Source organism: Artibeus jamaicensis, unplaced genomic scaffold (genome assembly GCF_021234435.1).
Source record: "Artibeus jamaicensis isolate MK-2021 breed Jamaican fruit bat unplaced genomic scaffold, CSHL_Jam_final contig_3214, whole genome shotgun sequence".
In the NCBI taxonomy this organism is placed as follows: Eukaryota; Metazoa; Chordata; class Mammalia; order Chiroptera; family Phyllostomidae; genus Artibeus; species Artibeus jamaicensis.
The window spans coordinates 4,164,986-4,309,164 of record NW_026521760.1 but is presented as its reverse complement, the minus strand read 5'-3'; the positions used below and the strand labels follow the sequence as shown (position 1 = coordinate 4,309,164).

Genomic DNA, 144,179 nt, shown 5'->3' with positions numbered 1-144,179 from the left:
TAGCCGACTCTACATGTGAGTATCAAAATATGCAGCTTTTTGTTGCTGCTGTTATTTAAAATGAGGTAACAAAAGAACCAATGCCCCTGGCCGAGCGACAAGCATACCGATGGATCCAGAATGTGAGTCAGCTTGTTGAAATGCCAGAAAGAACTTCAAAAGATGTTTCCGCACCACGGAACCACCAGGTTAGTTTATCACCCCAGGGAAGTAGAAATGGTATCTTTAATGTGGACCTACTAAATTCGATTTTATTTAAAGGAATAGCTTATGATCTAGTGCTGCCTTTTCATGTGGTTTCTCAGTTCTGTATAATTGCATTTGATGCTTTTGAAAATCCCTGTTCTGGAGATAGGAGAGGTGTTAATAACTTAAATGAACAGACCAGGAAAGTGAGGCTCTGCCGCATAAGCCCCCACCCTGGGCAACCTTTGCCTTGGTATCAGTGGAGCTCTATGTTTCTAATAAGCCTGTCAAATTTTCCAAACTTGCTCATTGTGTGTGAAAGGGGAGTTTTTAAAAAAATAAGTTGAGCTATAGGTACAATTTTCATAGCATTTTCAAAAGGAAATACTGACTTTCCTTTCAAATTATTTTACATATTCTTTCTTTTCCATTATCACTGTGAGCCCTGAAGTTCAAATCCTCATTACTTAACTTAGTAGAGCAATAGTGTGCAATCTTGGTGGCACAATAAAATCTCTCTGGGAGCTTTAAAAGTACTGACAACTCAGTTGGAATCTCAGAGATCCTGATATGACGGGTCTGGGATGTGCCCTGGGCATTGGGATCCTGGCAGTACCTCTGACGGTTCTCAAGCACAGCCTGGGAGTAGAACCAGTGACCGTGGACGACAAGCTCTCCTACACCCAGGCCACCCCGCAAACCACTTTCTCAGATTTCAGTTGATAACCATTATGATAACTAGATAAAAGTATATCTCACTTCCATTCCCCCTTTATTTTCTATTACTAGTATAGATATTTCATCTTATATATTTTGGAATAGATGATAAATATAATAAACTTCCAGCACTGAATAAATATTTCCCTAGCAAGTGCTTTAATCATTTTACTCATTCAGAAATTCTAAAATCTCCACACTGCTAAGTTCTGAAACTCTTTGACCTAGCATATCATGTTTTCCAACATTTTTGAATCTCTCTTTACCCCTCCAGTTTCACCTACCATTATTGTTCTTTCTGTACCCTGTCCCTCACCAAACTGCACTACCTGCTGTCACCCCAACATGCACACCCGACCCCACGTCTGTACCCCAACCCTTACCTCCCCTTCTCCTGAGAAGGCCTTGGGCCAGTTCCTACACTTCTAGTACAAACCCTCCCCAATGTGCCAATCAATATGCCACTTTCTTTAGTAAGACTTTCCAGTTCTGATGAAAATGGATATCATTCCTTATTTTTCAACTCCATGATATTGTTACTTCTAAATCTTCTGGCTTGCTCTATTACATTTGCACATTTTACTCTACTCCCTTTCTTCCTTCCATGATACTGAAATCTCCTCACAGGCCGGAATGAAACATGACTGGAGCTGCTTTAGAGTCAGATGGCCTGCCTTCAAATCTTGGGTATACCTCCTACTAGATTTGTGACTTCTAGCAAATTGTTTTCCTCCCTGGGGTTTGTTTTTTTATCTTTTAAATTGGAGAAATAATACCACCTTATTTTAGGGTCGTGGACAATTAACTGAATTAATACTCAGAATGTACTTAGAACGGTGTCCTGCACAAACCGAGCACCTACGAAATGTCAGTGATTGTCAGTTGCGCGCTTTATCTTGACAGGGAGTAGGGCGGTCCTTTGTACATTTTAGGCACTTAAAATATGTCAAATGTACTAAATTCTTTGGAGTTTGAAAAGGTCCCAAATACTCATACTATAAATATTTGATAGCTAGTAATCTTTGAGTCATTTTTATAGCATTTGAAATGAGCATATAGGTCAAAGTGACGTGATATTTTGTTTGAAAAAAAAAACTATTTCTGACAGGCTTGTGTTGAAACTCTGTGGTCCCATAGTTAGTATTAGAGACCCACCTCTGTGACATGCCAAAACTGCCCATCATGGTGATGTATTGCATAGTCCATTCCACAGATACTAAAAATAAAAAAAAATTTAAATAAATAAATTAAAAAAAAACAGTTGAATATCCAGAAGCCCTTGAAATTTTTTAGCTTAAAGCAGGCATGTGCAAAAAAACTACATGGGCAAATTATATATTCTGAGGGCAAAACTTTTCAATATAGATTCCATTTAATAATATATACTTCATAGGTCATTAGAGATAAGACTATAAATATGACTGTCAGATTTAACCAATAAATATTTTACCACCAGCACTTCTTAAACTCATATGCATTTATATCTCAGATGTCATAAAACTGAATTGACCTATTGTTTTTCAAGACAGAAAAAAAGAATAAATAAAATGATCAAGTCAATGTCAAGTGTGACTATACAGTCAGTTACTGGGGTTTTCCCTCTTCTCCATTGACTTTTGAAGTGTTTGAAGTGACTTTTTTGAAATTAATAATTAATCTTTTCAAGGTGCTCTCTTTGCAGGTGGTGAGGGCAGTCAATGTTAAAGGAAAACAGATAAGAATGGAGGACAAGTCCTGCCTGATGCAGGCAAGGTGTTTACAAGGTAATAAGACACCATGGGGGCCAGACTGTGTGGTACTTGTGGCCTGCATGTTATAATGTGGTCTTTGTCTTCAGCCATTTTCCAGGAAACTCAGTCAAGGAATTAACTCTGGAGATAATGTTTACGCAAACGAAGTAGAATAGTAAACGTTTGAAGTGATGGTTTATGTTTGAAGTAGTAGTTTATAGCTACATAGAGGGGGAGAGAGAAAGTGAGGGTGGGGAGGGAGAGAGGTGTTAGAATCCAGAAAGGCTTCTGAGAGCAATTCTGGAGACCTTTTATCTTCCAGAAGTCACATACTGAGAATGGCACATGAAAATTTATTTTGTGTTGGATTTTTTATAACTAGCATATTTCTCCTGTTGCCGACTAGTCAAGTTTTCTTTGTTCAAAGAACTGATGTGTGGCGTTACACGCAAATCGATAGAAAATCCAGCATCTACACTATTGGACGGGCTTATATTTCTTATCAGATCCTATGAGTTCATTATGTGCCAAGCACTGTGCTCTAAGTTTCACGTGTAATCACTAATTTAATCCTTAGACTAGTCAAATAAAGTAGACAGTAATTATTATCCCCATTATACGAATGAGGTTATTGAGACCCAGAATGGTTAAATACCCTGCCCCGGAACAACGTCATGGAACGAGGCCAGGAACTGAAGTCTGGCTGTCGGACTCTGGAGTACAGGCTCTATCCACTGCTTCAGACAGAGGTATCATAACAGCGGTCAGAGCATGTTGCCTCTGCCGTTTTAGTATCTTGCTGTTGTTATGTAATTCTAACCAGTACCCCCTTTTGAGGATAATAGGGGATGGGCTGCTAACCTGACAAAGGTGAGGAATTAATCCAAATATGTGGATTAATTGTCTTAACTGGCTGTAAAGACAATGCAAAAGCCTCAGAGTGCTCTGGCCCTGGGCCTGCACCCATCTGTTGGCTAAGAGAGGAGCCGGTGGCTCGGGACAGGTGGACAGTGAATGCTGAGGGGGGGGTTTTATGAGCATGTGGCAAAGGTACACCAAGTAGAAGAGAGTACTACAGGATAGAAGTGCAAAATTCAGGAAGGACATTGTGTTACATTAGAGAATGGGTTAACAAATCCTAAGTACCATTGCCTCCTCTCTAGCCTTTTCTGAAACAGAAAAAAATATAACAAGGATATTCTGCAGACACCAGCTGTCTGGATGCCTTGATTTAAATCCTCATTCCACATCTAACTGGTTTTGTGGCTTTGGTCCAGGTGCTACACTTTTTCTCCATCACGGTTTCCCTATGGAGAAGCAGGGTTAATAATAAGACCTACCTTAGTGTTACTATGAGAATTACATGAGATAAGCTCTATGAAGTACTTAATGCAGATTCTAGCATAGGGAGTACTCAATACTACATTTTTTCTTTTTTCTCTCCTTCATTACACTGTTGGGCCACAATTTTGTATTACACAACTATTTATCCAGCTTCTATTGGCTGGGGGCTAAACAAAATAAAGTCCTTGCCTTTGGGAGCTTAAAACATGTTCATGAACCAGACACAATAGCAATAAATGCAAATACTTTGTAATAGACAGGATATGGCAGAAGTAACACCTGCTGGAGTGTGGTTGGTAGGGTAATAATATGGGTATAATAATTTATAGTTTTAATTTGAACATTTCACCTAAAATGTTATATGCTGTGCTTGAGTGTGATATTGCTATGTTACAGAATTACATGCTAATGATTTTGTAATAAAAGATTTTGTAATAAAAAGGGGCTTTGTTGGTGCTGGACCTTGCATATTCTATATGTTTGTAGCAGTGAATAAGTGAATCACCTATATGGAAATACTTTCTAATTAATTTCCCAGAGCAAAAAAAGCTGTAAAGATACATAGCAACAGTTAGATAAAGTGCACTAACTGTTCTCTGTGTCTCTGTGACATTTCTGGCAGCCTGGTGGTTGCTGCTGGGTGCGGGATGATGCTGTGCCCACCACCTGCGTGTCTCACAGGATAGGCACAGGCGGAGCGTGCGCGAGAGACCAGCAAAGCTCTTTCTCTTTCATTATGCCCTAGGGTATCAAACATCCACATCAAAGTGGAGTCATGATGGAAAGATAGGTTTTATACACTTTCCTTAATTATAGTAACGAGATGGTATCTAAGGTTTCTGAGGCCTAAATCATAATACCTGGGTAGCATGTCACAGAGGTTCTTTGAGTTGTATGTTTTATAAAACAGCTTCAGTTTCTGTATGCCAATATGCTATATGCATCATTAGAAGATATGACAAATTAATTTTGTATGTTTACCATTAATACTAAATGTAAATTGTAGCATACACTTTTGTGGCCTCATACACCACTCTTCGGCCGATCTCTGATTCAGCCATAGCTGCAGGGCACAGTTCTATGCAATCCAGCTTCATGCTGACAACATCCTGCATCAAAGCCAACCAGTGCATCTTTCCATTTTCTAGCTGAGACTCTGTCCAAAGTTGCAGCTCCTGCTCAGTCAGCCCATGGACAAAACCAATGTAGAAACATACTGGGTATCAATGCGCTGGAGTGAGCTTGTGGGGGTCCTTGGCCTCCCATCCTTCTGTTGGAACAATTGCGGGACACATTCATTGCTTCTCAGAAGTCTGGCTGAATTGTACCTCACACATTTATATACATGTACATATATTCCCTGCCTTGCTCCTTCACTCCTGTTTTTGAGGTCAGCCCCTAAGTAAATAGCCCACATCTAGTCCTTGTCTTAAACTTTGCATAGAGAGGATCCACATTAGGACATACAGTCTCGATGCCCAGGTGAATTAGTAGTCTCAAATCAGTTAAGTAAACTGAGTAAAGGGAAATAAGCAGATTAGGAAACCTGGGTGTTTCAGACAGTAAGCAAGACTGTGGGATTGAGAACATTGATGGGATATCCATTCAGACCAACAAACATCATGGAGATGTGCAGCACAGTGAATCTCTCATCAGAAAGCTTACTGCAGGGCATTAGAACTTCTAGAAAAAAACCCTTTAAGAAAACTCATCTTTCTGTGAGATGTTCAGCTATATATTTCTATAATCAGAGCAGAAACATTATTTTAAATATACACCAGAATGAAAACTCCTATCTTTCTTCTCAATAAACAGTTTTAAGTCACAACTGAAGTTGTGCTAAAAGGAATTGAAGACATATGGGTGACTTTCACTTAGTTTAAATCAATAAGACCAACATAATGGCCTCATTCTTCTTTAACTGGTTCATGACAGCTGGTGGTGTTAGAATGTCAATGAAAGCCCGCGACAGCAACATAAAAGCTATCATATTGATTGTGACATAAGCTTTGAGCTGATTAGAAGAAAAGTACACAGTGCAAAGTATTATTCTTATTTTAAAATCATTATAAAAAGGCCACAGTGATTATCACTAGCAGAGGTGTTTTCATCATGGTACAAGAAACTGACAAGTACATAACCCAAACCGAAGCAACTGACAGGAGTAAAAAGAGAGCAAATACACCTGCTCTGAAGTAAGAGAACAATAAAAATGACAGGGTCTAAAAAGAAAAGGCCTATATACTTCTTGCATCCCCAAACTTGAGTTCTTTATGAACATGATTATATTTCATTTTAAGTTTCAGTTGGGTCACTAAAGAACTCCATTTTAGATCCATTCACTGGCTCTCCCTCTTTAAGCTGCAGTGATGTGTCATTCCTGATATGCGTAATGCATTTCAAATCACCTGAGACTCCGAGTAAGCCTCATACCAACTTCTAGAAAGATAATCACCCTAGAAATGATAGTCAGTTCTTTTGATATTCTAGGTTTATGCGAACATTAACAGAGCAAGATTAAAGGGAGTCTAAATAATTTGACGTCATGGAATTTCTCCTGGAATAGAATCAGAAACTGGATTTGGCCAAAAGCTGCTGAAGCCTCCAGGAGTGAATTAGCAGAAGAGGACATATACAGTTCTCTGTATATTATGGGGCAATCTGGTCCATGTCAAGAAGCTGTCATTACTCTTAAAATGCTAGAGAACGATGTTCATTCTCCGTATTTGGTAGCTATTTGAGAATTTATCTGAGTGATGTTTATAGATCAGGGATGTTTGAGGTAGCGAAGCTGACAGAAAGTTGCTATGTGACAAATGACCTGAGAACTGTTAAATGTTGCAGCTCAGTTCGCTTCAGATGTCTCTGCTGCAAACAAATGGCATTCTGTGAAGCATGTCCTTTAAATGGGCAGGTCGATTTGTCTCATAGGATATAACAGATATTACTTACTAACATTGCCGGTCCCTGAATCCCTCTGGGAGCATGGGCGGACTGCATGTCTCTGCCCCATTAAAGTCTGACACGCACGCTCTGACCAAGAAAGCGAGAGTGAAGTGACTAGTATCACCTCTGACCTAAAGCACAGAAGAGCATGTGAATGATTCCCTTTGCTGTCTCCACCCTGCCTAGGCCTAAAAGCTTTTGTGGGATAGCAGCTCATAGAAAGGTGGAACATTTGTCCACCTGGGTCTCTGAGGGACTACCATAGGCCAAGTTCTCCTGTTGACCAATGTGGATCATGTATGGTGTGTAAGAGATGGAGCTTTGCTCTGTTAAGTCATAGACAGTTGGGTGGTCTTTGTTATTGCACAGAAACCTGCCACCTGGACCCACACATATGGTTTGTTTTAAAAGGTGCTATTTATGTGGCAGTCAGCTAGACCTGGAAATAGCTCTGATACATAGAATATACGTGTGTAATGTTTAATGAACTATAGCTCTACACTTATTGAGACTATCTTGTATGCACCCTCCACCTTTATGACAAGATAGTACCCCAGGAAAGAATAAAACCCAAGTCAGTGGTTATTTCAGTGGCAGGAACATAGTAGGTACTCGGACAATATTCTTTGAATTGAATAGGTTATATGAAAAAGCCAGTGTGTGAAGAGGAGGTTCTGGCCACGTAATGCCTCATTACACAGAGAAAAGAATATGGTGAGAAAACCAAAATCAGTCCAAGATAAAGAAAGGCACACAGGCTGCAAGACTTATATATACGTAGCCATAATGGGAGTGGGTCCAGACCAGAATAATGGAAATACGCTGGTTGAGCCAGCCTGAAGTTCAAGGAGAAAAAGCTGGTTATAAAAGTTTCAAAGAGGTTTTAAGAACTGAAGCAGTGTCTAAATGATATTAAAAGTTTGATCGAGTTCTCTATTAGTTTTACATACCTGATTGATTTTTTTCTATTAAATTGATTGATTGGTGCTATGTAGACAGAGCGATTTTGTTTTTCTCTCTGAGACTGTTGTCTGTCCATAGGCCTTATCTCACAAAGGTTCGTAGTAATGATATTTATGTTCAGGAAAACTTTCTTTCTAATATCAACTTTTATGAAACTTTTATGAAAAGTTTCTTCCTTTCTAATAATCAAGTTTTATGAAATCCAGAATAGTGTAAAAAACTTTCTAAACTTTTGTGCTTCCCCTTTCCCTCTTGTGATTTTTAAGGTTGCATTCCTTGAAGGACTGATGCCCCATGAGGGCAGGAATAATATTAGTCTGTTCACCACGGACTCCCGAGGACCTGGCACAGCACCAAGTACATGTGAGTACTTATAGCAAGCTTCTGAACTCCCTTTGACAAGCTCCTTTTGACATTCTGATTAGACTCCCCTCTCTCTGCCACTTGGCCAAACAGACCTGCCTGTCAGCTCCATCTCAGGCTCGTTCTTTGACTTACTCTTTCTTTCCTGAACGTGTTCCCATCTCTCTGCTTAATAATCATAGATAACTTTAATGGCTAAGCACTCTACATATATTTTGTCATGCTATAAACCAAAATAAACAAATGTATGAAGCAGGTGCTATTATTATTACTAACACCAGCACAGAGACGAGGAAAATAAGGCTTAGCCAGGTAAGCTATTGTGTTTCTCTGAGCCCCACAGCTCCCCACAGCCTTTGCTCTTCACTCTGTAAGCCTCCTTCAAACACTGCTTCCTCCATAAAGCATTCTTTTATTATGTTGATCTTCACCGATCTCACTTTTTTTTTGTACCAAACACCTGTTACTGTTAAACTTAGTACCATGCTGTTCACCCTTACTCATTCTATATATATATTTCATGGGTATTCATTTTATCTCTCCCCTGAGACCTTAAAGTCTCAAATAGGAATTAGGTGCTTCTTTTGTATATTCCAGTATTTGGATAGTAGAGATGGTAAAGAAAAATATCCCAGTTAATTAACTGATTAAAAATAATATTACATTTGTAATAACTTGGAGGTCCAGGATGGCTGTGGTGTAGGATGATGCTAAGCTCTATTTCTTCCTCATGAGCAATATCAGACATATATGTAAATAGGTAGCAATTACTTCAGTGAGACAGCTGAACACTGAGTTGATAACTTCTGACAGACAAACAAGAGAAAGAGACCTGGGAAGGGGATGGAGTTTTGGGGGGAGTTGCAGGACTGGACAGGAGCTAGAGGAGCCTCCAGCACCATTGTTTTCATTCCCTGGGGTAGATGGGAGCTCTATTCAGGTGCTCTGGCCTGCTTGCTAGATCACCACAGCTGTTCACAGCTGCACTCACTAGAGCCTTTTGCCTCTGAACAAAAGAAGCAAGCAGAAACCATATGGCATCACCATACCTACCTGGTCTCCCTGCAGAGAGCTGCTGTGGTGGGCAGGCTTATGTCCTAGGTGCTATGACTGCTTGGCTCCAAGTGGCTTCCCAAAACTACCCAGCACATAAAGCCTGCACGAAGGTTTCATTCTACATGGGACCACCTTCAGTACAACAAACCTGAGTGAGACTGTGTCTAGAAGACTAGCCAGCCAAAGAGCTCTCTAGGGACGATGGGTGTTTTCCAGGGTTGGAGGGGCTAGTGAGTGCCATTCTTTACTTAGCCCTGCACCTCCATAGGGAGACGCTCTACCCAGCTGTCTGGTCTGCCTGCAAGGTTTCCACCTAGTGTTCCTGGACATAATGCCTGAGCCAATTTCGGCCTGAACAAAGGGAGCAGGCAGGATCAAGGAGGCATAATTACATGCACCTGGGCTCTCCCCATCTGGAGCTTCTCCAGCTTGTTAGGCCACCGCTACTGAGTCCTTGAAAATGGAAAAACAGAACAAAAGAGAAACACTATGGGGTGCAGCAAAAGCAGTTCTAAGAGGGAGGTTCATGGCTATATACAGGCCTATCTTAGGACATAAGAAAAACCTAAAACAAACACTAACTATAAGCCTAAAGAAATTGGGAAAGGAAGAAAAATAAAACCCAAAGTAAACAGACAAAAGGAAATAGTTAAGATTAGAGCAGAAATAAGTTAAATAGAAATTTAAAAAAAATAGAAACAATCAGTGAAACAACTGGTTCTTTGAAAAAAACAAATAAAATAGATAAACTTTTAGCCAAGCTCATTAAGGGCAAAAAAGGGAGAGAGCCCAAATAAAATGATAAATGAAAGAAGTTACAACAAACACCACAGAAATACAAAGACTCATTGAAGAGTATTATGAACAATTCACATGCTAACAAATGCAACAATCCAAAAGAAATGGATAAATTTCTAGAAGTATATAACCTTCCAAGGTTGAACCAGGAAGAAATTCAAAATGTTAACAGCCATGTTAACCACATGACTAGCCCTGGCTGGTGTAGCTCAGTGGATTGAGCGCAGGCTTGTGAACCAAAGGACCACAGTTTGATTTCCAGTCAGGGCACATGCCTGGGTTGCGGGCCGGTTCCCAGCAGTGAAAGCATGAGCAGCAACCATACACTGATATTTCTCTCCTTCACTTCCCCTCTAAAAATAAATAAAATAAAAGTCTTTAAAAAAAAGCCCATATGATCAGCCCTGGCTGGTGTGTCTTAGTGGATTGAGTGCCGGCCTGTGAACCAAAGGGTCACTGGTTCAATTCCCAATCAGAGCACATGCCTGGGTTGTGGGTCAGGTGCCCAGTGGGCAACAACACACTGAGGCTTATCTCTCTATTTTCTCTCCTCCTTTCCTCTCTGTCTAAAGATAAATAAATAAAATGTTTAAAAAATATGATTATCTCAATAGAAGCAGAAAAAGCATCTTACAAAATTCAATATCCTTTTATGATAAAAGACTCTCAACAAAGTGGTATAAAAAACATATCTCAACATAATAAATACCTCATATAACAAACCCACAACTAATATCATACTCCACGTTGAAAGTCTGAATATCTTTCCTCTAAGATCTGGAACAAGACAAAGATGCCCACTCTCACCACTTCTATTCAACATAGTATTAGAAGTACTAGCCGTAGCCATCAGACAATAAATACACAAAGAGCATCCAAATAGGAAAAAAAGAAGTAGAACTCTCATTATCAGAAGGTGACACAATACAAAGAAAAACCATAAATACAGTACCAAAAAATATTAGAACTACTAAATGACTGACCAAGTTGCAGGATACAGAATCAATATACAGAAATCTGTTGTATTCCTATATACCAACAATGAGCAATCTGAAGAAGAAATGAAGAAAACAATCCCCTTTATAATTGAATCAAAGAGTGAGTATAAAATACCTAGGAATACATTTAATTGAAAGACCTGCACTTGGAAAACTGTAAGACATTGAAGAAAGAAATTGAACAAGGATACAAATAAATGGAAGGATATGCCTTGCTCACAGATTGGAAGGATTAATAGTTAAAATATTCTTAATACCTAAAATAATATACAGATTCAATGCAATACCTATCAAAATATCAAAGGCATTCTCCTCAGAATTAGAGCAACTAATCCTAAAATTTACATGGAACCACTAAAGACCCTGAATAGTCAATGAAATTGTGAGAAAGAATAAAGTGGGAGGTATCACATACCCTGATATAAAAGTATGCTACAAAGCTACAATAATCAAACCAGTATAGTACTAGTATAAAAACAGATATATAGATCAACAGAATAAAATAGAGAGCTAAGAAATAAATACCAATGTAAATAGTGAATTAATCTATGACAAAGGAGGCAAGAGTATATGCGATGGGGTAAAGACAGTGTCTCTCATAAGCGGTGTTGGCAAGCCTGGACAGATACATAAAATAAATAAAATTGAACTACTTGTTTCCACATATAAAAATAAACTCAAAATGAATTAAAGACTTAAATGTTAGACTTGAAACCATAAAACTCCTAGAGTAAAACACAGGCAGTAAACTCTTGGACATTTCTCTTACCAATATCTTTTCTGAGTTATCTCCTCAAGTAAGGGAAACAAACAACAAAAAATGGGACTATGTGTTGCCACCCTTCAAGGTCAGGCAGGTTCAGTGTATTTGTGCAGATAGAAAAATATTCACGGAGCCATTGGGTTGTCTGGCATGCTTTTATTCATGGGTGGGCAAACCACACACGCTGCAAGCTGTGTGTCTATCTGCAAGCCTCATGTTGTGGGCCCTGCTCCCCGGCGTGGCACCCACGGTGGTACCTGTCCCATTGTATGTCTCTCATCATCATCACACCCAGCAGGGAGTCCCTACTTGTTTAAGTACTAGAGGGGAACAAAGCCACTAAGATGCCATAACATAACATAACATAACATACATAACATAATTCTATGCATGTGAGCCCACTTCATGTTATGGGAATAGTTTATCGGACCCAGTCTCAAGGCTATGAGAACACTAGTTATCAGGGCCCTCCAAGGCTATGGCAACACTGCTCCCCTTCGCTACCCAGACACCTGGGCGAGGAAGCCAGACTGCCTCCACTTACCCTATAGACTACATTAAACTAAGAAGTTTGCACAGCAAAGGAAACTGTCAACAAAACAAAAACACAATATATGGAATTGAAGAGATTTGTGATGATACATCTGGCAAAGGTTTAATAACTAAAATATGTAAAGAGCTCATACAACATAACAACAGTCTCCCCAAAAACCCTATTAAAAATGTCAGAGGACCTGAAGAGAAATTTCTTCCAAGAGGACATGCAGATAGCCAATGGACATATGAGAAGCTGTTCAACATCACTAATCATGAGGGAAATGCAAATTAAAACCACAGTGAGATACCATCTTACACCTGCCAGAATAGCCATCTCCAATAAATGAATAAATAAGTGTTGGTGAGGATATGGAGAAAAGTGAACCCTCTTAAACCATCAGCAGGATTATAAATTAATGCAGCCACTATAGAAAATAGTATGGGGGGGTTTCCAAAAATTAAAAATATAAACTAGCAAATCAACTAGCATTTACACTTCTGGGTATTTATCCAAAGGGGGAAAAAACCCACTAATTTGAAAAGATGTGCTCACACTTCTAATGTTTATCAATAGATGAATGAATAAAGAAGTCGTGGTATATGTATATATAATGGAATATTATTCAGCAATAAAACAGAATGAAACTTTGCCATTTGCAACAACATGGATGGACCTAGAAGAACTATGCTAAGTTAAATATATCATACAGAGAAAAAAATACCATATGATCTTAGTTGTCTGTGAAATCTAAAAAAAACCCTAAGTAAATAAAACAAAACAAAAACATACTCATAAATATAGAGAACAAGCTTATGTATGCTAAAGTTGAGGTGAGGGGCAAGTGGGAATAAAAAATGTACACATTCAATTAAAAAAAGTAAATAGAAAAAATTGCAACATTTACCTAAGAATTCTCATTCAGAAAATCTCTTCAAGGACTAAGTCTGGCAAAGGAAGATCTAGCTCTTGCCTTTGACATTTTTTAGTTCAAACAAACAAACAAACAAACCCCAAAGTAACTTCCTGCCACTTGGAACTCAGAAACTTAAAACCATATCTTCAGATTTAGAATTGTTAGAAATAGTTTGGATAAAATAAACTGCCTTTTCAAGATGAGGCAAAAACTGTTATTTCCAGCTGTTAAAAATGTTTAGGAACAAAGGATTCATCTGACAACTTGTGGCTGGTGCAACCAGAGAAACTGGAGGCCGGAATGTTTATTTTTACACGTTGAGAAGGAAGAAGCAAGGATCGCCCCTGGAGTTTGACACTTTAGATGAGCTCAGTGGTTTTGCATCATATCAGTGAATATAATGCCTCTCTTGATGCCCCTACAGAATTAGCCAGAGCTATGAACATAAATAGAGCTAAGCCTTAATAACTGAATCTGACCATATAAACAACTGAGAACAAGTGAAGATGTGCCAAACCTGTCCTGTGAATTTCCTTCTAAGTTAAAAATAAACTGGAACGATTATGTATTCAGATTAGGTAAAGGTAATGAAATTGAAGGTGATTTAAGTAAATGATTCTCAAATACCTAAAATACAAAATTAAGTTTAGCTTGTGCAAAAGGGAAAACAAAATAAATGGAGCCCTTGGTTGAGTCTGATATTATTTAAATGTATTACAAAATATTCTACAATGTCAACTTAAATCATGGATTCAAATTTAGACTAAGTCTGGAGCAAACAACAATTATTACCTGAAGGCTCTTTTTTGGTCTATGTAAAACAAACTCATGATTTAAATTCATTCTCAATGCAAAACTGTCCATTATAACTGCTAATGCTTCAGGCTAAGGCCTTAAATAATTCACCAACTAGGTGATAGTGTAATCTTATCCATATGCATGTTTTTAATGGGAAACAAAGATATTTTTATCATAAATTGACTCCAGAATAGATGTCACTAAAGATCACAAAGTTTATATTAAGGACATAAATGGGAATTGACTCACCAGATGGGCTGCATGGTCTACTTTGGACAGCACTATCTTGCCTGCAACACTGTAAATCATGGCAGGGAAGAATTGCACAGGCTTTCCTATTTGCAATATGTAGCCATTTGTTAACTTGCCAAATTTTGGGGGGGATCATTATATTTTATTATTATTATTTGCTAAGTTTATAATTTATATAAGTACAATACTTGTTATTTCTACAACTTTTTTTTAATTCACAAAATTTTGCATGGGGTTGGTTACTTGCTTTTGAAGGACTTCTCTGTAAGACCTGCTCTAGGCTTACCCTTATTTCCACCTTTCTGTCCCTTCCTTCATTCTGTTTCTCTGACCCACTGTGGTAGATCCAGATAATTTTGCAGCCAAGGCTACTTGTGTTTAGAAATTTTATCAACACCTCACATGAATTTATAGCTCTCAATCTCATCGACCCTCAAAAGACCTACCTGGTCTTCACATCTTCACAGCTATACTAGTTTATTAGTCTCTATGACTCTGTCTCCTTTTACTTGTCCTTCTTGGATCTACAAAATTATTGAAATGGACTGCTATGGTGTAATTCAGCTTCTCTGTCAAGCAGAAGTCCATAGATAGTTAGATGTGCAAGAGACCTATGACAAACAAAAGGAGAGAGGGAGCAGAACTAGGTAAGGAAAGCTTCAGACCATGATGCAGGTCTGACGCCTGTGAGGGCAGAAAGGGAGAAAGAAGCAGGATATGACAGGAAAAAACTGCCATTGCAGTGCAGTTGGGAAGAAGACTCACTCAGGTCAATGTATGGTCTTGGAGCAAAAGCAGAACAGTACAGAAGTTCCCATGGGGTAGGAATGGTCCAACTCTGGCATCCCACAGATGCTGGGCTGGCAGGTGTCCAGGAAAAGCATGGGCTAAGTGTGAATGCTGTGGTGGATCCCAAATGGGTAGCAGCTGAGGCTGTTCCTAAATATACCCCTCAGAGGAGGCTCTCTGGAAGGCAGATCTGAGCAGCTCACTCTCGTGGCTTTCCTAATCCACCCCTTATGTTGCCCAGATCCACTGATCAGGGTCAGGTTACCCGCGCTATGTGTGGGGTCCCATGTTTGTGGTTTGGATTCCGTCAGTACCTGGATAGTGGTGCTAGCTGAGGATCTTTGGGCAGGAAATGCAAACTCATCCATGGAATAGGTATTTTTCCCTGAGGGAAAACTCTCAGTCCTTCCAAGATAAAAGATTCAAAGTAGTGTTATTTTGGGAACTCAGCACTGATGGTGTGCTGGGCACTCAGAGATGACAGGAGGAGAGTAGACTGCAGAAGTGTGAGTCCGTGTCAGCAGCATGCTCCAGTGGCTGCCACGGCTGTACTCGAATTGCAGGTGTGGGTGCACCATCATTTTATGTGAGGAAAACAATAATTACTTGGTTTTCACCCTTACATACTAAAATTACCCAATTACCCCTAATGTTTGGTTCACTTTGAAGAACATGGCAACCTAATATAAATAATTTTCACCCATCTTTAGTCTTTTTTCTTGATCTTCACTATTAGCACAGAACTCTTTGTACTTATAATTTGCTTTGTACTTATAATTTAAATTATTTATTGTTTAATGCATTATCTTGCTTTTTCCTATATTAAATCTTATCCAACCACATTTCTACCTCCTTCTCTGACTTAACTCATCTTTTTCACAATACCCCTACTACTAGAATCTGTGTAAGGTGGGTCACATTTATAGCTTCCCACTTATAATGAATAGCTGCAAGTTTTGACAAATATTTCTCTGATTTCATGCCTGAGTATCTCTATGGACTTATCTACTGATTTGTGTTGTATTATTTTGAGATCTCTGGGCAGCATCTTCTGATAACACAGTAGAGGAGTTATGGTCTGGGTCAGCCTTGCACCTCTGTGCTGAAGATATTAAACCGAGACCCACAAACCTATAAAGTCTGCAAAGTGCGTGCCACCACTTAGGGGTGGAATTCCCTGCATACACACACGATCACAGCTTAGGGAGGAAAATTTGAAGGTGAAAGTGGCTTGCTACCTCAGCACAGCTGACTGCACCACAGAAAAACAGAAAGACACCATTGCATGGTTGTCCTTGGTGTAGGCCGACTGCCTTTGGTGACGCTCTGTTGACATTCAGGTGAACGTGAAGAAAGTCGATCATTTAAGTCCAGGCTGTTATTACAAAGTTAAACAACTACTCTCTTTGTCTGCAACCATTTATGTGCAGCATGACTGCCGGTCTCACAAGGCAACTTCTCAGCCTGCTCCAGGTTGGGCCGGTGCTGGTCATGTCATCAGTACCCACAGGGAACCTGTGCAAGTCTCTTTAATGCTAAGGAATTTGGCTCACTGGACTAGTTTAACTTGGCTGTACAGTTTCTTTTTGTACCTAAGCCACAATGTAGGACTGCCCTGTTTTGTCTCTGGACTATGTTTAGGTATTTTTGGAACGTCCTCTTCTCTAATCCCTCTTCCCCAGTTAGGGAGGCAACTTGCTCTGGTGCCTGCTTTTTGATCCTTAAGGACACATTAGTCTCTGGTTTTCTAATTCATTTAAACATTTAAATGCCTACCAGTCCCCAAATTCCCTCCAGAGAGGAATTATCCCTGGAAGCAGCTGCATAGGTGGAGACTATATTTCCCAGCTCCCCCAGCTGGTAGGTGAGGCCTTTTGCCTGGTTCTTGCCAATGGGATAGAGCAGAGAAGTATGTGTCGTCACCTTTCTGCTGGCTGGGTACCAAACATGATAAAGCCCTCAGAGATGACACATTCCCAGCATGGATGGAACACAGGTCTCTGACTCACATGTAAGGAAAAGCTGCTTGCTCATCAGGAATAATTGGACTGAATTCAGGGAGAAATTGATTTCTATTCCATCAGACCACTGATATTTCAGGGTTTATTTTTCATTGTTACTGGCATTACTGTAACAAGTGCAAGACATTTCAGGCAAGGAAATATCATGAACATCACTTTGGAAAATATTGCTGTGTTTACCTTGAACTTAGGAACATGTCTGAATATGAGAAGGCAGAATTTGTAATATTTCATGGGAAAAGTATAACATGTATGAAGGACACCTGGACAAAAGCCAAAGTTCAAGGGTGGGAGGCGGGGATGAGTAGGGTGTGGCTGGGCGAAAATGGACAAAACTGTCCTTGAACAACAAAATAAATAAATAAATAAATAAAAATATATATATATATATATATATATAAAATAGAATTAGAATCTCTTTGGATAGATATATCGCTTCTTATAATGAAAATCAATCAGAATATATTACAGACCACCAGACCAAAGTAGTGTAAATAAAGTTCAAAAAAGAAAGACAAAAGGATTTGGGTAACCTGCAGAATTAGGTCCAGTTGTAAATCCAGAGACTTCATTTAACAAGGCAAAGAGTAGTGAAATGTTTTACTAACCAGAAGATGAGAAAAGGGTTTTGGATCAGATGAAGAAATTGTGTCAAGAAAAAGTGTTTAAGAGGTCATCATTTAGCTGAACCAAATCCAGAAGGGGGCAGTCGGGAAACCATTAAGAAATTACAATAGTAAACTAGTAAATCAGCATTTTAAATACAGAAAGTAAATGCCACAGATATCTTCATTTCTATCTTCTGTATATCAGTGGAGTCTAGCTAAAAGTAAAATCCAGAACCCCCTTGGAGAGAGTAATAACACTTTTATTTTGGCACTTTAAATTTTATAAAATATTTTCACACACATTATCTCACATGTTTCCTACAATGTCCCTGACAATTAGAAATGCTGAATATGTACTGGGTTGGCCAAAAAGCCCATTTAGTTCTTTCCATAAAATAGAAAGACAAATTTTTCATTCTCACCAGTAACTTTATTGATTTGGATATTTTGAGTATATCCTTATCTTTTACTATTGGCTTCTAGTAGATAGAGGCCATGGGATGCTGCTAAACATCTTCCAATGCATAAGACAGCCCTACAGCAATGAATTATTTGGCCAAAATGTCAATAGTACCAAGAAACTTTGCAAACCACTTTTGACATATTCAATCAGTCCTGGCACCTTCTCCATACACTGCGCAAATCTTTCTTTTTCATTTCAGTTGAGTTTTTACCTCTTTTGAAATAGTAAAGCGTAATATGCTGAAACTGTTTTTATTTTCTTCCATCTTCAATATTAACATGGCTGCACAAAAAAATCACCAGTTTAGATCATTTTTTAATGCATGTGAATACGACAGTTGTCACAACACAATCTAACAACATTGTTTTAAATGAAGTTAAAGACAACTAAGTGCTACTAGAGCCACTGTCCAGGAGAAACTAAATGGACTTTTTGGCCAACCCAATCATGAAATAGATAAAGATGAAGGATGAATTCTGAGAAAATATGAGCAATTCTCTACACCAAAGGGCTTCCTGCCAACAGCAGCAATAATGGTATTTGAATCCAAGTTTCATGGCTCTTAAATAAAATGTTTTAAAATTTTTTGTAGCTGCCTGTTGTAGGGAAAGGTGTGAGGCTCACTCAGGTCTCATCCAAATGTGAAGAGCCACCTGGGGAAACTTGCGGAGTGATTCAGCACAGTCTACTCTTGCCTCGATGAAGCTGAGCTTTCTGTGGGCTGAACCTTTGTGTGTATGGAACTCAGGACTGTATTAGCATGAGCCATGGGGAAGTACGGGCATCAAAGAGAAGTGCTGAGAGTTTTTCCTAATAGGATGGGTCACATGTGTCAAAAGTCTTGGGAGGAAATGTGCTTGGTAACTGGCTTCCCAGCTCGATGAATGAAAGAAATTTGGAATAATGTCACTTGAGGAATAGAATAATAAAGTTTACTTTTAAAAACATAATGCTTAAGCCCTGGCTGGTGTAGCTCAGTGGATTGAGCACAAGCCTGCGAACCAAATAATCGCGGTTCGATTCCCAGTCAGGGCACATGCCTGGGTTGCAGGCCGGTTCCCAGCAGGGGATGCACAAAGGCAACCATACATTGATGTTTCTCTCTCTCTCTCTCCTTCCCTTCCCCTCTAAAAAGATAAACAAATAAAATCTTGAAAAAAAAACCCATAATGCTTAACAGTTATAAAAACATGAATTTCATTTTTTTTCTATTTACCCTTTAAACACAGCATCTGTTTTGGGGTATGGGAAGGTATGAAAGATAAGAATGTGGAAGTCAGTATCTTTCATTAAGGAGCTTTGGATCCACTGGAGGATCCAACGAGTGGACAGATATGACAGTACCATGGAAGCAGGGACCTTCTTGCAGAAAATACGACAGAACCTTCTTGCAGGGAAGTGCATATGTAGATCCCAAAACCATATTAAAAATAGTTGAGCAAAAAGGAAAAAGGATTCATGGGCATGGACAACAGTGTGGTAATTGCAGGGGGGAAGGGGGTATAAGGGGGCTAAATGGCAATGAAAACAATACAATAAAAATTTTAAAAAACCAAATTCATGGGATGTTAACCACAATTTCATAAATAAGTCATTCTGAAGTACTTAGTTTTGGTGACTGGATGATGGATAAAAGCAGTTGGAATTCTGAATTTTTTCTCCAATTTTCTGACAGCCACCTGTTTTGCTTTTAATAGTCCTCTCCTTCATTCTTCTCCCCATATAATCCTCTATCTCTCATTCTCTCCCTCTCCATTTTTAAGCTGAACTCATATATTAGTTTAAATCTAGTCTCACTTGCATGTAGCTCAGTGGTGGTTTTAATATTACAGTGTTTGCACTCAGACTGGGTTCACATCCAGCCTGCTCCTTCCCACTGTGTCCCAGTTTACTGATAATCTCCATGTCTTAATCTCCTTGCTTTAAAAAAAAGGCATTATGAGGGTATAATGTCATTAAAAACCCTTATAAGGGTTTTTCTGTGAAGGTTTGATGAATTTATATGCATAAAGTGCTTAGTGCCTGGTAAGTGATCTATGGCGGAGTATTAGTTCCCTATTGTGGCTGCAACAAATCAGCACACACTTCAGTGACTTAAACCGACACCCATTTATTAGTTCTGTAGATCAGAGTCTGGATTAGCTCTACTGGCTTCTCCACTGAGGGTCTGACAAGGCTGAAATAAGGGTGTTGGCCAGTCTAGTTTCTAATTTGAGGCTCTAAAGAAGAATCTGCTTCCAGCTTTACTCTGGTGAGTGGCAACATTCAGTTCCTTATGGTTGTAGGACTGAGTCTCTGTTCCTTCACATTTGGGCCCTATCATTTCTAAGCCAGCAATGGCATTTTAAATCTGTCCCCAGCTTTGACGCTCTCTGACTTCTTTTGCCACATATCTTTGACTGACTATTTGCCTTTGTCTTCTGCTTTTAAGGGCTCCTGTGATTACTTTGGGCCTACCCAGATAATCTAGGATAATCTCCCTATTTTAAGGTCAGATGATTAGTAACTTTAATTATATCTGCAAAGTCTCTTTTGCCATGAAATGTAACATTTTCACAGGCATAACATGAGGTGGCAAAGGTTACAGGAACTAAAACTCTACCACAGGCTATTTGCTAATATTATTGTTATTATTTAAATGAGTGAAGGACTACATGGGTAGGGAATAGTATGTTCTGGACAATAAAGTTTTCCAGTAAATTGAAAGTTATTTTATTTAAAGGGTTGAACTTTGGAGATAAAGAGACAAACTCTCTGATGAACAAACTCAAATCTTGGACCCTTGTCTGTGTGCACATATATGATACCAACCTCTATATTTTTAAGTGTAACACTGTTATCTCTAAATCTTAACACAAACCTGTTAACACTTCCAAAAATATTTATAGAATTATAAAGTTAAGGTTATCTATAATTTAAAAAACTGAATAAAATCAGTGAGAAGAAGTCTCTTTTATTTTTTTACAAAACTCAACTTGGGGAAAGTTTTAGAAATATGAGAATTATGGACCTTTCAAATATACATTTTGTTCTAAAATATGACTAGGACTGATTCCTGATAATAAAACAAGGAATGAAATATTTATTAAACTATTAGGCTTTGATACAAAATAAAAACATGTACATTTTAATTACTTTTAGATCTTTCATATGAGAATAAACCCAAACTAGATCATGCTGGAAATTGAAAACTGCTTCATAAAATCATGAGGAAGGAAATAAAAAAGAAAAGAAAATACAGGGTTTAATTTCTTCTGCAACCCTACAGTATGAAGCTGGATACCTGTAATTTAAATGGGTAAATTACTTCTAAAGATTGTTTTTCTTTTGGCTTGTGGACTTAAGATAGGCAGCTTGGGAGTACGTGAATAGATATTCTAATCAGGGCACGGTAACTCCTCCCTATGATCTGCTCATCGCTAAAAATCTCACTGTGGGGCCAGCGAGATATTTGGGGGTTGTGAGTGTGCTAGGACAGAGGCCAGTGTGTATTTTGCTCTGGATGGTGGATCTGTATACATGTATATGTGTATATACGCATGTGTACAGGTACACACACAATCACACGTGTACCACTCATACCACTCCAACACATGTACACACACACACACGCACTATTGATTTACATAATCCATTAACAAGGATGTTGCTTCCCAAGCATTTTTTCCCTTAGTGTGTAGCCTGTGTACTGGAGCCAGCATATAAGCTCTCTTTAAACAGGGACATGTCACTGGGAAGAAAGAGGTAGAGACAGGCAATGAGTATGTCTAGACCCTCTCTGTTGTACCACAACTTGCAATGTTCTTTCAATTTTGCTCTTATTTCCTGTTCTTATTCCCCCCCATATTCAGATATAACTGGCTAAAGTCTCATTCTGTGTACATTTACTCAGGCTTTTCCTTCACTTCCCTCACATTCACCAGGTTTTGGCCCAATACCATCTTTGCTTGACACCTTGGAATAGGATGATTTAGATCAAAATTCAATCTCTTGTTTCATAAGGACAAGATAACATTCAGTCTCCAAGAGTTTATTTAAGCAAATATCAAATATTAAGAGTGACTATGAGTCACTATGAAATCTTCTAAACCTCTTTTCAGCTATAATTAATAATTTATAGGTTGAAAGATACATGCTGGATTATGATCAAATCCTTCAGAAGAGAGGATGCTGGGTCAAGAGCCTCTCACTATTTAGCATCTACTTATATGATTTCACTAAGACTTTTGGCATAGTTTTTATACCCAAAATGTTTTTAACGTCTGTGTGAGTGTCCTTTTTTTAAGGCTGAAGATACAGTATTCATTAATCTCTCAACCCCCCCATTGGCCTTTAGAAGCAGCTGAATGCTTTGAGGAGTGTGCAAAATATAATCTCAAGATAAATCACAAGAAGTGTAAGGTAATGACTTTTAGTTCTAGGAAATGCAAGAGTTCCTGGTATGCTAGGGAGTTAAGTTTAATGTGGTGAAATATTTTATGTGGTCTGCATTATCTTTCACATAAATCTGTCATAGAGATGCAAAAAAGCAAAAAGAAGTTGGAAATTTCAGCAATAATAGCTTGATGAAATTTAGGAGAAAATGAATTGATACTCATTTTTATGATATTTCAACCTAAAGTGGGTTTCCACATTTCCTGTTGTTTAGAAATATATAATCCATGATGGTAAACATATTAAAATTGCTTTTGGAAACTGAGGATGACATTCATTTGACACAGAGGTTGCTTTATCTCTGTAGGGAAATCCAATTGGGGAAGAAATGTTTCTTCACTTGAGTCACAGTCATTATCATTTCTGCACTTTTGATAAGATTCTTAAATAAACAGGCCAACCAGGCTGCGGGCACTCAGAAGTTTCTGCTCATGGCATGGAATACACAGTTACTCACAGGGTTTTCAAGAGAAATGGATTATTCAGAGCTTAACCCAACCAGAATGTTAATATGGAAATGGCATCACGATGGTTTAGTAAAGAAGGATTTCATTTTGGGTGAAACACAATGCAAATTTTACAATTCCACAAAAAATGCTTTTTTTTTTTCTTTGAGGCTGTGATGAATGACAAGTGATATTATTTTACTCTTTTTCCCTTTTAGCTATTCTTCACTCAGGGTATATTGAGTGCATATGTGTTTGGTGTCCATTATTAAAGGGAAATGTAAGCAAATTCTGATTAGCTACTTCTATGGCTAAATTGAGTTATCATGAACTATAGGAACTTGACCAAATTAAAAAAAATTAATACAAATTGAACATGATAATTTAATGTATTTATACATAGTAAAATGATTACTAGAGTCAAGCTATTTAACATATTATCTCCTCACATAGTTACAATTTTTGTGTGTGTGTGATGAAAGCCCCTGAAGTCTACTCTCTTAGCAAATTTCTAGTATTAACTACAGTGTTATATTGTCATCATTCTGGACAGTAGGTCTCCAGACTTACTCATCTTACATGACTGCAACTTTGTTCCCTTGGACCAACACCTTCCCATTCCCCCGTCTCTTTCTGCCTGGGTGACCACTGTCCAGTGATCTGCTTCTCTGTATTTGACTTCTTCTGAGTTCACATTTAAGTGAGATCATGCAGTGTTTGTCTTTCTGTATCTGGTTGTTTTGCTCATGATAACACCCTTCAGGTTTACGTATATTGTTGCAAATGGCGGAATCTTCTTTGTAAGAGGATTCCATTTGACCAAATTCTTTTAGTTGGATTCTAATTCTATTATGTCAACTGTTAATGAAGATAAACATCAACTAGAAACTTAAAATATCATTATTTTTAAAACAGATTTTCATTATAAGGAAATTTATTTTAATATCATTTGATCTGAAAAAACATACTTAATTTTCATTGATATTAAAATACTTCTTCATTTTATAATGAAGAGATACTTCATTGGTGTCCTCTGGTAAGAGGAATCAGAGAAATTGCAATGAAATTAAAAAATTAAGAAAAATCTAAAGGCAATGTCCTAGGAGAGTTTACCACCAGGATCTGAATATCCAGGTTCTGGCTGGTGTGGCTCAGTGGATTGAGCTCGGGCCTGCAAACCACACAATTGCGGTTTGATTCTCAGTCAGGGCACATGCCTGGGTTGCAGGCTGGTTCCCAGCGGGTGACTCATGAGGGGCAGCCATACATTGATATTTCTCTCCTTCTCTCCTTCCCCTTCCCTCTAAAGATAAATTTAAAAAATCTAAAAAAAAAGAATATTTGGTTTTCACTGTGGAAAACAGTGTGAAATTTTCTCAGAAAACTAAAAATGGACCTGCCTTTTGACCCAGCAATTCCACTGCTAGGATTATATCCTAAGAACCCTAAAACACCAATCCAAAAGAACCTATGCACCCCAATGTTCATAGCAGCACAATTTACAATAGCCAAGAACTGGAAGCAACCTAGGTGCCTGACAGTAAATGAATGGATCAAAAAGTTGTGGTACATATACACAATGGAATTCTATGCAGCAGAGAGAAAGAAGGAACTGCTACCCTTTGCAGCAACATGGATGGAACTGGAAAGCATTATGCTGAGTGAAATAAGCCAGGTGGTGAAAGAAAAGTACCATATGATCTCACCTTTAACAGGAAGCTAAACAACAAAACCAACAAGCAAGCAGAATAAAAACAAAGACACTGAAATAGAGAACCAGGGGACAGTGACCAGAGGGAAAAGGGAAGGGAATTTAAGGGGGAAAAAGGGGAGGGATTTACAGGAACTAGTATAAAGGATATCTGGACAACAACTAAGGGGGGTGGAAATGGGAGGGAGGTGGGGAGTACTAGGGGGGGGTGGGCTGGGATGGGAGTAAAAAACAGAAAACTCTATTTGAACAATAATTAAATTAAAAAAATAAAAAAAGAATATTTGGTTTTAAGCTTTTTTTAAAAGGAATGGATATTTTAAAAAATATTTTATTTATTTATCTTTAGAGGGCAAGGGATGGAGAGAGGGAGAGAAATATCAATGTATGGTTGTCTCTCATATGTGCCCTGCTGGGAACTGATCAGCAACCCAGGCACGTGCCCTGACTGGGAATCAAACAATCATCCTTTGATTCACAGGCCCACACTCAATCCACTGAGCTACACCAGCCAGGGCTGGTTTTAAGCATTTAATTATTGATCAGAATGGGGTAATTCAAGTCAAAGCCCTTTATATTCATATGTAATTCAACATTTAGCTTATTGTTATTGAAAATACCTATTTATAAAATGTGCTGGTCATTGAATATCATGCTTGTCTTAACACGTTGAAAAACTAGATCACGCCAAATATTTATTCTAAAGCAGAATTTTTATAGCTTTGCAGAAAAGGGCATTTGCAATTAAAGTGGAGAAATTAAGGAATTGTGTAATAGTTCAGAGCAATGGTCAAAAAGTGCTATTTTTAAGAGTGTAGAATAATTCAGAACATATAAATAACTATATAATTATATGAAAAATCCATCTTATTGTAAGATGTATATTCTGGCGTAACCAGTCATACATGGGTGCTATTAATCTCATGGCTGCCTTGGATGCAGCTTGTCAATGAATGTTTATTTGAAATAATTAGAGAAAGAATAAGATACAATGATGGAACTGAGTTGAAATCAAGTTGAAAATTTAAATAGTGTTTTGATTTTTTTCCCCTAAAAAGACATTTTTACTGCCATTGGTCCACAGTGGGTGTTTTGCAATATTCCTCCATCCCTGGAATCCTGGGTGGGGCTGGTCCCAGGGAGTGCCTCCTGGTGGTGGTCCCTGTGCAATACTTGGCAGGGAGAAAGGAAAGTATGGAAGTTGGGGTGGGGGCGTCTGGCTTTGCCTCAACCACTCAGAACTCCATTATCCTGTCTGGGCCTCAGTTTCCTCCATGGGCCCCTGGGAGGGTCCTGGGGAAATCTAGTCCCTCAGGTGCCTAAAGTATCTGGGGACTGTGGCCTGGCCCTCTCCCAGGGCACTTCCGAGGACTGCCCCCCTCCACTATCCCCACCTCATTCACCTGAAAAAAAAATTACTTTTGTTTTGCTAAAATTGCCTGAAACTTTTGTGAGTACAGAAACCACAATCTGATCAGTAGGGGAAAAGGAAGAAGAACAGAAACAGCTGGGGCAGTTTTTCTGCCTGCACAGGTTTCTTCCTCCCGCCATGGCATGGCCGAAAGTCTGCTGGGAGATTTGCTAGCTGGATGGGCCCTGGCAGGAACCCCTCATCCTACATGCATCTGGATCTGGCCTTCATAGACCCTCAGATGGAAGCACTTGAATGTATAGAAAAACTAGACGAAAACAGAAAAACCTGAAATCCAAGATGGAGTGATGATGTGAGGAAACACCTTGCAAGTAGGGCCACAGGAGCCTACTTCCTTATGGTGGTAGTAGGAGGGTCTTCCAGAGCTTTCCCTGGACTTGGGTAGTTACCAACTGACCCTGAAACCCCATAGGCCAGTGGGGCCTTGTCGGCAGTACTTGGGGGCATATATCTGCTAGCCCAGGCCCAAACCTGGACTAGCCCCAGGTTAGTGGACGCTCTGGATGCTCTGGTTGGTGTCCTGCATGCAGCCCATCTACAGAAAGTTGTCACATTTGTCAGTTCTTCACTTCATGTCATACGTGTGTTGCTGGGTCTGGGGAGCTGTCATGCCCACATGGCTGGCACACTTGGTGCCCATTTTCAGGCTGATGGTTGAGTGGTCCATGGGTAGCAGGATATGGTCCTTGGGGTGGTACAAGTGCCTTCTTATGCCATATGCCATCATACCTGACTGGCTGACACACTTGTTGGTGCCCTTATGGAGCCCAATGAGATGCTGGCCCATCTTCATGGTGGCATCATCAACGTTCCATTCCTGCTTCTCTGAGTATTTGATGCTGATGACCATGCCACCAAGCAGCACTTTTGTCTTGACCCTCCCTGCTAGAGCCAGAAGAGACACCTGCACCTGTGTCAAGTTTCCACTCTGGAACAAATCATTCAGACAGGTCCGTGGAGTTCATGCCATAGCTGTCCATGGCCTTGATGAAGTTGGAGAGGTTTTCTCACTGGTGCCAGTTTTACATAGAGCAGTCTATCTTGGGGACCGAGCCCAGCTGCAGCTTATTCATGAGTGTGCACAGGGTAATTCCATCCCTCACACTCTTCTAGGAGTTGGAACCAATAGACAGGCCTGTGAGTCCCTTGATCCAGCTGCACAGTTCACCTTCTCCTGAGGGTTGTATCAGGACAGAAGCTGTTTCTTGACCTCCTCTAAAGCTGGTGGGAGTGCTCCTAATTGAACTGCCTGAAGGTCATGACATGGTGGGGACAATGAACCCACGGCCTGGTGGGTGCAATCACAGGGAACACTTCATGTCTTTGATTTTTAAAGAGATGATTCCTACTGGAATAACATAGATCCAGATAACAGAGAACTCAGGAAGCAAAGTTCTGGTTGCAGTTCCCCGTCATATGGTAAAGCCACTTTGGAAATGTGCCTTAATTCTTATGTTTCTGAATATGCTGGGGTGTGATCATTCCTGGCTGAATAATGCTCTCTCTTCATCTCTACCAAGCAGGCTCACCCTTCCCCTCTCTCCGATCTCTCACTACAGTTGTGTGTTAATTTTGAATAGATCAATATTCATTGTTGATGTTATGACCATGTAAACACTTCTCACAGCTGATCTGTTTAGTAAACTCTATTACTTTTCATTTCTGGAACAAGTTTTAATTTTTCTATGAAGCAAAAAATTATCTAGTTTTTCTAGGCTTCATATGCACATATAATATTGTCACTCACAAACTTTCTTGTGCATCAAGCATTCTGTTGACTTAGCATTCCAGAAGCATTCCCTTGAGACGTCTGACCTGCTCCAGTCTGGACTGGACACCCTCTATGCCTGGCTACTCAGCTGCCAGGGAGTTTCAGTCACTTCCATCCTGGGGACCTGCCTTTTTCCTCCTTGTTTCCTCTGCATTTATTTTTTGTTTGTTTCCTTTGCAACTTTAGTTTGGTGGAGCATAGGTACCTAGGAGCTCTTTGAGAAAGGATGTAGGAAGGTACAACTTTTGAGGTTTTGTCATGTGTGAAATTGTCTTGCCTTTTATTCTATCTTATTGATAGTTTGTCTTGATATAGAATTCTCTACCAATTTCCCATCAGTTTCCCGTCAGAAATCTGAAAGTACTTCTCTTTGGCTTTCAATGCTCCCAGTTTAAGTGTTGCTGCTGACAAAAAAGTGAAGCATTTAAATTTCTGTTCCTTTTTAGGGTCTCTCTCTCTCTGGAAACTTGTTGAACCTTCTCTTTGTCCTCAGTATTCTGAAGTATCACAGTGATGTGCTGTGATACGGGTCTGTTGCATCTATTACACTGGACATGTAATGGATCTTTCAATCTGAAGACTTATGTTCCTAGAGTTTTAAAATTTTTTTTAAAATTTATTTTACTTATCATTTTCTTCATCCTTTATTTAGTTTTCCATTTCTGTAAAAAAAAATATATATATATATATATAATACTGGACCTTCTGTATTTTCTTGTTATTTTTTTAAATTTAAAATTATTTCTTGCTACTGTTCTTATTTTTATTATGCCATATAAAATAGTTTCTTTGAATTCTTGCCTTTTTAATTGGTGTTTAGACAAATTTTTATTTCTATTATGCTTTAATTTGAAATAATTTTATTAAATCTATGTTTCTTAGTTTAGATCAAATGTATTATCTCCTTTCAAGTCAAATAACCTGACAGTCATTGTCATTGACTTAGCACTTTGTTCTACTTTATTTTATTTTTATTTTTATTTTTTTAAGATTTATTTATTTATTTATTTATCTTTAGAGGGGAAGGGAAGGAGAGAGGGAGAGAAACATCAATGTATGGTTGCCTTTCGTGCATCTCCTGCTGAGAAGTGGCCTGCAGGGAACCGGCCTGCAACCCCGGCATGTGCCCTGACTGGGAATCGAACCGCGATTGTCTGGTTCGTAGGCCCGTGCTCAATCCACTGAGCTACACCAGCCAGGGCTTCTACTTTTTTTTTTTTTAGAGAGAGTTTAGGTAAACCTCATCTTACATCGTATTTTTAGTGTGTAAGAGCTCTATTGGTTCAGAGCATCTGTATTCTTTTTCTCCACAGTTGCAATATTTTCTCTTATATCTCAGTGGATATTAATAATACATATATCGTTAAAGCTCTCTCCTGCTTGCACAGTATATTTCCTCCAAGTTGCTTTTTCTGTTTTTCCTATTTCCCATGTTACAGGTTTTCCAAAGTATTTGATATTTCTAGAGCACTGAAAAAGTTGATTGGAAGGGCTGAGACATGAATGGATAGTCATCCATGAACATCACAGTAGGATGGTATAGCTGAGCATTTTAGTTTTATGACCTCTAGATACATTATCTCAAAGTGGTCAGATTCCCTGAGCAAGTCCTTTGCCTAGAGGGAGAGTGCCTAGCCACTAGTTATTAGGAAGCTAACTAGGGAAGGAGGGCTGGAGCCCTTACTCATCAGTGTTCATACTTAATTCTCTTCTTTTTCTATCTTGTTTCCTCTGCCCTCCCCCATGAGGTATGCAAAGCCACCCGGGCTCTTTCCTTTAAGGGAGCTTGCTTCCCCATTACTGGGCAAACATTCAAACACTGCAGTCACTTTGCTGTCTAAATCCTAGTAAGGGATCTAGAGATTTGATTGCTACTTAAAATCCTCTTTATTTTAGCTTTTTCTTTCTACTCACATTTATAATGGTTTCTGATGCTACCATGTCCTTAGACTTTGGAGATTTTGTGTTAGAAATCTGATGAATTTTTAGCAACATTCCTTGTTGCTAGTTTAAAATTAAGTTTTCTGGGGTCTGTTAAGTCTTTTGCCAGTTGAACATCTGCTTTCCAGCTTCTAAAATTTTGTTGCTATTGCTTCATCTTTCATTCTCCCTGTATTTGTGGGTGTATGCATTGGGTGGTAAATCGATTTATTATTGCTTTAGTGAAATTTTAGGAGAGTACATAATTAGATGTATGTGTTCAATCTGTGGCTGATTAAATTTTCTTAAGATGATCACAACAGTTTCTCCTTTTCCTTATGCTCTTCTTTCCATGTGACTATGACACTCCTTCCATCAAGAGATTGGTCATGTTTCCCTTCTTTTTTTTAGCCACTTCCCTTATCCTTAGGCTATTTATTTATATTATTGTATTTTTTCCATTACTATTTATCCCCCTTCCCCCCAAGTCACCACACTATTGTCCATGTTCATGAGTCCTCTTTCTTTTTGGTTTAGATCCCTCCACCCATAACCCATACTCACCCTACCCCCCCAGCCACCAGCTGTCACCCTGCTCTCTATCTATGAGTCAGTCTCCGTTTTGCTTGTTAGTTCAGTTTGTTCATTAGATTCCATTTATAACTGAGATCATATGGTATTTGTCTTTTTGTGACTGGTTTATTTCACTTAGCATAATGTTCTCCAGGTCCATCTATACTGCTGCAAAGGATAAAATTTTCTTCTTTTTTATGGCCGAGTAGTATTCCATCATGTAAATGCCCCATTGCTGTTTTATCCACTCATCAACTGATAGACACTTGGGTTGCTTCCATACCTTGGATACTGTAAATAATGCTGCAATAAACATAGGGGTGCTTATTTTCTTTCAAATTAGTGTTTTGGGTTCCTTCTGATATATTCCCAGAAGTGGGATTGCTGGGTCAAATGCAGATTCATTTTTAATTTTTTGAGGTATCTCCATACTGCTTTCTACAGTGGTTGTACCTGCCTGCATTCCCACCAAGAGTGCAAAAGGGTTCCCTTTTCTCCACATCCTCACTAGCACTTCTTGTTTATTGATTCGTTGATGATGGCCATTCTGATCAGTGTGAGATGATAATTCATTGTGGTTTTATTTGCATTTCTTTGATGATTAATGATGTTGAGCATCTTTTCATATGTCTATTGACCATCTGTGTGTCCTCTTTGGACAGGTGCCTATTCAGGTCCTTTGCCCATTTTTTATTGGATTATTTGTTGTTTTTGGAATTGAGTTTTATAAGTTCTTTATAAATTTTGGATATTAACCCCTTATCAGATGTATCAGCAAATATGTTCTCCTATTCCAAAGGTTGTCTTTTATTTTCTTCATGATTTCCTTTGCTGTACAAAAGGTTTTTAGTTTGATGAAGTCCCATTTGCTTAGTTTTTTCTTTTGTTTCCCTTGACTGGGGAGATATGCCCAATAAAAGTTTCTATAAGCGATGTCTGAGATTTTACTTCCTATGTTTTCTTCAAGGATTTTTATGGTTTTGGGCCTAACATTTAAGTTTTTAATCTATTTTGAATTGTTGAGTGTGGCATAGGAAGGTGGTCTAGTTTCATTTTTTTTGCATGTATCTGTTCAATTTTCCCAACACTATTTATTGAATAAACCATCTTTAGCCTACTGTATGTGCTTGCTTCCTCTGTTGAATATTAATTGACTACAAAGGTGCGGGTTTATTTCTGAGCCTACTCTGTTCCACTGGTCCATGTGTCTGTTTTTTATGTCAGTACCATGTCATTTCGATTACTATGGACTCATAGTATAGTTTGATATTAGGTAGCATTATTAGTGTTATTAGTAGTTAGATTCCTCCAACTTTGTTCTTTTTTTCTCAGGGTTGCTGTTGCTATGTGGAGCCTTTTGTGGTTCTTCTTTTTCTTCTCTTGAACCCTGATGAGCTTTTGTCCCTGGTAGAAGTGGTTCTTTATGACTTCTGAAGCTAGGTCATAGAAGGTTGTAGAGGTTCTGCTGCCTCTCTAGGGACCCTTGTTCTTGGAATCTAGCCATCACAATGTGCTATAACATAGTCAGCAAGGTAGAGAGTAGTAAAAGCTATGGTGGAAGAGAGAGATACAGGCTTTGTCTTTGTTGGACTAAGTCACAAAATCTGTTAATTCTAACTTTGCCGGGTAATTGTGTGACTCCAGTAGTCTCAGTTTCTTCATCAACAAAATGGATGCATTACATTAGATTAATTAAACTTCTAGGTCTAATGTCCTATAATTTTATGACATTCTAAATAATTCAGGGCCATACTAATGTTTAGCTCTAGGAAGCTTATTCAAACAAGTGCAAGAAGAATGATACCCTCAAGTTGTAGGAGGTAGCAGCTCTGATAATAGTCAGTGAAGTTGATATTTGTGTCTTTGAACTTAAGGCCTATTATTGACAAGACTGTGATGTATCTGATGTTGAGATCATATAGAAACTTATTCCTGAGTTATAGCATTTTAGTTTTGGGCAATATACTTTAGTTTGCAAAGATTCACCTGACTACGGCCTTCCTCTGAATGTTTTGTGTTAGAAAATAAAGACTATGTTATCTTTGTCTATTAGGCAGGAAAGGAAAGCATGAGCACACATTGACATTTAACAATAATATTTTCAAGAATGATAAATTTAAAAGCATGGAGATGTTTTAAGTAATGAATGATTAATTTTCAAGTCACTTGTTTAGATTCTGCCTACTGTTCTGCACTTCCTTCTGGCTACCTCATCTTTATGAATCACATGCTTCTTCCTCATATCTCAGTTTCAAAACTGCTGAGTTCTTTAGAACTTCTGGAAACACCTTAAAAATTAAGATACTTTTTCAAGTTTTCCGAGAGTCCCTTTTTATAGATCCCTTGAAGCTGACTTTTCTTGGCAAAATTTTTTTATCCATATTCTTTCTCTAAACTATTTGTATCCTTTCCCCCATAGAATCCCTGATTTTTTATACAAACTATTTGGTGAAGCCAGAGCCCCTGAGGGGAAGAGATTTCCATACACATGGAGAAACCTGAGTGTCCATATTTGCTTGGGATAATCTTTAACATTTTTGAGAGGAGGTTGCACCATGTTGTTCTGGTTTCATCTTTGTTCCCAGATGAACCCAGTGCTCCCACCTGTCATCAACCTTGAATGTTAACAGTGAAAAAAATTCCACACTCTTATTAGCCTCTTGTAGAAACACAGAAATAAAATCTTCCTTCTACCTAGAAGAGTTCTGAGGCTTTGGGAAAAATCACTCAGGCACTTGATTAACTGTTAAATTAGTTTCAAAATTTACCCTTCTCTGCAGAACACTTCTCAGTGGTTCCTGAGAGGTCCACTTGTCACAGTCTTACGTTTGACAAGTGGAACAGGTAAGAGACAGGCAACACTTTAAGGGTCATTGTTAGGTTGTGTCATCTGGACAAACTCTTAACTGAGAAATCTTAAAAGCATAAAGACATAGGAAAACCATGGAATGCATTGGCTAAATAACCTGAAGAGTGTTATTCTTTGTGTGTGTGTTCTCAAACTTTACATGTGTCTGAATTACATGGAGGGTTTGAGAAAACACAGATTGCTGGACCTCACCCTTAGATTGTTGGACTCCGTAGGTCTGGGTAAAGCCTAAGAATGTGTATTTCTGACAGTTTCCTAGGTGATGCTGATGTTGCTGGTCTGGAGAACCACACCTTAAGAACCGCTGCATCATGGAGCCTGGATACTGAGTGTTCCTACTTAATGAATGATAAAAAATGTTTTTTTTAGATACCACATATAAGTGAGATGATATGGTACTGGTCTTTCTCTGTCTGACTGATTTTACTTATCTTAACACCCTCAAGTCCTGTCCATGTTGCAAGTTGCTAAGAGAGTAGATCTTAAAAATTCTCATCAAAAGAAAAAAATTATAAATACAGGTGATAAGAAAAAGTAACCAGACTTATTGTGGTGATTATTTCACACTATATATAATATACTGAACTGATATGTTGTATACCTGAAACCAATGTAATAGTATATGTCAATTATATCTCAATAAAAAGAGACATGTTTGGAAGTTTTGATGCTCATAACAAATACAAAGGCTTCCTTACTATGTTTGTGAATTAGTTCTGTTGTGGTTTCTTGTCTTTTGAGCAAACAGCTGGTGTCTCAGAATAATCGGCATTTTGTGGCTGAACACATCTCCATTTTACAAAGAGGTTCAGTGATTCAAAACAGTAATTTATATTGTTGTAATGCACCACGATGATACAGAAGTTAATATGCAGAAAGCACACATATCTTAGGATTCTTTTGTCAAATTCAGTACCTTGTATTACTGGGTATTGGATTTGGTGTAGAGTAGCTGAGTGTTTTGAAAAGCAAAACATGGATCAAATATGAATATTGGCCTATGAGTCCAGGTTTGTGAAATACCACTTTTCCTAATTCCATTAAAATAACCCTAGATCTGTCTTTGAGTCCTCCGTCCCTTGCAAATGGCAGCAAATTCAGTCTTAGGTATTTTTAGGTCCTACAAGCCTTGAGGCTATGCATGAGCTTCTGTGCTTTTAACATGCTGCTGGACACCGGTCATCAGCAACCACCTAAATGTCCAGTAGGCTGCTTTGTTACTTTGGGACCCAACTTGGCTTAATTATTTTTGGCAAGATAATGATTTTTTTAATTACAGTTTTGATATATAATATTTCATACACAGAGGAATATCATAATTCCTGTGTGTACTACAAAATGTAGAAAGTAAAAAAAAAACAAACCCATGAATACTTCCCCAATTAATAACTAAAACTTATTACTGTTGCATTTATGTATGTGTTGCTTCTCCATTCAATGTCCTTATTCCCCCTACTCACCCTAAATTTTGATCATAGAATCCTTTTTATTCATTATATACATTAATATCTCACAGTAGCAATATTCCATTGAACATACTTTGAGATACACTGATATATTGTGTCAAATCTATAACACCACATGGGCTTTTTGTCTCTGGTACCTAAATAAAATTTGATACATCATATATATTCTAGACCTGGAAGAAAATCTCCATGGGATACTAAAAAAATTCTAGGAGTAATAGAAATCCTTACCCAAATCAGTAATTCTGTCTTAAAATGTGATCATTGGGATTGATTGCCATTTACTGCCTTGTTCTAATCTCATTCCCACTTTCTGAGATGAGATGGTCAACTCTGATCCCAGGAACAGGGAACGGCCATGAAAACAGTGTGGGAATAGCTCTCATCTAAGGTACCAGCTGGGTTTGAAAATAAAGTCTGGCTTTTCTATGAGTGGGAGAGGAAATATTCCTTGCACAGTGAACCCAACATGTCTGTTGGTCTATCACGCCAGACAGGCTGGGATGCCTCCCAGATCCACTTTCACACTGTCAGGGCTGCCTCCCTGCTAACATCAAGAACTGAGACATTCTGGAAAAATCCACAGTTTTTCCACTCTCACTGGCACAGAATGTAACTTTTATATGTTACCATCCTCGACTCAAAACATTTCCCTTTGTCTCATTTCTCTTTGGCTTAGTTTTTGAATTCTCCTTCTTTAACTGATCAGATTTTGGCTTATTTCAATATTATGCCTAACATTTTGTTTCAACTTTTCCTTAGAATTTGCCCCTAGAATTTTCTTTTCAGTTCCTTGCAAGTTAGCACTTGGGGAAGTAAAACATCATTTATGAGTTTCTCGAAACAAAAACCCTAGGATATAACGACCCATCTCAGACTCAACTCTTGCAGTTGAATGAACCCACTTAGATAAGGAAGTGGGTTCCAGGGTCAGGGTTGCTGTGTTTCCTACCCAGATAATCCCTGGGTTTAGAAACCCTGCGTTCGATGCGGCTGACTAACCCTCCCTTCCCACCTGAGGTTGTTTGCCAGACTCTAGACCTGTTCTGTCTCCCTCTTCCTTAGATTTTGTGAGTTTCCCAGGCTGCCCCTTCTCACACAGGCATTATCACTCCCTCTGCCCTGTGGCACTGGCTGCAGTGTCCTGCAGCAGTTTCCTGTGTATTTTAAAAATAAGCTATAGCTCCTCCATTCCACTGTCTTTTAATAATGATGATTGATCAAAGTGGGTGATGTTGTACAAATTGCTTCCACAGTACCTAGTCTTCAAATACGTCTCCTGAAATATATTCTCTTGAGTGAGCTCATCTCTCTGAAAAATCTGTGCTCTATACCATTGAATCTTCAAATACAACTTAGATGTAATTCTTTAGGCAGGATTAAGTGTGTCTGAGGTATACCGCATGCTCTGCAGAACACGCTGCTAATACCTCTTCCTGAAAGAGTTGGCAGTGTCTCTGCAGGCAGACACTCCTCACAGATATCCCCAATATGGATGGGCCTTCACTGCCACCTGCAAACTTTTTACTTGAGTCCAGTGAATTTCCTTTTCCTTTTTCCCTTAATTACTCACTATTTGACCCAAAACCTCCGTTGGACTCGATGCTAACCACTGCAGTTGAATAAACTTGTGTTTTAGCTCATCATGAAATCTCGTGATGAATTTTCAATCTCCTGCTACCTTCATCTAGGACCTTAAAGAAAATACATTCCCAACTTTTCCACCTATTCTTCTTCTAAAATAGTGAGTATTTCTCCTCCATTTAAATTCAGTTCATCCCACTGACCTGTCTTGTTAGGGATTTCTCCTGCTGGTCAGAACCTCTCTGTATTCCATTCCAGTTCAGGCTGAAGTGCAACCACCTCAGAAAGGCCTTTCCCAGTTGTGAACACAGAGTAACTCAGTGGCACTCACATCACATCACCCCATTATACTGTTCCTCATGGCAAGTATCCTCCTCGGTGCCTTCTTTCTGTGTTATTTATTGACCCATTTACTTCTTTATTTATTGTTAGACAGAGGGGGAGGGAGAGAGAAAGAAAGGGAGAGAAACAACCATGTGAGGTTGTCTGTCATGAACCCCCAGCTGGGGACCTGGCCCACAACTGAAACTTGTGGCCTGATTGGGACTCCAACCAGCGAGTGACCCTTTGCTTTGCAGGCTGGCACTCAATCCACTGAGCCACACCAGCCAGGGCTACTGACTCCTTGAGAGTAATCACCTTGTCTCTCTGGCTTATTTCTAAAGTTCTCGGTGCCAGGAATAATGCTCGGTGCAGGAACATAGTAGAGGTTCAGTAAATATTGTCAAATTAAAGACTAATTATATCTTCTGATACCTATGAAACACTATTTCCTTTCAGCCTATAAATAAGTGCATTACTTGCCTTCCTTAAAAAAAAACAACAAAAGCAAACAAATAAAAGAAGAAAAAACACTTTAATTCCAACAGCAATTGTCTAACCCAGGGATTATTGGCTCGCCAGCAGACTACTCGTCCCTATAAAAGTTTATGGGGAAGAGCCATGCACATTCATCTGTGCATCACCTCTGGCTGCTTTTTGCCCTGCTCTACAAGTATCATCCTTGCTGTAGAGACTATACACCCACAAGCCCAAAATATTACTATTTGACCTTTGCAGAAAATATTTGTAGACCTCAGGTCCTACCTCCTATTTTTTTTTATATTCAGCATTCTCCACAGTAGTAGTGTACCACAATTTCTTGTATTTTTTCCAATCTTATTTCTGCTTTATCTTTCTTTAGTCTGCATTCATTTTCAGTACTATACCATACTACTTTCTCTGAGGTTAAAAATGGTGCCCTCATTGAAAATCCAGATACTTGTTAGTCTATATTTTCGGGCTACAGTTCTCCATCTGACTCTCTTAAAGCTCTCTACTCTTTTGGCTTCTATAACACTCACCTTCCTGACTCTATCTTTTCTCTTTCTTAAAAGGCACTTCTTTACCCTGCTTTTTAAGAATTTGTATATCCCAGGATTCTGTCTTCAGTCAGAAGTTCTTGAACTGCATACTTTTTCCACATAAACTCATCTCTGATTGGTTTCAATTCCACTGCTCAAGTTCAGGACGCATCACTTCTCCACTTGACCTTTGCAACAGCCTCCTGACTGATCTGCTTGCATTCAACCTTGGCCCACCAAAGCACCTTCTACCCAGCTGCCAGAATGTCAGTTTGAGGCCATGGTTCCCAAACATTACTGAGCATCAGATCGATCAGCAGGGCTTATTAATAAAATACAGATCGCTAGGCCCCACTCCTGGAATTTTCACCAAGTAAGTCCCCTGTGGAATGTGAGAATTTGCATTTTAATGTTCCCGGGTGATGCTGATACCAATGTTCTGGGCTACATATTGAAAAAGATGGGCTTAAAGAACTTTGTATCACGCCCCCTCCTTTTTGTAAAAGCACACAGTGGTCTGCCATACCCTACGGGATTAAACCTATGCTTCCTATTATGTCACACGTATAACACAGCCTGAGATCTTGTACTTCACAGGATTGTCTCTACCACTCCCCGAATCCCACTTGATTTTCCTGTAACCTCAAACTGCCTGATCTCAGCAAGTACACTTGCCGTTTCTACCCTCTGTGCTGTTGCTTGTGCCTATAATGGGGGGGGGGCATGGGTGCCCCCTTCACCTACCTTTCTTCTCACTCTTTAAAAAGGTGTTTCAAGTGCTGTTGCCCTTTCCAAGATTCCACAATAGTCAGGACACATTTCTCTAACTACATGGTTCCTCTGTCAAGTCTCCATCTATGGTACTATTCTGTCAATACTTATTTGTGTTTAATTTGTATCCTCTAAACTGTAAGCCCCTATCAGAGTGCTTGGAATATACAGTTCTCTCTCCCAATCTCTCTCTCTTTCATCGCAAAGTAAAAGCTCATTTTACTGCATCAAGTTAGAAATGCATTTTCCACTGAGGGTGAGGGCAGAGAAGCGTTAGCTCTCCCACACATTATTGATGGTGCTGTAACTGACCCCATCTTTTCAGAAAGCTCCTTGGCAGAATCCTTGAAGAGCCAAAAAAAAAAAAAACCCTTCATATTCTTGGACTTAGTCATCCCACTTCTGGGAATCTAATAAAAGAAAATAATTCAAAATATTCATAGAGATGCATGTCACACATTGCTTCTTATAATAGCAAAACAATGGAAAACACCGAGTGTTTAGCCCCAGGGAGTGATTAAGTAAAATGCATCTAATTGATGAAAATTGCATATTTAGATGATTTCAAAGCACATATAGCAAGCATAAGATTGTTTTTATTACAATGTTAAGTAAAAACAAACATTACATGCTAATATAAGTTTTAATTTTAATTATGTAACACTTTTAAAAAGTTTGAAAGAAAATGAATTTACATTCTAAATTAGGACCACAGTTTTTGATACAACTTTTTAATATAGTTATATATTTTTAAAGGTTTTATTTATTTTTAGGAAGAGGGAAAGAGAGGGAAAGAAACATCAATGTACCAGAGAAACATGGATCAGTTCTCTCTCACCTGCCCCTTAGTGGCACCTGGCCTGCAACCTGGGCACATACCCTGACTGGGAATCGAACCAGAGACCTTCGGATTTGCAGTAAGATACCCATCCCACTGAGCTGCACCAGTCAGGACTAATATGGTGACATTGCAGAATAAACAAATATAAAATTTTATTTTAGTCCTGGCTGGTGTAGCTCAGTAGATTGAGCACAAGCCTGCGAACCAAAGCATCGCTGGTTTGATTCCCAGTCAGGGCACATGGCTGGGTTGCAGGCCAGGTCCCCAGTATAGGGTGCTAGAGGCAACCATATGTTGATGTTTCACTCTCTCTCTCTTTCTCCCTCCCTTCCTCATCTCTCTAAAATAAATAAATGAATAAAATGTTTAAAAAATTTTATTTTAAATGTCTATGCAATTTTACATTATTCAGTTTTCCTTTTAGAATTAAAAGGCTATGTCTGTCAGTTGTAGTTCCATGGACAATGCTCAGCTGCACCTCCAATAAGGAGCTTTTCTTGTACCATTTCTCTAAGTCTCTATAGAATATGATTTTAAGAATTCAAAAATGTCAAGAACCATAGTTGAATAATATATTAACAAAATGTAGCCTAAGTATCTTGCAATCATTAAAGAAAGGTAAGATAACTTTTATGAGAAAAGGAAGCTGAATACAACAGGAAGATAGCAACTTACAAACCAACCCAGGAGTCACAGATGATAAATGTGCCCAAACAGCGTGGCAAAGATTACATGTCACTATGGAGTCAGTAGGCATGGTGGTCAGAGTTCCCACTGTAACACCATACTCCAGATTTGAATCCAACATGGTCCCTTAGTAATTAAGCAACTTAGAGCAAATTTTGAACTTCTCTGTGTCTTTTTTCTCATCTGGAAAGAAAGGACAGTTGTCCTTGCTTATGGCAAGGATGCTGATCACTTACCCATGGCCATTCCATTGTCCTCCAGCTCGACTCCCTCCACCCTCCATGTGCTCCCGCTCACTCTGACACACACACCTTTCCTGTCAGGCGCTCTCTCACCCTAGAGGCTCCCAGGATCAGCTCCTCACTTTCTCTGTTCTCCTTTAGTCAGATTAGGGTCAGATGAACCCAGTCCTGCTCACTTGGACTGAGAAAAATACCAGAATATCTTCTGAGAAAAGTTTCCCCCTCCCACCCAGCACTTCAAAATATATTCATGGACAAAAGTGCTGGGCTTCTTTGCTTAGCATGGTCACTCCCAAGAGCGAAGTCTGCATGGCTTCATTCATGTGACCGTAAGGGAGGGGTTGCTGACCCACAGAGCACAGCGGAGCAGAAGGGTGGAGAGCCTGGGTCTTTGATGACATCACCAGCCCCCAAAACTTCTTTTATATAAGATACTACATGTGCTTATTATCTCAGTTGGCTATGCTAGGATTTGCAGTTGGAGCCACCACAGTGTTTTATATTAAGTAAGGTAATATGGATGAAGTGCTTAGCAAGGAAGTGGAGCCTAGTGATGGAGGGCATAGGCATTGGAGCCAGACTGAATCTTACTCAAGTGTGAGCCACGTGACTTTGGACAAACTGCCTTCACTCTCTGTGCCTTGATTTTCTGTCTGTAAAAAGGGGATGGTAATGACAGCACCTACCTCATAGGGCTTGTGTAAGGAATAAAGGGAACATGCAAAACTCCTATGGAAATAGAAAAGGACTCATGGACACTGACAACAGTGTGGCGATAGCAGGGGTGTGGGAGGGGGTATTAGGGGACTAAATAATAATGGGAAAATTACAATTAAGATTAAGTAAAAAGAAAATGGCATCTATAAAAAATCTGCATTAAGAATGAAATATTAGTAGTAGTATAATAAGTTTTTGATGAATGATAGATGCTGCTATTATAGATTTGTGGCTGTGCAGTGACCTTAAAGACCATATAACCATTTTATAAACAAGCTGTGGTGGGCAATTTCAGGTGAAACAATGAAGTCACCCAATTTTTAATTCAGGGAACTTTCTTCTATACACTGTATGGTCATCTTTTCAGCAATCTTGAACTATTATTTATCACTTTTTAATCATCATAAGTTTTATATTTTAATATGTGATACAGATGTAGATTTAATGGGTAAACAAAAATGTCTCTGTATTTAATTTGAGAGACTTGGACTTTTTCATTGGACACATTCTATTACTGACATGTTTACATAATTACTATTTTAAAAAATAAGGAGCTACTGAATTATATAAAAGTTTTTATGTCATAAAGTATACAGAATAAATTTAGTTGAATATGTAAATTTGGGGTGATTTCTCTGAAGCTTTCTGTCTTTGTGTTATGTGATTCATATCTCGAACCTCCTATGTACTATAAGTATCTGCAGAATCTAAATTTTTAAAAAGTAGCAAAAACCATGATAATATTTCATGCGGCAGCTTCTGGCACTCTTTAATGTTCGAGATAGAACAGAAGCGTTGAGTGTTGTTAACCCCTCTGACTACCAGAGGGAGAATCTTTTGCATGAAGGTTTGGCAGGCCAGAGCATCCACAATTCGCACGCAGTAGGTCTGATCTGGCCTACAACCAGAGTTTCTAAAAATCAGCCATGTCTTAGTCTTCACATCTAGAAGGATGCATGGTAAAGACCATAAATGACTAGTGAATAAATGCATAAACCAATAATTTCTATTTGTTTTTATTAAGCAACTTCATAGCATTGAGAAGACAGAAAATGTTATTGATCTCACAGCTTAATAGCTCCAAGTCCTAGAAAGTGTGGTGGAGACAGGGACAACAGGAGATGTGCTAGGGGATGACCGAGTAAAGTGTTTGACAACTTTACATGAAGTGATCAGGCAAGCTCTCTGATGATAAGACATTTGATCAGAAACACAAAGGGGCCAATCTGTAGTTTTCTGGGGATAGTGTAATAATTTGGGAAGCAGTACGTTCAAAAGCCTGAAAGCAGAAGCTAACTTGGAAGGAGCAAACAACAACAACAACAACAAAACAAAGCTAAACGGAAAAAATGTTGAAATTATTTAAACAGCATTAATAAAGAGAGAAATTGTAGGCAGTCAAGTTGGTGAGATTGCTAAGAGCCAGGTCACATAGATCCCAGTAGAACATAAAAAGAGCTTTGGATTTTTCTCTAAAAACAATGGGAGAACATTGGAGTCTTATTCATGCAACAAATGAATAATCATATATGAGGTGTTAGGTACTTACAGGTCAGGCGCTATTCTAATATTTTCCAGGGATTAATTTATATAATGCTTGTAGCAACCTTTTGAGGAAACCGGTGAACAGGTATGTTGAACAATTTCCCAAAGCTATACAGTTAAGTAAGAGTGCCAGGATTTGCAGCTGGGAAGTCTGGCTTCATAGTCTTTGCTGACTCCCTTAAATTTATAGCTTCCCTTTTATGACCCTGTAAATATAACATGCTAAGAAAATTGGAGGACACAGTTTGTTTCTTCTCTTCAAAGGTAAGCGCAGCCTTATACCCCTTGAGATTTAATTCAGTCTAACAATAACTCATTGGTGTCATATTCAGCACGTGGTACTGGCTGACTTTCCAGGGTTCAGAAATAAAGAAGATAATGGTTTTTCCCCTCAAGGAACTTATAGTCAAACAAAAGAGGCAAGTAAATATACAAATGTCTATAATGCAAGCAAATGTGTCTGGTAATTAGTATGAGTGCTTACTAATACTCAGTCATCCTCTGTTTTGTAGGCCCATGTGCGTGAAATTGGACCCTGTGACTAATTCTGTCCATGGGGTGAGCATGGAAAGCCCCAGCACGGCCCTCAGCTTCTCTTCCCCTCTTGCAGTTATTGAGAAGGCCTCATGTTGCCATGGTAGAGACACACTGTGAAAGCACTTGTGACAAATGAACGCATTTCCTGGAGAATAGGCATTCCGGGAAGTTCCAGGCCCAGGTTTTTTTGTCAGCAAGAGATAAACATGTTGGGATAACTGCTGGGATCTGAGGCTCCCTTTGTTACCATGCAAGGCATAGACTAGCCCGTGTTTTCTGCTTTAAACAAACTGTATGTGGACTATTCTGAGATGCTAGGGAAAAAAACACGTAATTCTTATGGGTAAATTCAAGATTCTTATGGGTAAATCCACAGAAGAAGTAAGGTTTTAACTGTGTATAAAAGAGGAGGAGGATTTCAACAGTCAGAAATATAAGGGAGTGGCAGAGGGATCAGGATGGAAGAATATCATAGCAAAATATACAAATCGAATAATGACAGCATTCTGTGAAAAAAAAAACTAAGTTTGAAAGGCAGAAAAAGCTATTTCTACAATATCTGCTAGTTACTGGTAAAATAGTAGGCAAGTGAAAGGTAATGATAAAGAGATGTGAGTGAAAAGATAGGTTAGGGGCCACTTATTTATAGTTTTGATAAATGTAATGTCCTTGAACTGGATTTTGTACAACCTGGGAAAACTATCAAAAGATTTTGATAGAGGAGACATTTGCTGGTAACTAAGAAAAGATACGTATTGAATAGACTGCAGTAATTATGTTATAGACCTTGCCCTGTGTTGGTTGCAAACTATAATCAGAGATATTATGTTGTCTTAAAATGATTTGCTTAGGTGACATTGAATGTAAACTTCATAAGAGCAAATAGTTTTAGAGATATTAGGCAACTTCAAAGAAGATGTTGCATTTGCTCCTTGTCTTCGGTGCTTATAGGTAGCTAAGATGTGAGAAGTAGGTAGTGAGAAGGAAGGAGAGGTAGAGTGGGAAGATGCAGATGAGAATGAGTTGGGCTTTGTGACTGCAAGCAGCCTGGGCTTAGGCAGGTAACTCAGGCAGCAATGTGACCAAGGTTTCTAGCAACTGTTCTGGAGAGAAAATAGAGGTTCAACTGGTATAGAGGTAACAAACAGGGAGATCGATGGATGGGGCAAGAGATCTCAGATGTGTCTAGGTGTCTGGTTTGGGCTACTAAATTAATGATGCATATAATCAGTTGCTATTAGTGAGAAAAGAGAAAGAGTATGTTTGAAGAATCATAAAGGGTCACCGGGCTGGTTTCAGCCTTCAGTGTGTAGGATGTTTGGTGGAGCCACTGAACTTGAATGAGAAAACAGCCTTGGTTATGACAATAATGCTTGTGTCTGCATTGAATTCTCTTCTGAGACATGAAAGATCTTAAGACAAAAATAACTCTCTGGAGATTAGTACTGCTCTTCTTTAGATTACGATGCAAAAAGTAAAGGGTAGAAAGTTATTTTATAATATTTGCAAATTTTTATAGTATAAACCTCATCATTATGAAATAAATATTATAACCTTATTATTTCAAGTGTTCATAGGTGTTGATTAATGAATAAAATACAAATCGGTAAAAAATAAAACTGGATCCTTATTAACTATTTGTTATCACTGTAATTCCTCAATCACCTGGCAGTTAAAGTACTATTATCATGATCAGAATCTGCAAGTTTTTGATACTAGAACAAAACCCTACTCATGCAGAGCTTGAGAACTTCTGCTCTTGTTTCCTGGTGCAACTTATGTCTCTGGTATATAAAGTTATATGTCTGAAGGAACCTGAAATTAATAAAACAAATTCATTCACTGACATTGAATATAAAGCAAAAGGGTCAGAAGGTGGAAATAGGCTTGTTTTGACATAATCTGTAACATAGAATTTACATATTTAGACAAGACAACTGTTATCACGAGTTCTGAGGAAGCTCGCAGAAGAGCAAGTATTGGTCATATGAGGTCTGTCCACAAAGTGTCCAGCCACATATGAAAAATAGAGACATTTACTGAAGAAGACACTATACAAGAAATATTGTACATAGGACAATGACACCTCAGTCCCCTTCAAAGTAGACACCTTGGGACCTCATACAGTTCTCCCAATCGCCATCAGCTGCCCTGTCAGATTTTCCTGAATCTCACGGATGTTCTGAAATCTCTTCCCTTTCAAAGGTGATTTTAGTTTTGGCAAAAGCTGGAAATCACAGGGCCCCAAATCTGAGGTATATGGGGCCTCAGTCACCTGGGTGATTTGATATCTCAGCAAAAACTCTTCTTGAGACCTGATGCATGAGCAGTCATGTTTTGATGAAGCTGCCAATCACCAGTTGCTAATAGCTGCAGCCTTCTGGTCATCTGAATAGTTTCTGAAGAGGAATGTCCAAGCTTAATGCAAAATTTGAAGCAAATTCATTTATCTAGTCAGTGATTTTGAATGTGACAGCCACACAATACAAATGTTCACTCAGCAATGTCTACTGCTCCCACTGACTAGTACAGTGAAGTCATCATTGTTCGCACTTGCTCATTCCAGTCCCCTCTCCTTGGCTGCCAGTTTACATCAATGTCACTGCGAACAATTCTCATTATATTATCAGTGGCTGGATTTTTTCTGGACAGACCATGTAGAGACTAGTAAGTTTGAAAGGTTCCAGTTCTCCGTGTTTCTGTGTGCATGCACAGGCACTGGGACGATGGTGGTGGTGGCAGGAGGATGAGGAGGGATGTGTGAACGCTACAGTAGGCTTCTCAGCATGTATCTCTTGGGGAAATAAAAGTTTGCCCACTGTTCACATTATTTTCAAATAAGTTCTTCATTTAAAACCTGTGGATTTTAGCTTCATTTTGATTGTGAAAGCATCTGTTGCAAAATATATTGAAAATGCCCCATTATTTTCTTCCCTACATGAGGACTTGGATCCTTTGTAAGAAGTTAGTTTACTGTAAATATAGTATAACTTGGCTGAAAGCATTTTGTCCATCCTAAGAGCCAGAAGGTAATGCCTTTTATTGTTCTTTCATTGAAAAGTGTAGGAGAGTTTAGATAAATGTTTTCCTAATAAATTGTATGAGGAATCTGTAATTGCTCAGTGGAAAAATCTAAAACAAGCCATTAGCCAAGGCACTGTTTGTTAAAAATGACATGTCCCTGGAAGTCAGCTGTTACTCTCAGCATAAAGGTTTTCTCACTACTTGTGGCCCTCACTCTTGACTTGGAATCAGTTAACACCAAGTACCTGCTAATTTCATTTTGCAAGGGTTTCTTTGTTAACATCTCCAGATATTGTATAAGGCTTTCCATTGGCATCAAAATTTAATTAAATATAGTCAGTGATTTGAATTTGATGATTTGAATCACAACTGCTTTTAGGGAGAAAAATAAGTTAGTATATTACTCACCATTTCACATCTGTTGCAGTTTAAAAGACTCAGTTGCCAAGAATTTTATGAAGCATCATTTAGTAATGGTTCAGGAAATGATTAGTCAATGCATCTTATGCTCAAAGTGGAGGGCACCCTCTATTGTCCACCTTGCTCTGAAGTTTCCTCAAAACAGAATCAACCTGTGAATTTGCAGTCTCTTCTTAAATGAACGCTGATAACTGATACATTACATAAGAGAACTATTCAATATTCTAACAATATGTTAAAGCACAGAGGTAGATTAGTCTTTAAAAAAAGACCCTGATGATGATAATTAAAAAAAAAACTGACTTCATTCTCATTTCCATCAAATAACTTGAATTTCCAAAGTCACCTGATATCTCTGTGAAACAATTTTCTTCTTTGGAATATAAGGATGATAATAATTGCACAATATACATTTGCAAAAGTTTTTTTGTGGTTATTTAAATTTGAAGTGCAAATGAAGTTTCCAATATTTTTTGTTTGTTTTTTTCAACTTTAAGGTGAAATTATTATTTACATTTCACATGATAAAACTGTGGAATTGATGGTTATATTTTGTATTTTTAGGGTTTGGGCTGAAAGCTGATACCTCAGAAAAAATTTGCTACTTTAAACTTTCTCCTTATGTGACTCTCAAGATCTTACTACTTCTCTTAAATATCTCCTAGACTTTATCTGGAATTTGCAGTGGATCTTCTATATTATTATTTAGCCATGTTTTGATTCTTGATGATTTCTAATGGTTTGTACCTTAGACCTCTGCTATTTCTGTTAATATACAACTCATTAATTTTTGTTTTAGCCACACCATAGAGTGACTTCCAAGTATTTATTCCAGCTTTAGAAAACCTTCAGTACCATATTTTCAGATAGTTAGCACTCTGTTCCACTGTGCAACACACATGTCAAAGCCAAACTCATGACCTTGATCCCAAATGTACCTCAGATTTGATCCCTTTTGCAAGACTGCAGGTGTTTTTTCTGTACCCCCCCACCCACTGGCAGGCATATAATATTTGGTTTGCTCATTGCAACTGGGTAGATCATTGTTTTAGATCTTTTCAGTGGACAGAGTTAATGTAACTTTTTTAGTGACAGAGTTAATATATTTGATATACATGCACATTAAAGTGTCTCATGAGCAAGATTATACTGATGCTTTCTGCAAAAATTTTATAACACAGACTTTGTTTACTCAATTTGTTTTACATTTTACCTGTATCTCCTTTCACATTGGGAACCCTAGTTGTCAAGGACACAGTGGATGATAGAATTAAATATCCCATAATTTCTCATTTTCTTTATTCCACATCACATGCATGATTATCTCAAGATAACCATTATAATATCATAACCACGAATAATATTGCAAAAGCAATTATTTTTTCATTTGTTCTCCCCATTCTCCTCCTTATTTTTTAAAATAACTGTCTTTACACACATTGTAAGAGCATACAGTATTACATACTAAACTCTTTTCTTCTTAATCCTCACTTAGTTCCACAAATAATTATATATTGAATCCTCACCACCAGTCCTACCAGGAGTACATGTATTTAATGTTTTAGCTATGTATAGTTTCCCCTCTATGTGTCCGCATGCACAGGGAACAATGAAGGAAAAAGAGGTCAACCAGTTGCACAGGTCAGATGTGCTTATTCTCTAGGGTAAGCACTGGGGGTGGGTTGTCTTGGTGTCAAATGGGACAGATGCAAGAAAACCCAATCCTCTGTTTCTATGAATGTGTCTCATTTCTTAGAAAAAAATATTGAGAGACATATTGATCATATATATATCTCTTTGCCTACAGGATTAATCTTTAATCTATTTCTTACCTAATTATTCCTGTTTTATCTTTATGAAGCACTAAAATGTTTTTAAAAGCTATTTTAACCATTTGTGAAGAAAACAGATAACCAGGAGGTTACAATGTTGACATGAGTATTAACATTTTAATTTGTTAAATCACTTATCAATATTAGTAAATTTTTATATATTATCCATAATGAGCATGCTTATAAATGTATTTGAGAGTTAATGGGTAATACAGAGGTATGCGTTCATCTTCCCTTACATGAGAATATTTTCAATTATTGGAATTCACATCTGTGTGTTTAAGAGTTACTGAGAAGATCACTGGTGAGCAATAGGGTATAATGCAACAAAGAGTGTCCAAAAATAAACATTCTATTGATTTGTCAGTTCTTTTTTACTGTAGAAATACCCAGGCAACTTTAATGAGGTCAAAATTTTCTGCTTAAAAGCTTACTAAGTATATACTTTGCTAACTTATTTTCACCTGCAACACCGATACTAAAATCTACTTTGAAAATATAACATATTTCCCTTCAGCAATTCATTTTTTATATTTAGTTCTAAATGTTATATTTTTTAACCCTCATCTGAAGACATACTAATTGATTTTAGAGAGGGGTGAAGAGAAGGAGACAGAGAGAAACATTGATTGGTCTCTTTTCATAGGTGCCCCAACTGGGGACCAAATTTGCAATCTAGATATTTGCCCTGACTAGAAATCAAACACATGAGCTTTTGGTTTATAGGACAATACCCCAACCAAGTAAGCCACACTGGCCAGGGCTAGATGATGTTTTAGAAAGCACAGTTATATAGTATAGCTACTTATACAGTTTAATTACATAGACTTTAAATAGGAATGAACTTCATTTAATCAGCAGGTTCATACAAAAGAGAATTGAGTTAGAGACCATTAACTGTTAAAAGTGGCATAATGATCATTTTAAGAGCTTCACTGAGTAAAAATCAACTCAAAAAGGGCAGTACCAAACCCCAAGTAGTTAGGAGTACTCACTGGGAGCTAGGGGTAAGACGTTTATAGAGAAGAGGTGGAAGCAAAGCAAGAAAATGATTGGATTGGCTATAGCCTAAGTGGTTGCATTATTTGGAAAAGTCTAGGTGATTGTTGGTGCTTGGTTGTCCTTAGGGCTCCACTTCCTAACCTGAAGGCATGTACAGGCTTAGAGTTAGGTTTGTTTACACAGGCTGCTAAGATATTAGATCCACCTCAGCCTAATGGCTGGCCTCCTTGTTTAATTAATTCAACAAATCTCATGTGAACACTCTAATAATTTAAATAAGAGTTGAATGTAGGTACTTGGTGCTAAAATACTTTTTTCTTGTTTACAGGAGTTCTATAGCCAATAAGTAGGAAAATAAAAAGAATCTCTCTTCTTTCATTATTTATCTTTTTGTGACACACTATGGTGCACCTACACTTTGCATTTTTAATTAAAAATGTCTTAAAAAAGGAGAAAAAACCCTCCCACTGTTGCTCAATAATGAGTGACTACTTTATGTTATATAAATCATTTGAGAGGCATTACTTTTCAGTCTTCACCAGTCCCAGACACAGTTCTGGGTGCACCTCCCAGTGTGAGTGACTGCTCTGGGACACCTGTCCTGAGGAGCGGTGCTGACCACCTGAGTTGTCCTACTCAGGTGCCTCAAATTTTCACCTTCAAAAGCCATGCGAAATTTGGTAAATTTGTATTTAAAACATTACAATGTGCAGAAATAAATACATGAAAACAAAAATTTAGAATATGAGCTTTACAATTGAACAGATTTGAGTTTCATTATTGCAAAAATCAGATGTTGAATTGCATTTGTTGAATGAATGAAAGAATCGGGCAGTCATTCAGTCGTTTATTAAATCCTAGTTCTATTCCTTATAGACTGTAACATTAGGCATGTTATTGGGAAAACTGAAACACTAAAAGATTATTTATAAGACAGGAAATAGCTCAGAGAATTGGAGTAAAGTCAATTGGCATATTTGCAAGCAAACATCAGAAAAAGTATCTTCGACATAATAACTGGCCAATAAGTTTTTCTTGTTTTTTAATCATTCTTGAAGATATTTAGGTTGTTTTTAGCAATATGCTGTCAAGACCACTGTCAGGTCCTATACACACTTTTAAATAAGAATATTTATTAATATTTATTCATTACCATAGATCCGGGCTTCCAATCAGATAAAGGCACTGACTCTATACAAGGCGTAATCTGGTAAATATTATAACTTGAAGTTTACTGTAAAGTTGCTTGGAGAAATTTTGAACTCTAAGTAGATATCTAGAAAAGTATTTCTTGATTATCTTGAATGAAATGTAAGTTGGAACTTTTCAAGGCGACTTACCAGAAAATTCATGAGGACAAAGACCTGCTTCATTACCTAGCTTTTCTCATATGAAATGAACACATTACTGAGTTTAATTAATCTCTTTCTGGGTTTTAGCATTTTTTACTTCTTGCATTGGATGAAATCAGAGCAGTGTAGGAGATTAGTAAAGGTAGGCGCATTTTTTAAATAGAATACATTCTATTGCAGCCTATTATTTTCTTTCCCAGCATATCAACTTCCCATCTTTATTTCTCTGTTTCCAGCAATATCACTTTTGGACAAAAATAGTTCTCAATCCCCTTTTATTTTGGTTCCTGGTACATAGTAAAAATTCAATATTTCAATTATTTTTATGCCAAATTCGGTGTTCTTTTATTTTTTTTTAATGTAAACTTTTTGCAGATAACATATCTGTTGTATTCCTTGTCCTTTTTGAATTTTGGCTTCCAAAGTGCACCTGTACCAAAGTGTTCTTATATTTCTGGAAACCCTTGCTCTATTTCACTCTTCATTATTCAGTTCCTTCATTTTAGGCTTTCTTACAATATTTTGTGGCTACCCTTCCTGACAGGTGTGTGACGTGCCACCAAAAGCACCTTTCAGGTAAAAAGTAATTATTACCCCTGCTGCTGAATGTACTGCCACAAGAAATTTTTCAACTGCCAACACCTCAAGGAGGCACCTCATTTGAAAAGAATCATTTGGCTAAAGATCATGCCTCTTTCCAGGGCAACCACTTCCAGAGACTGACCGGTGCAGAGGTGTGGGGCCCAGCCTCTGCTCCAACTTGGGGCTGCTCTGACGGTTCATACCATCTTCAGAAGACGCTGCAGGATTGGATGAAGCTTTGGTTGAAACTTCTCCCTGAAATCTCACTCCTCCCAATCTGTCAATTCTAAGCATGCCCCCTAATAACCATCATGCTTGTTAGTGTCCGTCTCAGAACTTGTTTTCTTGGGAATCAGACTATGACAGTCATCTTATTTTCCTCATGCTATACTACCTTCTGTTGTAATCTCGAACTCTCTGTAACTCAGTTTACATCAGATGATGATTCAAAACTTTCTTTTGCACTGAGTAACCTTCAGATACTGATTTCACACCGACGTATCAGCTCAAATTCAATATGCTGTTAAATCCTGCCAATCTTCTCACCCTCTCACCTTCCCCCCATAACCATCTTTACGTCTTAGTTCCACATCTCGGTTAATGGCGATGCAAATTACCCGCTTAGCTTATCTTGAAATCTTGGACCACTTTTCTTAGTACTCCTTCATCTCTTGTGTCAAATTCTTCCTAAAGCGCATACATTTTATCTGGGTAATGACTCTTAAATCTATATCCATGCCTCTCAGTTATATTCATTTTTTAATTAATTCACAAGTATTTATTGAGGGTTTACTATGTCTCAGACCCTGTGTGAGGTATTCATTGTTCCCAACCTGGAAAACTGTACTATCATTGCACTTGGTTTTCCCTTTATTCTCTTTCAACTTATCATTCTTCCTACTTGAAACACAGCTATTACCATGGAATAGTCATGTTCAAAAACCTTAAGTGGTTCCTCCCCTTTCAAAGAGTGTGACATATATTCTTCAACTTCCCATCTTAGCTGTTTTAAATTGACCCCCAAAACAATTGCTAAAATACTTCTATCTCCCCTTTACCTGTCTGCAATCACGGTGGATGGCATGTGGCTTCTCAATCATGTCACAGACATTTTTAGATCTCTTTGTCATGTATGGTCTGTGTGTTCTAGCTAAAACACTGTTTTGTTTATGGAGGTTTTTGTTTTTTTGCTTTTTAAAAAAATGCATGGGGTTTTGAACTCATGTTTCTAATCTCAGCCAAAATTTTGCTTCTCTGGGAAGCCCTTTCTAAACATCCAGACAAAATTTATTCCTCTTTTCATATTCTGTTATTGGTCTTGCTCATTGAATTCTGAGGCCCTCTCTATCAGTAACTACATTTTCTTCATGATGTGATATTAATATCCAACATTTTAAAAGCTATGGTTTGTGCAAGCAAATGAAGTTACTAGTTATGTCAATGAATAACCACCTAAACAACATTTTTTTTAGTTACTGATTTGAGTTCGTGAACCTTTATAGTTCAGCATAGTGCCATGCGTGTAGAACTTTGTTCCAAAGTAGTTGAATCTCTAATTTAAATCTCTAACTGCCCATTCTTTTTTTAGGGTTTTTTTATGTTTTATTATGAAATATTTAAATCTACAGAAACTTATTTTTTTATTATTTTTATTTATTTATTTTTATTTTTAATATATTTTTTAATTTTTAAAATTTTAATAGCAAACTCACAGTTATTAAAAACCACACCTAAAACAAAAGCAAACTAAAAGGACGGCTAGATCAGGAGTGGAAACATAGAAATGAAAATCTCAAGGAGGGTTAGCAACAGGGGAGTGGGAGGAGGAGAAGGGGGAAAAAGGTACAGAAAATAAGTAGCATAGATGGTAGATAGAAAATAGATGGAGGGCAAGAATAGCATGGGAAATATAGAATCTAAAGAACTTGAGACACATGGTCATAAACTAAAGGGGGGGTAATGGTGGGGATGGGGGGTAGGGTGGAGGGGAATGAAGGGGGGAATAGAACAACTGTAATGGCATAATTAATAAAAAATAAAATAAATTTAAAAAATCTAACTGCCCATTCTTTACATCTAAGTCACTAATAAAATATAGTTGCATATTATAGGCATTGACTAAGGTTCTATACATACAGCTGTGGAGAAAGAGCATGCATGTGGGTATAATTCTAGTACTATTAAAGACAATGAGACTTTAAGTTCCAGGAGAGCAAAAACAGTTTTTTTTTCATCACAGATGCATTCTTACCATCAAGTAAATTGTTTGAAATATAATAGGAAGTGATTATTTGTTGAATGGAATAACAATTTAAATCTTATTCTAAGTACTAACATTTTTTTCAGTTCAACTCAGGAAACTAATATTTTATCCTGAATCTTTATTTGACATTTGTTTAGATTACAGCTAGATAAAATCTTGAGCTTTTTGAACAGTTGTATCAATTTAAATGTCACTTGGGTTAATATATGTAATCTTGCACCCTAAGGGTGTCGAGTCTGAAGTGCTACTTAAGCACCTGGTACCTCTGACATTGGATGCTGCTTCATTGGTGCTGTTCTAATGTAGCAGTTCTCAGTCATTGAGCTCCCAATGTCATCAAATGTCTCAATTACACTCTACTGTTCCACCTAGGCCTGAAGAAACACAGCCAAAATCAACTAGTGGGGCTGCATTCAACTAAATAAGCTTCTGCACAGCAAGGAAAATCAACAACAAAATAAAAAAGCAACCTATTGAATGGGATAAAATATTTGGAGATCATGTATCTCAAAGGGATTACTGTCCAGAATATACAAAGAACTCATACAACTCAATAGGAAAAAAATCTCCAAGCAATCTAATTAAAATATGGGCAGAAGGTCTGGATAGACTTTTTATTTTCCAAAGAAGACACACAGGGAGCCAATAGGTTCATAAAATATAATCAACATCACTAACCATCGAGGAAATACAAGTCAAAACTACAATGATATTCCACCTCATACCTGTCATAATGGCTATTACCAAAAAGACAAGGAGAGTAAGTGTTGGCAAGGGTGTGGAGAAAAGGAAACCCTTGTACACTGTTGGTGGAAACATAAATTGATGCAGTCACTATGGGAAACAGTATGGAATTTCTTCAAAAATTTAAAAATAGAACTACCATATGATTCAGTGATTCTACATCTGGATATTTATTAGAAAGAAATTAAAAAGTAATTTAAAAAGATAAAAGATATGCATCTGTATGCTCATTGCAGCACTATTTATAACAGACAAGACATGGAAACAACTTAGGTGCTCATCAATGAAATATATATGTTAATATATATGTCATGGAATATTACTGAGTCATAAAAAATTAATGAAATCTTACCATTTGCTATTTGTGACAAAATGAATGAAACTTAAGGACATTATGTTAAGTGAAGTAAGTCATACAGACAAAAACAAATACCATATGATCTCACTTATATGTGGAATCTAAAAAAGACCTAAACAAAACAAGTAACAAACAAAAAGTTGAGTACATGGATGCAGAGTAAAAATTGGTGGTTTGTTAGAAGCAGGGGGCTGGGCAGGCTGGTACAGGGAGAAATGGATGAAAGGGGTCAAAAAGTCCAAATATCCAGTAAAAAAGTAAAGTCATGGGGATGTACTGTAGCATGATGACTATGGCTTATAATACTACATTGGCTATTTGAAAGTTTCTAAGAGTAAATTTTAAAACTTTTCATCATAAGGAAAAAAATGTGTAACTATGTATAGTGACAGATGTTAACTTACTTTGGTGAACATACTGGAATATACTTGTATACAAATATTGAATCATTATATTATACATAATAGAGCATGTACAACATAAGATATTAGTACACCTGAAACTAATATAATGTTATATTAGATTATACTGCACTGAAAAAGAAACACTCTTTAAACTATTAGAGTATTTAAGAAGTACTTTTATAACTCTATGACAAAAATAGTTAATTTTCCTCTTCTTAGTATTATATAAGGGTGGAAAAGTATTTTGACATCAAGGTAATCTTTTGTTTTTAAATGGAGCTTTGTGAAAATAAAATTAAGTTCTTCAGGCTTTCACATATTCCACTGCCCTATTGTATTGATTAATATTTTCAAGACTTGCTCCTGTCAGTTTTTAAGTTATTGTACTGCATATTAAGTCCATCATCAAATGGACTTTAAGAAGGTTTCTTAATTGAGGTATTCATAAAAGCTAACTGCTTTCTTAACTTTTACTACTTTTCTCACGCCCAGGTTATGCCCTTTACCAAGTGTGTGTGTATTATTATTCATTTAAATTTTACTTCTAACTTACTATTATTTAAATGTAGGGAAGATTTAGGGTTATTTATGAAGACTGCTTTTTTGGGTATATGCATATGTGTAGATATGCATGAATTTTATATCTATTTCACCTTAATTTCAACCCTTGTCATTGGCTAGATGTCCCAAATTGAGATAAAAGTATCTGCCAGAATACCAAATGGCACATATGTGCATGATTTCTCTTCCTTTTATAATGGATAAGGGGCAACCAGTCCATGAGACCAGACCCCTTGCCATCCATTGGGATCAAAAAGTGAGCAGGAATGCATTAATGGGGGATGCACTTGTTGCTTTTCTGCTTTTAATGATAAAAATAATGAGATCATCCTTGCTAGTCATCTCCTGTGTAAATAGCTTCTTGACATATATGTAGAGTTCTTCAGGGGAAATATCAGTAGCATGATTACATGTTATTCTCCCCTCCATCTTAGAAATACATTTTTTTGATTAATTGATTAGGATGGACTTAGATAGTTACAGACAACCAGAAGCTAAGAAATAAACTTGGCTCAACCAAATGGTGTCAAAACTTCCAAAGAACTAGCACTAAGTTAATGCTAATGTGATTTGACACATTTTCCCCAAAAATTTATTGCTAAGGTTAGTAAATAGTCAGCACATTGAGAGTTCTCAGTTTCCTCTGGAGGTGAGAATTGGATTTCATATTTGGGATTGAATTTATCTCTGCAAGTAAATTTATAACCAAAAGCCCATGTGGGCTAATGCTGTGGGTTATAATAATTATTATTTTTTGCATTGTGCCATCTCAACATTATGGCTGTATTCAATTCTTGCTTGGGAAGGACTTAAAAATGACAACTGTTAGAAAAGTGAAGATGCTAGGGAGCTTGGCCTGAAGCCACATTTGGTTTGAAAGACCGCTATTTCTGTTCAGATTGTATGCTGTGGGAGGAGGCCGAGTAGAAATCGTGTGGGATATTCTTCTATATTACTTTCTCATTGTGAAAACACCTCTTCCACTAATCCTAATGTTCAAATAATGTGCACTGATTGGGTGATTAAAGGCCAGCCATTCCACATTTCATCAGAAATGAAATAAAAATGTGTGCTTATAGCAACCTATATTTTCTCCATCATGGCCCTTACCACATAACTGTATTAGCAACATCTATTAATTCCTATTCTCTCACTTTGACATTGAATTCTGTGAGTCAGGAGCATGGTTCAATCCATATTGCAGCTCCAGAGCTAACCAAGGACCTTGCACATATAACAGATATCATACACTGTTGCTGAATAAAAGAATCATGAAACCATTTTCTTAGGGATATTGTCCAAGACTATTTATTATACCTAGAAGATGCTTTAAGACCTACTTAATATTTGCTTAAGTAAAAGACAAATGGGAGTTCCGGCCAAGATGGATGCATAGGCAGAAACCCTCCCCTTCCTCACACGACCAAAAAGAAGGTAACAACCAATCTAAAATCAATAAATAACCAGAAGTGCCAGAAAATCAAACTTCATGGAGCTTCAACAACCAAGGAATTAAAGAAATAGTCAACCAAAACAACCAAACCAGTAAGAACCCACAGTGAGCTGGTGGACTGCAAGTGTGGGGTTTGCTGAAGGGAAAACTGAGACTCAGAACTGACTGTGGACTACACAGTTGCGAAGGAGGGAGAAGCTCCCAGTCTTTCACAAGAGTTCATTGGAAAGTGGGCTAGAGACGAGCAGGCGAGCCTCACTATTCCCCCTCTGGCCCCTGCCCCGCAAGAAAGGGTGCCCTGCCCTGGTAAATTCCTAAGCCCCCGCCCCTTACAACTTATCAGCTACACCAAGACAAAGAAATATGGCCCAAATCAAAGAAAGAGCAAAGCTTCTGAAGGAGAGTTAAGCAATGAGGAGACAGCCAACCTATCTGATGGAGAATTTAAAGCCCTAGTAATCAAAATGCTCACAGAACTGATTGAGCTTGGTCGAAAAATGAAAAAAAAAAACAAATGAAAGATACCCAAAATGAAATAAAGCAAAATATTCAGGAAACCAACAGTGACAGGAAGGAAACCAGAACGCAAAGCAATGATTTGGAACAAAAGGAAGAAATAAACATCCAACTGGAACGGAATGAAGAAATAAGAATTAATGAAAAGAGGCTGAGGAATCTCTGTGATGACCTGAAACATTCTAATATCTGAATTATAGGGGTGCCAGAAGGAGAATAACAATAGCAAGAAATTGAAAACTTATTTGAACAAATAAGGAAAAAAAAATGTCCCCAATCTGGTGAAGAAAATAGACTTCCAGGAAGTCCAAGAGGCCCAGAAAGTCCCAAAGAAGTTGGATCCAAAGAGGAACATAGCAAGGCACATCATCATTAAGTTACCCAAAATTAAAGATAAAGAGAGAATCTTAAAAGCAGCAAGAAGAAAGGAGAGAGTTACCTACAAAAAAGTTCCCATAAGACTGTCAGTTGATTTCTCGAAAGAAAGCTTACAGGCAAGCAAGGGCTGAAAAAAGTATTTAAAGTCATGAAAGGCAAGGACCTACATCCAAGACTACTCTTTGCAGCAAAGCTTTCATTTAGAATGGAAGGACAGATAAAGTACTTCCCAGATAAGGTCAAGTTAAAGGAGTTCATCATCACCAAGACATTATTCCATGAAACATTAAAGGGACTTATCTAAGAAAAAGAAGATAAAAAATATGAACAGTAAAATGACCAAAACTTACAACTATCAACAAATGAACCTAAAAGGAAAGATGAACAATAAAAACAAAACTAAGCAAACAACTAGAATAGGAACACAATCAGAGAAATGGACATCATATGGATGGTTTTCAGTGGGGAGGGGGAAGGGAGAAATAGTGGGGAAAGGTACAGGGAAAAAGAAGCGTAATTGGTGGGCATAAAATAGATGGAGGGAGATAAAAATGGTATAGAAAACAGAGAACTCAAAACACAGATGTATAACCCATGGACTTGAACTATGTGGGGGGAATGCTGTAGGGTGGGGGGAGGCAAGGCAGAGGGGGGGTAAAGGGGGGAGAAATTGGAAAAACTGTAATAGCATAATCAATAAAATATACTTAAATAAAAATAAATATACTAAAATATACTTAAATAAAATATACTTTAATAAAAATAAAGAATAAAAGACAAATGTATCAATAGCACAGAGCATTTTTAGAACTGGAATTTCTCTTGGCTATGCTCTTTCTTCTCCCTTCCCTTCCTTCCTTCCTTCCTTCCTTCCTTCCTTCCTTCCTTCCTTCCTTCCTTCCTTCCTTCCTTCCTTCCTTCCTTCCTTCCTTCCTTCCTTTCCTTCTTCCTCTCTCTCTCTCTCTCTCTCTCTCTCTCTCTCTCTTTCTTAAAACTGGGATTTGTAAGATAGCCTTGAAGCAATTAATCACTAACAGAGTGTTTTCCCTGCCATGTTTGGTGTTCACAACAAGACAACTGGGCAAATGAGGTTTTTGTTTTTTGTTTTTTTTGAGGTGTGCATAAGGATTGTGATGGGAGGTGGCGGTTCTCAGTAACACCCTAGCAGGTTAGATGTAGTCAAAGGCTATTGTTTGGGCAAAATGTCTTATTTCATTCTCAGAGATAGTTATAATGTTATCCACATATTTGAATTGACATTTATTTGCAAAGACATAAAGTGCAGAAATGCCTAGAAACATATTGCATGTGAATCAAAAGGTGACCCCGGCCAAGTTCTAAATCTTTGGAACCTAACATTCATTTAACAACAAAAATTATAGCTCCTGTCTTCTGAAAGCTCATTGTGTATCAGTTCTTTCATATGGTCTATGATAATTAATTCTCAGAGAAGCACAATGAATTTGGAATTATTAACGTCATCACTTTTAACAATGAGAAAACTAAAGGTGAGAGGTTAAATGTAGTTCTCAAGGTAATGCAATTTATGAGACATGAGTGAGATTTAAACTGGAATTTGATTATTCAATTTGTGTTTTTAATCATGATATTTTCCTGTGCTTAATTCCAGATAATTAAATGATTTTTTAATAGACACTGAAATGGAATATAATGTGCTGATGTTTATGCAATAAAATAGAGGGTTAACAGACTTTAGTAAAATCACATATGTACTACGAAGGCCTGGAAAATTCCAAGAACTGTATGAAATAAATAGGTGATACACCTAGTCATCTTTAGCACTAAGTTATACAGTTTCTTGTGGAAAATTAATTGCACACCTTTTTTTTCGTTCCCTACAGCATTTAACTTTTTTTTAAAAAATCCATTTGCCAAGTTCTCATTTGGAGCCTGGAATATTGAACTGTCATCTCACAACCAAAAAAGGACAAAAATGAAATGAAAATGGATCCTATCCCAAATAACTGAAAGTCTTTTTGGCATTGTTTAATATTTGGAGGGAAATAAGTGAGCTGTAATATAACAGAGAGGAAAGCTCCTCACTGTCATGGTTTGATTACTGCTTTTAACCTCAGAATTCAACAGATCAGAACACACACTCCCTATGGCCCACAATGAAGTAATACTCCGTCTCACAGCACCATTTTTGGAGACAAGTACACTATCTTTAATTTATTCATTTTCTTTTCTAAACTCCTAAGCAGGATACCTTATTCTGTCGTTTAAAGAATATTTCCTTTGGTTTGGTGAGCTCCAGGTCCCTGTTCTGTTGAGGTCTATTCAATTTGGGAAAATAACGCTTTAAAAAGACAGAATTTAGGATAGTGTTTCAAAAGATGGAATTTAAAGAGTTGTAGGTGAATACCATCTACTTTGTAACCTGCTCTACAGAGATTTTTTCACCACACTTTTTGCAGTTGTTCTTTTTTTTTTTTTAGTTTAAAGAAATTGCTGCCGAATAGGAAACTCTTCTGCCCTTGATGCTGTGTTTTCTTACTTTTTCCCCTTAGTTTGCATTTCAAGAAACATTTGCATGAAAACAAGTCCTGTTCATTTGAAGTTTTATCTGTTCTGACTACTGATGGATTGACCTCCAGCCATAATTAGTGATGGAAGAGCTTCAAAAGCCTGCAACCCCCATCCTTTATCTCAGGCTTCTTTCCTTTTATTGAATAAATCCCCAGCCTCTAATCTCAGTGGCAGGCCTTCCTTTCACAACCCTAGGAAAGCTTCAGCTCCCATTCCCCTTCTTTTGACCTGTGGTCGATAAACTCACGACCCCACTGCAGTTGTGAGCTTTTCACTTGTAAGTGTTAGGCAGCATCACTCTGCTTGCCATTCCCTGTTGTTACTGCCTGTAAATGTGCCTTCCTCTAAAGGCATGTGCTCCCCACCCTGTGGCGGTTTCACATTTCTATGGCAAGATGGCACCACTAACACCTAATCATCCTTTCAGAACCACTTCTCCCTTCCTCTGGAACCTTTCTTGTCCTTCCTCATCCGGGCAGGTGTCCTTGCCATGTACCACCATAGCAGCCTGTGCTTCCACTCTCAAAACACCCACATATTCTTGCAGTTGCTTATTTAAATATTTATAAGCTCCACAGAAATAAGGAGCACATTAATTTTGTCTATATCCTCTATCTCCTAACAGTGTCTTACACTCAGTAGGTGCTCAGTAACCATTTGTTAAGTGGATGAGTGAATGACTATTGTTCAGTTATTCTGTGTGCAGCGCTTTATGATGCTTCATTGGCTGAGTCCACTGAAGTCAGAGACAGGGGTGCAACCAGAAATGCAAGTAGTTATTTGCATTTCTGGAGCTGCTCAGACCTTGACACTCATCTGCTCTACAAATAATGGAGGAGGTAGGAGGGTGGAGGATCGTATCTCTGAAGAATAAACATCATAAACAAAAGAACAGAGGTGGGAAAGGAGAAAGAGCATATGAGAGGGTCTTAGGTGGCTCTGAGGACACATTGGCTCTAGACCATCCATCTTCCCTGCCAATTCCAGACTTATGGGAGCTTGTGAGTTTTATCTCAAATGCCACATATTTCATAATTGTCTTTTATGTTCCTTAGAAAGCTATATGCTTCAAGTCCCTTCAGAATCTTGTTTTTTTTTTCATGGAACCAACCTTTTGTGACTTGTATAAATTTGTGTGCATGCTACCACACCTCGCATAACACTAAACTCTCTGCAGGGGAGGTCTGTTCTTTACTCATCCTTGCATGTTCTATCCAACATAGAAATCAAGCACATGGTAGTACACAGCATTATTATTATTATTATATACTCTTGACTTTGAGGTGAATATATTCATCAGTGATGCAAGGTATGCAGTGAAGGAAGAAAGCTGCCTTCTTCAGGTTTTGTCTACCTAACATACTGCTCTGGAGCTGTTTGCTATATACAATAATATATCTAGCCACTGACAATTTATCTCCGGTGCTTGGAGGTTCATGTAAGAAGTTTGGATACTTCAAGAAGCAACATGGTATTTTTCATTATTCCTTTTAAAGCAACAACAAAATAGGATTTTTAAGCTAGAGAGGAAAACCACTGCTTGAATTAGAAGTTAAGAACTTTGACCACAGAAGTAGATTTGTTTTGCTATCCCTCTTGTTTTGCTATTTTTTCCCACTGTGGAAGAGTTGACAAAGTTGCGAAGGAGACCAGAAACGTCTGAAAGGTCCCACTCCCACTGAGGTAGTGCATCTAGACTGTGCCTTTGGCTCTGTGCTGGCCAGTGGCATACACTGCTTCTGAAGACGAGACAGTGGGATGGCCAGGAGATTCCTGTTTCTCTTAGCTTAGCTGTGCAGCTTTGGATAACTCAGTTCATGCAGCTCTTGGTCCCATAACTCTTTAAACATTGTGGTTCAGTTGGAGGACCTTTAAAATCCCTCTTAGCATCTTCACATTTTTAGTATTTTCTGACATTTTAGGAAAAGCAAGGAGAGAAATGGTTGACATACAACTATTTTTTTGATCCTATGCTTACAGCTGGTCTTACTGTAGAGGGGCCTATTATGGCTGAGCTTTCTATAATACAGAAAGCAAGACAATTCATAGGCATAATTTCCCTTTGAGCTTCTGTTTTATTCTACTGGGTAAGATTTTTGCCAAGTTTTGTAAATTGCATAAATTGCCCACAAGCGGTATAGAATGTCAATAGTGGTGAAAGTCAAGAGGCCCAGATGAGCCATTTTTTTCTTCCAGAAAGCCAATAGGTTAAATTGCAATTTTCAGTATATTTTAAAATAATAAAACTCAATGCCTTAAATTATTTCACTAATAGTTACATACTTTTTAATAGGAGAAGAATATGAATGACTTAAATGTGTTTCAATTCTTAACACCACCATTTATGTATTTCCAAGGATACTGAATAATATTAATTAATTTGGGGGAGTGGGGAGGCAATAAAAATTGTTTTTGTTCTAAAACTTCTAAGATACCCCTTCAAATAGCTGAAGATACCAAAGAAGATTATGAAATGAGAAATGAAAATCCATAATGAATCACTTGTTTAGAAAAATCATTTAAGCACTGAGTCAGGGTTGGGGGCAGAACTAGCAGAGAGAATAATGTAAAGAAAGCTGTAAAAGGGACAAGTTTGTCGTTAGCTTTTTTCTTTTAGAATGTTGAAAATCTGTGACTGAACAACTATAATTGAACAACAATAGAAACATTTTTTTTAAAAAGCAAGAGAAAAAGTTTGTCACCAACTGTGGTTCTTGATGATGAACTGTCTCTATTTTATGCTGTATGAGGACAACTTTGCGATGAGTTTGACGCTTAGGCACTTTGACTTAAAGATCCAATTAATCTTAACTCTTACCTAAGCATCCTGAAATGCCCCAAAGTCACATCCTCAACAGTACATTTCCCCTTGAGAAACCTTGGGATAAAAGAGAATTTATATACTTTAGCAAGAAGTTACATTTACAAGAAAGCAAAGTTAGATCAAGTGGGAAAGTGTAAACCAAAACTTGAGTTGCACTGAAACTTCTGGAGAATGTCCTTGTGAGCAGAAATTGTTTGCTAGTTTTTCTTTAGATGTGAATTTGTTCACAGAGCTCTAATTCCAGAACATGATATCATGCTCTGGGAACATCGTGGTATATTTGCTAGGGGATGAAATGTCACACCAAGTAACATTCATTTCACAAAAGGTATTTTAGTTGCTCAATGCAATCTGATGCTATGTACATGTACTAGAAACACACACACATGTGCATCCACTATATACTATGTGTATATATATATATATATATATATATATATATATATATATATAGTAATTTATGTTACTGCTCTTAATTTTGGATTTATTTATAGAGGTGAAAAGAAAAAATATCTGAAGGGGTTCAGATCAGGTCTCCCCAAGATGTGTTACTTTGGCATGTGGATTATTTTGATCTGAAGGCAATTGAGATCCTATGAGCTCAAGAGAAATTTTTATCTCTTTCTTAAAAAATTGAAATTGTAGCTTTACCTGTAAGAGTTATCACTAGAAATAGCTTTTTATAACCTATTTATAGGGCAAGGGAAACTTCTAATTACTGAACATCTGCTCTTATCATCCTAAAAATTACCCTTTTCTCCTTTAAAGCCTCAGGGCATTTTACCTCATTCCTTAGCTCAGAAGGCCAAATATACCTCATTTCAATAGGCCCTCACCTGTGTGTGAGGGTCTCTGATTCATTTAAGTGGGGTTCCCATAAGCATGTATGTAATTTAATCTGGTCATTTTCTCTTGTTAATCCTTTGTATGTAGATTTAATTATTAGACAGACCAAAAGAACCTAGAAGAGTAGAGGATAATTTCTTCTTCCCCGAATGCATCATTTTGAAAAGCCACCAAACCTAGAATGCTAAATACCTTCACTGTTCATTTAGAGGCAAAATTTCTCTGCTACCTGATTTACCTCTAGAGTAGAAGAGAAGGGTCGTGGTTATTCTCTGTGAATTTTTCCTCCTACTCTGACTAATCATTGGATGGTCTGCCTCTATATTTGCAACAAGGCCTGAATTTCTGAGCTCAGAATATGACATGGATTATTTTGTCAAAAATAATTAAGGTAGTCCCTATTTTTTTAAAGATTTTATTTATTTATTTTTTGAGAGAAGGAAAGGGAGGCAGAAGAACATCAATGTGTGGTTGCCTCTCTTATGCCCCCTACTGGGGATCTGGTCTGCAACCCAGGCATGTGCCCTAGATTGGGAATCCAACCGGTGACCTTTTGGTTCACAGGCTGGCACTCAATCCACTGAGCCACACCAGCCAGGGCCCAGTTTTTTTTGAATGCCTGTTACATTTGTCCATATTTTATTATGTCTCCAAGACCTACAGATTAACATACTTAATATGGTTGCCTGGGGAAGATTTTGCCCCTTTTGAACTTCCAGACAGTTGAGGGGTGGAAAAGTGGAGCTGAGTGCAGAGCAACGGATCTTCTCACTCTGACTTGAAGTGACTGGACTCATTCTAGTATACTGATGTCTTTTCATGCCTACCGGTTTGTTTTTTCCAGCTGAGTTGCAAATTATTCTTGAGATGGATACTTTTTTATGTCTTTCATACTTTTCTATACATTCTGAATTAGCATTCTTGAATAGCACGTATTCAAGTATATGCTTAATAATTAAGGGTATCATTTTAGTGTTGAAAGAGTATATATTCCAATCATCATGGAAGGCTGGAAATTCTTTTGGCTACTTGGCTGGCTCCTGCTAAGCAAGCTTCAGGGATTCTTTGTCTGTGACCTGACTTGTGGTCCTGGCACAAACAGCTTGAGTCTGTGGTTATACACTATCAGATGGGCTGAGTTTACCTTCGAATCACCAACTTCAGAACTCAGCGGGAATCCCAGGCAGTGCCAAATAACAATTTGATGTTCTCAATCCTTAAAAATAAGAAACGCTAGAATGAAAGAGCATTTTCATTTTGAAATAGATGTCTAACGATGCTTTATGGTGAAGTTTCTTGAAGAAACAATAAATATTGTTCCCATTTTGAAAGCAGAGAGACTGTTTGTTGATTTTGACAATGGAGTGCTTCTTTAGCTTTAGGCATTTCCTCAGGCCCGTCTTCACTCCAGTTTCTCCCCTGCGAAGTGACCTTTCTCTGACTTGGGTTAATAGGGATTTCAAATGGGATGTGGGAAGGTCATTTTCCTAGGCTGCAGGCTGAGTAGAGAAGGAAAGAAAATCCTGTAATATCTACACGGCAATGTGGAAAGGGGCTTGTAAGATTATGTGTAAATGACATTGAGGAAACATTCTTAATGGATTTTAACAATACTTTTGAGAAGCACAACAAAAAAGTAGACAGAATCATTTATTTTCTTAATGTGAGCTCCATATATTTACCTCAAGGTGATTTATAAACTTCACCACTTCATAAAATTTCTTTTGATAGTTTTTTATGCTTGTCATGTCATCAGTTTTCAGATTAAATGTCGTAAAACATTAACTTCGTAGTTCCTCAGTTGCATATTTTGACTATAGTCTTTAGGAATGTAAGAAACCTAAGGAAAAAGAAATCCTACAAAGCCTCACTCAGTTGAGTAGTACAATAAAAGCTATTAAGGAAGATAATGACTCAGTTGTTTCTATCCAACAATAAGTGTACCTCAATTGGTAGGCATAATCCATTCATCAACCAATGGGAGGGTCTGTCTTCTGCACAGCTGGCAGTGTTATTCTGCAAGGCTCTTAAATCTCCCTTTTGTTATGCGGTGCTGGAGAGGACAATCAAAGGAGTGTCATTTTTACAAGGCTTTGAGGCTACAGGTTAGCTGATTATGTTTTGCTAATCTAGGACAAATTCTTAATGCAAATTAATTCATCATTACCAATTCTAAAAACTGACACCAGGTTTAATTTAGATAGAATTCTTTTTATACCTTGAGACCACAATAGTCTAGATATAAAAAGGACATCTAAAATGTTCAGATGGATTTCCTGGGGATATTTGGTCAAGAGTTCAGAAGGTGATGGTTTGCAGAGTTCCTATGGGAAATTTTGGCACTGTGAAGACTAGTGTTTCTCAAGATTACTATGCATCACAATGACTTGACAGCCATGTTAAAATATAAATTTCTGGACCTCAACTTCAGAGTTCCTGATTTAGAAGGTGAGATAGAAAGATCTGTATCTTAACAAGTTCCCTGGCAGTGCTTGCTGGTCTTGTGACAAGACAGTAATTGCCGATGGTCTAGAATATATCCTACACCCACTAGAGATCCCCCCAGCATCTTGGCAGACCTGGTAATGTTCAAGGAAAAGAGCAATGGGGTTAACCAGGATAGAGAGGAACAGAGATGCTCTGGGTTGACTGGTCAGGCCACACACAGAAATGGAGAAAACTAAAAAATCTAAGAGAACTCTTTCTGCACTACCAGAATTTATCTGCTTAGCTCCATAAAAAAAGCAGAATTGACATTTATACGATGGCGAGTTGTAAGCCACCCGTTGCCAGTGTGAACAGTTCTGACTACCCACTGTTATTGTTCAATGTTTCAGACACCCTGGGAGCAAGTGCAAAAAACAGGCTTCTGATCTAAACAATATGAGGAAAAGGATTCCAGATAGTGGGCTTCACACAAAGACATTCCCTTCTACTAAAGCAGGTTAGAAGATGCAGTGTAATGCAGCAGCAGTTATTTTAGGAGAAAACAAATGCACAAAGGGCCTTTGTGTAACTATTTTCAGACCTACATATCCTTACCATTATTTACCATGCAGTTGGAATGGGGGTTATTTCGTTTGGGAACATTTCTTACTCATCAAGGAAAGGTAAGAAGCAGTGTGAACATGTGGATTTCATGAAAAAGTCCCTTTGTTCAAAACATGTAAACAATTTGTCTCCATTGCCATAGACCCTGAGCAACCAAGGATGATGGTCTTTGTGCCCAGGATAAGGTGCACATATGAGCATTTTAGGTGTGTTTTCTGGGTACCATTAGTCCAAAGGGAGAATGCTGATCTACAGTCAACAGTTTCAACAAGTGACCCTTGGCAGAGAGGCTCTGCTTTTTCAGCTGGTGCTGTTGTTGAAGTTCAGAGAAATAGCTCATCTGTCTCTATTTCAGGCGTCTGGCACATGGAGGACTGTTTCAGCATTCTCCATTCCACTAAATGCTTACAGATGACTTCCATATTCTGGAGCATCTGCTGGTTATCTCATTTCTCTCATTTGGGGTTATTTTCCCCGTTGTGTTTTGAAAAGACTCCCTCTCCAGCTTTTATTTTGTAACCACGCTATTGTTGCTGTCGTCATTTTGGGAGAAATCAACAGATGTGTCTGTTATTACCCCATGAGATAGGCCAAACCTGTGGATAATCTGAAAACAGAAATGGTGATTTTTTTTTAAAAAAGGAAACAAAAAATAAATAAATATGTTAAGAGCCCAGCTGCATCACAATTGTAAAATATGTTCAGGAAGTGATTCAGAGACTGAAAGTAAACAGTCATCAATAATTTTGGGACTCTTTTTTGAAAGTTCTTATAAACAACACTGTACTCAAAGAAATTCTATACACATGTAGTTGCTACATCTGATACAAATATGTAATATAAATGTTTCTCACAGCTTACTATTATAAGTGAGTATACTCATTCTTATCCTTATTGACGCTCTGCCAGGTAAAGTGCTTTACTGTATACCTTGTAAAATATTTAATATGAACACAGGCAAATATCTGGATTCTCTCAGAGGGTATTTTTCTTCATTTTCATAAAAGACAGACACGTACAACTCATGATATATTTATTCCAGCTTCTTTATCTGCTTTTTAGAGCCCATGAATGGTGTTTTGCATCTATTAAGGCATTTTTTTTTGCTTGTAGTTAATCAGATATACAGGGCACTTACACAAGAATTTGAATAGTAATATATTTATTTAAAAGCAGGGTGACTGGTGCCATTAAAATTGTGATCTTCACTTGATTAATGCCCAATGGAAATTTCTTTGATGAAAACTGCTAATTGGACAGCAAGGATGGCTGTTCTAATTGCAATCATTTCCTTCAAAAAGAGAAAGCACAATGAACATGATTAGCTAATAGCCTGATTTTCTTAGTTTTTCTGAGATTTTAAAATACAGGAAGGATGAAAGAAAAAACATAAAGAAACACCCATCATAACATACAATATGAAAAATATATTTGTCCCATTACTTTTTGTTTTTTGTGTTTTTTTTTCAAGAGGAAAATTTTTAGTGCATTTTTTCCATTACTCTTTATCCCTCTTACATCTGCCCCCCCAATCACCACACTGTTGTCCATGTCCACGTGGCCTTTTTTCCTTTTTGCTCGATGCCTGTACCCCCTAACTGTCCCCGCTCCATAGCTGTCATCCTGCTCTCTGTCTATAGGTCTGTCTCTGTTTTGACTGTCAGTTCAGCTTGCTCATTAGATTCCACATGTGAGTGAAATCATATGGTATCGGTCTTTCTCTGACTGGTTTATTTCAATTAGCATAATGTTCTCCAGGTCCATGCATGCTGTCACAAAATGTAAAATTTTCTTCTTTTTTTTACAGCTGAGCCATATTCCATTGTATAAATGTCCCATAGTTGTTTGATCCACTTATCAACTGATGATCACTTGGGCCGCTCCCACATCTTGGCTATTGTAAATAACACTGTACTGAACATAGGGGTGCTGATGTTCTTTTGTTTTAAGTGTTTTGGGTTTCTTCAGGTATATTCTCAGAAGTGGGATAGCTGGGTCAAAATGTAGATCTATTTTTATTTGATGTATTTCCATACTGCTTTCCACAGTGGCTGCACCAATCTGCATTTCCACCAACAGTGCAAAAGGGTTCCCCTTTCTCCACATCAACACCAGCACTTGCTGTTTGTTCATTTACTGATGATAGCCACTCTGGTGTGAGGTGATGTTTCACTGCGGTTTTAGTTTGCATTTCTCTGATAATTAGTGATGCAAATTTAGGCTGTCTTACAACCACTCCCTTCCAGCCCATTACTTGCTCTTCCTTGCCAAAGACAATTCCTGTCATGAAGTTGATGTATTTGATTTCCAGTCCATTTCTTATACTTTCGTCTACATATACTACATATTTATTCAAGGCAATATTGTTTAGCAATAATGAAAACAAACCAAAACACCTAAAAAACACACCTGCATTAACAAAGTCCCTTGCACCTACTATTTTATAAAGGATTAGACACATTTTCTATTAGTAAAACCATGGAAAACTATGAAAGTCATAGCACTATGGTCTGAATGTGTGTACCACTTCAATATTCATATGTTGAAATTATACCCCCAACGGTGATGGTATTAGGAGGTGGGGCCTTTGGGAGGTGATTAGGTCATGAGGGTAAAACTTCGTGAATAGGATTAATGCTCTTATGAAAGAGCCAGGAAGAGATCCCTGCCACTTCCACCTTGTGAAGATACAATGAGAAGTCTGGGACCCAGAAGAAGGTCCTCACGCAGCCATGCTGTCACCCTGAACTTGGACTGCTAGTCTCCATAACTGTAAAAAATAAAGTTTTATTGCTCATAAGATACCCAGTCTGTGGTATTTTGTTATAGCAGCTGGAACAGACTAAGACACACAGCTTGTTTTATTTTTGCAATCTTTAATAGAACATACGTCAGTGATGACCAGAGGAACATCTGTTTGAAACCTTCCATGTTATTGACCTTTGGATGTAAAAATTAATTTGAGGATTGGACTTTTGCTTGGATAGTGATCAGAGGCCAAAGATGAAGGCTAGTACATTTAAATGTGTTGCTAGAGGAACAAAAGCATTGTGTTCTTTGTGAAAATTAGGCAACATGGATTTCCGCCAGCAGCTTGAGAAAATACTTTTGTCATCTTCAAAAAGGGGGTTGGGTTATTATGTTGACATTGACTTCTGCTCAGAGAAATATTGATTTCTGGCCTTGGTTTCAGAAGATGCCACCTTGGATGGAAATCTCTGGCTATGCATAATAGTGACATTGAAAAGACTCAAGTGAGCCAAGTGTTCTTACCACATTTCAGGGAAAGTACAGATAGTCTTTTCTTGGTTGCTGTCGGATACTGTCTAGAGCTTACACTTAGCCTAACAAAACAGAGCACCTGTATATCCAGTTGCTCTGTCTCTCACTCATTACTGTTACTTCCTGAGAATTTTCAAGGATTTGACCCTTCTGCTCCATACGATTGATTACATTTCAGTTTACCTAGTGGAACTCCTCACATAGACACTTTGATTTGCCCAGAAATTTCTCTGACAGTAAGTGCTTGGCCAATGGACCCAGCCTTGCAATACTTTGTTTTGTACTGATTCTGCCCAACTTTTAAGCATGGCTTATGTAAGTGAGGCTCCAAAATTGTGATGTTAATAGCAATAGATTAGGATTGAAAAACATATGTCATGGGGTTAACACCATAAATGATAATGCAATCCAACAGCAAACATACAATGGTCTACCTTGTCATTTTTTGAAAACCAAAAAGAAAAAAATAACATGTCTTTATTACCTCATCTATGAATAAAGCCTATAGTTAAAAGACTTCTTTTCACTACTCATTTACATTAGCTGTGAAGAATAGCACCTCAAATTCTATCTGTACATGTTTATACAATCCTATATAATGTTCTCACACTCCAAAGAAGAAGAAAATACCCTGCCAATAAGTTACAGGTACACAGCCAATTTAAATCACAAAAATGACATAATGGGTATTTGATGGCAATTCTAGGTCTATAATTTATTTGTATAAGAATGTATTTATGTTTATCAGTTAGAGAGATTAAACAGAACCATGTTATTGAATGCAAGGCAAGAAGCCTCAAAAAGAGTAGCAAATGGGGGTAGATGTAGAGATATACTTAAGTCTACTGATGAAGAAACTTATTCATTTATGATTCTTTTTCTCTGTGCTGAATCCAGCTTGCAAGGCATGCTTCAAAATATTACATGAAGGTGTGATACTATTGAGAAAATATTTTTACAAGGCTGTAAACTTTGGTCTCAAACTCTTTTGGATGGTTTGTGATTGAAAAATTTCAATATAGTACATTTGGTGTTGAGGTTTTGTTTCTGTTCAGCCTTCCTGTGTGTGGCTCAACAAAAGATCATCTTTTTATCTGACTTGTATTCTCATTATAGCTGTGTGACACAGTAAATCTAATGCTCACAAGCATCTGGAAGTTGAATTTCTTGAAATACTCTTAAACAGAGACACCCTAGTGTTTTCATTTTGTTTTTATTACCAGAGAAAATTGAGTGAGAACCCCAAATTCCAGAACTATAGCTCCTGATGGAACATGCTGCCAGTGCGGACTATTGCCTCCTGGTATTTCAGTAGCTGGGAAGGTCTGATTATGCCACAAGAATCTTTGCTGTTCTTTGGGATGCCTGGAATTATAATTTAGTTTTAAATACAGACCCTTTAATGCAACATTTTATATGACCACACTTATTCCATTCCAGATATAATATATGGAAGAATCTTAGAGACTTTGATTACCTAACAGTATGATAATTGGAAGAATTTAGAGATTGAGAGCCCAAGAATAAATAAATATTCAACTACTCTGTAGTTTTCTCTAATCCTAGGTTTGGGCTCAGGTATGGAGTGGATATTACGAATGACTGGCTCTTCTCTCTTCCTCTGAATTGTTGGACTATATTTACTATATTGCATTCAATTTTAGTAACAGCTATTCTAATGTCATTTTCCTTGTCTTCTATAGAATTTCAATTTTGACATGATATTTGACTTGTCTCTTCCTAATCTTTAAGCAAACCGTTACGCATGGGGGTGGGATGGTCACCTCAACCCTGGATACACATTAGAATCAGTGGAGCTTTGAAAACAAAGTAACTCCAGTTTCCCAGATGCCCTATTCAATCAGAATTGGTGGGAGGTGGGGGAGGTGCTTTGTATTTTTACAAAACTCTTTAGGTGATTCTAAAATGCACCTAGGTTTGAGAAATCCAGACTAAATGAAGCATTTAGAATTCATTATGTGATTTATATATTTTAATTACCATTCTACCTTCTATTCAAGATGATTTTATTGTGTTTACATACCTGATTCTACCACTATTGAAAAATAACCTGGAGGGACTTCCACCAAGATGGAGGCATAGGTGGAAACACTTTGCCTTCTCGCACAACCAAATCTAAAAACAACAAAGTTTTAGCAACAAGAAACATAGCCAAACCACAGAAAATTGAACAACACGGAAGTCCTACAACAACAAACCACTCAGCTACACCGGTAAGAGGGGCGGAACCAGCAGCGGAGCGGGTCAGGCAAAAAAGATCCCCCAACCCAGGCAGCCAAAGGCAAATCCCAGGTGCGGGGTAGCGAGGAGCAGACCCAGTGAAGGCACAAGGGGGCAGGCTGACCGCGGTCACACATTTGCGCTCAGATAAACCAGCAAAGAAGTGAGCAGTGAGACAGACCAGGCAGGCCCCAGCGGCAGGAAGGAGCAGAGGGGACTGCTATTGTCCCTCTCTGACCTCACCCCCACATACAGTGTCACAAACCAGCGACCTGGGTGGCCTCGCCCTGGTGAACAACTAAAGCTCCTCTCATACGTAACAGGCATGCACAGATCAAAACATGGCTCAAGAACAACTCAGAGCCTCAGAGCCAATAAATCTAAGCGAACAAGAAATTTCCAACCTATCAGAGGCACAGTTCAAAACACTGGTGATCAGGATGCTCACAGAACTGGTTGATTTTAGTCACAAATTAGAAGAACATATGAAAGCTAAACTAATTAAAATGAATGGTAATGCACAGGAAACCAATAGTAATGGAAAGGAAACTGGGACTCAAATCAAAGGAGTGGACCAGAAGGAGGAAAAAAACGACCAAACAGAAAACAATGAAGAAACAAGAATTCAAAAAAATGAGGAGAGGTTTACGAACCTTCAGGACATCTTTAAACGCTCCAACATCCAAATTATAGGGGTACCAGAAGGGGAAGAGGAACACCCACGAGTGGAAAACTTATTTGAACAAATAATAAAGGAAAACTTCCCCAAGCTGGCAAAGGAAATAGACTTCCAGGAAATCCAGGAAGCCCAGAGAGTCCCAAAGAAGTTGTACCCAAGAAGGAACACACCAAGGCACATCATAATTATATTAGCCAAGATTAAAATGGAGGAGAGAATCCTAGAAGCAGCAAGAGAGAAGGGGACAGTCACCTACAAAGCAGTTAACATCAGACTGTCAGAGGATTTCTCAAAAGAGACCTTTCAGGCAAGAAGGGGCTGGAAAGAACTATTCCAAGTCATGAAATCCAAAGACCTACAACCAAGATTGCTCTATCCAGCAAAGCTTTCATTTAGAATGGAAGGATAGATAAAGTGCTTCTCAGATAAGGTCAAGTTCAAGAAGTTCATCATCACCAAGCCCTTATTATATGAAATGTTAAAGGGACTTACCTAAGAAAAAGAAGATAAAAAAGATGAACAGTGAAAGGACAGCAAACTCACAGTTATTAAGAACCACACCTAAAACAAAAGCAAACTAAGAGGACAGCTAGATCAGGAGCAGAACCATAGAAATGAAGATCACATGGGGGGTTAGCGACGGGGGAGTGGGAGAAGGAGAAGAGGGGAGAAGGTACAGAAAATAAGTAGCATAGATGGTAGGTAGAAAATAGATAAGGGGAGGGCAAGAATAGTATGGGAAATATAGGATCTAAAGAACTTGAGACACATGGTCATAAACTAGAGGGGGGGATGGTGAGGGGGTGTGGAGGGTGGAGGGGAATGAAGGGGGGAAATAGAACAACTGTAATGATATAATCAATAAAATATATTTTTTTAAAAAAGAAAAATAACCTGGAGGACATTGAATAGAGCTGATTTCATGTTGTATTTGCCCCAGTCTCTGGATCAAAAAAGAGTCAGAATGAAACAAGGAATTATAATGCAGACCATAGAAGTGTATTTACAAGGAAACTTATGTCAGGTAGTAACAATAAATGTTGTGTAAATGAATGAATAGAAGTGAAAAAAGGCAGATCTTCACTTCTAACAGCCTCTGACACAGACTTTGTGGACAGTGTTATTAGTAACATTGGGTAATATTTTCATTGTTTGTGTGTATACCAATTTGCCTCCATAATATCTTCACCACTGGGTTAAAATTGAAGTCTCTTAAACAAATATTTCCTGATTATTTTGTTGAATTCACTACTTTTTATAATTTCTGAGAATGTCTGATATCAAGGATTATTGGATGCATACTGTTTACTGCCTGAATTGATTAAAATAAATAAATTTGATTTGTCCATATTTTATTTATTTAAAAAAATTTTTTACTTATTTATTTGTAGAGAGAGGGGAAGGAAGGAAGAGAGGGAGAGAAACATTAAAGTGTGAGAGAAACATTGATTGATTGCCTTTCACACGCTCCTAATCAGGGACCTGTATGTGCACTGATGTTACCTATATGTGTTCTGGTCAGGCCTGAGCCCTGACCAGAAATCAAACTGGGGTGACCCTTTGGTTTGTGATGCAGTGCTCAACTCACTGAGCCACATCAGCCAGGGTGGACTTGTTCATATTTTAAAAAGTTCCTTTTTTGATGTACACTCTTTTTACCTGCAGTAATACTCATTCCCTTCCTCAACCTAAATAATCAATGAGCAAAGCCCTCCATTATCCTGACTTGGGTAAAATTTTTTCTTCACTCTTAAGGATATCTAGGAGTAACATGGAACAGGTACTTAGCACACTTCTTCCTCAATAATTCAAACATTACCAATTCTGATTCCCTACCAAATTTCATTCATCTACTTCAGGTAGGCAGCAAGACCTCTAAAGGAAGGGGGGTCTGATCGCTCTGATACCACACGCACCTGGAATTCAATGGCTGTTGCAGTGAAGAGTAAATGTTACACCGTGTACTTACAGAGCTTCCCTCTTTGGGGAACTCAAAGAGCTTTAAAACATGATCTTGTTAATCTTCATGATATCCCTTCTAGGAAGTAACATGACATTTTAATGTAAGAAAATCCAGGTGCAGTGTGGAACATGCCAACCTGCCTTACTGGAGGGAATTTTTGAAAGATTTGACCTCTCTTTTAAGATTTTGTTTGTTTGTTTGTTTATATGTTTCACACTTTGTGCTTTGCAGCGCTGCGTTTGGTGGCTGGTAAGCTTGAAATGATCCAGATGGTATTTCCAATCCAAAGGACATTTTTTTTAAACAGAGATGTTGCTACACACGTATTCTTTTTATTTTCTTCAATTACTGTATTCAGATAATTTAACTCTAGGTCAGATGTGACAGACCTTTGGGAGTTTGAAAAATTAATTTCAGCTTCTTTAACAAATATGTGTCTTTCCAATGTGTGAAACCAGTAGATTGTACTGACAATGCAAATAATCACATGGATAATTTTTTGTACCCCAAACCATTTTCTTAATTCAATCATTTAATTTTTCTCTTTGCTTTCAGTTTAATCCTACTCAAATCCATAGCAACACTACTACTGTTCTTTTCAAAGTAGAGTACTTTCAGGTGGCTTTGCACACCAGATTCTCATGGTAAAGATCTTCACCATGACCTGGCTTTAGGCAGTTTTCTTGCCACTCCCAAACCTACACCCAAATGCATCACTTACCTCAGATGTACTCACTGTTATCTAAACCCAGCGCCTATCAGATTCGTCCACACATGCTCACAACCTGCTCCCTGTCCCTTTGCTGCATGTCCATCTTCTCTTCACCCAGCTAAATTCCAGTCAGTTTTCAAGACTCACACTGAGAACCATCTATGCTATAATCAATTAATGTACTACAGTTGCTAACTTTTTTCTCACTCCAATAGACACTGGCTGCTTAAAGAAAGTAACCGTATATTATTGATGTTTGAATCTGATTATCTAACTTAGTAACTGACACATAGTAGAGATGTTAAAAGTGGGTCTATTAAAAATAATTTTCTTCTTACAATGTATATACTTAAAATTCCAAGAGATTGTTAATAATATTTGCCACCTAATTTTCATATTAAGAAATTAATACTTAAATTAAAAATTGGGAGAAATATTTAGACTGTCACTCTATCCATGATAGTAAAATTTTCATCTGGTAAAAGTTGATGTTAGTTAAGCATTATAGAGTATTGAATTTTTCCATATTATAGATCTTCCTCCCTTGAATACAACTGATATTCATTAATATAAACCACATTTTAAACTCTTTTTACAATTAAAAGATAATGCCTCAGGCCTCAATTAATCACTAATTTCTTTGTAGATTTTCTAGTAAACTCTTTGTCTTTTTCACAGATTGTCCTTCAGCCTACCTCAATTCAAAGGGCTACTTTTCAAATAGGAATCTTCTGTAATATATTTAAAAGGATATCATCTTTCTTCTCCAGTTGGTATAATATCAAATCATGTTCATTTTATTTAATTGGGGAAACATCCTACATAACATTCAAAGGTAAGAAATAATGCTATGGAGTGCTACTAGAAAGATTTGATGCTGTGTAATTTTAGTCTAGACACTGTTTGGGAGGCAAGCCCTACCACTGGCATGCAATATGCAGTGTTTTGGCCCCTTATAGATTTATTTGTGCTTTGGTATGATGCCTTCAGTTTGCAATAAAAGGCATCTTATAACTATTGTGTAGCATGTGCCATTGTTTTCATTGCCAAAGGATCTCTGGAGGACATTATGCATTTTATAGCAGGATTTTAAATGGTACTACTTATAAGAAGCACTTGGAGAGCTTGCTAAAATGCACACTCCTGTGTCCTGCTTCAGACCAAATGAATCAGAATCTCTGGAAATAGTCCTTGAAAGGAGTATTTATTTATTTTTTTATTTTGAAATACTTTTAGATTCATAAACAAGTTTCAAGAATAGAATCTTACTCAACCCTAAAATCTAATACAATGATCCAAACCAGGAAATCGACAATGGTATAAGATTATTAACTACAGACCTTAATTTGGATTTCAGTAGCTTTTATATGCGCTTTTGGTGTATCGTCTATGAAATTTTATCACATCTATAGATTTGTGTAACCACCACCACAATCAGGGTACAGAGCCCCAACCCCAAAACTACATTGTGTTAGTCCTTATAACCATGCTCTATGTTCAGCCCTGATCCTTGGCACTCTCTAATCAGTTCTCTGTTTCTGTAGTTTGTTATTTCAAGAAAGTTATATAGATAGGATCATACAGTATGTAGTCTTTTGTGACTGGCTGTTTTTACTCAGCATAACACCCTTGAGATCTATGCCAGTTGCTGCGTTTATTAATACTTTGTTCTTTCTTTGTCGGATAGTGTTCTATAGGACCATCGATGCACCAGAGTTTATCTATTCATCTGTTAAAGTACATTTGGGTTACTGTCACTTTGGGACAATTACAAATAAAGCAGCTATGAATATTTATATGTAGATTTTTGTGCAAACAGAAATTTTTATTTCTCTAAAGTAAATACAGTCCATATTTCAATTTTGTCAATTGGCCTTATACTATTTGTTATAACATTTCCCTTACATTTTACTTTTGAACAATAATTTCTTGACAGTACCCTGGGTAGTGCTCAGTTGTCTCTTTTTGCAACAGTGTTTGGATGGAACAGACCCAGGGATGCCCCTTCTTCCAGCCTCCGACCACCCTCCAACCTCTTTTCCAGTCACCACTTTTGGAACCACCTCAGCCACCCTCAGCCTCCGAGACCAGGCACTGTTTTTTGACCCTAACTCCTTACTGCCACACAACCTCAAGCACCTCATTTCATCAGAATTATTCCACTGAGGTGGAGGCTGCGATGACTGCCTGGTCAACCTGCATCTGTGGGCCTCCTACACCTACCTCTCTCTGGGCTTCTATCTGGACCTGGAGGATGTGACTTTTGAGGGTGTGGACCACTTCTTCTGTATGTTGGCTGAGAAGTTCCCAGTGTCTCTTAAAAATGTAGAACCAGTGCAGTGGCCTCACCTTCTTCCACCATGTACAGAAGCTGTCCAAGATGAGTGGGGTGAAACTCAGGACACCATGGGAGTCACCATGGCCTTGGAAAAGAACCTGAATCAGGCCCTTCTGGGTCTACCGGCACAGACCCTCGCCTCTGTGACTTCCTGGAGAACTACTTCCTGGAGGAGCGGGTAAAACTCATCAAGAAGATGGGTGACCACCCGACTAACTTCAGCAGGCTGGGCTGGATGAGTATCTCTCTCTGAAAGGCTCACCCTCAAGCATGATCTCGGGTCTTGGATAGCTCCTCTGCATCCCCCTGGTACCTGGCTTTTGCCTGAGCCTCTCCCTGAAACCACTATGCTTCCTTGTAACCACCCTGGAGTCCTTTCCCATGCATTGAACCAAATGGAAACAGTAACACTTTTTGGGGAAAAAAAAGATCCTTTGTTCTGGAGTTAACAATTGCTGCCTTCAAGCCCTCTCCTGTAGTACTATCCCTTTAAGAGATAGTACTATCTGTTTAAACTTGCTGCTCTACTGACATTATCCAAGAACTTCTTTTCCTCGTGGTCACATGTTGAATGTTCTTTTTTTTGAAATTACATCTCTTTCATTTTTTGGTTTTATACCCTTTTTACAGTGAACTTTCTGAGAAAGCACATTTTTTTTACAGACATTGGGATATTTTATTTTTAAAACATTTTTCCTACTTAAATTATTTTATATTATTTTTTTAATTTTTCAATTACAGTTTACTTTCAGTATTATTTTGTATTGGTTTCAGGTGTACAACATAGTAGTTAGACTATCATATACTTTACATAGTGGTCTTTCCCATATTGCCGGTACCTACCTGATGCCATACATAGTTACTACAATATATATATTGACAATATTCTCTATGCTGTACTTTATATCCCTCTGACTGTTTCTTAACTGTCAATTTGTACTTCCTAATGCCTTTATCTCTTTCATCTGGTCCCCCAATTCCCCTCCCACTGGTATCCTCCAGTTTACTCACTGTGTCTATGAATCAATTGTTAAAAGTCTGAGTATTTTACATGTAGAATATATCTTCATTCTATATTCTCATTTGATTGATCTTTTGGTTAAAATACTGACTTGAAAATAATTTTGCCTCCAAATTTTGAATACATTAATCCATTGTCTTTTAACTTCCAGTTTTGTAGTTCAAGTTTAGTGCCATTCTGATTCGTAAGTGTTCTATATGCAGCTGCCCTGTGTGTATGTGTGCATATGTTTCCATTCTTCTCCTTACTTTTATGTCATGGATTTCACAATGACATATTTTAATTAGGAAGTTTCTGAATATATTGTGCTAATGCTTAATGAGCCCTTTGAGTCTGGAGTCTAAAGTCTTTATGCTTTAGGAAAATTTTAAATCCTCCCTTGTTTGTCTATTTTCTATTTCAGGACCTCCTCTTTATTGGATATTGAACATCCTAAAATGGTCCTCTTATTTGTTTATCCTATCTTTCCTTATTTCCATCTATTTAAGTTCTTATTTTGTCTTAAAATATTTTTTCCCTGACTGGTGTTGCTCAGTTATTTGGGTGTAATCCCACAACATGAAAGGTTGATGGTTCAGTTCTTGGTCAGGGCACGTGCCTGGGTTGGGGTTCAGTCCCCACTCAGGGCACGTACAAGAGATAACTGATCAATGTGTCTCTCTTACATCGATGTTTTTCTCCCATTCTTCCTTCCTTCCCCTCTTTATAAAAATAAATAAATAAAATATTTAAAAGAATCTTTGATTTTAGATATCAATTATAAAATTTTAGGTACACTATAAAAATTTTGAAAGCTCTTGTTCTCTGATTTTTAAAAATATTTTTAAATGGACATAATATCTTGTATTATCTCAGGATATTAATTAGAAGGTTCTAAAATATTCATTTGTTTCTTGTTTCCTACACTGCATGGTCCCTCCTTGATTTTTTAAAAAATTTTGTGTCTTTTCTTATTCTGTCTTGTATATGAGGTTTTGTTCACATCTCTGATAACCCCTGTCTCCCTGTTCATATTTAAGTACAAGAAAACAAATAGCAAAGCTGACATGTGGGTGGTGCTTGGCAAAAGTGGGCATCTCTGCAGTGAAAAATCAACTTTTCTCTACTGAGGTAGCTCCAAATAAATGTATGTCTGGTTTTCATTTTTATTTTTAATCTGAACCTGTTCAATTTTTTCAGTGAATAATATTACTAGTCTCTCACATCAGGGGAATGTCCGCCGTCAGCGTTCTGGTTCTAGTAGTGTGGGTAGGAAAAAGGTGAGAATCTCATGGTTCAATTACACCTCAATCACCCACTCCCCTTACTTTTTTTGTCTTTTACATTTTATTGTTGTTCAAGTACAGTTGTCTGGACTCTAGGCTTTTGAGAGAGGGATGGTGGTAGGGAACATAAGTAGTCCACTAAGGGTGAAGGAAAAAAAATAAAAGTTCAACCAGTTTTTTATATAGGCTTTCAATGCCTATTTTCAGCCCTGACCCCTATCCACCCTCAGTATATCTGATACCTCTAGGTCCTGAGTCTTCTGTACTTTAAACTACCTTATTCACAGTAATATTTCCGAAGCTTTCTTAATTTGCTGTTAAGTTTCTTGACGTCCCTCTGCCTTCTAAAAATTTGTTGAAATTTCTTGCCCAGTGTGTTTTTCATGGTTTTGCCCACTTAAAAATTATTTACTGTCATTTTAAAGTTGTTTATGGGGGAGATAAATATCATATGCAGTCAATCTGTCATGTTAAACTTGATATAGAGCTATGTCATTGGTACTGAGATGCTTTACACTATTGTAATTACATTTATCTGTTGGTTCTGTATCTAAGATGGTTAGAAGCACATTTTCCATTCACTTCTTAGTGCTTCATTTGCATAATTCTATGAATTACTCCAAACAATTAGCCAGCAAGTGAGATAAAGTCAGGTTCTTCATTTTTACACTTTGATGCCTTTCCCTGTCTTTAGTTCATATCTTTGACTTTACTTTCACTTTCTTCTTTTTTATTATCTATTTATTTTTTCTATAATATGTTTTTTTTCTGTTAAAAACTATCTCATACCAAGTTTGACAAAAAGATAAAAAGATAAGCAATGGAAAAGAAAGAAATGAAGACAGATAAATCTTTGGTACTGGTTAAAAGTGATACGAATTAAGACAAAAACCAATGTAGACCAACTTCTGTCTTGGGTCAATTAGTAATGTTTGTTCTTTTTCTCTTCCTCTTCCTCCTTCTTTTAACAATTTCATTTTTTATTCTTATGAAGCAGGGGGGTTTCCTGTTGTGGTTAGGACTGAGAACAGAGGGGAAAAATGCACAGGTTTTACTTTTCTGTACTTAGGCTGAAATCCTGAGGAAGTCCCTGTACCCACAGTAGTCTGATTCTCTTATATGGAATATAGGAGCTAATTATATATTAATGATAGTTTAGCTATTCACCAAACTTATAGACTATTATTACTTCTTCTAATCATATTTTTGAATAAATAAGTACTGTTTTAGGTTGAAAGTTATTTCCTCATCTTATAAGGATTTTGTTAGTACACTGTTTTTGGTAGTGCCAGTAAGTACCTAAAATGTCCCATGTTTAAGAACACCAACAAAATATTCCTTCAAATTGAAAATATGAATTATTTTATACCACTATTCTGCTTAATACACCCCGAAGTCTCCTCAGGTCACCTACAATAAAATTCAAGTTCTATATAAAAGCCCAAACCTGCCAAAAAGGCACACTCTCTATCAAAAGCAGTCTTCTACCTCATCTGAGTCTTTTTTCTTTGCATCTGCATTCTGGCCATGCTCGCCTTCACTCTCCTCCAACCCTCCGAGTCTGTTCTTCTCTAGAGTGCTTGCACCAGCTGCTCTCTGCTGGAGTGACTGAGTGAAGAGGAGATGGAACACAGGAAATAAATGATTCCTTATGCTTAGTCACTTTACCTTTATTGCTAAAGAATGCTAACCATCACTTGAGTCTTTAGGAGAGAGTCTTGCCTCGATATTGATCAGAGGCTGCTGATGGATGGATGATGCGGTGATGACTGAAGGCTGGGGTGGCTGTGGCAATTTCTTAATATGATGCAACAATAAAAATTGCTGCACCAGTTGACTCTTCCTTTCATGGACAACTTCCCTGTAGCATATGATATTGTTTGATGGCATTTTATCACAGAAATTCTTTCACAGTTGGTGTCAATTCTCCCAGATTTGCTGCTGGTTTGGCAATTAAGTTTATGTAATATTCTAAATTTTTCGTTGTCATTTCAACAATCTTAACAGTATCTTCACCAGGAGTAGATTTCCTGCCTTCCTCACTAAGCTTAATCATTTCTAGCCTTTGATTTAAATGAGAGACATGCACCTTATCCTTTCACTTGAACACTTAGAGGCCATGCAGGGTTATTAACTGGCCTAATTCCAATATAGTTGTGTCTTGGGGAATACAGAGCCCCGAGGAGAGGGAAAAAGATGAAAGAATCACGGGTGGAGCAGTCAGAACACACATTTATTGATTAAATTTGCCATCTTAAATATTCACCAATCTGAAGCTCTGTAAACTCCCCCACCTGGGTCTTTATGGGGGCTTCATCGCATAGTCATGGTTGGTTAAGTGACTGGCCATTGTTGACTGAACTCAATCTCTATCAGTTCCTTCCAGGACATCAGGAGGGTTGGACTGAAGGTTCCAATCCTCCCATTACATGGTTGGTCCTCCCAGCAAACCAGCCCCCACCTTAAGTGCTTTCTAAAATTTAACTCATTAATATAGCAAAAGACACTTTTATTGCCCTCATCATTTAGGAAATTCCAAGGGTTTAATGAGACAAAGACTGAGTATATATTTCTGATTAAAAATCACTGTGTCACACTTGGAACCTGAAACATAAGTTGGAGATAACTGCATGGATGGATGACCTTGATGATTTGGGGTGTGCAGACCTGTCTAAACTCCAGAGGTGGCTTCCTGCTCTCTGAAGATCTCTGCAGACAGATATTGCAAAAACCTCTCCCTAGCAATGCAATGCATATTCCCTCCAGGAATTGTCCCATTTCCTCTCTTAGCTGCCAGTATGATAATAAGAAATAAATGTCAGTCATTCTGAGCCTTATAAGGGAGGACAGAGTACACACTAAGAAAGAGGCAAGAATTAGCTTACATATTTAATAAGTCACAAAGCTCCATAGGACCTGTGAAGAATCTTGAGATTAGGTTTGAAATCTTTAATGACCCACAATACCAGACAGGATAAGCAAAAGCTCATTTGCCTAGCAGTACTTTTTCAGGATGTGTGATTTAATGATAGCTTGCAAGGACGGCAGGGAATGGGACAAACTCACTGTTGGGGGGTACTGTTAAAAGTTTAAGTGGAAATAGCTGAATTTCTCTGGTATTGAATAATAACCTCAGGGAGGCAAACATACTGGAATGGATATACTGTATAAGGCCAGAAGACCCACTGGCTGATTAAGTCCCATCACCAAGGTGATGCAGGATATGCTGGTGAAAGGGGCAACCAGTATCACTGAGAAGTTCAAGGCTAGATCTTCTCTGTAGGCAAGAGCTCACTCATTGCAGGAGAAGGCTCACAGACCTGGGCTCTTTACTATCCAGGATTGAGTATGAGGCACCAAAGTAATAGACAACAGGGGGCAGTGCTCACAGCCAGAAATCAGGAGGTCACAGTTACTGTAACAACCAGAGAGATCAGAGGCAGGGGCCGTCAAGCTTTGTAGGGATGGTTAATTGAGGATGGTGTTTAGATGAGAAAAATAGATGGGCAGTTAACAAGGGTCCTGTCTCCCATCTACGACCAGAAGGTGGTAAAGATGGAAGGACAGGAGGCTGAAGGCAGCTGCTTCAATAAACAGTCCTAATTTCTCATTCAGTTTCTGACTCTGAGCTGCTTTTCAAATACAGAATCCATTAACAGAAAAGGTGTTAAGATCCGTAGGAGAGACCTGCAACTCCAGAGCAAGTATATAGTATAATGATTTCCCCTCTTCATCCCCCCAAAGGCCCGTGATAACTTAACTTCAGTGCCTTTAGACTGTGGAAATGGGAATCCCTGACCATTCTGAGAATTACTGTGTGCCGAATTTGAGTTGATAGCCGTGCTAGGAGACTCGAAGCTTATTATGGCTCTCTTGTGAAAGTAGGGAGCAAGTAAAAGGGGCCAAGTAATAACAGCTGGAGTCCTGACTAAAGCCAGGCTTACAGTGGCTCTTAGGTCCATGGGTGGATTATTTTCCTAGTCTTTGAGTATATCGTAGGAATTGATTTTCTTGGCAGTTGGATAACACTCACACTGAATTCTTGATCTGCAGAAGAAGAGTTATAGTGAAGAAGGCCATCACTAAGCAGAAACCTCTGAAACTGTTCTGACCTGCCCTGACCAAGGACAATGGTATGGTTAGTGCTTCAATTATAGCACTAGGACTATGGTCACTGTTATATAACCATTTATTTTTTTTTGCAAAGATTCATTCATTTTCTGCATAGTCCTGACAGTCAAATTAAATGGTATTACTTAAAACTTATTGTAGACTAACACAAGCTCAACCAAGTAGTTTTCATACAGATGGAATCATAGAGTATATGGATGTTGCTTCTTTCATTTGACACACTGTTTACAAGGTTCATTCATATTGTATATGATGTAAGTACTTAATTTCTTTTTATTACAAATGATATTCCATTGTCATGACTGCATCACATTTTTTTATTCATTGTTTTTGTTTATCCATTCTTTAGATGATAGACATTTGTTTTTTTCCCAACATTTTAGCTATTATGAATAACGGTGCTATGAAAAGTTATATGGATTTTAATTGGGAACATATGTTTTTATTCTTGGTATACACTTATGAGTGGAATTATTGGGTTATATGATAACTCTATATTTAACATTTTGAATAATGCCAAACTGTTTTCCAAAGTAGCCAAACCATTTTATATTCTGAACCAGCAAGGTATGAGGGCTTTAATTTCTCCACATCCTTGCCCAAACTTGCTATTCTCTATTTTATTATAGCCACCCTGGTGTGGGTGATGTGATATGACACTGTGGTTCTGATTTGTATTTCTCTAATAAGTAACGATGTTTAGCATTTTTTCACATTTTAATGGTCACTTGTGTATCTTTCAAAAGTGACTATTTAAATCCCATGCTCATTTTAAAATTTGATTGTCATTTTACTGTTGAGTTATAAAAGCTCTTTATATATTTTATATCCCAGACCCTTAACAGACGTATGATTTGCAAATATTTTCTCCCATTTTATGCGTTGTCTTTTCATTTTCTTGCTAATGTCCTAGATATTTCTTTTTAAAAAATTTTTGATAAAGGCCAGTTTATTTTTTCTTTCATTTCCTTTTTATTGAATTTACTAAGGACATTGTGACATTGATTAATAAAATTATACATGTTTCAGGTGTACAATTCTATAATGCATCATCTGTACATTGTATGGCGTGTTCACCATCCTTAGTCACATCTCCATCCATCACCGTTTACCTCCCCATACTCTCATCCACGGCCCCACAACTCCACCCCCCACCACAATCACCACACTGTTGCCTGTGCCCATGAGTTTTTTTCTTTCCCCTCAATTCTTCCACCCTGAACCCAACTCCCCCACAGCTGTCAGCCTGCTTTCTATCTGTGAGTCTCTCTATTTTGCTTCATTAGATTCCACATATGAATGAAATCATATAACATAATAGAATACTACTCAGACATAAAAAAGAAAATTCTACCCTTGGAGACAGCATGGATGAACCTGGAGAGCATTATGCTAAGTGAAATAAGCTGGTTAGAGGAAGACAAGGCCAATTTATTTATTTCCTTTATTGCTTGTGTTCTAAGTAGTTTATCTAAGAAATTACTGCCTAATCTAAGGTCATAAAGATATATACATCTATGTTTTCTTCTGCTAGTTCTGTAACTGAAGCTCTTATGATAGGTCTTTGATTCACACCAAATTAATTTTTGTGCATATTGTGAACTTCCTTTTTTGTTGTTGTTATTTTTTGCATGTGGATATTCAGTAACCCAGCCCCATTTGTTGAAAAGAACTTTTTTTTTTTCCATTGAATCATCTCGGCACCTTTATCAATTTGCTATGTTTATTATTGAGAAGAATGGTATATTTAGACCTGATCCTATATCCCTCCCTGATTATTGCTGGTCATATTATCAAGGTGTGTTGTTCTACTAATTTTTTTGTTCTGTTAGTGACATTAGATAGTTTTAAGTCTTAGTTTCTATATTTAAATTGACTCAAGCCACTAACAAAAGCTTTCATCCTGTCTTTTCCAACTCTGGAATGCTGAATTTTGCATCGCATTTTGCTTAGCTTAGTTTTTCCTCAAGTAGTGTCCCCAGCACCTCCTGGAAGGGCCCATGGCTTTAGTTCTCCTTCAGTACATTTGGGCTATACAATGTCTATACCTCTTCATTTGAATGGCAACCTGAGCTGGCATATACTATTGCCAACTCATGGCAACAGTATATTGCCATGAGATCACCAACTTTTTTTATGAAGAACCAAATAGTAAATATTTTCAGCTTTGCAAGATTTATGGTCTCAGTTATACCTACTCAGCTCTGCCGTTGCAGTTTAAAAGCCAGCAAAGACAATTTATAAACAAGGGGATATGGTTGTGTTTCAATAAAATTTTTCCAATCAAAACAGATGGCAGCCACATATTGTTGGATTGCAAGATGAAGGTCTCTGTGGTGTGACTGAGAGAAGAGAAAAATGTAGTCATATTGAACAAACCAATAGAAAGAAAGAGTGGGAGACCTGAAGTGGAAGAGGTGAGTGTCCGAATTGTAAAGCATTTGGATTTCATTCTAAATGCAATGGGAAGCCATTGGAGAATGTCAAGCAGAACAATTACACTTATCTGATTTATTTTAAAAAGAGATCATTCTGGTCTATTTGAAGAGAAGATTTTTAGCAGGTAAAAGTATAAGAAGAAAGTATTTAGAAGGTGACTGCTCTAATTAAGGAAAGAATTAATGGGACTCAGACCAGGTAGATGTCAGAGTCTTTGGCAAGAAGTGTATCAGTAAAAGATAACATTTGGAAGTAGAGCCAGTAGACTTTACTGAATGGCTGGATTAAAGAGATGAAAAAGATAGCAGAATGAACGATGGCTACTTTGTTCTTTGCCTTGAGAAATCTGATGGTGTCTTTTATTGAGATGAGGAGGACAGAGGAAATAACATTCTTTAGAGTCAGAGAAAATAACTGTGCCTCTCTGATAGGCAAAATATATGAATCCACCAAGAAGAAGGCAATGAAATATACAAGTAGTTTAGGATGAGGTCAGGGATGGAGACAAAAGTCTGGAGGTAAAAAACTGATAAAAGATATGCAATAAAAATCATAGAAAAGAGAAGAGAGGAACAAACATGGGCAATCCCAGCATTTATGGCAAAGTAAAGTAAGAAGTTGGTACTTGTGCAGCTAGAGATGGAAAAGGCAGAAAAAAAGGAGGACTAACTAAAAAAAAAAAAAGGAGAAGGCATTAGGGTGAAGTATGAGGCAGGTAAGGAAAGTATAGGGTCGGAGAAGGTAAGAAAAGTGAATTCCGAGGAGTAAACAGACAAGCCAAGAATGAATATGGTAATGGTTTCATATCAGCTCTTTTGAATGAAATTAACTATGAGGTTGTGGTTACATATGGTATCTTCTGATTACATTGTCTTTCCTAATTAGCAGAGGAAAGGGGGCTAGTTTGGCCAGTGAGATTACAAGGAACTAGGAGAGGCAATAGAATGCTGCTCACAGAAATCATGGGATATGAAAACCTGAGGGGCCAGCAGAACGGAAACCGGTGCCAGAAACCGAGTCTGAGAAGTGAGAAGGTGGCATTTGGATGGTTACCAAAGAACAGATGCCAGAATCAGATATCAAAGCTGAGTTGTGGAGCCAGGAAGGCAGAAACTACAAAGACTAGAGCAAGCACAAGCAAGCTGGGGATTGTTTGGAGGTGTCTGGAACTTCTTCCTAAGATCAAGATCTTTTTTCTTTTTTAATGCAATAGCCCAGGTGTAGCTGTAGTGCAGGGTCAGGCGCAGACGAATAACAAATTCCAGCCTCATAACCTACAAGCTCGCTTCTCCAGTTGGAGTGGGCTGAGGCTGCTTGTGGATTGTTGAGTAGACAGCCTGGACATGTTTGGTGAGTCCTTGGTGAGAAGTGATAACTTGGGAAGTAGAAAATGATTCCCCGTGATCAGGGCTGGCTTCATGTGTGTGTGACGTATGCAGCTGCACAGGACCCCAAGCTTAGAAGGGCCATGCTGGATTTAATGCTCTGCTGTCCTCATCTTGAAACTGAATATTTTTTTCACCAGCAGCCCCACAGACTTAGTTTGCACTTGGGCCTTGCAAATATGTAGCCAGTCCTGCCCATAGTTGCTTTTCTGGCCCCCTATTTTACATTTTCTTCTGACTGTGGGGTTAATTTGAGTGGTTGCTCTCTCTGACGGATATTGTGGTTAATGTACTCCATCTGGCTATAGGCTTATGTGTCTAAAGATTAGCTGATAGGTGAATATGAAAGCCAAAGAATTTGAACCATGCTTTAGTGGGTCCTCTACTGGAGCCCAGAGTCATAGCTCAGGTGTCTGGAGGGCACCTGGAAGGAGACTTCCCTGGAGAGCAGGGTAGTAATGCTAGAACAGATTGGTGAAAAGGAGCAGGAGGAAGTGGTCCACCACCACCCAGAGGACAGCAAGTCCTGGGGGAGGGGCTAATCCCTGCCCGAGCGGATTATGGGAATGTCCCAGGAGTGAGCAGTGACAGCAAGAAGTTTTATTGGCTGTTTTGATTTTATGTCTCTCCTTGGCCAGACATAGTACTTGGTGGGTACTATGTTGTAAAGACGGGCTATCAAGGGCAATCTTCCCTTTTCTTTTTATCTTCTTGCAACACTAAGCTTTTGCTAAGTGGTTTATACAGTCTGACCCCTAAATAATTTGAGAGTCGAAGCACTTAAAAAAATATTTCCATCTTACTAGATATATTGGGTGATCACTTTGTAAGTTATATAAATCATTACATTGTACACCTGAAACAAATATAATATTGTATGTCAACTGTAATTTAAAAACTAAAAGTATATTTAAAAACATCCCCATTTTATCCAGCAGGAACTCTGCGTGTCTGCCTTTGCTTCAGGAGTCAATGCTGCGGTGATAAGACTACATACCCTACGCCAGCCCCCCCCCCCCCCCCGGTCTCTAGCGGTCAGGGTCCCTGCTTCCTCATGAGGTAGGCGTCCATGGTGGGGACCAAGTTCCTGAAGGTGCAGGCCCAGGGTGTACGTCCACCAGTGGGGAGGCCTCCACTCTGATGTCGGGACACAGATTGTCATCTTCGATGTCCTGGGTTGCATCGGAGTGAACTAAAATCAGGCTGAAGCAGGATACCAATTGCTAAAGTGCTTTGTTTTGGGATATCTAGTCAATAAATGCATTTCCTTGCTAAAGACTTTGCAAGTGGCCTGGGGAATCAGTGAGTCACTCAAGGTACTCACTTAAGAAAAACCCAGGAGCCACTGGACATCCTCCTTTGGGGCTTCTAACTTCAGAACTTCCAGACTCTCCAGGGATGGCGTCCTCCGGGGTCTGCAGGCAGTGCTGATGGCAATGCTTAGAGAACAAGTGCAGCTTGCGGGTCCCCTCACCTGATGATGATGTCATGGTTCTCTCATAAAGAGACACCGAGGGCCAGAGAAACGTGGAAAACCTCTGAGGACAGGCGTCACGCCCCCAGAGTCCATCTGCATGAGGGACGTCGCTCAGAGCGCAGGTTGTTCCGAAGGTAGGCGCTGTCAGCAGAGGCCTTAGTTTATCATGGGAGATATTCTGTGGAGTCGCTGGGGACTTCTCCTGTCTCCTAAAGACTAACAGTGTGCTATGGGACTGGGACATGACCCTGCTAGAATCTGTTGAGCATGTTTCTTCATTTTGCACAGCGGGGTTTGTGCTGGGCACTGTCCCTTGAAGTGCCTGCCCTACTACAGACTAGGCACAGCAGCCCTGCCTGAAGGTGAGCCCCTTCACGGTGTCAGCCTGCAGGAGCAGCAGGCAGCCACAGGCCATTCACACAACTCTACATTGAGCTTCCGGACTCTTTGCCCACTGAGCCCTGAGTGCTTTCTTAGGTGGGGTCTATCAGAGCTAAGCCACCAGCACTGGTTAAGAGCTGACCATGACCCCTGCTGACCATCCTCACTCCCGGACAGTGAGCTGCGCCCCTGAGGCTCTCACACACTTTCAATTTTGGAAACTGAGATTCCCATGGAGACCTCTCCTTTTTTGTAGAAAGAGGATCTGTCCACCATTCATTTTCTAGGAATAAGGGCATCTCTAAATGTCATGCTAAAATTTCTATGTTTCTGAATAAAATAATTAATCCCACAGTGGCTAGAAAAATATTCCAAGACAATTTATTGCCTCATAAATTAGTCTGATTATGTGAGACTTTTTTGGAGTGCTTTGAGGGGAGGCGTGCATATTTTGTGAAATAAGTATTTTCACATTCCAACTCTCTCCAACCTTGTTGAAACATCATCTCTCTATCAATTCAGCATGCAATGGATAGTTCGGGGAAGGACTGGAGTGCATGACTTGGACCATGGGAGACAAGGATAAGTTTGTACTCCTTAACCTTATCCCTGTTTGTAGAGGTGGGTGGAAACCCCTAATTCTCTTCAGGGGTAGAGCGGCTATACAATCTCAGAATCCGTGGATTTCCCTGGATCCAGCCGTGACTGTGCTCCCCGGGCTCTGCCCACTGTCAGCGCCAGGAAGATTGCTGCAAGGGCCTGTCCCGCTTTTGTCCCTGGATGGAGGGACTGTGCCACAACTTTCCTCCCAGCCCCACCTCCCTCAGGAGTTGGGACAGGCCATCTTGAGGAGGAATCTCCTCCCAGTCCAGGCTTTTAATCATGTAGAAATGTTGTCTCCCTCTGTATTTGGAGAATGGACTACGTGTTTATTGAAAAAGCTTCAAGATGTGTAATCCATCATGGAATACTTTTGAAAATGCTAAGAGACCTCTCACTATTTCATTTAGAAGTCTATTTGTTTCTTATTACAACTGTAACAAATTACTGTAAATTACTTGGGGGCCTAAAACAGCACAGATTTATTCTGTTGCAATTTGGGAGGCCAGAAGTTCACAATCAATTTCACTGGAGGTGTCAGCAGGACGGTTTCTTCTAGAGATTTTATTGGAGAATCTATTTACTGCACTTGACTTTCCCAGCTCCTACGGCTTGCCTTTATTCCTTGGTTTGTGGCCACTATCCACTGTCTTCAAAGCTAGTAATTAAGCATCGTCAATCCTGTTTTTGTTTTTTTTTGCTTTTGCTTCTATCATCAAATCACAGTCATCTCACTCTGACAGCTCCTCTATGTCCCTTACAAGGACCCTGTGATTACATTAGAGAATCCAGAGTAATTTTCCCACCTCCACATTGTTAATTTGGTCATATCTGCAAAGTCCATTTTGCCATATAAAGTATCATTCACAGGTCCCAGGGATTAAGATGTTACATCTTTGGTGAGAGTCATTATTTAGTCCACCACAATGAAGCATAAAATATGAAGTTGGTGGCCTCATTTGTGGTATGGCTTTATTCAAAGTCTTTCATGAATCATTTCAGGGAAAATCCTTATTTCTGGCAAAAATATTTTGTGACAACATTTTAGTATAAATCTAACCTATTTTACCATTGCTAACCTAATAGGCAGTTTATATTTTAATCACAGACTATTTTGAAAATGTGATTTTAAACAGCCAATTACTTTGGATTATTTGGTATTTTGCTGTTTAGTGTTATGGCAATAAATTAATTTAATAGTCCCATAGTTGTCATGGGCCATTTCTTAAGAGTTCTACTTTAGCACAACACCCATTAGAACTTCCTAATAAACACTATTAAATGACTATCCTGAAATTATAACGGAGGAGTCCTATACACACACAACCCATATAACAAGGCGCAGGAGTCCCGAGAACTTCTCTTTCTGTCTTTTTTCCCTGCTGCTGTCTCTGACTATCTGTATCTCCTTGTTTCTCTCTTTCTCTGTTTCTTGGAGCCTTCACTCTGAGGGAGTTCAGCTGCCTTATTGTGAAAAACTTTGTGGAAAGACCCATTTAATGAGGAGCTGATGTCTTCAGAGTCAACAAGAACCTGAGGCCTGCCAACAGCCATGGGAGTGAGTTTGTAAGGGAATCCTCCTCCTGTTGACCTTGAGCCCTGGCAACACCTGGACTACAGTCTTTACCATATTTATCATATCTGCAAATCCTATCCTATCCTATCTGCATATCATAAAAGGCTGTGAAACAAACCCACCTAAGCTGTTCTTAGATTCCCAATTCATAGAAACTGTGAGATAATAAATGGTGGTTGTTTTTAGTCACTAATTTTGGGGGATAATTTGTTACACAACAATAGATAGCTAATACACCAGCCTTAGGGAACTTACATGCTCATATAAAAAAACAACCTAGTACATGACTCAAGGCTGTACTTGCAAGTAAGTCTTGGATTTTGGGTACTTGGTTTCATGGAGTTGAGTAAAAACAGCAGGTAGGAAAGGGAAGATGTGAATATAAGACAAAGCTCTATTTTCTCTAAAAGTTAAAGAAATCTGAGTATGCCCATGACAGAAATAAGGTGAACGTGCTTAGAATATACTTGTGTGGAAACTTAACAGTATCTTGGAAATGAACTCGGCCTGAGGACTCGTATCAGAAAAGGAGTGAACACAGCTTGCTGCTTCACTTACTGCTTGGCTTGGAAATGCAGGAATGTGGAGAGAAGTTTTGCCAAAATTTCTGGGAGATAATATACTGACCACAAAGCAGCACTGCCTCAAGGAGTGCGCTCGAAGAGTGCAGTTCTGCCGTGGCAGAAAGGAGACTCACCGGCCAATTGGAGCATCCTCTAAGGTACCTCGCTCTCTAGTAGGTATCAGTGTAAAATGCTACTGCTTTCCCTGCCAGTGGGAGGGGCATAGAAGGGGCGTCACAGATGTAAGCCATGGGGCCACTGCAGATGTCAGGCCCTGGGCAGGAAAGGGGCGGAAAAGGGGCGGCTGGCGGAGCAATATGATAGCTGGGATGTCTCTGTTCATGAGCACCTAGGAGAAGGAATTCTAGAATTCTACTGTCATGAAAGGAAGCCAAAGTAGAGAAATGATATGTTGTCATTGTGACTTTAAAAAAATATATCCTTAGGTTGGTATGGCCTATAAAATAGGGATTATATTCTGTGGGCTGCTCTTGGTAATTAGTAATCCCAGTACAGCATCTGTTTGTAGCATGGATTAATTACTCCCCAAAGATTAGAACTAATTGCCTTGTGGTTAGTGACAGGACCATGGAGAGACTACTGGGCAATGTCAGAGATCATTCCATCAAGCACCAACCCTAGGACACGGTGCTAGAAAACTGATCCAAACAATGTGAAAATACCATCGTGGGTAGTAGGCAGGGCTGTTCTGTCTCTGGGAGAAAAGTGATGGTCTTCTCAGGGAGGTCATGGAAGCCCTGCCTGCCTTCAAGGAAGCCTTTTTACCCTGGCTGGAACTTTCCTCTCGGGCACTGAACAGGGCACCTGAACAGGAATAGAAAGACAAGGGTGCAGTAGAAGCCAGCACGGTCTGTAGAATGGTATCCACTCTCTCACGATGGAGAATGATTACAATTGTGTGGGGCTGCTTTAAGACATGTAAAGAAGGGTTTCAAGCAATGGAAAGTCACATGACTGTAGGATTTAATTTCTTAAGATATCTGAGAATGCAGGAACATTTTGCAAATGCCTTAGAGATGAACTTTTCACAGACAGTAATAGAAATAGGAGGTGAGATGGGGCTCCTTATAAGCAAATGGCTGCCCTACTGAAATGTCTTAAGGGTGGCTTGGACTGCAGGGAAAGAAAGTATGGCACCCTCAGTTCCCATAATCAATACGAGCTAATAACTGAGGAGGAGGATGTCACTTTCAGCACTGAAAGAGGCAACATTTAGAGGGTCGGAGGAAGCACATATCCTTAGAACAGCGAGAAGTAAATTTGAGGGAGTTGATCATCAATTCCTTTGCTAATATTGTATATAATAAATACATGGAACTGTGAACAGGGACTATCAGTTATTTTTTTAACTCTTTCATTCATACCATCTTCCCACGCGGTGTGTAACAACAGGAAAAGTCGAATCTTAGAAGTCTAGCTTTCCTTGATGAGTCGTGTTAAGTCTGGCTTTACTGGCCCTTTAAAGGTAAGGCTTAGTAAATAATGTTTTGATTTCCTGGTTCTCAAACTTTTGGGATAGCAAGGGGGTGCCACTCAAAGTCTGGACTTGAGCACCCTGCATTTAATCACCTCAGGACTATTTTGAAAAGACATATATATATTCTGGAGTTCCACCTCCTGTATTCTGCTCCTGCAGTTTGGAGTGGGACCCAGGTTCTGAATATTAACCAGCATAACCCCCTTCTCAAGTGACATTGTGACCACACTTTGAAACAAAATAATTCTAAGGTCTTTTTTGACTCATGAATTCTGAGGAAAGGTAGTAGAATGAAGACAAGAACTTTCTCTCTATTATTTGTTTTGAAACAAATTCTGTGCAGAGCAGAGAATGAGGCTGAGAACCCCAGAAAACTGCCTTTGGGACAGATTCATAGAACCTGATTGGTAATGTTCTATGACCCATAATAAATCAAGTGGGTGAGCTAAGATTAACCCCTCCAATTATCTGTGCCCTGAAAATCTGAAAGTGAAATTTGACTCTCAGAATACAGAAGAATATAGCTAGCTGATGAACTGGCCTGGAAAACCAGCTCCAGGCTTGATTTCAGTTTACTATGACTCCCCAGACTATGAAAGAGAATTTTCTAGAATGCCAAAAAGCTTTGTTAAAGAAGAGCCAGCATCAACAATGATTAGGATAATAATAGTAGCAGCGAATGTTCTTATGTGCATACTTGTCAAGCACAGACCTAAATAGTCTTACATAATTCGTACAATAACTGTATGATATAAGGAAAATTAGACTTAGTAACGACCAAATTTATTTAAGTACTCTGTGGACAAACTGAGCTCTTAATCTCTATCGGTCTGATTTCAGATCCTACAGACCACATCGCTAGTTCTTCTGCCCCCTAAATGGTACTGTGAGGGAATGGAGAAGGCTAGTCTACAAATTAATTTTTCACAAAGAAGTTGAGAAAGATGTTCAGAATCAAGACTAATTACAATATGTCTGTCATCAGAAGTTTTGGAAAGTTTTTACACAGGTGGTTTTGGGTATTTATTGTATGAATCTCAACATCCCTCAAGATCAAGCCTAGGAAAAGGCTCAGTTCATTCTCATAAAAAGACGGCCCATTTCTGGGGATAGAGACATTTTAAGGACGTTATAGGAAGTGTAGCTGTAATCCGAGCTGAGCCTCAGCTGAACACACTTTAGGACTGTTGTTACAGAGGTCTGCTGAAGGCTGACTTTTATGAGAAAGCAAGCCTCCCGGGAAATAACTATTACAAAGAACAGGCCACCTGGCACTGATCTGTGCCCAGTAATATCAGTGGTATTGAAGAAGACTCATTTTTAATATAGAATGGTGTCTATCACTCAGAGATCTCAGGTCGAGTGCAAGGAAGAACGAGGTAACATTTCAAAGAGCAGATTCATTATAATGTCTGAAATCGCTGGGAGCTCTGTCCCTGGTGGAGAGTGACACAGAGACTTGCTGATGACCCTCCCCTGCCTGTGCAGAGAACATACACACCACACCACTGTCACCCCAAAGGCAGCCAGCACAGAGGTGGCCTCTTCAGTGTCCACAGCATTGGGTACCACTTCGTGTTTCGCACAGCAGGGGGGTTTTAGCCCTGCAGGACACACTCATAGGGCATCTTCAGTCACCATTACCAGGATTTGTGGGGTTTGAGAAACCTGAAGACTGGGTAGCAAATTTCACCACTGAGAGCCAGGAACAGAACAAAAGATGGAAAAATTACAATAACTTCATGGTATTTGAAAGCACTCTGTGCTTGAATCTAGGTGAGATACTTTGAGAAAAATTTTAGGGGAGATTTTAAAGGACGCTAGGGATTCCAAACAGTGGATAGAGGCAGAGCCCTCAAGAGGCTGTTTACTACAATTAATGCTGCGATATTCAGCCTCCCAGATGCCTCCTAATACGTCTTGGCCCCTGATATTCATGGCCTTGTTTTGAACCTCTACACGGTAAATCAGTGCTGATCTGTATCTCCAGTGGAATACCATGGAAGCAGTGGTGTGTGACTTCTAAGCTAGGTTATAGAAAGCATTGCAGTTTCTTGGATTGTCGCTGCAGGGGAAGCCAGTCTCCATGCCTTGAGGACATTCAAGCAGCTCTGTGGAGAGGTCCGTGGGGAGGGTAACTGAGGCCTCCCACTGAAAGCCAGCAATTGCCAGCCATGTGAACAAGCCAGAACCACTCACACGACCCCCTTCCATATTCCTCACCCACAGAAACAGAGAGAAAGAGTAATGCGTATTGTTATTTTAAGTCACTAAATTATAGAGTGATATACTATACCAAAAATACAGCTAATGTAAATAGATATGATTTCCATTCTTATGCCTAGACTAGAAAAGCCATGAAGAGAGAGTTTAAATAGCTATAAGTGAAGGGTAGTATTTGACAGGTGCCGAGGCAATGGGAAACCTTTTCAGAAAGAGGGGTGAACATGAACAAAGGCAGAGATGCAGATCCATCCATGTTCAAAGGGACAGGTTTGTGTACAGTGTAAGAGCAGAACTGAGGAATTAGGAGAGATAGATAGGCAGGGTCCAGGATAGGAAGGTCTAAAGACCAATTTTAGGACCTTGGATACGCACTTTACCACACTGGAAACTTGAGGCAAAAGAGTAATAGAATAAATTATTGATTTTCCAGAATATTATTTCATTTAGTGATTGGGATTTGAATGAAGTACAGGCACACCTCAGAGATATCGTGGGTTCAGTTCCAGACTGCCATGATACAGTGAGTATTGTAAGAAAGCAAGTCGTAATCTTTATTGTGGTGGAGGGTCTTGACTTCAATTGAAAAAAAGTGCAACATCTGCAAGTGCAATAAGATGAAGTCTGCCTGTAGACGCAAGGGGACATTGAAATGAGTGTAATTATATGAATAATACAATAATCATACATAGTAAATTTGAATAAATATATAGATATATTTAGAAAAACTGGACTTATCTTTTCAAATATGACTTTATAGAAGGAGGGCAACATTAAAAAGGACTTTAAAATTCTTCATTTAGATTTTCATTGATTCATTCAAAGTATTTATTGAGTATGAGGAGGACCAGAAAAACCCTGGAATTATCTTCTGGAGGGTGGGCCCCTTGCAGCATAGGCTTCCATCACTAGGTGAATGTTTTAGGAACCCATCTGTATCAGTGTACCAGCTGGCATCGTTGTGAGAGGCTGAGCTTGGCTTCAGTGGAATTTTTTTTTTTAATACTCTTTCATGTGTTTGTCCATTTCATGATGGAGGATTTGGAAGTGCACCTGCCCACTCTGCACTGAGTGTTCGGCAGCTTTTGACCAAAATTGGTGTGACTCCAATGCCCCACCCTCCTATTCACTGGATCTTGTCCCAAGTGACTTTTTTTTGTTTCCTCCATGAAAAAAAGTCCACAAAGGGAAACATTTTGCTGATGTGGAAAAGGTGAAACAAAAAACAGCAGAAGCACTGAAAGGCATCAAAATTGATAACTTCAAAAACTGTTTTGATCAGTGGAAAAAATGTCTCACTAGGTGATCAAACGGACAGTATTTTAAACTGACTGAAGTTTAACATGTAAGAATAAATGCAGAAATTTTAATAAATAAATTCCATTTTGGGGGGCCCTCCCTCATATTTACCATAGAAATAGGCACAAATAAATTGATAAGTTTAATTCAACAAACATTACCACAATTAATTCTTTTCTACACAATGTTGCTTACATAGGGGCAAATATTAAATGAAATAGCTGAAATTATTTATTGTCCTTTAAACTTATAAGTATAAATTTAAAAAATATAAGGTTATTCTTTTTTATAATTTCTATCTTTCAGTGATTTTGTTGTTTGTCAATTTCTGCTTTGAAAGTGCAAGTAGATGTTGTCTGTGGAGGAATTTCGCTTTTGCCAGAACACAGGCACTGAATTAAATCACAGGCCTAGCCAGATGGCCCTGTTTACTGGGATTGGGGAGCAAGGAGTTAGTTACTAGTTTTACCTTTACTCAATAGAATCTCTTGGTTTTCCTTCTTATTTCCATTTTCACCTTACTGTTTATCTCAAGAACTCTTCTCTGTGGGGGATAAAACTCAATATTTCTGTCTGCAACTACAGTTGTCTGGTTCTACAGTTATGAATCAAAGCTAATATACCTACCACACACCAAAACATGAAATGCCTGTACCAACCTTCATTTGCACACACAGCATTTATCTTTATTGACATAAATCTCATAGTTTCAGTAAAGTGTGAAGTATCTATTTTGGAGTTGTAAGGAATTTCTGGAGAGAAGGAATTCTCAAGTTTAAGTGTTATCATTATTCTAATGTTTATGGCCTAAAAAAAACCCCTAAAGGCTGTGAAATCAAGTTAAGCCTTTTGAAAAATGAAATAAAAATATTAAATAGAAAATAACCCAAATGTATTGCATATCATAAGGATAAACACTATTTTATAAAACTTAATTCCAGTTTCATACATTGTGTGTCACAAAATAAAACTACCTCTTGTCATCAATCATTTAAAATTTTTGAACACTTCTACTACTTATGAATATAAATTCCAAAGTTTAAGGAGGTTTCCGGTATAATATTTTACTGGATAATCTGTATTCCTGTAAATCAGAAATAATATTCAATGGAAATGGAAGTAAACATGATGTAAGTGGTTACAGAACATTGTTTCACAGTACTAAGTTGTCTCTTCTCAGTTTAACACTTATTTGAGGGGTGGAAGAGGGGATGGAGCTTATCAATCATTTACACACTGACATTTTTAATGTTCAGCTGCTACTATGCATTTCAGGTGTGACTATCCAAAAATCGACTCTCCTTTTGTAGACTGTGAAGAAGGTCATTGCGTACCTCCCAGGGAGTAAGCCCTGCTGGATTTCAGCTTCCTGCACTGTTAGACCCTTGACGATGCCAGCATATTTCTTTACCTCTATTCTACATAAAGCCCACCCAGCAAATGTGCTCCTCAATCAAGTTTTCTGAATGGCTAGATAAAGTCCACGTGTATATTTGTTCTTAATCTCCCATCATTGCATTTGGAATTTTAAACACAATAAGTTTGCCTAATACATTTTCCCATGGATCAACTTGGGAAACATTATAAAGATCTTTTCTCCCTCCACTATTTATTTGGTGTGATAACACCAAAGGTTATTGGTATGCTTCAATCAATGAATTTCTTTGTGCATATTTAGGTTATTCAACATGTATCTTAGACACATATTGATATTTCTTTATTCCGAGGCAGAAGGACATGTTCCACACAAACAGGGGCAGATACACCGAATTCTACGTGGCTGTGTTTGAACCATACAGTGAGGTCGCTTTGATGGAGGGCAGGTTAGTGTGCCAAAGTGGAGCATGCTAGGACTCAGGGCAGGGACTGGGCCCAGGCTTGCTACTCTTTAGTTGCATGACTTTAGATAACTGTCTTAATTTCTTTTAACCTCAGTATTTTCATCCAGGAAATAAAGAACTGCCTCCTACAAACTCTGATGTTGCCCATGAGCTCTCTAATTCCACAAATCTACTATGTTCTAACCAGAGAAGTAAGTTAACTGGAGAGTTGAATTTGATAATTGTGGTAACATCTAACACATACAAAAAAAAGACAAGGTGGAGAACTTGATTTATCCATTTATCAAAAATATATTGAGCATTTCCTATGTCCATGGTGCTGAGCTAGGTGCTGTGTGTGTGTGTGTGTGTGTGTGTGTGCTTTGAGTGGGGTAGGAATCTTAGCAAGAGGCTTAGAGTCTGGTTGAGGGGGACTGGGTGTGTGCGTGAGTAACCCTCAGTGAAAATGGCTCTCACTTTTTTAGGAAATTAACTAGGCAACTGAGCCATAATTCATTTTATCTTTTAGGGTAGCACTTGATGTTCTGAGATAAATGGCTCAATCTAAAGCTACTTCAGAGTGAAGTAATTTTACTGCATATCAGAACATCACAATTTATAATCAAAAGTCTTGCCAAGTTCGTAAGAATGTTTGGGTGTACCTGTTTAAAAAAAAAACAAAACTTGTGATTTGGCTAGAAAACTCCACTCTCTGAATCTGCCTTACTTGAAAACAAATAAACCATTTATAATCCCTGGCCGATCATAATGATAATTTATAAAACAGGTGATAGTGTTGAACACAGAGATTAGAGAAAGGTGTGAATCGAATTCACAGTGGCATGCTTGTACAAGAAGGAAGGAAGGAAATAGATGGTTAGTGTCTGGAATTGTTGGGTTCTATTAGGCAATTTTTTAAAACTTTGATTAATAATGCTACCAGGTGACATGTTCTAATCCCACAGAGCACGTTAGAAATCCCAATCCTCACACAGGCCCCTCCCACAGAGACTGTGAATGGTGTGCAGTGCCCTAATTCCAGCCAGGCATGTAAATACATCCTCTCAGTTAGGTTTTAATTTTTCTTAAGTGTTCGGAAACAGATAAAAAGAAACTTCTCAGTACAACTGTTCCTGATTCAGCATACCACAGGACTGAGCAGACTGGTCACAGGAGTGAACAGAAGATGCTCCTGAATACTGGTGGATATTTATTGTACAGTTTGTGCACCAAGACAGAGGAGGACAGAAAGAGGTACATGAGTGGGGGTTTTCTTCTGTTAGGCATAGGTGGGATGCTGAAGGCTCCCCCCCCCCCCAGGAAGAAAGCGACATGATTAGATTAATATTTTAGAAAGGCAATCTAAGATGGGAAGAGTGGGAAAATGATATTAAAATATGAGAACTTTAATAATCCACATGAAAGTTCATCAAGATCCATGAGAAGGCAAAGAGAGTGGGAATCAAACGGTCGTCAGGATTTGGTTACTGGTTGAGTATGAGAAAGGAGAGATAAGCCGACTGCAAACGCTAACCTGTGTGCTGGGAGGATAGTGGCATCAGTGGCCAAATTTTGTTCTTAAAGGAGAAGGTAGAGATACAAGCTTATTATTTTCCAATCATTTCAGTTTTGAACACTTAAAACCCACAGAAACTTTTCAAGGCTAGGATAATAAGTACCCATAAACTGCCCTTGACTGGGTTCACCAGTTGTTGACATTTTGCCCATGTGATACCTCTCTTCTTCTCTCTCTCATATTCCCTCTGACTCTCTCCTCCTCTCCTTCTTAGACACATTACCCCTCAAGAATCTGGCCTATATCTCCTCATAACCAGCCCATTCTCCTACATATCCAAAATACAATCACCACTCTCAAAAAATTTTTAATTACTATGATTTTACCTAATAAGCAATCTATATACTATTTCCCAGTATTTCTAATAATGTCTTTTATAGCTTTTGTTTTGCTGGAAGGACATCCATACTGGGATTCTGGTATAGGTCTGGGGCACAGTTTATTGCTATAAATATAGACCTGAGAGTCCCTCACTAGCACGGAAGTGATATTACTAATAGGTGAGATCACTATGAAAAGAGACAGTAAAAAGTGAGGTTAACCAAGAACAGAAACTTAAGATAATTTCATATTAACTTTGTTGTTATTGTTTTAAATTTGTACTGAATCTATTGAGGTAACATTGCTTACTAAAATTATATTGGTTTCAAGAATTCTATATAATTCAAGAATTCTAAATATAGGCTTTGTAGAATTCTATATTACATCATCTGTGTATTGTGCTGTGTGTTCACCACCCAGAGTCAAGTCCCCTTCTGTGACCGTTCACCCCCGAGCTCCCCCCTCCCAGCTCTCCCTGCCCTCTTTCTCTCTTGTAATCACCATACTGTTGTCTGTGCCTATGAGGGAATTTTTTCTTTTTATGTAATCTCTTCACCTTTTTCACCCAGTCCCCAACACCCCTCCCCTTTGACAGCTGTCAGTCTGTTCTCTGTATCTATGAGCCTTTTTCAATTCTGTTTGCTTGTTTATTTTGTTCATTAAATTCCACATAGAAGGAGAATCATATGGTACTTCTCTTTCTCTGACTGGTTTATTTCAGTCGGCATAATACTCTTCAGGTCCATCCGTGGTGTCACAAAGAATAAGATTTTCTTCTTTCTTTACAGCTGAGTGTCATTCCATCGTGTAAGTATACCACAGCTTTTTTATTAACTATGTACTGATGGGCACTCGGGCTGCTTCCAAGTCTCGGCTACTATAATAATGCTGAAATGAACACGGGGGTGCATATATCCTTTTGAATTAGTGGTTCAGGTTCCTTTGGATATACTACCATAAGTGGAATTATTGGCTCATAAGGCAGTTCAGTTTTTAATTTTTATGTTAGCTTTTGTACTTTCAAAATTATTATGTAATTAGTATTTTCTGTATTTTAATCAAGGAAATATATTTGAGTTGCTTATGCTGAGTTATGAAGTTATTAAAAGGTGAAACTAGGACTTGGTTTTCTGACTCCTCAGCATGTGGTCCTTCTACTGTAACACACTTACAGCCCGGGAATGGATAGTGTCAGTTCTGGAAGACACTTGAAGGTAGCTTATTGGCTTTCCAACGATGGTTGCAACAGTAGTTCCTACCCACCATTTTTTTCTGCCATGTGGCTTGCCACTCCCCCTCAAGGGGTGGATATTGCCAAATCAAGTTGTGTCATTGAGACTTGAAAGGCATACTTCCCTTTTTACAGAAAATACATAATGTAATTAATGAGCTAATAAATATGTACTTGTTAATTTACATCTTCACTTTATTCCAAGAAAGATTTAAGACAGATAGGGATAGTTTATGCCATTCCTGCTTGGAGCCCTCAGAAAGGACACTTAGATGACTGAGCCTATTTTTCTCCCCAAGGGCCTGCTTTTTTCCATGTAATCTTGTTTTTACTGTTCCAGCTGCTCCCTTTCAGAAATGTCTTCTTTCAAGAGTTATTATACCTGCCATCATGGATACAAAGTGGCTAACTCTATTAATCTCAAGAGTGGACTGAAATGTGCATATCGAACCATAAGTACAGTAATGTTGGTAGGTTCATGTTTTGTTGGCTTATGTAAAGAGTGATAAAATATGCTTTCGAAATAAAAAATAAGTGAAAGGCAGATAAAAAGTACTTTTGCCATGCCTGGGTCGTGCTCCTGGGTTGGTCCCATGGATCTTTCCTGCTCAACCCCACTCTGCTGCTGGCTCTGCCCCTCTTACCAGTTTGGCTGAAGAGTTCATTGTTGTCAGACTTCTGTGTAGTTCAATTTTCTGTGGTTTGGCTGCATTTTTGTTGCTAAAACTTTGTTGTTTTTAAACTTGGTTGTGAGAGAAGGCACAGTGCTTCCACCTACACCTCCATCTTGATTGATTTTAGTCACAAATTAGAGGAACATATGAAGGCTAAACTAATTGAAATGAAAGGAAATGCACAGGAAACCAATAGTAATGGAAAGGAAACTGGGACTCAAATCAAAGGAGTGGACGAGAAGGAAGAAAAAAATGACCAAACAGAAAACGATGAAGAAACAAGCATTCAAAAAAAAGGAGGAGAGGCTTAGGAACCTTCAGGACATCTTTAAATGCTCCAACATCTGAATTATAGGGGTACCAGAAGGGGAAGAGGAACAGCCACAGTGGAACACTTATTTGAACGAATAGTAAAGGAGAACTTTCCCAATCTGGCAAAGAAAATAGACTTTCAGGAAATCTAGGAAGCTCAGAGAGTCCCAAAGAAATTGGACCCAAGAAGAAACACACCAAGGCACATCATAATTACATTAGCCAAGATTAAAATGAAGGAGAGAATTCTAGAAGCAGCAAGAGATAAGGGAACAGTCACCTACAAAGCAGTTCCCATTAGACTGTCAGTGGATTTCTCAAAAGAGACCTTATAGGCAAAAAGGACTGGAAAGAAGTATTCCAAGTCATGAAATCCAAAGACCTACATCCAAGATTGCTCTATCCAGCAAAACTTTTATTTAGAATGGAAGGGCAGATAAAGTGCTTCTCAGATAAGATCAAATTCAAGGAGTTCATCATCACCAAGCCCTCATTATATGAAATGTTAAAGGGACTTGCCTAAGAAAAAGAAGATAAAAAATATGAACAGGGAAAGGACAGCAAATTCACAGTTATTAAGAACCACACCTAAAACAAAAGCAAACTAAGAGGACAGCTAGATCAGGAGTGGAAACATAGAAATGAAGATCGCATGGAGGGTTAGCAACAGGGGAGTGGGAGGAGGGGAAGGGGGGAGAAGGTACGGAAAATAAGTAGCATAGATGGTAGGTAGAATATAGATGGGGGGAGGGCAAGAATAGTAGGAGAAATATAGGATCTAAAGAACTTGAGACACGTGGTCATAAACTAAAGGGGGCAATGGTGGGGGAGGGGTGTGCAGGGTGGAGGGGACTGAAGGGGGGAAATAGAAAAACTGTAATGGCATAATCAATAAAATATATTTTAAAAAAAGAAAAAAAAAGTACTTTTGCCTTGGTATATCTGAGAAGTAGTGGGTAGATCTTCCCAGGACGTGAGTAGAACAGAGGTGGATGAAAGCAACCCCTCTCTGTAACTTATTGATTGAATCTGGTTTTGTGATCTATTCTCTACCTGATATAAAGCACTATGCTCTGAACTAGGAGGAATAGTTTTATTCAGCATATAACTAATAATGTGTTTTTCCATTAATTTTATTTTGTTAGTTTGTGACTAGAGGTGTTCAAAAATTCTGGTAAAACTTGAAGAATTAAAAGAAAACTGTCAAGAATGGGATTCTACTAGTTTATTAAACAGTCTAGCTCTTTATGCCCATTTTTATTTTTTAGAAAATTATATCTGTATCTAGTGAGAATTTCAAACATTGCCAAGGGAAATATATCAAAACAAATACCTACTTCTTATCTCTAGTCCTTTAGTTTCCTCTCCAAAGTCAACCGTTTACAAATTCTTGTGTATACATATCCAGGCATATTCAAGTCTTGTCAAGCATGTTTATATATATCTAAACCTCTTTTTTTTTTTTTGGCTTATTTAGTAGCATATGATTCTTCTGTGTGCTTTGTTTTTTTAACAATCATCTTTTTGAAATAACATTTGGCCCATATCAGTATAAGTATATAATTCATGTAACAGTTTTATGGTATTCCATTATACACCTGTGTTACCGTAGATAGTTAGCTAATTATTAATAAATAAGGAAGCAAAGTGAATTGGACATTGTTGAGCATAATCAGCCTGGAAGCATAAACCTGTTTGCTTAGCCAGTAAGCTACAGGTTCACACACTCCGGGGGACCAGAGCATTGTCCTGCCAGGATTACCATCGCTCCCTTCCCCCTGCAGACTGGGTTGCTGGGGAGAGCAGGGGGAGGTAAGCAGGTGTGCAACCGAAGTCAGGATGGTGCAGGAATTGATGCTTGAACATGGAGGCCTCTCAGTCTAACTAGGGAATAAACCCAATAGAAGGCCGAGAAAGCTTGGGAAGCTGCTTGGCTATTTTGAAGAAGCTTCTGGTCTTTCCTAAACCCAGGATAATATAATCCCAGGAAACAAGAAGAGAACTCTCTCTCTCTCTCTCTCTCTCTCTCTCTCATTAGGGAGCCTCTGCTTCCTCCATGTTCTCTCTTCAGAACCATGTGGCCCTAGCAGCCTCCTGGAGCCTGTGCAGACTCCAAAGTAGGATCCAGGTGGGATTCCACAGCAAGGCACCTGGGAACACAAGCTAAACTAGCCAGATGATGAGAAAACGTGGACCCAACTAAGTTTAAGTGTGGCACAGGATCTTTGACAAGGGCCTTTGTTTTGGTCTTGCTGAAGACAAGCCAGGACTCTTTTCACGGTGGAACGGTGCTGAACCCAGGACAGCCCTTGTGTTCACTTCAACTTCAGTAGACCTTCCCGTGAGACGGTGCCTCCCACACTGGTCCCTGAAATACTTTCCTCTGACACAGTGAAAGGGCCCCACTTCCACCAGCAACACTTGCACCATGATTCATTTAACCGGTTTCCTGCTGATGGATATCTTGGAGTGCATTCCAGTGGGTAAACAATGTTTCAAAGTTTAAAGTTGTGAAAATGCAACATAACTTTAAAAGTCTTTAGGTGAATTACATAAAACACCACAAGGTGGAGATACCAGATCATAGAAGCCTATCTCTGTTATTTGTATTGTGTGGTTGTGAGTCTGTTTTACTGTGTTTTTGTGCTCCTCTCTGTGCCCTCTGACATTGTCTAAGTTTCTTTCTATCTCTGCATGCACATTTCTACTCATTCATCCCTTCTGCATGTTTCATTATTATGGGGATACACTTTAGAGTTTAAGTGTGGAATAGTGGAAAATCATGGCCAGCGGAACTATGACAGAGATCTGATTCCGCCACTAACCAGATCTCAGAACTTTTCTCTTTACATCTTTTATTCATACATCTAAAGCCATCAGTTTTCTCATTTGTTGAGCAAATAATTTCTGAAGTTCTCTTTCCTATCACTCTATGCATTATTCTTTTATTTACATAACTGTTTATTCAGTCTACCAAGAGAAGGATGACTAAATCACCAGACTCTTACAGTGGAGAAGGCGCAGACTTGAATTTACGTAGCAAACCTTATGTAAACTTTGCCCATGCTTTTTCTGGTAACCTCATAACTGGCCTTCCACCCCACACCGCCCTGCCATGCAGCACATATGCTTTTTTTTTCTTTTGAAGCTGATATTTAAGCTCATGGTTTAGGCTGCCGTAGGGAGTAACTGATTTTTCATTGAGTATTTCCCATGTACACCCAAGGTATACATGTTGATATTCTGGTTCGCAGGCCCATGCTCAATTCACTGAGCTACACCAGCCAGGGCTTACATGTTGATAAACATGTCTTTTATTTTATGGGGGGTATCTCAGGCAGAACTCATAAGCATAGAGGAAGAATTATTTTGCTTTGCCTTCAATTGCATATAATCACAGCTACTAAATGGAGTTTTAAGCCCCTGTCCCCTAATTTAAAAAGTGGAGCAGTGAAGATTTATATACTTCTTTTTAAAATGTGCTTTCTTATTGTAAATAAACTAATATTTTATGAGGACTATTTGCACTCAAGAGAAACAAACACACTTCTCATTATATTATTTTAAAAAGAAAAGTGTTCAGGAATTTGTATACCAGACAGCTTACTAGTTCAAATATTTATTTTTAGTTTTTATTCAAACATCACAATCACATGCTTCATAATTTGGAGCAGCGATGCATAGCTCGCCCTCATTAAACAGGTAGATGACGCAGGGGGCGCAGGCTGCGTCTCAAGCAGAGCACGCGGGAGGGGCTGGTCTGTCACTGATCACAGCAGCGTGAGAAAGTGGAATCTGCAGCTCACTTAGGTTCCTAATCACATAAGGGGGCGGGGGTGTCAAGTAGCCAGAGAAAAACACCATGTTTATGGAAACCCCAAGGAGAATGTAATGTGTCCTTGGGGTCCTGCTCTATTTCAGAATAAATATGGAGGATCTGTTCAGAGCCATCTGTATGCTTCTGGAGGGGAGAAGAACAGGCTGCCCCAAAATGTGCTGTTTGGCCGTGTGGCTTATTTTGAGATGGAGAAAAGGGCCCAAAAGACTCAGGAAGAGCTTTTATCTCCTTTTTCACTGCCCCCCCCCCCCCCCCCCACAATTTACATAGAGGACCTAGTTTAGGACGAGAACCAGCACCAGGGATAACTACAGAGAGTATGGGCTAGGTCCCGTCAGCTGCAGAGACCTAGGCAGGGCTTGTCTGTCCACATTTTTCTGTGTCCCATCGTCTCTGCACGGCCAAAATCTGTTTACCAAACACTTGCTCCTCTCGTCTTCATGTGAATTGTCTTGTCTTCCTTCCCTCTGTAGCCCCAGACCTCTGTTCACTTCTCCTTGGCTCAAAACAGATATGAGCTCAATTGCCTGACTGCCAGGGAGCCTCCCACCTCTGTGGGAGGCTCCTGTGTATAAAATTCAGTTTGCTTTTCACTCTCAATCTGTCTGCTGTCAATTTAATTATTAGATCAGCTGAAAGAACCTAAAAGGGTAGAGTGAAAATTTTCCTCTCTTATACTTTTCTTCCATTAATCCCATGGTTGCTAACCTATATCAGAGTTTTTAAAAAGTATTTTTAAATGTAAATATTTAATTGGAAAATTAACACTTGCAGACAAGAAACAAAGTTACCCAATTTATAAAGAGGTGTTGATGACTGAAATGAGTGGGATGACATCTCATGACCTGTTGGCTGGAATGTCATTAATGTTTTAATTCATCATTGTTATTTGTTATTGTTATTTAGTTTTGTTTTTCTCCTATGGAAAAGGAAGCACCATGAAAATCACTTGCCAAGTTTCAAGGCTCTATTTACTTCTGTGGGTGGTGTGACTGACCAAGTTAAAAGTGGAATTACATTAATTCATGTATCCAGTTGAAAAAATAAGAGTAAAGTTTGCATACTATAATAATTAATATTTTAATTATAATATTTACTTTATAGAGCTTAGTCTTATATATAAGAAATAATAAGAGTAATATAAATATACACCTGATAGGACCTGGTACCTGGTTAGTGCTCCATTTGATCTTTAAAGTTCAAAAAGATCTTTAAAGATTTAAAGATCTTTAAAGATCTGAAAAATATAACTAATTCTGTGGTAGACACTTCCACAAACATGAGCAGGAGGTACAGATGGTTAGCAGGACAGAAAGCCCCTGGTACCTAGCAAATGGGCAAAAATGGGCTGGGACCTCCCCGCCCAGGGTGCACTTTATTCTACTAGCATATCACTGGTCATGCAGTTTAGACACCTCCAACCTTTCATATTTCTGGTTGTGTGATTTGGACCCTCCCCTGACCTCTCCTCCTCTGACATATTGCTAGTCATGAGCATTAGACCCTCTTAGAGGGGAGAGAATAAAAGGGGGCCAGAGAATAGGTCTTAAGCATTAAGCCCCCAGGACAATGAGGTTCTGACCCACATCAAATACATCTAGGCCTCAGTTGTGTTTCAGCTCCAGGCCCAGCAAAGCAGTAAAACCAGGCAAATGACGCCGTGGCTGACATCAGGACCAGCTGCATTCACTTTACCCCCTGCCCTTGTGCTGACCAATCAGTAGAGACCATGACTAGGAAAGAACACACATGGAAAGGTGCTGAATATTCTATAGGGGTCCTCCCCTGAGACCTCCAGATAAATACCATCAAGACAGAGGACCCAGTGGCGCTCTCTCTGTGGAGCACCCCAGTGCCTTTCCCCACCTTGCCCCCTTCACCCAGGTGTGTTTTCCTTGTCCCTTTCTCCTAAGCACCAAGGGACCTTCTTTGGCCTCCATAACTTGTTTCCTGAGCCCATTTCTTCTAAGGCTCACATCTTTTACCTCTACAACTTTCTAAATAAACTTTATCTTGTAGTTCAAGTCTTGGCTCTGAATTCTTTCTTAGTGAGAAGTCAAGTACCAAGGTTGCTGAACCAAGGTCTGATCTGACCACACCAGTCTAACACCTGGGGCTGTCTCAGTAGCCAACGATCCCAGGACATAGAAATAAAGATAAATAATAAATAGGTGTGAGTTTCAAGACTTGTACAAATTAGAGTTTAGATGCACTACCCTGTTGAGGAGAGCTGAAGGAATTATTTCTGTGGTTTATTTCCGAGAATTTCATAATCTACTATCTCTGCTGAAAGGACCACTGGGGGAAGCTCTGAGCTTATTAGAAAATATCTACATTTTCTTTTAAAAATAAATTACATATATTTGTTCAAAGTTAGGCAATATTTTATATGTATCTATTGCATAGATTAATTTAAACATCAATTATAAACATAACTCCATAAAAATCAACCCTCAGTTGCATACACCATTTTGCCAAATAGCTCTAGCTCCTTCTCTTCTTAACAAACGATAGGACTGAGTTGCTTATTACAAACTGGTAGATTTAGAGAGCAGCCTTGTTCAGGAGCTTTCTCAGGCTTAGAAATAAAAACCTAAACATAAAAAGTCCTCTGCAAGTGGCTGCCATCTTTTTTAATGTTTATTAATTTGACCCATCTTTGCTTGAATTCTGAACTTTCCCCACTGGCATTCCTTCCTTCTATTTCACTAGTCCCTGCCTTCTTCCCTCTGTTTTTTTGTTTGCCTACCTTTCTCCCTCCTGCAGTGAAAAGAGCAGTATGGAACTTCCCTCTGGAGACCCTCCACCTCAGACAGCCATATGGGTTTAATGTATAATGCATGAGAAGCAGCATGAGCTGCAGATGATTCAAAAGAAAAGCCTTCGAGGCTGGGCTCAGGAGGCATTCTTCAATAATAATTAGAAAATCAAATAGCATCGTACTGTTGTTCTAGTCATTTCACTGCAATATAATGACCCTGGCTCAAATAGTGCTGGGGAGCAATGTATTGCTATAATACAACCTTCTCAACACAATTATTGTGCAAATGCACTTACTCATTAGTAGTGGATTCATTGTCCTCAGAATTTCCAGGTTAATTTGACAGGAAATGTCACTTTTCTATGAACACCTCTTTAACTTGAGCTGTATCACTAAGGTCTCTGGCAGAGACAAAATAATGTGAGGTTTAATCTGGATGTTAATTTTCAGTATTTTATAATAGGAAACTTTTGCGAGAGGCAATACAGGGCAAGACTTTGGCAGGGTTTTGAGGCTAATGACATCAACTAACTTTTGAGAGATTTCTTCCCCTTTCTTCTGGCTCAGGAATGATATTTGAAATTAAAACTTGACCCTTTCCTTCACCACTATAGACCATTTTTTTTGCATGTAGTCAGGGTTAAAAAAAAACTAAAAATGAAGTGGAAATGAAGTAGAAGTATTTATTGGGTACTTGGTATGTATGACAGGTGCCAGAATGTGCCACCTCAAAACATGCTTTTTGATATATAGATGATTTTGAGCTAAAGATATTGAGAGCCAAAAACTGTAGAAAAACCTCTAAACACAGGGCACAGGGTTTCCTCCTGTAAAGGATATTTCCATTTGTAGTTGTCTCCTTCTACCCAGCACTGGGAAGAGGAACACTTTATCAAGAAGGTGGGACTTACAACTATATAACAAACTTTAATAAACAGCCTTTGTTTATCACTTTTTCCTGGTCAGATTCTCACAGGTTGCCTCTTCCTCTCAGAAGCACAGCACCCTTTTCCTTTGTGTAGCCGAAGGTGGTATGTGGGTCCTTTGGGTGGTCCCATGTGTGATGCACATATTAGTAAACTTCTGTTTACAGGGCCCAAGCTGGAAAACCTAAGATGGGTAGAAGACAAGATAGTTTCCCTCCCCTACATGTGTGAAGAACTCTTTACTAAGTTTGGAAGGAGAAGGAGGAACTTCACTTTTTATGTCTTCAAAGACAGTTCTACAATTCTCTGGAAAACTCTGCAAGAGATACATTATTTATCTGAAGAAATTAGCCAAGGACTTTGCAAAGGTGAAAAAAAGTAATCCTGGTGCATAACAAAATGGGATAATTCATCTCATTTACACAGGAGCTGTAGTCAAGGATCTCTGAGTATTTTATATATGAAGACATATGAAAATTACTTCATCAGGTTCCAGGGCAAAGGCATTTGTTGCAATTATAAGAATATTCTATAAAGAAAAGTTTTTTTTTAAATCACTGTTTCTTTGTAAGTTGGAAGGAAATTTAGATGACACAGAATTATAGAATCATTGAACTTAATCTCATGTAAGACCCTAGATATTAACAGCCTGGTCCCCTTATTTTGCATATGAGAGAACTGAGAACCAGGTTATCAACTTCACACTTATTATATGGGCTCCTTTTGGTGAACATTCAAGCCCTTCTTAAATGCTTCCAGTGACAGAGAGACCAATTTTCTTGTGGCTACTACCTTTACATTTGTGTATCTTAACTTGTCACACAAATTGTCCTTTTATGAAGTAAAAAGTCCTTCCTTTTTGTCAGAAGCAAATCACAAAACAGTATATTATTTTATCTGAAATGTAATAGACCACATTATCATTTAATTTTTATACATTTTAGTATTTAACTAGCACAATGATATGTTGATATTGCAGCACAAATCAACAGAAAAGAATAAGTTGCTATTGGTAGTGTTAGGAAAACTGGTTCTCTATAGATTGTTAGGTACCACATACGTCTAGTTAAATATCTATAGCTATACCTATTTCTAATCTATCTACCCATATCTATCTATATAAAGCATGTAAAAATGATGAAAAATGCAGGAGACTATTTTTGTGATTTAGGAACAATGAGAACATTTTTTTTTTTTTTGTGACTGAGGAACAAAACTTCTAAACTGTAAAGCATAAAGGAAAACCAACCATGGTTTTATCAGGATACATGACCTGTTCAACAAAGGACATTATAGACAAAGACAAGGCATAGATATCAAAATGGCAGAAGGGGAAATGTTCTTACTCTCTCAGAATCACAAAGGGATGATATCTATCATATAAAATAAATTTCTGCAAATTAACAAGAAGAGGACAGAAACCTCAATGAAAAATGACATTAGATTTCTAAAGAGGAAGCTCAAGAAGTTAACAAAGAAATGCTCAGATTTATTTGTAGTGCTGAAAATGCATGTCAAAAGAATGATGAGCTATCATTTTTATGCCTATCCCCCTGGTAATAATTAGAAAGCTAGGTAGTGCCAACTATTGACAGGGTTGTAGGGATAGAATATCCCATATTTATCGTTGGTGGGAGACAAAACTGATGCAGCCATTCAGAAGAGTGATCTGAGCTGACTTTCTCAAAATAAATAACCTCATATCTTATGTCTAAACTATTCCTTTCCTGAACATATGTAAAATCCAAGGAATGTGTCCCAGAGATCCATTAAGGGACAAGCATAAGGATGTTCACTGCTGCATTATTTGTGGTGGTAAAGGTAGAACCAGCCTGGATGTTTATCACCGGGAGGACAGGTAATAATCGAACATGGTGGGTGCACACCCTGGAACACTATGTGCTGGTTAGAAACAATGCATTAGGTTCATGTAGCAAATAGAGATGAATCTTAAAGACACAGTGCTTAGTGAAATAAATAATACAAAATTATTTACATAAATGAACCCATATGTTTGAATTCATTCATTTAAAACAAGTTTAAAAGTCACATTTCTAAAACAAGATGTAGAAACAAAAATGCATTGAAGAGAACAGAGTGGCTGCCTGGAGACAGAATAGTGAATGTGAGGTAAGCAAGGGAATGAAAGGAACTAAATAAATAAAACAAAAGAGACCTTTCTTACAGCCCAATGTTAATAACATGTCATGAACTATGGAGCCTGATTAATTCAATTTTCTGCACCTAAGGGTCAAGGGAGAAAGCTATCTCATAACAATGACCTTGAAAGAACCTGAAGGGGCTTTTGAATCATACAAGAAATCATAAATATGTTTAGTATCAGTGACATTTTATTATACCCTAAATATATGACATTAGAATACTACATGTGACTATAGAGGACTTATTTTAAATTATTTGAAAATGTTCAAGCTAATCAAATATTCTGGTGAACTGTGATGTTTTTGTAAATAGGTAGATTTAGGAAGAACAAAGCTACAGAGCTTGCTAATTATATGTTGAACATTTATTCCTGCCTGCTCAGTACAATTTTTGCTGGTTTACAACTCTAACCTTATATGGGGACTCCCTGGTTTTTATTTTGTTGTAGGTAATAGGCCAAAAGCTAGTGCTTTTTGTCTTTTGTAATTTCCTGTCATATATTTTTTAAATCATAAATAGAGTTTTTTCCTAAGTTACTTTCACCCAGGAGTAGAAGTAAAAGCTGAATGAATGTCGAATGGCTGTGAGTAAGGGACCGATGGGAGGGGCACAGGGCCCCAAACTAAGAAGCGACTTAGGCTGGTTTTAATGCTCTGCAACCGGTATCTCGAAATTCTTAATGTTTTTTAAAGTGAGGGGTTTCATATTATGCATTGGACTCTCAAATTGTATAGCCAAGCAGTCCTGCATAAATAGATGCCGCAATCATTTCATTTGAAGGTAACTTACCGAACGCCTCTTAAATAGTAGGCACTATGCTAGGAGTGGGAACCTCGAAGGTCAATAAAGAATTTCTCCCGTCATTAAGAGCTCATCATAACAAGGGGGATACATATGTGATTTACAGCCGCTAATTTACAGAGCAATGTATGTTTAAAATTGTGAAAGTCTTCAACATGTTTTTGTTTGGGACGTGTGGGGAATGCAAATGAACAGAAAGGTGAGAAATATCTGTCCCACATCAAGGCATGAAATCGAATGGCTATTAGAATTACTTCGCTTAAAACGAAATGGAAGTAAAACATTCCTATGCAGAAATGCTCTGCAATTTTACTTGAAATAACACCTCATGTTATTTCTAGCAGATTCTCTGAGATGTCAAACTACTTAACTTTTGATTTTTAAATAAACAGTAATTAGATAACAAAAACTAGGTCTAATTTCACTGGTTTCATAGACATCTGTTGATCATGTTGTCAGTTCATTTTATTTTCAGTTCCTAATTTTGGGTATTTTTTCTTCCGTGCACTTATAAATTAACCTCATAGGCTTTTCTTTGTTTATGAAATCTGATTTCTAATGTTTTACTCATCAAGACTTAAAGACTTTTTCTTCTTCTTTTTTTCCCAAATGTCTTGAGCATATGTTCACAATATGGTCTTTCCTATAAACCAGCCTTTGGTCCCCACTCAGATCCTCTGATATGGGCCTGAAGAACCAATAGCACTGAGCTGCCTGTATGACCACCAGTCCCGCAGGTGACACCGATACTGAGAGACAACAGGAAGACAACACAAGTGACTATACGATTCACTTGGACTTATTAATGCAGCTTCATTCAGCTTTTATTCATCCAAATCCATACTAGCCTAATAACAATACTAATCACTCAGAAACAATCAATAATAACATCACGTGAGCGAATTGGGGGAATAACCAACCCAAGTCCCAGAATTTCTGTTTGCAGGTTCAGCATGGTGAGCAAGGGAGCCATCAGCATCTTGCAAGGAAGGGTATTTGGATCCAGGTGGGCAGCAGGGCAGATGAAATCCTCACACCAGCAGAGCAGAGTCTCTGGCAGCCGATGCCACGGGAGATCAGCATGGTGTGAAGTAGCATCTTGGTGTGTGGAGCTTAGCTGTCTCAGCAGTGGTCTGGAGCCTGCTCAGTTATCCCTTGAAAGTCATGTGCTCCACCCTTCTGGGTCTCTTGATAAGTGTCTTGGCACCCCTGAAGCCAAGTGGGGAATTTCCCCAGGAGCCTATCTATGAGTGGTCCTACTCTGTCAATACGGCTGTTCTCATGTGTGCAGATATCTTGGGTGTGTCTTTTTGCCAGATGTATATAGCATGACTTAGGTAGTTCCCCTCTTGAACCAAAGTGTCAAGGTTGACTGGCAGCCATCTTGATTGACACAAGTGACTCCAGTTTGTTTTCTATACTTTATGCTACCTTGACAGGACTGACGCCATTTTATTGGTCCTGCTCTCCACATTTAGCTCTAGTGAATTTGTAATATTTTAATTTCTTAGTTCTACCATTAACTCTCAGTTGTGTTTCATTGAGCAGTCTAGCTAAAAACTAGAATTTGTGCAGCAGCTATAGCTTTTTTCTAATTCTTCTCCAGTAGCTGAGTTCTACAGGGGTTTGAAAACCTACCCAAGATGGAATGCATTTCATGTATACTCCAGCTGGATGAAGCAATCATTTTAAACCATTGAAATAATAAATTTACTTTGAGAAGCAATGAATCAAAGAAAGCTTAGAATGTGTTCTTAGGTTCAACCTCAATGGGTTATTTTTGTACAATACTGTTGACTTACTACCTTATTCCTCTGATTTTTGCTATATTTCTTCTAACTGGTACTATGATATTAGCTTAGCGGAGTTTTTTTAACTTTTGGAAAAAATTATTGAATTATATTTTACCAAAAATAAATACTTCCAGTGATCTTTATTTTTTCCTGGAGGTGCAATTTCCCTCTGGCATTATTTCCTTTCACTTTGTTTAGCATTTCTAATAGGTCTAGTAAACAGATAGTTTCTTAGTTTTCTTTACCTGAAAATGATTTTACCATCATTCTTGAAATGTTTTCACATAATGTAGAATTCTGGGTTTCAGTTTTGTTTATTCAGTACATTGAAAATGTTGTTCTGTCTTCCAGACTCCATGCTTTCTCATGAAATCTTGTGGTCATTCAAGTCTTTGTTCCTTCTATGTACTATTGTTTCTTACTCTCTTCTGTTTTAAAAAAATCCCCCTTCATCTTTAGTTTCAACAGTTTTACTTTAATGTATCTAGACATAGTTTTCTTCATATTTATCCTGTCTGGGCATTTAAGCTTCTTGAATTTATAAATTTATGTCTTTATCTAATTTGGAAAAACTTTAAACACTTTTTTCTTTGAATTTTCTTTTACTCACTCCTCTGGAACTTTTACTTTTTAGAAAATAATTGCTTTGCAGAATCCTGAGGCTGTTTTATTTTTACAATATTTTTCCTATTTATTACAATATATTTCTTTTAATGATTCTCATGTCCACGCATTTTTTCTTCTACCATCTTCATTCTGTGAAAGTTTCTTCCAGTGAACTTAAAAATTTTAACTGTGGTATTTTTTCAATTCTAAAATTTTCATCAGCTTTTTTATGCTTCCCATTTCTCTATTTTGCATCCCTTATTTCTTTTTTAAAAGATTCTATTTGTTATTATTTATTTTTAGAGAGAGGGAAAGGGAGGTAGAAAGAGAGGGGGAGAAACATCAGTCGGTTACCTCTGGTACATGCCCCAACAAACAGGGATCCTGGCCTGCAACCCAGGCATGCGCCCTTACTGGAGTCAAACTGGTGACCTTTTTTGCTTCACAGGATGATGCTCAACCATCTGAGCCACACTGGTCAGGGGTCTCACCCCTTATTTCATTATGTGAATATTTTCCTTTACCTCATTGAGTATAATTATAATAGTTGCTTTAGTTTTTTTTTCTTTCTGTGATAATTTCAACATTTGGGTTATCTCAAAGTTGGGCTCTTTGAGACTTGGTCACATTTTTCTGGTTCTTTGTATATTGAGTAATTTTGGATTGTATTTTGGGCATTATGAATATTACACTGTAGAGATTCTGCAATATGTTATATATTCTAGAGAGTGTTTATTGATGGATATATGCCTGTGAAGAGACAGGCCCGGGCTGTGGGAGGAACCACTAGAAGGAATTAGTGACAGTGGTGCCTGATGCCCATACAGGGCTTAAAGGGGTGCTTTCGCCTATCGGTCAGAATGGAAAACCTCTAATTCGTGGACAGTGATAGAATACGCAAAAGGTCAAAAGGGTCTTGCCTCACTCAATAATAAGAAACGATTAGCTATAGACTGCCTGTGCACTCATCTCATCTATAAAAATTTTAAAACAAAATGCAAAAAGATCAAACTCTTCCTGAGTTACCTACGCCCTAAGAGGACTCAATATTTGTAGGAATACAAACTATTCAGTACAGTAAGGTAACATGGTAATGTCTGACATCCATTGAAATATTACCATGCACACAAAGAAGCACAAAACGTGAGCCAAACTTGAGGGGATAAAAACAATCAAAACCATCCTAGAACTGACACATCTAACATCCTGGATGTTAGAATTCGCAGGCAACAGCATTAAAATGGTGCTTATCATTATATTCCATCATAAAAAATTTAAGTAGTAGCATGGAATATATAAAAACAGACTGAATGAAATCAAGCTTCCAGAAATGAGAACTAGAAAGCATGACATGGAAAATATGGGGAAAGCAGATGAGACATTGCAGAAGAAGTGATTAGTGAGTTTGAAGGCACGGTAATAGAAACTATCCAAAATGCAGCAGAGGAAAACAGAACTATGGGGCTCCCTCTATATTTCCGTCCTCTCAGATACTCTGTCCTACAAAGTCTGGCCTCCTTGGTCTCCCTAGGTTCTCAGTCCCACCTCCTCAGCTTCGGAGGTCCTCTTGGCACTGGGTTGGTTACTCCTCTCTGTGCCGAGGCCTGGAAGGTCTCTCAGAGCAGGAATCTGGGGCAACCACAGTGATTATCTTATTTGTTTCTCATGTCTCTTCTACTGTCTGATGTCCAGTTTCTTGAAAACCATTTTTTAATGTAATTTTTCCAGTTTTCTTATTGTTTCAAGTGATGGGGTAAATCTAGTGGCTGTTATCAGAGGTTGACCAGAACTGTTGGTAAATTCCATGAATTAACAGCCCTCCCCTCCCCCCTGCCCCTGTCACTGTGAAAATGTCTGTAACTGTGAACTCACTGAGTCAAATTTAGTACGTCTTCAGGGGTGAGAATTAGATTATCATTCTCTTAAATGAGGGGGAATTTATTTTCTATTATTTTGAAGAATGTCTTAATTTTTAAAAATGAAAGAATGAGTACTCTAGTGAGGTATATAATGCTGTGTATGTATTCTAATATGTTTTTGTGCAGCTGTATAGATATACTAAAAAAAAACTCTAGGTTAAAAGAAATGGTGAGTGTATTCTGAAAAAAAATTGGTCTGTTTTATTGGGATAATTTTCTTCAGGTTGTGTTAATTGCATGGATTCAGGTTTCAAGGACAGAAATACACTTATGCTCTCCAAAGTTACAGAATGTATTTTAAGGATATACAGGGAAGGGGAGGTGCCGGAAAGATTATCTCTAGCAGAAGAGTAAGTAGCACCTGCTTCTTGGATAAGCTGATCCATGCTCTATTTCTCTCCTGACCACTGTGATAGCTCCTGTAATATCTCTAACTTAAGCAGCATTGTTATTATCCATTACTGGGCATGCTTACTGCTTAGGATTTTCTTGCCATTGGCTCACACACAGATAGTTACCATTGTCAACAACTGAGGTTTTCTTAGGTGAGACTGTAGGTCAGAACGTTGAGTCCCAAGTTGCCTAAAGAGAAGATAAGTGCCACTAAATTTTCAGAAGCAAGTTGGGGGCTGGAAGACATTCAGTCTCTCTTAAACACAAGGGTATGCCTATCTCCCTTCATTGCTGATTTATTAAGAGAAGGGAAACTAATAAAACTTTAGGAGCTCGTGGATATTGGGGTTTAATATTTTTCAAGGCATGCTCCTCTGTGAGACCATCTTTCTATCCTTATAGCTCTGGTCTATGTTAGCTATGACCTTGGTCAAACTATTTTACCTCCTCTCTTATAAAATAATTCTGATGCTATCTGCTTTGGGAAGTTGTTGTGAGGATTAAGTGAGTTACCAGTAAGCATTTAATAAGTATTTGCTACTCTTGTTATTATTATTATCACCAGATAAGTTGGGGAAATATATTTTAAACTTTCTTATAATCACACAGAATCAGTAGGTGTTCTGTAAGTTGGTAACCTTTACAAAAATAAATCTCTATGTTTAACATGTATTTATATATTTCACACATATTTTGATATTTATATCTATACAAAAATAAATCTCTGTATTTAACATGTATGTATATATTTCACATATATTTTGATATTTGTATCTATATTGATACTTATTTTCAATTTCTTTTTCTATATTTTCCTCTTCCCAGAATTATTTTGCAGATTTTTGAAAGAAGAGAGTCTGTTTTCTTAATATATTCCTAGTACATCACATAGTCTTCAAAACATAGTAGGTGTTTGATACATAGTTATTGAGCTGAAGTGAATTTGATTGAAAAGGAGAAGAAAGAATGTTTCGCATCATTTTTTTTCCTGCTGTAGAGGCAGCTCTCTTATGGTGCATTGAATATGAACTTGAAACAGAGGTTCTGCTTTTGAGCTTTTGCTTACCAGCTCTTTGTCACGGAGCCATCATTCAGTCTCTCTGAGCTCCAGTTTCTTCCTCTTTACAGTGGGGAGCCAATACCCTACAGAGTCATATCATACTAGGGATTCAAATGAAATTAAATATATAGAGACCTGCCCATACGTTAGGTATGGTTATTGTTATTCTGTTACAAGCTATTGTCCTCTCTTTTGAATTCCAGTTTCCTGGAAGATGTGAGGAAATGTTGAGAGCTTCGAAATAATATTTCTCAAATTTCCTGGGTGTAGTAATCCTCCAGTCCGCACACTTCATACCTTCTCTTATCTGCCTCACCTGTGGCCTGTCACTTCCTGGATTCAAACCCCCCAGTGTGATTTAAAGCAGCCGAGATTAGCCACTTCTAGATCTTACATATCTCCTCCTTCCCCTTCACCACCTAATTTTGTATCTTTCTCTTTGAAAACAACACAGACCCAAAGAGACATGAACAATCATTCTGTGGTCACTAGTTTATGTAAATCCTGCTTTACCTCTTACCAGTCATTCTTTGGGCAGACAAACCTCATTGCATCTTGACCCGGGTACTGCATGTGGAATGATTCATCCTGAGTGACATCCGGTCTCGTTACAAAAAGAACAAGTAAACTATATCAAGCCGAATACAAATAAATGCTACACAAAAGAATGGGTTTTTTTTTTTTATGGCACTGCTCCTTTAGTCACTCTCTAATGTGGTTTTTATTGCATATTATTTTTCTCAGTTGTAAGTATTTTGAGCCTTTCTTACTATGAAAAGAACAACTCTTATGGCGTACATTTTAAAATACCCCAGTGTGTGAGGAAAACTTGAGAATGTGAGACTTCTGCATTGAAACTTAGAACAAAGTAAACAAAAGAAACTGTTTTAATCTTATATATTGTAAATCACTTCTCTGTTTCAGAACAGGGTACTTTTTTGCAGTTCATTTTGGAAACTAATTCAGGGAATTGTTGCTACTCTGATATTACCTGATAAATTTTCTGCCCATTAATTTAAAAATACTGTCATCTAGCCTGCAGACTAGTCTGGAAGTTTGCAAGGCAGACAGAAGAGCTGGATGAAAACGGTCACTTAAGGAGTGGGTGTAATGGGTTTCTAACGGCGGTAGTTCTTGACTATGATAGAATGCTTATCTTTCTTGAGTCACTTGAGAGACTGCTTGTAACTTCTAGACCTAAGTGCACATTAAATTTATAGCTACCGCAGGGTCCATCCTGAAGCACCAATAACTTTCTCAGAAACTAAAGGGAAATGATTTTCTGGCCTTCCCTTTGTTTTAGAAAATAATTTAATTTTAAGCTCTCCAGTAAGGCTCACAGTAATTAGGATAGAGAATATGTATTTTAAATTTTCTAGATATAAGATAAGTGAGACAATAACATCTTCTGATTAATTTTTAAATTTAAATTAATAATTTATTTGGCACTGTGTAAACATAGCAATAAATCATGTAGTTCTGTATATCAAGGTTAGAATTAAGCAGAATTTTGCATTATTACCTTTTTAATAAGTAATTTTTTAAAAACATGGCAAAGTTTTGATGGCTTTATATGTTGCATTTTAAGACAATAAATCTGCTGTGATACATATAAAATTTTAGTAGGTTTTCCCCAGATTTCATCAACATTTAATTAAGGGTATAATATTTATTTTGTGAGCATGAATAATGAAAGAAAACTTTTAAATTAAAATATAGCCTGTAAGGAAATGGTGAATCACTTTTACTAATTGCTTTCAAGTGACAACTTAAAGAAAATGATTTAGACGATTATCTACAAATATCCTCAGGATATTATTATGTGTCTGTCCAGGAAATGTCCAGCCATTGTTAATACAATGAGAATGGTTTGTATAACATCAATATAATTTGGTAGCCAAGGAAAGTGGCCTGGAATGTGCATGTATGAAAACAATGACGACTTCACTGTACTAGTCAGTGAGGGTGGCAGACACTGTTGAGTGAGCATGCGTACTGTGTGGCTGTCACATTCAAAATGACTGAGCTAGTAGAGCAATGAATCTGCATCAAAATTTGTGTTAAGCTTGAACATTCCTCTGCAGAAACTATTCAGATAATTCAGAAAGCTTTCAGGCACAATGCAATGAGTGCAGTGTAAAAAAAATGTGGCACAAATGCTTCAGAGCTGGTCAAGAATCTCTTGAAAGTGATCCATATTCTGGAAGACCTGCAACAAACAGAACTCCTGAGAATGTTGAATGTGCATGGGCTGCAATCAACAAAGACTGGCGACTGACAGTGGGAGAACTAAGAGCTGATCAGGGGGTTGCAAAAACTACTGTGTCTGAGAGTATGACGCAGGATCTTGGCATGAAATATATCATGGCAAAATTTGTTCTGCAGTTCTGCTACCAGGATAGAAGGAACATCATGCTGCAGTTGCCAATGGCTTGATTCAAACTGCTACCAATGAACAAAATTTACTCAAGAAGTTCATAACTGGAGATGAATGGTGGGTTTATGACTATGGTCTGAAAAAAAAGGCCCAGTCATCCTAATGGAAATCATCTTGTTCTCCACATCTGAACAAGGTGCAGCAAAGTAGCAATGAGATCAAGACCATGTTAACTGTGTTTTTTGATTGGGAAGGTGGTGTCCATTACAAACACACCCCTCTGGTCCATACAGTTAATAAGGAGTACTACCTCAATGTTCTTCATGGGTTGAGAGATGCAATATGACAACAGAAACAGCCACAGCTATGGGCAACTGGTGACTGGCAGCTTCCTCAGGACATGTCTGCTCATGCATCATGTCTCATGCAGAGATTTTTGGTGAAACATCACATCACTCAGGTGACTCACCCCCCTACAGCCCAGATTTGGTGCCCTGTGACTTCTGGCTTTTCCCAAAACTAAAATCACCTTTTAAAGAAAAGAGATTTCAGTCCATCAGTGAGATTCAGGAAAATATGATGGGGCAGCTGATAGCGATTCCAACAAAGGATTTTGCAGAGTGTTTTAAACAGTGGAAGAGACACTGGGAGAACTGTGAGAGGTCTCAAGCTGTCCACTTTAAAGGGGATCGAGGCCTCATTGTCCTGTGTATGTTTCCTATATCTTGTATCTTCTTCAACAAACGTCTCTATTTTTAAATATGACATGGCTGGATAGTTTTTGGACAGATCTCACACATAACACTTTTATAGACATCCTGGAAATGTCACTCTTCCCCTTGATGAGGAGGTCATAGACAAAATGTCTTGGTTTTTAATACAATTTATATGAAATCACACTGTACATTTTTTTGCACATAGCAACTATTTTGAGAATTTTAATGTAGATCCAAATAAATTCAGGTTTTCTATGGACTTCCTGTCTTGAAGAGATCTAACCGGATATTTTGGTGAGGAATATAAGTGCTATTTAGATCGGGACATTTCACTTTGGTTGCCTTTGGATTCAATCTAAACTACTTGATCAGTCTATGTACCTTTCTGCTTTCCAGACCTCCTTACCTGCTGTTGACACTATCATCAGAGGTCTAACTCAGAATTTCCTCCCATCTCCCAATGGCAAGGTATGGCATCATTGGGGCTGTTAACTTGTGAACTCATGTTATTCTTTTGCAAATGAAACACTGAACTTTTAAAGACTGGCCTGTTAAAAAGTATTTAATAATTTTTAATGTTTTTTAAGATAGTCTTAGAAATTCTGGGAATGGTAGAATTCAGGATTCAGATATATGGGATTTTTTGGGGTCAGTTTATAAGGACTTATTCTTTCAATGATGAATTCTGAGATTGGAGCTGGTATGGGCCAGATTCTATGGTTGAAACTGAAGTAAACCAACATCTAGAGCCTGGGGGATTGTCAATTACCTTTCAGCCATGCTCTCTTGGATAATTACAAAGTAAGTAGATCACCTGGTACCCCCATATGCTCACGGTCCCCAAGCTCGGAGCTAATGCCATTCTTTCTAATGAAGCTCGGGCTTTTTTCCAATTAATTGTCTAGCAATCCATTTAGGACATTAAAGACGTGATCATCATTTTGAAACCTTATCTGAGGGACATAGTTATTTAATAAAGAAACCATGACACTCATATTACACGTGACTCTCTAGGAATACTGGAAGGATATATGTGATAGACTTTGCTAAATATAAAGTAGTATAAGGATGTAAAAATCTATTGATGTAATTTGTCAGTGCTGTGGTTAATATTTAATTTCAATCGCTTATGAAAGCCACCTGCATGGTCTGGAACCCATAAGCTATTATCTCCCTGGATTTGCTCCAGAGTACAGATTTTTCCAAGACCAGGCAGAATGAGGAGGGGACAGAAACTGCTCTGGCTGGAGAACAGCAGCACGTCCCCTTGCAGCCTGCCTTGTGCATGTGCCGCCACACACGCCCAATCAGATGCATTGTGCTATGTAATACTTATTTACTGGCTGATTGGTAAGTTAAGTAATTCCTTCGTAAAATAAATTTTTAATTTTTTTCACATTGCCAGTCCTCTGCCAAGAGTCTCCATTCTGTCATCTTTTCCTACAAATCCTTTAACATATTTGTAACAGATGTTTTAAAGTTCTTGCCTGTTAATTCAAGCAGCTGGGCCCTTTGTGGGGTGGCTTCTATTGAGGTTATTTTCCTCTTGATTATGGGTCAGATTTTCCTGCTACTTTGCATGTCTAGTATTATTGGGCTGTGTATTGGATATTATGATTGATATGTTGCAGAAAATCCAGATTTCATTACCTGTAACCTTCTTCTGCTGGACAGTTAAATTATTGAATTATCATCTTGACCTGTGGGTGACAGGTTTTCGGCTGTGTTAGTGTGGGCTTCTTTTAGTTTAGTCCTTAGTTTCAGTGCATAAGCCTTATTCCTATGGTGTGGCCCTTCTGGGGTTTAAATGGAAAGCCCGAGGTTTTTACAAACCCTATCTAACTTGACAGGACTTAAAAACTAAATTAAGAGTCTGCAGAACTGGATGGCTGATGAAATACTGCCTTATAGCTATTGCTTTCTTTCAGGTTCTGAGTCATGTCTTACACATGACTGAACAGTCAGCCAATAATTTGAACAAACAAACATTTTTATGCAGGTTTTGTTCTCCCTCTCTGCGGCTTCCTCCTTTCCAGCATTTCCCTGACAGCCCAGTCTAACTCTCCTCAGCCTATCAGGGCTGCTGCCTTCTGTCTGAGCTCTAGTGCACTAGTGCTCATTGGTGGCCATCAAATTTGCTTTCCTCTTCCAAGAATTTTATGCCCTCCAGTATTCTTATGTCTTTCCTTCAGTGCATTCAAACTTAAAAAAAAAATTTTACTAAGAGTGGAAGAATCAGTTTGATAAAACTATTCTGCTCTTACTAGAAGAGAAATATAGACCTTTAAAAATTAAAATACATTATACATACACATCACAAAGTGAACGGATTCATGTAAATGCCACACACAGCACTTTATGTGGGGGAGGGGGTTGTTAGTTAACCTTAATTAAATGCTTATTGTATATTAGATAGAGTGCCTGGAGTTTAACATTTATTGAATGGTGTCTTTAAAATAACTTATTGAATGCTGTTTCACATTTATTGAATTATATATTAATTATACTTAAAATAAAGCATTTCTAGAGAACCAACTATATGGGAAAACATATTTGCCAATCATACCTGAGACAAGGGTTTAATCTCCAAAATATACAAAGAACTTACACAACTCTACTCTAAGAAGACAAGCAACCCAATTAAAAAGTGGGTAGAGGACTTGAACAGACATTTCTCCAAGGAGGACATACAGAAGATCCAGAGACACATGAAAAGATGCTCAATATCGCTAGTTATCAGAGAGATGCAAATTAAAACCACAATGAGATACCACTTTACACCAGTCAGAATGGCCATCATAAACAAAGCAAGGAATGACAAGTGTTAGAGACGTTGTGGAGAAAAAGGGAACACCATTGTTGGTGGGATTGCAGACTGGTACAACCACTGTGGAAAACAGTGTGAAATTTTCTCAGAAAACTAAAAATGGACCTGCCTTTTGACCCAGCAATTCCACTGCTAGGATTATAACCTAAGAATCCTAAAACACCAATCCAAAAGAACCTATGCACCCCAATGTTCATAGCAGCACAATTTATAATAGCCAAGAGCTGGAAGCAACCTAAGTGCCCATCAGTAAATGAATGGATCAAAAAGCTATGTTACATTCACACATTGGAATTCTATGCAGTAGAAAGAAAGAAGGAGCTCCTACCCATTGCAACAGCGTGAATGGAACTGGAAAGCATTATGCTGAGTGAAATAAGCCAGGTGGTGAAAGACAAATACCAAACCATATGATCTCACCTTTAACAGGAAGCTAAATAACAAAACAAACAAGCAAGCAAAATATAACCAAAGACACTGAAATAGAGAACAGGGGGACAGTGACCAGAGGGAAGAGGGGAGGGAATTTCAGGGTAAAAGGGGAGGGATTTACAGGAACTAGTATAAAGGACACATGGGCAACAACTAAGGGGGGTGGAAATGGGAGGGAGGTGGGGAGCACTGGGGGGGGGGGGCTGGGATGGGAGTAAAGGACAGAAAACTGTACTTGAACAACAATAAAAAATAAAAGTAAAGCATTTCTATGCACCTTGCAAACAATTTTAATAATTAGTAACACATAGCTAATCTTGTTTCTCTTCCACTTCCACTCACTTCTACCCTGTTGCTGTATTTTAAAGCAAATTCAAGACTGTGTATGATTGTATTTGCAAATACTTCAGTAGGAAACATTAAAATACAAGGTATTTTGTTTCATTTACTTTTAACATAAGCAAAATATTATCACACTTAAAAATAACAACAATACCTCCTTAATGTTTATCCAGTGTTCAATTATCCCTAATTTTCCTTATTTTTTTACACTTTCCCCTCCACATTCCCTATCTCAATTCATAGGGTATCTTTCCCTTTTATTTTCCTTAGAGGTTGTTTGTTGATGAAACTTGCCTGCTGCCATTTAACACATTCCTCTGTCTCTGTAGGTCTTACAAACTTATAGGAAGATCTAAAGCGTTCAGCAGATTAAGGGTAAATTTTTGACAGAATACTTCATAGGAATTCTCATTTGCTTCTTTGTGCATCATAGTGAGAGACCTATACTATTGGATCTCTCTCTTTCAGACACTGAGTAGGATTAGGTATGGTCAGTGTGATTCATAGAGTAGTCCCCTTTATCTGTGGGGGATATATTCCAAGACCACTAGTGGCTGCCTGAAACCATGGATAGTGTCAAATTGTATACATGCATTTTTCTGTATACATATATACCTATGATAAGTTTTGTTTATTATTTATGCAAAGTAGGAGATGAACAACTCATAATAAAATAAAACAATTATAACAATGTACTCTAATAAACATGTGAACATGGCCTTTCTCTCTCTTAAAATATCTTATTGTACTGTATTCATCCTTCTTATTATGGTACGATGATACGAGGCTTATGTGAGATGAAATGATGTGAATGACACAGGCATTGTACCACTGCGATATCATGACAGTCAACCTGCTTGCAAAGACAGCCACTAGCAGGCAGGTAAAGTATATATGTGGTTACTCTGGGCAAAGGAGTGATTTATGTCTTGGGAATGACAGAAAGGAATGGTGTAGATTTCATTACAGTACTCAGAATTCCTTATAATTTAAAACCTACAAATTGTTTAATTCTGGAATTTTCTATTTAATACTTTTGGGCCACTATTGACCACAGGTAACTGAAGCTTCAAATAGCAAAATTACAGATGAAGGGGACTAATATATATTATAGAGTGTCTCAACAGCTTTTGATTCAATTGTTCAGCAACCATTAACAATCACTGTATAGGAGTCACTTAATTTATTCTTGCCTAATTTATTCTTTGTTCATATATTGAATATAGGTATATTTCAAACACTGTGCTAAGCATGGGAGTGCAAAGAAGAATAAAACAATTCTTGCATATGAGAAACTTATGGATGTCTATTGGCCATGCTGCAGCTGTGTCCTCATGTGTAGCTGAATTCCCTCCAGGCTACAGAAGTTTGGGACAAAAGAAATAATAATATTTGGGGCAGTAAGGATGAGGAATTAGGTTGAGGTTACATGATGCTGGCATTATTTAGTGTAGATGAACTGGGCTTAAATCTTGGCTAGAGGACTTTAAATCATCCTTACGTGGTGGGAATAGAATTGCAAGCAACAATCTTTCTTGAATTATTTTGCAACAAAATGTTGCAAAGTACAAAATCTATTTGGTACATCAGATTACACTTCCCACTACAACAAATCTGTTCCCAATTTGGCATGAGTTTTGTTTATACAGATTTTCTTTTAATTGTTTCTACTTGGATTAAATATTTATTAGACATATTTTCTTCACTATTTTAAAATACTTTCAAAATTTACTGAATGCAATCTATGCATTTTAAATACAATAAATATTTAAAATATTTCTTTGGCTAAGATAATAATAAGTTTACAAAATTATGTTCTTGAAGTTCATTTTGACTTTCTGAGATTTAATAATTACATTCAACATTGAATCAAAAGAAACAAAGAACACCAAGAATGCTAGGAAGTCACAATGTACGTATGTCTTGTAGGGACTGGCATCTGTTCATTTCAGCGAGTGTATAGAGGATCTACCACTTACCTGCTATTCCTGAGCACACTGATGAATACGGTAGACAAAGTTTCTGTCTCTTCCAGGAACCTACATCCCAGTGCCTCAGTCTCAGTCATCATGTTTATTACAAATTGAAAATCAACAGGTGAATGTACTTCTCCTCACTCATGTTCCAGAAGTTGTCTGACATTGTGATAATACTCATGATATGTGGTTTTTACAATCTGCTTTATAATACCCAAAGCGTTTTAATACAGACCAACATGGCAAATCCTCAGAGCAATTCATGATGGCTATTATTATTATCTCTAGTACAGATGTTCCTCAAAATGAGATGGGGTTACATCTGGATATACCCATCAAAAGTTTAAAATATTGTAAATTGAAAATGCATTTAATACAGCTACCCTATGAAACATCATAGCTTGGTCTAGGCTACCTTAAACATGTCCAAACACAATATCCAAAAATTCCTGACAACACAGTACACCGTAGGGCACCAGTGCTTACCCATGACCGGACGTCTGACTGGGGACTGCGGCTTGCTGCCTCTCCAGAGTCATCAGAGAATCACAGCACATTCACTAGCCTGAGAAAAGAGCAAAATTCAAATGTGAAGTGCGTTTTCTACTGAGTGCAAATCATTTCTGCACCATTGTATAGTCGCAAAACCAAAACTGAACCATCGTAGGTTTGGGGCCATCGTATAAAGATCAGTACAGGACGTATAATGAATGCCTTGTTCATGATGTAAAATGGGGCACAGAGGGTTATAAAGTGAGTCTTAGTATCCACATCAACTTATCATTATTATATTTGTTTTCACCTGTGCACTCTTGACAATATACAAAGAAGGATTACAACTGATAGTATTTTATTTCAATTAACAATTTATTGTATTTGTTCAGAACTAGAAAGGTAACCTCTCTACTACTTTTTAGGTTAAAGCCCTCACTTTCCCTGTAGACTTCTAATCTTAAATCTTAAAAATTATACTAGACTATAATTTACCTCATTCTCAATATCCAGTCCATCTCTTTTTAATTCTCTTTCATCTCATTGGCAGAGGACCACTACCCCTACCCCCATGATGTGCTGTTTTAATTTTATCTCTTATTATCTCTTACTACTATTTTCACAACAAACTAATTGGTCCCTCTCCTTCAAATCCTTCTCCTGTTAGAATGATTTTCAATGTGCAAAATGTATCATATTATGTCACTGCCTAAAACCATTCCACAGATTCTCAGTGTTTGTAGGATAAAGTCTAAAGTCTTTTTAGGGACAGTCATGATGTTTCATGACTTCCAAATTCATTTCTTGTCACTGAGCTGAACTTATTCTGTGGTCTAGGTATATTGAACAGCTGACAGTTTCCAAATACACCATGCTAGTTCATGTTTTTTAAAAATCTGTGCAGGTTCATTTCAGCTTTACCTCTTTACCATCTCTTGCTAGAAGTTTTCTTAACTGCTTAAGATCTAACCACTTCTTTTTTTGCAATCCCAAGTGTACTTTCTTTGAAGTGTCAAGTATATTCTTCTTATTTTTTTTTAAGGTTTGTATGTATACGTGTTTGTGTAAATGTGTAATTTATCAGCCCATTACAAGTATCGGTTTATAGGCCTGTATTTCTTATTACGGTATGATTGTATGACTTTGGGTGCCTGGAGCATGATAGGAACATAATAAGTTATTGTGTGATTAAGCAATGAAAGAATAAATGGAAAAAATTAAGAAGGTGAAGATATCATCAGTGTTCCCTCTACTTTTATCATCCATATCTTCATTCCCTTTCTCTCTTTCCTTCTGTTTTTCTCCCTAGGAATTCTGGGATGAAGAAGCCAGAAGCCTGGAACAGAGTGGGATCCCTGAACTGCTTCTCTTCTTACAGTGTGGATCTCATCCCTTTTACTTTATCCTCCTACAAAAGTGGACTTGTGTTTATGATACCTACTTAAATTCTTGCTTAGTAGTTCCCAGTTGATGAACAGATTTTGGGACATGGTTGGATGCAAAGCCATAACGAAACACCATAAAAGCATGGTGAAGCAAAGAGATTCAAACTTGGAGTTCACCTTGCTTTTGCCACTTAGTAACTGTGTTAACCTAGGGCTAACTATTAATCCTCTCTAAAACTCAGTTACTTCATCAGTAAAATTAGAACAACACAGCCTCACCTCACAGGGTTATTATGAGGATTAGAGATAATATATGGATATTACTTATCTAAAATGAAGGTCCTAGACCAGCCCCTCTCCTGTCCAAACTTTGGCTGTGATGGGAAAACAATAAAGAGGCAATAGGAAGGGGAAATAGGGAAAGCATTGTAATTTGTAACTTTGGCTCACAGACAAAGCCCAAGAAATAGTTCTTCAATCATCTAGAGCTAATTTCCGTAAATGCCATAATCTCTGCAAACCTCCCAACCTCTTGTCTTTCACTTGTAACAAGAAGAGTCATGAATAAATGTTAGATGTTAAATTTAAATGTAGGCTATGCATTTACATTTTTGTGAAAATATTAAATTGTTGATTTTTGTTTAGTTTTTGTATATTTTGACTTATAGTTCTTCCAAAGTACCAAAACATTTACAAATGTTTTATAAACAGAGATTCATTAATGTTAGCCCTGATCGCCTCATATCTTCAAAAATTGGTATGCTTAATGAAACTATTTTGGGTGAGTGAAATTCAAATGCATGATAAGTTTGGGCCATAAATCTGAATGCACAATATACAATCAGACAGTATAATCTAACAGTAGGATTATTAACAGTTCTTGACTTTAAGCTTCTTTTGCTAATGATGGAAAATATTCAATTCTTTAAAAAGAGCACATGGTTATTGCAATCAGTACTTCGTATATCAGCCATTAGCATTTCCTCAATTGTCATCATGACAATTGTCTGATTTGGAAATATGGAGGCTGACTTGATGCCTTTGTGCTTTACTTGGTTTTCAAGAGAGAACAGATGCACGTGCAGAAAGAGGTTTTCTTTTTCAGAGGCTCTGTGAGTATTCATTGTACTTAAGCCTTTAAAAGTACATTTCTATGCAATATGTGTATGATTGGGCTGATCTCTTGGTCATTTTTGACCTGTAAATCCTCTGAGGGAGAAACCCCGTGGATCCTTCTTTCCTTGTTGAGAATATCTCTGGAACAGCCTGGCCAGTTCCTCCACGGACCTTGAAGGTGGAGGGCATGCTGTATACGCACATGAAATTGTTGGTCTGACTCTTTTGAGTCCTGAGCCCCAGACTTGGTTGCAGGATAAAATGTAGACCCAATATATTCTATAAAAAGTAATAACTAATTCTTAAAAATTTTCCATGAAATTACAATATAACATTCTACAAATATATTAAGTGTAAGGCTCCAGTTTAATTTGTTGTTCTACTTATTGTAAAAATGTCACCACGTGGGGCCTGGGAATAAACCCCCAATCTCCTTTACAGCTCAGCTCTCGAAGTTACAGAAATTGTGCTCACTTGCTGCCATCTGGTTTGGACTCTGATGGTTTCTTCGATGATAAACTGTAGGGAGATTTATAGGTATTCTGTCTCATCATGAGCCTAGAGTAAGATCATGATGGTGTGGTAGAGACTTGGAGAGAACAGGACCAGCTCTGCCAAAGCTGAGAAAGTCCTAGAGGTAGCTGGTCCTGACAGCTATAAAAGAAAATCTATCCGGATAGGTAGAATACAGTATCCAGAGAATTCAGTGTTAAGCAATATGGTGCTAACTGGGTAAAAAGTGAGAAAAGAATAAATAACTAAACAGAGTCTGTTTTTCAGTTTATTTGTTTGCTTAATCAGAGTCCCTTCTACTGGTAACAATATCTCCCAGATATTTTTTTCTGGAATCATCTTGTCCATATTCCCAATTTATGGAGCTGTGGGCACTGACCTTTATCCTGCCTTCAAGCATGGGCTTAAGTCCCAGGCTTGGACAATGGAAGTGCTAGACAGACCTCAGGATGCTGATTGATTTAGGAATGGCCCCGTGACCCTGGCCAACAAATGGAAGTATTTGCTATAAATACTTTGCTATAAACATTTTGCTATAAATTCATTTTTGCTTGGTTTGCTACATTGGTGTATTATGTCCTTGGCACTTTGTAGAGACAAGTTAAGGGCCAAAAAGAAAGGCAGTGTATAGATAAAATCCTTTACGTCCCTGACAGTAGCTAACCAAATATCAAATTCATCCCTTCACTTTAGCCAATAAATTCTTTTTAAATTTAAGCCAAATGTAACCAATAATACTGTCTTATTTAGCAATTTTCACACAAGTACATAGGCAGAATAATCTGGATTCAGGCAATATTTGGAGACCCATTTGGGGAGCTATGACAATAATGGAAGTTTATCAGCAGTGGTCACGGGCCCACGAATAAGACAATCAAGTTTATCAGTAGAGAGGGAGTAGAAAGAGCAAAGCAGATCCTAGTCTGGAAAGACTGGGGCTATGGTTCATTGGAACAAAGCACCATCCAGAAATCATAACAGAGGGGCAAGGAGGGTAGGGGAATAATGAGGGTAAGAAGGAGATGGGTCAAGCCGAGGAACACGTATAAAAGGCCCGTGGACAAAGACACGGGGGAGAGGGGTGGTGTGGAGGATTGAATGTGGGAGGTGGGAGGTGGGTAGGACAGGGGAGAGAAAGAGGAAAAATGGGGACAACTGTAATTGAATGGCAAAGAAATATTTTTTTTTAATAGAAGAGATCCACATAAGTGAAAGTGCTTAGAGCCCAGGAAAGTCATAATGCTGCCCTGCCTTGGGTACTATGGCAGACTCTGTGATTGGTAGCCCCAAAGTCACCTGTTCCCTGATTTTCTCTACTAGAAAAGCTGAAAGACTAGAAAAGTCACCTTCCCGGATTCTCTTGAAGTTAGGTGTGGTATATATTGAGCTGAAACAATGAAATATACATATATATATACACACATACATATATATATTAAACCTACTAGGTACTATGTCTGAAAAAATATTTTAAAAGAGAAAAAGGTAGTTCTGTTTCCCTTTGCTTAGGAAAATAGCTGATCCATAGTAAACATTTAATATATGACAGCTAAAAATAATAAAAAAAATAATTTTGTTACTGAAAAGATGACAGAACATAGAACAAAGTGATGGCTGCTAACATTAATTTCCCATCCACACTTTGTCCTTGGATGCAAAACATTGGCTGTAGGAGACCATTCTGCATGGAGTGGGCCAAGCCCCCAGTGGCAAACATTTACTATTTACTGCAAAGTAACTTTCTAAAATCTATGCTAAACCTTCCAAGGACAAGTGTAGCCGATCCAACCACTTTTGCCCTTTTCATTTGCAAATATCCCTCTTCTGTGACCTGATTAGTGGCATTGGCTCCTTTGTTTTCTGTAAAAGGTAACCACCTAAAGTGAACCTGTGCATAGAAAATGAGGACGATTATGTAATGAGCAAAGAAACCAATAAATGCCAGTCATGGCGGAGGCCACGGCTTTTGCACCTTTTGAGAGAAAAGCCATGCTGTCCCTTCCCTCCACTGGACTTGGTAGTCCTTGTGAATGTCTCATGTCATCCATAATGATGCGGACACTGTGGGCTGGTATCCTCATCAATTGGCTGCTGTGGAAGCCACAATGGTCACAGAGATTTTCCTCAATGATAGGGTGCATGTCCTAGAAACCAGCAGAGGGTGCCAATTGTAGACAATCACATCGCAAGCCCCCAAAAGACCATCTGGCTCAGAGGGAGGTGTGTCACAGTAAGGACCAGAGCCATAATTTGTCATGGGGTCTTTGGACAATGATAAAACCCTGAGGATTGAATTATGAGGCACTATATGGATTTTGCACACTCTTGCCGTTCAGAATTTATGTGGATGTTTATAATACTTCCTTTCCAGTCTTTGTCAGTTTTGTATGGTCAGAGAGGGCTTGGTCAGTGATGCTGATAAAGAGGAGTGAGTTGATAGTGAAGTGTATCCTGTAGGTATCTTCCCTGAAACCTAAATTCCTTAAAATGTTTATCAATGAGTGTGCAGTGCCTACATTATTCCATCTCCAAATTGTCCTCCCACTTTCCAATTCTTTCTTTTCTATCTAGACCTTACATTTAAAAAAAAGTCACTCCATTGCTCAGAAGCATTTTTGATTCCACACATCATCCTCACTATAAAATTTAAATTTTTCCACAGTTAAATACACATCTTATTTTTCACGTCACTTGTACCTCCGTTTTCCTCACCAATCATTTGGTTCTTTTGAAAGTTCCCTGAAAACACCATGTTATGCCTTGTTGTTTGAAATCCACTTCACAATATTTCCTTCTCATTTGTGTCTTCGTGATTATTCTGGACCCAAGTTCTCCTTTAAACTAGTATGGTTTAGATATGCCTAATTAGATACACCTAAAAAATGAGATATACCTAATTTTATGATATATAATCTCATGTAAGGAGGTAAGACATATAAATTTATTAGCCCAGTACAGTGCAGAAAAGAAGAAAAAGTGGTTTTAAAATGTTACTTGACTTTAATATGTATATTTTAAATCTCCTTAGCAAGAATATAAGTATTTTGAAGAAGTTTTGTGTATCTCATTTTTCTGGTATACCTACCCTACAGTATATATAAAGCACTGCATACTAAATACTTGGTGTCAATAAATAACAAATGAATTCTCAAAAAACTGTGGTTTTTAAAAGTGAAATTAAAGACATTGAAATTGAGAAGAGGCTGAAAATGACCAGAGGGGCGAGGGGAGGCGGGAGGGGATAGAGGGGGAAAAGGGTGAAGGATTTACAGGAACAATGATAAAGGATGCACAGACAATAAGAAGCGGGGGGGGGGGGGGGCGTGGAAAAAGGAGGAGGAGGTGGAGAGGGCTGGGGTGGTGGGGAGGGGGGAGGGGAGAAGGCAGAAAACTGTACTTGAACAACGATTTTTTAAAAAAGAAGTGAAGTTTAGGGAAGCTTGGAGAGTTCTAAAACACTTCCAGGTGACCTGTGAGTTCATCATAACAGTAAGAGGTTATTCGCCTTGTTTACTCTCATTCGCACTGGGAGGGTTTCCAGAGGCTACACTGGTGTCGTGACAGAGTCAATGTGTACAGCAGGTATGAGAATCCAGCTGTCTTCTTTCTATTTAAGAGACGGGAAAAATGTAAGAGTAACACTTTGCTCACTAACTATTTTTGGTTTTGGAAATAGTTATTTTTTATAAAAATGTGCTGTACATGTAGGGTAAAAGTAGGTGTACAGTTGTGAACGTGAAACAGTTTATTCTTGTATTATTATTTATTAATTATTATATTATATTCCATGTGAACCACTACAAACCCACATTTGCTCCACCTTGTAATAATGCATAACACATTTATTATGATTACCTTTAAATAAACAATAAACACATATTTTTAGTTTCTCAATTTAATTTAAATTATAGTAAATACTGATAAGCCATATCAACAAAAGCTCTTTGGAGTCCCTGTTAACTTCTAAAAGTATAAAAGTTTCAAAAGGCAGGAGACTTGCTGCTCAAGCAGAGTGTATACTTCGCTGTGCAAATTCAGTTCTGGAGAGAAGACAGAACAAGGCAGAGTGAAAAGGGATAATGGAGATACCAGTTCCTACTCATTGTTTAAAAAGTGGACATACATTGAACAGAAAACTCAGCAGCTTTCCTTTGAATGATAAGATAATATGGAAGTAAAAGTGTCTTACACGCAGAGAAATTAACTTAGATATTTGCAATATGCCGCCTTGCTCAACAATAATATACCTGCCATTTGTTAAATCCCATGCTATATATTTTAGCTATTTCTATGGACTAGAAATTTACACTCATGATTTTTAAACTCATTCATACTAATAACAGAATTCACTTCATTTACCAGCTTCTTACATTATTTTGCCATTTCAAGAGCTACGATATGCTATTGTCTGTTTTTAAACACTGACATTGTTACTAACATTTGTTGAGTGTGTGGTATGAACCAAATATTCTTCTAGTTCTCTATACATACTAATTTATTCAAGTTCCTAGAAAACTCCCATAGCAAACTTTCTTATTATTCCAATTTTACAGGTGAGGAATTCAAAGAACGTATGGATTTGATAACTAACTATAGTTGCTCAGCAGTAAAAAACGAAGCCAGGATCCACACAGGGCAATCTGGCTCTGGAGAAACTTAGCATAGAGTGCTGCTATCTTGGAGACTTTACAAATATTAAGCTTCTCTCTTAAAAAAATGGGGCAAGGTATTCTCTAATTGATGAAATGAACCAGTTTTGAATATAAGCCCTTTGAGTTAATAACATCAGAAGTCATTTTCATTGTAATGGCATCAAATGTTGTAGGTCTAGAGTTAAGATATTACTAAGAGGCATACATTTTTGCTTTTTGTTGATTTTGGTTCATTCCCAACTAAGTGCTCTCAAATTTTATGGACTTGTTATAAGCTGTCTAAAACAACTAAAAATTCTAAAGCCTTGTCTTTGGAACTGTCCTAAGTATTTCTAACTTCCCAAATTATGTGTTAGGCTGTTAAATGGGAGAAGGTTTGACTCAGTCCATGGACGAAGATGAGATAATTGGGAAATAAAGTTGGTGTGGGAAATAAAGTGAGATGTGGCTGTGAAGGGCTGGGGTCAGAGATGATTGCATTGCACACGAGCAAATTTGGTTGTAAAATCGCAACCAGAATTCAGGGTCCAGAAGTTTAAATGTGAATATCCATTCTTTTCAGAGCTCCTGTAAAGACAAGTCCAGGCTCTGGTACTTTGAAGACTTTGTTCTGGGGCAGGTCAGTGAAGCCTTCTCTCCCTTCTGGAAATAGACAGTGGGGTAGAATCCTGAAGCCGGTAGGGTATGGCTTGTTTTTCTAACCAAATGCTTATATGGTTAATCGGCCCCACACATACAATTTTAATTTGAAAAAATTAATTCTATTCATCTTTTCACAAAGTTCATTCAAGGAACACATTGCTTTTAATTTGTGAGTTATTATTTAAGGCCTCAGAAATTCAGTGACTAATGCCACAGGGCCACCAGATGTGCTGTATCAGCTTCAGTAGCGTCATTCCTCTTGGCCGTTTCTCGTTAAGTCCTCTGGGTCTAAAGCTCCTGAGCACGTAGGCTGTTGGCTTCAGGAGTGTGAGGGGAGACCGGCGAAGGGCTCAAGGGTGTGGGCTGGGGGAGGGCTGCAGTTTGTGTCTTGTTCACTTCCTCCCTCTTTCCATGTACACATCTTGTTTGGATAAAATTAGAGCTCCTAATGAGTTGTCAAGAGTTACATAATTCCCATTTTCTGTTTAGGTCTTTGGGAGTAAGGAGAATTTAAAAGAATGGTGGTCAGTGTGGGGGCAAAAACAAAACAAAAAGCAGATGAAACTCAGAAGAGAAAGAAGCCTGAAATGGTGACAGAATTCAGATGGAGATACACGGAGATCAGAAACAGCTTCACTGTAATTCAGGATTACCACCAGCACTTGTGATAGTTTCTACACTGCAGGCAAGATTTTCAGTTTCAACACTGGAGCTTCCAAGGCAAAAAACAGGAGAAGAACATATAGACACACACAGCTTAAGAGCATGCCAGAGAGGGCTACCGAGCTTGGCATGTCCAGAAAACTTTCTGAGTACAGTTTTGATGAGAGTATCGTCTCTCTTCTCTATCAATCAGTACTATGCCCATCACTCACTGCATTCCTCATGTACCACTTTTATATTACTCGCCCATTTAAAACGCCTTTATAGTCTTGAGGAGATAGAGCCTTTAAAAAAAATCCCACTTAATTTGGAAAAGATCTATTTTTAGTTCAATTTTCTAGGAAGTATTTCAAGAATGGGATTTTCTTTTTAAAATACACATGTGTATCATAATAGACATTTTATAAATTATATTTCTTCAATTTCAGAGATTTAGCAACATGCCTAATCTAGTTCTCTTTTGAAAACAAATTTGGTATTTCCAAATAAACTGGAGAAACGAATTAATCAATATTCTCTGTAGGATTTTACTCTGTAATGTGACAGTATCACTATATTCATCATAGGCTAGGCATAAGAAAATAGCACAATTAATACTCATATCCATGGCATGAAGAATTGTGCTTATCTATTGAGAACTGTCATTTGTAACTGCAAATGTGCCAGCTTTATTGGAATTCTCATTAATAGGATTTTTAAGTGAGCTGCCAGTAAACCGTTCCAGATGTGATACTCACCTGAGCCTCTAGACTAGGTGGATAGGAACACTTTCATTACTTAATTACACTTCTAATTTAAAATTGTTTCTGCTATGTATTTGACATATTCTTTGAAGTTTTCATGAGAATTAGAAAAATGCTCCATTGTGCCTATTTATTGCTTAAACATTTTACTATCTACCTTCAAACTGAATCAATCTAATTACATTAAGCACCCACTTTTTAAAACTTATCTAAGCTTATATGTCACTTTGAAATTTTATTTTGTGATACCAAAAATTTGTATTTTGAGATATTTTCAAAATTTTCATTAAGAGATATTTTCACATTTTGGAAGAAGATGATTATATTTACATATATTGAAAACTTAATATTGTCCATGAAATATGGCTGCTGTTTTAAACCTCTTATTATGCTGTAAGTATACAGAAGTAAGAAAGACCTTCTCCAAAAAGGAATACAAACTAAGTTTTTTTTAAAAGTTAAAATGCAAATTTCTTTTCAACAGCATTTTGCTTTATAAAGCGTTACCCATACTCTCCAATATTTGGCTCAAACTGCGGACAGATGCTTAGACCTTAGCCCTCCGGAGGAGCGTGGGGCAGGGGACCAGCTCTACCAGGGCAAGCAGGGCTTGAAAACTTTTGCTTTGAAAATGAGCTGAGGCTAGAGAGGCCTCTCTGTTTGAAAATGAAGTTCAGCAGAAGGTCTTCTGAAGGCATAGCCTGACTTCATGGATGGGGGCACCGGGTATCAAGTGCATGTGTGAGGTGGTCCCAGACTCTGACTTAATGTATAGGTTAAGAGCCAGTATATGGTGAGACCTACTCAAGGAATAAGCTGTGTCCATAGCAACTTACACCACTGCACGAAATGAAGTCACTGTGATGTACTTTAGGACTCTCTCAGATGTCCACTGTGCCCTCAATACTTACACTTCCCACTCGTCTTCAGAATGGCTTTTTCTGGTCATTAATGCCTCAGTTAAAAATTTGAGGTTTTTCAGCCCCAACTCGTGTGGCTCAGTTGGTTGGGTGTTAAACAAAGCAAAAGATCTGCGGTTGGATGCCAGGTCAGGGGACACGCCTGGGAAGCGGACCCAGGTCTGCTTCATGCGTTCCCAGGGCATGTGCGAGAGGGCAGCCCATCAGCGTTTCTCTCCCTCTCTTTCTCCCTCTCTCAAAAAATAAATAAGTAATTTAAAAAAATCTTGTTTTTCAAGTAAGGTCCTCTTGGACATTCTATTTAAAGCATATCCATTATTCTCCTTTATGGGGCTCCCTTTTTAATCTCCCATTGTGCCTACTTTGTAATATTATTTTATTTATTTTTCTTATTAGAATCTATCAGTATAGGCACTATGTCTTTTCATTCACTATAATGTGCTACAAGTGTATTAGAAAGCCTGGCATAGTAACAACTTTTATAAGACCTGAATTTGTTAAAATAAACAAATCTTAAATGGGCAAATGTGTTACCTTAATGGCTGGCTAATTAATTGAGTAAGGTGACTAGGAAAGGGTACACTGTACCACTGGAAAAACTAGAATTTTCAGGAGTCCACTGACGCCTAGAAGGACAAAGTAGGTGACTTCAAAATCAAGGCAGGACCAGCAATGAACAAGTGGAGTTTCAAAATAAAAACACAATACCACTTATACTAACACCCTAAAAAATGAAATAAATCTAACAAACTACAAGATCTGTGTGAGGGAAACTATAAAATTCTGATTAATGAAATCAAAGAACTAAATAAGTGGAGAGTATTTTATCTTAATGGGTAAGAGGACTCGATATCATCAAGATACCAGTTTTTCTCAACTTGATTTACAGATTCAATACAATTCCAATGAAAATGCCAGCAAGTAGTTTTGTGGATATCAATAAACTAATTCTGATATGAAGAGGCAAAAGAATCGGAATAGCCAATAGAATATTAAAGGAAAAGAATGAAGTTGGAGGACTGACCTTACCTGACTTCTAGACTCACTATAAAGCTGTAATAATCAAGACAGTGTGGTATTGGCCAAAGCATAGAAAACTAGATCAATAGAACAAAGTAGGCTCCAGAAATAGACCCATATAAACACAGTTGACTGAAATTTGACAAATGAATTAAGGTAGTACTATGGAGTAGGATCATCTTTTCAACAAATGGTGTTGGTGTTGGAACAACTGGGCATCCATACAAAAAAATGGAATATAGACACAGACCTTACAACTTTCACAAAAATTAACTCAAAATAAATTATATACCTTTATGTAAAATGAAAAATGTATAGACCTCTATATAAAATGCAAAATATAAAATTTCTAGAAGATAATGTAAGAGGAAACATAAACTTAAGTATGACTGTTTATTTATTTTTAAAAAAGATTTAAAATTTATTTATCTTTAGAGGGGAAGGGAAGGAGAGAGGGAGAGAAGTATTAATGTGTGGTTGCCTCTCGTGTGACCCCTGCTGGGAACTGGCCTGCAACCCAGGCATGTGCTCTGACTGAGAATAGAACCCTGATCCTTTGGTTCGCAGGCCTACACTCAATCCACTGAGCTACACCAACCAGGGCAGACTTTTTAGATGTAACACCAAAGGCATGATTCATGAAAGAAGTAATTGATAAAATTAAAAAATTTTCTATGAAAGGCAATGAGAATTTAAGCCACAGACTGTAAGAAAGTATTTGCAAAAGACATCTGATAAAGGACTGTTATCCAAAATATACAGAGAACTCTTAAAACTCATCAACTGAAAACAAAATACCAAAATGGTATTGCTTAAATTGGTAAGTGGTTAAAAATGAGACTTTAATTAAAAAGACTTTAGCAGACACCTCAAAAGACATGTGGATGACAAATAATCATATGAAAAAATGCTTCTCACCATGTCATCAAGAAAATCCAAATTAAAACAATGAATACTACCACACACCTATTAGAATGGCCAAAATCCAGACATTGTCAAGAGCAAATGCTATCAAGGATGCAAAGCTGCAAGAATTCTGATTTATTACAGATAGGAATGCAAAATGGTTCTGTCACTTTAGAAAGCAATTTGGCAGTTTCTTACAAAACTAAACGTACCCTTACCATATGACATGGTATGGTAAGGGCATGTTTATACAAGAAGTTTAAAAGTTATATCCACAAAAAACCTGCATATGGATGCTTATTAAAAGTTTGTTTATAATTGTCAAAATTTGGAAGCAACCAAAATGTCCTTAAGTAGCTGAATGGATAAACAAACTATGGTTCTTTCAGACAATGGAATATTATTCAAATACTAAAAAGAAATGAGATATTGAACCATGAAAACACATGAGTGAAACTTAGTGTATATTACTAAGTGAAAGAAGCCAATCTGAAAAGGCCATATATTTTGGAAAGGCAAAACTATGGAGACTATTAGTAGTTGCCAGATGTTCTTGGGGGCCAGGGAGGGGAGAGATGAATAGGCAGAACGCAGAAAATTTGGGGGGGCTTTGAAGATACTCTGCATGGTACCACAAGGAGTCATTATACATTTGCTCAAACCCATCAAATGTACAACACCGAGAATAAATTATAACAAAAACAATGGACTTTGGGTGATGATGATGTGTCAATGTAGGTTCATCAGTTATAACAAATGTACCACTCTGGTGGGGGGTGTTGATAATGCAGGAGTCTATGAATGTGTGGGGCAGGAGTACATGGGAAAACTCTGTACCTTCCCCTCAAATTTGTTGTGCACCTGAAACTGAAGTCTTGATAAAAAAATCAAGGTAGGCATCTTAGCTGACCAACAGAGAACTGCCTTCTTCCTGAACCCATGCTTATAGGGCAAGAACCAAGGTTATCGAAGAGCTGGAAAAATGAATATCCAGGTCAGAGGAGGTTTTCTTGGACTCAGGTGTGAATAGAAGACCAGAAGAAAGAGAATGGAATTGTTTAATTTGAATCAGTGCCTTGAGCCCGTGCCAAATTTCAGCAAATTGGATTGATGTCTGATATAAGAAGAAAAGAAAGTAAGTGGTAAGGAAGATAGTAAGAGCAATTTTCAGATGAGCCCACCACCCATTTCCATTTACATGGAGGCCAGGGACCAGGACTACCAGGATTTTAAAGCTTTGTTATAACTTCTAATTCACTTATTACATTTCTTTTTCTTTTTCTTTTTTGTCTTTGGAATTTTAAGAAAGGGCTTTAAAAATGTCAAGGGGTTTTACTTTGCTTTAGACAAAGATGGCAGTTGAGGAAATTGGATTATAATAGCCTCTAACTTGAAAGATTATGGGCTGTGAACAGAGAAAAGACCAGTGGAACACTGAGCACACGACATCGGTATCTCTGCATGAAATAAGAAAGGTACAAGAGAGGGGATGGGACCTTGATTGTATGCAGGAGAGCATTAATTGTAATAAATTATTATTTTTTAATCCAGTTGAACAAATACAGGTTGGGAAAGAGAAGTGCCAACAAGAATATTTAATGAAGCTATAGCATTTTCATTTGGTTGCATGTTTGCTATATTTTCATTCAGTCTCAGTTTATGTCACTCAGAATTTAGTCTTGAGATAATGAAAAACAATTTCCTGACAGCTATTTTAAACTCAGTAATCCTGTTTTTTTCTTGCCTATATGATTTATTTTCAGCTAATTTAAGGGGGTTTAAAAAATTCAAGTATTTGGTGACACATTTTTTAGAGTTGTGTGGAAAAAAGTTTTATATTTTTCTCACTATTACATCATTATGTCTTTTTTTTAAAAACATATCCAACTTTTCTT

The 144,179-nt window shown here is 38.0% G+C and overlaps 1 pseudogene; it reads right to left on the bottom strand.

Annotated features, from left to right (window-relative positions):
- Positions 1 to 26,911: 26,911 nt before the first annotated feature.
- Positions 26,912 to 89,913, bottom strand: LOC119055583 (calponin-2-like; annotated as a pseudogene).
- Positions 89,914 to 144,179: the final 54,266 nt, after the last annotated feature.